This window comes from Ammospiza caudacuta, chromosome 14 (genome assembly GCF_027887145.1).
Source record: "Ammospiza caudacuta isolate bAmmCau1 chromosome 14, bAmmCau1.pri, whole genome shotgun sequence".
Taxonomy (NCBI): domain Eukaryota; kingdom Metazoa; phylum Chordata; class Aves; order Passeriformes; family Passerellidae; genus Ammospiza; species Ammospiza caudacuta.
The window spans coordinates 3,354,315-3,471,178 of NC_080606.1; the positions used below are offsets into that span (position 1 = coordinate 3,354,315).

The 116,864-nt window shown below is 46.4% G+C and overlaps 1 protein-coding gene across 1 annotated transcript; it reads left to right on the forward strand.

Annotated features, from left to right (window-relative positions):
- Positions 1-33,715: 33,715 nt before the first annotated feature.
- Positions 33,716-105,983, forward strand: TRPC5 (transient receptor potential cation channel subfamily C member 5). The gene is made up of 10 exons (XM_058814110.1): positions 33,716-34,093; positions 51,004-51,525; positions 67,768-68,104; positions 71,628-71,767; positions 76,772-77,094; positions 81,956-82,151; positions 101,767-101,973; positions 102,804-102,845; positions 104,528-104,617; positions 105,249-105,983. The coding sequence occupies exons 1-10, from the start codon at positions 33,716-33,718 to the stop codon at positions 105,981-105,983; spliced, it is 2,970 nt and encodes a 989-aa protein (XP_058670093.1).
- Positions 105,984-116,864: the final 10,881 nt, after the last annotated feature.

The following is a 116,864-nucleotide window of genomic DNA, read 5'->3' on the forward strand; positions in this document are numbered from 1 at the left end:
GGCACCAGACAACTTTTGTAATACAAAATGGGTTGTCAGTGCCCCACTGGGCCTGATTCTGATTCTGCCAGAGCTTGGTGTACGTGGAAATCTGGTCCTTGATGGTTAACTGAGCTCAGGTGGCTCCAGAGGAATGAGTTCCCAAATGGGATAGACACACAGCCTTTGAAAATGGAGTTTGGGTTGGTATGGTGTTTCAAAAATGACACTTCTTTTTGTGGAATTTTTGGGGGTCTTTTGCATTGCTGAGGGAAGTTTCCCTGGTGCAGGTTTGCCCTGTTCCCCTGCTAACACCTCTCAGAAAGGAAGGCTGGAGAAGCTGCTCCTGTGTTTTCTCTACACAATAACCAGAAACTTTTGCTTTCATTTTTTCTCTCGCTAGAACTGTTCTCTGTCTGTAATCTGAACCTAATCTTGGCAGCTAAATGGACTCTCTCCTTGGGCTCAAGGCTGCTCCCTGGCAGTAAATTCAGCTCATCCCATGGGAGCAGGGACAAATGGATGTAATTCACAAAGCCAACTGCACCCACTCAGCACACACACGTAGGGACAGTGCAGTGAGACCCCTTGTCCAGGATTGCAAGGTAATGTGTGTTCTGTCCCCATCTGTCAGAGCCGGGGCAGTTCTCTGCTGTCCATTGGGCAGTTTTTCTTTATCTCTCCCACAACCAATCTTCAGGAGATCTCTTCTGATAATAGGCTATTAATTATTAATTATCTTCTGTCCATGCCCACTGAGTGTCCCTGCAGGGCTGATCCAATCCCAGCATCCCATGGGGAGCTGCTCCGCCCAGGGGAGGAGCCAAGCATTCCTGCCTGGGCACAATCTGAGCCTGGCACAGCACAGCAGCCTTTGCCCCCTGCATTGCCAGAGGAGCAGCTTTCTGCTGCCCTGCATGGCCAGAGGGAGCCCAGGCCCATCTGCAGCAGCCCTGGAGCTGCAGAGGAAAACTCCCCCCTTGTGCAGGATCCCTGCTGCAGCAGAGCCACAGCTGGCACTGCAGGAGAGCTGAGCCCCCATGGCATGGGGCTGGGACACCGCCCTGGCACACAGGGGTCAGTTCCTGTTATGGCAGGGTTGGTTTGTATTACTGCATTGCTTATTTTATTTTTTTAAAATTTCTTCCCTAATAAAGAACTGTTACTCCTGCTCCCATATCAATGGTTAATTGAGCTCAGGTGGCTCCAGAAGAATGAATTCCCAAATGGAATAGACATATATAGCCTTTGAAAATGGAGTTTGGGTTGGTGTTTCAAAAATGACACTCTTTTTTGTGTGATTTGCCTGAGAGCCCCTTAATTTCAAAATTATAACAATTCAGTGGGAGGGGATTTACATTTTCCATTTCAGGGGAGGCTCCTGCCTTCCTTAGCAGACACCTGGCTTTTCAAACCAAGACACCCCTGCAGCAGCCCCCCACATGTCCCAGCCCTTGGAACTCCAACCCAAATCCTAAAACACAGCTTGACTCTACCTGAACAAGGAGAAGATAATTCTGTGTTCTTGGACTGACACAAAACAAAGGCAGGAGTTTTGAATAAATGATTTGCTGTGAATTATTTACTCAGCGCTGCTCAGAACCTCAGAGGACAGGGAGGGCAGCTCAACATTTGCACCATGAAATATTGAGTGGACTCCAGTGCTGCTTGCAGGGGAAGAAGAGTTTGTCCCAGTGCTGTGACAGATTTGAGTGGTGCCTCCCTGACAGGGCTGCTGGTGGGCTCTGGAACTTTGAGCCATTGTCTGTGTCATGTGTTTGTGCCCCATTAAAGCTGTGGTTGCATTTCTCCTCATAGGTGGCTGCATCTCTGTCACACACAAAGTGGTCCCTGTGCACAGGCTGTAGCAAGGAAACTCTTTCCTCAAGGGAAGCATGAATGAGGTACAGCAAATTCAGAGTGTGAGTATGTATTATTCATCTTTTAACCATATCAAAGCAAAATTTAGGGGAGTTTGGCAATGTTTTTGATCATTAAAAGGGCAGGACATGGGTTTGATGTGTCTAAAAGGCCAATTGCAGGCTCTTCTTGAGCATCAAGACTCAGAGCATGAAGTGCAAGAAAGGCTCATTGTGACAATTATGGCGCTTAAAAAGGAAAAGGAATTTAATGCTGTGATGTTGTGCTCATGACAGAACCACAATTGCACCACAAAATACTGAGGACGGGGCCAGGGGACCAATCTCCCTTGTGGGTTTGGTGCTACCCATGTGGATGTGGCTGTGGGAATGTCCCAGTGTGGCAGTGGCGGCAGGATCAGTGGCACCTCTCTCCTGGCTGGCTCCTTTCAGAGGGCAGCTCCTCTCTCCTGACCCAAGGAAAGTCCTGCATTCAGCTGCAGGGGCAGGAATGGGAGAAGGGAACCCCAGTGCTACCTGGTGGGGTCAGTGGGAAAGGGAAGGAGGAAAAAGTTCCTTTGTCTGGCCACAGCAAGCTATCCTGGCCAGGGAAGAGGTGAAAGCTGGAATTCACTGGGTTCACTCTGTCTTTAAAGGAGCCTTGATCAGTTGTCTGACAGACTTGGACATCCATGAGTCGAAGTGGCTGGGAAATGAGGAGGAGATGTGGGCTCAGAGCCTTGAGGTGGCTACAGAGCTCGGGTCCAGAGCTGGTCCCTGGACAGGGTGTCACCCAGTGCTGTGCTGGTGGCTCTGGGACACTCATGGTCCAACCTCCCTGTGACAGGACCAGGCTGCTGTGGGTCTGAGGGGTGTGATGGAACCATGAGTGGCTGGGTGGATGTGTGTGGGCATGTGGGTGCTGGGGTTTAAGCCCAGCCAGCAACAAAGTACAATGCAGAGCATTCACTCATACCCACTCCACAACTGGGATGGGGTGGAAGACTGGAAAGAAGGCAAAACCTGTGGGTTGAAATAAAAACAGCTTAATAACTGAAATAAAATACATTATCATCATCATTATCATCATCTTCATCATCCAACTGTAATGAAAAGGGAGGTGACAAAAGAGACGGGAATAAGCTCTAAGAATGTCAGTGCTGCACACACAATGCAAACATGGGCCACTGCTGACAGATGTCCATCCAGCCTGTCCTCCAGCAGTGACAGTGACAGTGACCTGGCCAGCTCCCCCAGTTCCCACACTGGGCAGGACACTCTGGTGTCCCCTTGGCCAGCCCAGGCTGGCTGTCCTGGCTCCCTGTGCCCTGCCCACTGCACAGCCTTGGCTTGGGGTGAGCCCTGCTCAGCCACACTGGGCTGTGAGCATCCCCATCCTCACACGGACCCCAGCCCAGGGCCTGCACCACATCCTGGGGGAGAATTCACTCTGTCCCCAGCCCAAACACCGGGTGTGAATGGGTGTGTTTGTGTGTGGGTGTGAATGGGTGTGTGTGAGTGTAGGGGTGCTGTGCCCATGTGAGGGTGTGAATGGAGTGGCTGAATGTGTGAGGTGCGGCTGTGCCCACGCTTGAGTGGGGTGTGCATTAGGGGGTCGTGTGTGTGTGTGGAGGTCTTGGGGTGTGTGTAGTGCGTGTAGGGTGTGTGTGCCAGTGTGCGGGGTGTGTGTCTGAGGAGTGTGTGTGTGTGTGTGTGTCAGGGTGTGGGGTGTGTTTGTGTGGGGTGTGTGTCACTGGATGTAGGGTGTGTGTATGTGTGTAGTGCGTGTGTGGGTGTGTGGGTGTGTAGGGTGTGTGTGTTGGTGTGTAGGGTGTGTGTCACTGCGTGTAGGGTGCGGGGTGTGTGTCTCTGTGTTTCTGGGTGTGTGTGTCGTTGTGTGCGTGTGCGGGGCGGGTGTCTCTGTGTGCGGGGTGTGTGTGTCTATGGGGTGTGTGTCTCTGTGTGTAGGGTGTGTGTCGCTGTGTTTCTGGGTGTGTGTGTCGCTGTGTGCGTGTGCGGGGCGGGTGTCTCCCGGCGAGGGGCGGCGTGTGCCCGTGAGCGGGTGCGGGGGGCGCGGCGTGTGCCCGGCCGCTGGGCTCGGCTCGGCTCGGCTCGGCTCGGCTCGGCTCGGCTCGGCTCGGCTCGGCTCGGCTCGGCTGCGCTGCGCTCGGCTCGCCCGGGGCCCGGTGCCGCCGAGGGACGGGCGGAGGCGGCGGGGGCAGCGCGGGGAGCTCCCGGCGGGGTTTCGGGAGGCGGCTGGCAGCGCTGCCCGCCGGGCTCGGAGCGATGCGGCGGCCGCCCTGCCCTGCCCGCCGGCGGCGCGGAGCCGCGGGGCCGCGGGCGGCGGCGTAGGGAGCGGGGCACGGGCAGCGGAATGGGGGCGCCCGGCGGAGCGCGGAGCAGCCCCGGGCCCGCGGGCACCCCGGCGGGAACCGCCTGACGGAGCGGCGCGGAGGTGAGCGGGGACGGGGCAGCACCGGGCACAACCGGGCACAACCGGGCCGAGAGCTCCGCGGTCACTCTCGGAACTTGGAGCCCCGAGCCCCCGAGTGCCGGGCGCGGGGGGTCGGGGCTGCTCCGTGCCCGCATCCCCCGGAGCCACCGGCACTGCCTGCCCCGGCGAGGAGCGCTGCTCCCGCTGAACTTACCGGCGGCGGGGCCGGGAGGGATACAGGACCGGGAGGGATGCGGGACCAAGAGGGATGCGGGACCAAGAAGGATGCACGACCAAGAGGGATGCAGGACCGAAAGGGATGCACGACCAAGAGGGATGCGGGACTGGGAGGGATGCGCGACCCAGGGGGATGCATGACCCAGAGGGATGCGGGACCCAGAGGGATGCGGGACCGGGAGGGATGCGAAGCCGGGGGAATGCGGGACTGGACGGGATGCGTGGCCTCGGTCCCCCACGGGAGTTGCCGGCAGCACCGGGACTCGCATCCCGAAGGACGGTGCTGGATTTTGTCTGCCCTTGCCCTAAATGACATCCCGCACCGAGCACCTGCACCCTCGCAGAGCGGGTTAAATGCCGGTTTCAATTGTTATTCCTTCGGGCAGCCCTTGACCTGGCTGTGAGTCATCTGGGTGACCCACGTGCCCTCAGCATGGGAAAGGTGACAGTGGTACCGGAGGGGTGTTCGCTGCTGTGATGCTTGCAGAAGAAAAATGCTTTTTTTATCGACCCCTCTTTGAACTACCAGGCATCTCGCAGTTCATAGTGTTTCAAATTCTGCAGGGGGGGAAAAAAAAGGAAAAAAGAAAAAAGGGCTGATTTTCAAGACTCTTCATAAGTTCATTTGTTTACTATGGAGCAGTGACTTCAGTGGTCTCTTTGGTATAAAAACATTCTGCTTGTGTGATATTTTTGGTGGCATTGACAACAGATTTGTTAGTCATGGTTATGAATATGGTAATGTGCGAGTCTCCCATTAAATTCTCCATGCTCTAAGGTAACATGGTTGAACAGTGACCTACCAAGTCTTGCGTTCCCGAGCAGCATCACTTTGAATTCCCAGCCTGTTTGACCACTTCTTCTTAACTTTTCCACTGCATTGTAAAAAACATTTGGTCCTCCTGCGGGTCAGATGTGAACCCTAAGTTTTTGTGCATCTCCGTGCAGGCGAGCTTATGTAATGCAGTGCCCTGTGCGGAATGCAGGAGGGGATCAAGGAGCACAGAATCTCCCGGGTGTGAAGGGACCCGCCGGGATTGAAGCTGGGAGGAAGGATTTTTGGGAAGAGCATTGTCTTTGTGGTCACCGTGCCTCTGTGTGTGTGTGCCTGTCCCCACGGAAAGCTGAGCAGGGTTTTTCTGCTCTGAGGACGTTCTCCCCGATCCTGGGCAAAGCTTCTTCAGTGTTGATTGCCTTCTCCTTAGTGATGTCGTGTGTCACTGCTTCCCAGGGCTCCGTGGAGCTGCTCAGAAGCCCTTGAGAACACTTTTCAGCCAGGCAGGTACTGTGTAAATGCAAATTACTGTATTGCTGCTTTAAAAATGCTTTTCAGAAGTTAAGGCGGTATCTTTAGGCAGCTCATTGGAACTTGTAGCCAAATGCCTTCTCAGGGAGCTCAAAGCAGACTAAAGGAACTGGCATTTTGACTAATACTCCCTCCTAAAGAAATCTAGTGCTGTTTCTGGAGAAAAGGCAGAAAAGCACCCCCTATTTGGGTGCTATCAGATGTGTCACTCTTTGTTCTGGCCATGAGTATTCACTCCCAGTTTCCCTGCAGGTAACTTGGCAGTAATTATCAGCTGAAGAAATGCTTCAGCCCCAGACCCTTTGGTGGATGGAGACACGAAGGTGCTTCCCCTGACCACGACACCCCTGGCCCTCTGTGAGCCCTCTGCTCTCTGTGCTGGGGCTCTGCTCCTCCTCTGGTTGTACTTTTATTCTCAGGTACAGCAGGGATCAATACACTGTCAGCTAGGTGCAAGACTTCCTAGGCAAGAACTATACCTCAGATACTGCTACAGAGCACATTTCTAGAATTAAAAGTAAAGAAAAAGGTCAAGGTGCTGGTTTTTGGTTTAGTTGTTTTTTTATTCTTGTAAAGTGGTGAAGAGAAACTAGATGGAAAAGGACTTGAGCTTAAGAGTAACCTCTGATCAGTCTTAATATATCTTGCAAGTGCATAGAACATTAATAGAATTCCTTATTTTTATTACTGAGGCTTCTGAGAGAACGATTTCTGTTTTATTGTGCGTCGCTTTCACTGTAGTATTGAAATCTCATTGGTTTTGTAATGTGTTTTTTTAAAAGGTGTTGTTACTTTTCATAACCCCTTTCTGCTTTGGTAGAATCTCTGAATAGCTTCTAGGATTGCGTTAAAGGTAATGCAAAGCTCAAAATTCTTTGATCAGCTTCCTTTCTGCAAAGATTTATTTCAGGGAACCTTAAAAAAATCCTTTAGAATGTCAATTCTGAGGTCTTTTCATGTTGTGGATTTAATAGACAAGGTACTGTCAGCTGAGCTATGAGTCTTGCTAAGAATATGATTAGGTTGTTTTTTGAGAGATGTAGTTCTTGAAAACATACCTTGGAGAAGAAAATTCACAATAGCTATGTGCAAATAATTTTTTTTTCCTACAACAGATGGAAGAGCAGTCAAGGGTGGCTAAAATTAGTTTGAAACAGAATAGATTATTCCTACAAGTACAGTAGTATAATTTGTACAAAATGAGCCAAATCCTACTAATTGTTACACTGTAACTGGTGTAAATATAGAGTAATTTATTTGCCTGGATTTTCTCCTTCTTTAAGAAGAAATGCAGAACACAGGGGATTGTGAGGCTGTTGGATTTTGACATGCTTGCAAAAGTCAGTATTTCCTGAAACCCAGTGGCAGAATATGGCCCCCCACTCTCATCTTGACAACAGCATAATATTCACTCCCTGAGACTCCAGTTCCAAATTTGCTGTAATGTGATTGTGGGTAGAGGGTTGCTGAATGACTCAGATGAATGTAGCTCAGAGTAAACAAACATGTAAATCATTTCTGGCTAGAGACAGAGAAAGGAAAACATGAGAAGAAAAAAGCCAACCTGCAGGATGAGACATTTATAAAGTCATGTTTAGTAGGGATCACCAAGTTCAGCACAGGGTGCAACCATCAGAAAACCTCAGGTCTGGAGTTGCCTCGGTGCTTCATCTCTGGAAATGAGAGGCACCTGTGTGGAGCGAGTGCCTAAATGCAGGTTTTGCACAGAGCAGAGTTCTGCAGTTGGTTGGGCTGGCAGCCTGGTACAAAGGTGGGCAGGTTCCTCTCAGCACCTGCGTCTGGCACTTTTCAGAGGCTGAGAGCTGGGAACCCAGTGTGCTGCCTGTCCCAGAGAGACAGGGTGCTGCCAGGGATGGCTGTTCATCCCTACAATGTCCGGTTTGGGGGAAAAAATTGTGCTATACAAGCTAGCAAATGATTCCTAAAAGTTTCTGAGCAGGAAATCCTGGTGAGCAATGTGGAATTGGTGTGAATAACTGCAGACCCAGTGTGTGGTTCAGATTAAGAAGTACCAGAGCAGGTCAGTGGCTTTTAAACAACTGTGGGTTTCTTAGCTAGACAAACACTAAATCAGAGCAAGACAGAGGCTGCTCTCAGTTGATTTTCCTTCCAAGGGAGATGGCCAGTAAGCACAAATCACTGCACCAGAGCATCCTGCCAGCCAGCTTCTCTTGGATGGCCAGGCCCAGTGCAGCTCGGGCTCAAGGGAGGATGGAGCTGTCCCTGTGAGAGGGAGCTGCAGTGGCTGCAAGGCTGGGGCAGGGCTGTTGCTCCTTTCAGCTCTCTGAGCCATTCCGCTTCAGTGTGTTTTCAGGCTAAGTTAGGTTAAGTTCCCTCTTGGGGAAGCCAGAAATGTGTTGGCATCCAGAGTTGAAATGAGGAGAGCTGGGGCTGGTCCCCTCCTGCTGCTGCATGAGGATCAGCTCCTTGGAGCTCTGCCTCCCTGCTGGATAACCTGCCTCATGTTCTGGCTGCTTTTATCATCATGGTGGAGAGGCTGCTGGGTTGTTGTGTGCAGCTCTTCAACATAAAAGTTGTGCTCTTCTTCCTGAGGCTTGCTGCCTTGCAGAGCAGTGAGTGAAGTGTGGCATGGCATCCTTGCACTGTTCTCTGTGAGGTGGTGGCTGGTAAGGGGAGGAACTGGAGTGACAAGGAGTATTTCTCTCTGCCTGTGAGTAGCAGGTAGACTTGGGTCCTCATGTTCTCCTCCATTTTTTATGCTCTTTAGAGCACATCACATTTTATGTGGTGTTGATCACAGTGGCCATGATAGGGGGGTTGACCTAGGCAGCAGGGTGGTTTGTGCTGATGGGAATGATGGGTGCCCCTGTTAGCTCATTAGACACATATTATTATTTATTCTCAGCTCAGTCTCTGGATTCAAGCCAGGAAGCTGCTTTGTCCTTATTCCCTTCTCCCTTCTCTCCCTCTCTCTCCCTCTTCACGTGCACTGAACATGTTCCAGTGAGAACCGAAGCAATTTCCTGGCCCCTCTCACGTGTTCTGCATCCCTTTTTTCATCCTTAGAGAGCAATCTGATTCACTCTTTGGGAAAGACTGGCTTAAGCACCTGAACAGAGTCAGATAGGTTCCCTATCATGTCTGCTAATTAAATTGTAATGCTCATTACCACAGGATGCTGTGGAGGCCAAAAGCACAAGCAGGTTGAAAAACACGAGGTGAGTTCACAATGCACAGAGAGAGGACAGAAGGAGGAAGGTCTGGGTGTAACCTCTGGCTCCCTGGAATTTCCAGATGCAGGGATAGTGTAGAAGGGCACACAGACTGCTGCCCATCCCCAGGGATGGCATCCTGGGATAGAAGGAGCATGGATTTAATCCATTCCTGTGTTCTCCCAGCTCTGACATGCACAGCTTGCTAAAACAGCAGTTCACTTTCTGCTCAGTAAAATAGGGAGGGAAAGATAGAACAGTGCCTATGGAACAGTGTTTATTGGGCATTTTGGCTCCAGAATGATAACCAGGGTAGAGATTTCAGCATGCTCTCACAGGTATTAATGGATTAACATAGGAAGCTGCAAGAATTTCATTGTGTGAAGCCTTACTGACAAAAGCAGTGAGAGGATGAAGCCATTTGGGGCTCAGGGCTCTTGCTGGGACCACAAGATGAAATAATTCCTGTCTCATTGGCTCTTTGTGTCCTGTTCATTCTGGTTTGTGCTGCATTACGAAATGCAGGTGCTGATCTCTTACTTAGCCTGGAGCTGCAATTAATGGAAATCTCTGTATTTTGTGTATTGGGGTATTTGAAAATTTCCAGGAGGAAAGGCCTCCAGGTTTATAAAATTGTCCTAACGCCCTAAAGCTGTTCATAACAGGAGCAAGAGGGATAAGGATTGCTAGGATGGCAGTGCCTTGTCACCCCCTTCTCCTGTGAGGTCGAGGGATGTGGTCAGTGAAGGGACAGGGGGCTCTGAGGGGGTCCCTGGGGAGCTGCTGGGGAGGCTGATTCAAAGAGAAGCATCTGCTGCAAAAGGGGATTTTCTAACTGAAAAGAAGAGGTTATGTGGACAAAGGAAGTAAGATGTGATCTATGGAAGAGGGCAGGAGAGCACAGAGAATGTTTGAACAAAAAGATGCAAAGTCCCTGCAGGGGCTGTAGTGAAAAGCCTTTTCCCAGATCTTTCTGTCCTGTGTAATACCATCAGGGGATCCTCATCTGGGAAGAGCAGACTGAGCCTCTCAAGGATCTTAAAAGTTTGCTTCTGCTGCAGTATCTCATTTCTTCAGCAGGAAAACAAAGATGAACTTTCCTCTTGGGCGAGTCCATGGGGGCCATACTGGAGCTGGCTGGACCCAATGGCTCCACAGGGACTGCTGAAGGGAGACCAGGGCTGCCCAGACACAGCCCTGTGCTCCAGCAGCCTCCTGCTTCCTTGGCAGGGAGAGCAGCAGCTCCTCTGAGGTCCTGCTGGTCCCCCATGGCCAGCTTGGATGCACAGGAGGAAAGAGATGCCACATCCCTGTTCCAGACAGACACAGAGTCCCTCCTCTGTGCCATGGATTTAAGGGGCACAAGCTGAACCCAGACCAGGACAGGGAGATGCTCTGTAGCTGGGAAAAGGGCTCCAGGCTTCTCAGATTTAAGGTCTAAACCAAGGTCTAAACTTCTGCCTTAAATTGCACATCTTTGTTTAAGCGCGGAGCTCTGCGTTTCTGGGCTGTTAGGGCAAATGTTCTGACATTTGTGTCTTTCTGTGGATCTTGAGCTGATGCCAGGTTTGGAGTGGTGCCCTCCCAGCTCTCCTGACTTCTCCCCCAGCTGTAGGGTGCCCAGGAGCTCAGTGCTGGATCAGCCTGGGAGCTGGCAGGGGTTTGTTGTAGTCCTGCCCAGCCGCGCCTGCGCAGCCGGAGCAGCTCCGCTCTCACATTATCTCCTGCAGCTTTCCCTGCACCCTGTCTGTAACCTAATCAAACAGGCTGAGCAGCTGGTGAGTGGGAGCCTTGCCTGTCAAAGACAGGAGTAGGAATATCAGCAGTCAACAAGCCATCACTTCAGCTACTGGCACAAAATGGAATGGGGAAGGGTAGGCACCCCTCCCAAAATAAACCCATTGCTGTCCACAGGAGCCACATGAACCCCGGGCTGACTGACTGAAATAGTTTGGGAAAAGACAGGATGAAGAGTGGCTTGGCTGAAAAGAAATGCAGGATGCTGTATTTGGATGAAAGGGAGGTGTTTTAGAAGTGTTTTACATGCAAGGGTCTCTGGATGATCTCCAGTCAAAAATAGTTCGTCTGCACTGGCCATACAGATATGGAGTGGGTCAGGGAACACAAAAATGAGCAGATCTTTTGGGTTGTCCTCTGATTTTGACAAAGATTTGAATTTACTCATGAATGGAGCAAAACTTAAAATACGTGGTTTTGTCCTACAAAAATCTTACAGATTCCTGGTATGTCGCTCCAGTCTTCGGGATAACAGCCAGCAAGCTCCCAAAGTTTTTAAATATTTATGCAAAGAGGAGCATCCAGAGAATCTGAGAGCCTGGTAGTTAAATCTCTCAGCAGAGAGCTGGGGAAAGACAAGGAAAGGCTGGGATTCAGGCCACCAACACTGGTCTTTCTTTAGGGAATAAAGATCAGATTTGTCAGAGCTATTAGCTCTGCCTGGTCCCTGCTCAGGGACATTCCCAGTCCAAGGCTGAGTTAAATTCTCAGAATTTCCAGTTCTTGCCAGGCTGAAGGGAACTGTGGCTCTAATCAGCCTCTTCTCTCTCACCAGTCCTGGGGCTGGCTATGGGTTGAATTGTTGGTGAAAACTGTAGGGCCCTTCTTTGAGCACGGGAGCAGCATTGGGAAATGAAAAAATTCCCACTGAATTGAGCAAGATTTAGATCTGGGCATGAAGAACAATGTTTTATTTCAGAAGTTATCACTGTCCTCTGAATGGTTTGTTTTCATTCTTTCTTAGGGCACACTGTGTGATAGCACCAAAATTCTGGGTGAAGCATTTGGGGTGTAATGAAAGAGTGATGCTGCTGCCGTGACCTTCCTGCACATTTTGGGATTAATCTTTCTCTCCTGCAAAAACCAGCTGCAAACAAGGCTTCCCCTCCTGTGTCACTGACCTGTGCAGAGCTGGCCAGTTCAGGACTGTTCAGTGAGTTTGCTTTTTTAGCTTCAGAGCTGTTTTTTGCTGCTTCTGTATGCCAACCAGAGGTGTGTGTGGAGCAGGGACATCTGCCTTGTGCCAGTGACCTCTTCAGGGGCATCCTTCTGTCCCTCCCAGAATGGAGGAGTCTGGGCAGGAGATCAGGCTCAGCCCTCTGGAAGCACAGAATTACAGATGGGGTAAAAGCTGTGTGTTGTTTTGTGCTGTGACAGACTGAGGTGAAGGGAGCTGAGGAGCTGCTGAGAGTCACAGAGGATCTGTGATCCGTGCAGTCCTGCTGCAGAGCCCCTCTCAGAGTCCTTTAATCTGGTTATTCTGCTTGGCTGAAGTCCTTTAACTGCCAAACTTGGAGCACTGAGGCTGTGAGAGGATGCTGTGCCTGTTTGTTCCAACATTTAAACCAGGATATAACCACAAACACCTGTCCAATCTCTGCTGTCAGGTTATTTACAGCAACAACACTGTTACACAGGTTTTTTTCCTTGCTAATGGCCATTTCAAACCCTGATACAGGCTCTACAAATGGCCCTGGTGTTCCTGGATGTTTGGCCAAACGTGTTTTTGCTAGCTCATAGGCAGGACTCTCATTTTCTGTGATGCTTATAGGAGATTTTGGTCAGCAACAGGATGTGGCTCTGTTTGATCCAGAAACTGATGCTTGAGCCTGAGAGCCACTTCAAATGCCTTCTGGTCACAGTGGCAAGGTGAGAGCTGTCACACACATGAAGGGTGGGTTTTCCTCCCTTTCCAAGGGATCACCAGGCTCGAGTGGGAGCAGCTGGGGCATGCAGGGAGAGCATCCACACAGCACTGAGTCCTGGCCCAGAGCATGTTCCTGTGCTTAAATGCTGAAGCATTGTGAGGAGAATGCAGAGTTGAAAAAAAAGAAATAAAATTAGGCTTTCAGTTCTTGTTCACCTCTGGAAAATCTGGAGTATGTTAATGGCATTATTACTGTGCCCATACTGCAGCTTAAATCGGCTTTATGGATTGAGCCTCTTAGCGTGGAGTTAGGATAGATTAGCAGCATTTCCACCCATTTTACAGGCAAGGAGAGAGAAAGCAGCAAGATTGAGAAGCCCAAGCTAGGTTTCTTCCTTCCTTGAGGCTGTGCCACACAAAGCTGTCACTGAGTTCAGTTTATTAGCTCAGAAGCAAATGAACAGTGTGTGGCTGAAAATGTGGATACATGAGGGGCACCATCCTGCTGTGTGGATTTGTGATGGATGGATTCTCATTTTATTCATCTTTTATCATCTCAGCACACAGAACATGCCTTTGTGAGTACTAAATGGGGAATCAAGTCATAAAGAACTGAGACTTCAGATGTGAAAAGTGAAGAGTATGGGCAGTTCTTCAGTGGCAGTGAAGTCTCTTATAGGGAAGATCATTTATAAGTATAATGGGTAACTGATGCTGCTCAGGAGTACTGGTTTGTTTCCAAATTAACAAACACATAAGTAGACCTGCTCGTGCCTCATTTAAATTCTTCCTTTATCTTGGTTTGGAACCAGGGGCCCAATCTAATGCTTTTCATCCAGCACTCTTGTTTAATCCATGTGGATCAATTATCATTATCAAGAGCTGCTGCTGAAGAGAACGTCCTGCACCTGAAAAATGAACTCTGGAATCAGCCTGCTCAGACTGCAGAGTTTTCCTATCCCACATGAATCTCCTCAGTGCAGTGGAAATGCTGGAGGCACAAGGGGTGTTTGAATACCAGGATTTTTGGTTGGAGCATGTCTGTTTTTGTAGATGCTTGGAGCATGACTGCACTTAGCATGAGTGCTTGAATCCCTCAGAACTGATGGATGCTGCAAAGTGATGGGCTGTTCCTGGTGGAAACCCAGTCATCTGCTGGCATTGGAGCAGCCAGGATGTGTTTGTAGCACTGCTGACAGTGCCTTTCATGAGACCTTATGGGGCAGAAAAGCACAGCTTTAGTTCAGAGGAAATATTAAAACCCAGCAGTGTGTGACTGTGCAAGAGTGAACCCTGTTTGTGTTTGTTAGAGCCCAGGAATGGTCCATGACCTGAGCATCTTCACCCTCCAGGGTAATGTCAGAACAGTCTTTGCAGAGCCCCCTCCATGTTTCCTGCTAGCCCAAACCCTATTTCTGCACAAGGCACCAGGAGATGGTTCTGTTTTGGTGCATATTTCTGCTTTATTGGGTTCTCCTCCTAAGGCAGCACACACCCAAGCCCAGCACAGCCCTGGTGATGCATGGATAGAGACATTCTCCTCATTGTTCTTTTCCTGTTTTGTGGGTGCTGAGGAGGGCAGATAAGCCCAAAAATGGGAGTCACAATAGACTTAACTCAAAGCTTAGCAGGCTTTGGGGCTGAGAAATGAAGTTGTTCAGTGGCAGCATGTGATAGACCGCACTGGTGGGACATGAAATGGGCAGCAGTGCACAGAGATGCTTTGATGTGCTCCCAAAGCACCTTCCCTGCTGAGCTGGAGGAGAGTTTTAGTTTGGAAACTCTAGTCAATGGCATCACAAGTGCAAAGAAGCAGGAAGGAGTCCAGGATAGTGACTTCTCAGTTTTAGCTGTGCAATTAGGAGTTATGTCACTGGAGCCTGCAAGACAAGTGCGTCTGCATAGGCAGAGTGAAATTCAGAGTGCACAAAATGCATTTGAAACAATTTGGCTCTGCTCTGGCTGAAGAAAAGGGAAGTGAGAGCATAGTTAATTAATAACTAACACTAGGAAAGAAAATAGGCAAGGAAGTTAAAAGTCTGGATTGGTCTAAGTGCCTTTGTGCTCCAAGATGACATATAAATATATACAGATTTAATTAGGAGAGGGTTATTTGAAATCTCAAAGCCAACTATCAGCCTCTCACTCTCTCACAATATTTTGTTACAGCCTACTATAAAAAAAGGCAGTTAATTAAAACAGATTTATTCATCCAATCATGCAGGTGTTACAATGAGACAGTGTTTCCAGAACCTGGGTATTTTTGTTCAATTTAATGGAAAGTAATAATACCATGTAGGAGGTGTCTCTAAGAGGCAATATTCATCCCTCCTGCCTTCGGTGTGTTCAGTGCCTCTGCCCTGAGCCCAGCAGGCTGCAAACACTCCCTGAGATGCTGTCCTGGCTCCAGGTGTGAGCAGGGAGCATTTCCCTGGGCTTGTGTCACTTGCAGTTGCTGATGTTGCTTGCTCAGGCTGTGCCCTGAGGATTTGCAGCTGATGCTAATGCAATCCATGAAGTGGAGTCACCTTGAGTTAGCATTTATCAGCTTCTGCAAGTGCAGACCTGCTGCTGCACTGCAACAGAGGTGTCCCTGCTGCTGTGAGCCAGCCAGGACAGACCTGGGAGCTGCACAGCTCCTGCTTGGTGCTGTGGCCAGCCCTGCATGAACCAGGGTGGGCAATGGGGTGTCTGTCTGTGTGTCTGTGTGTCTGCTGAAGTGGTGTGATGGTTCCAGTTGTGGGTTTCTCTGGGTCTGGATTGAAGGCACTTGAGGAGGTAGTTCATGTTGGGACTCAGGTGTTTATGGTTTCTGATCAGTAAAACTGATGGTCTCACAACCATGAGCTTGGCAGCTTTTCATTAGAAGGCACGAAATGGCCAACAATCTCTTGTTCCAAGGTCTTTTAAGATTAAACTATCCAATTAAGAACTGACACCTGGATTATTTTCCCTTTTAGCCCAATAACTGGTCTCACAGAGCCCACAATGGGACTTTTCTGCCCAATTACAAAATGCCACCCAAACCCATGGAGAAGGAGGAAGAAGCAGCATGAAGAAGAAACCCAGAACAACATCCTGTGCCCTCCATCTTGCTTCCATCCACAACATACTAAAAATCCCAAATCCTAAATTTCTCACCAAGCAATACACCTATACCGCTCTCTATAATCTATTTCACACTTTTGTGGATTTTAGTCTATCTTGAAGTCTGGGAAACTTTCTCCATGAATAAGGGTCAAAGTCAGTGCTCCCCTGGGGGTCAGGACACCCCAGAGCAGACAGAGAAATATTCCCTGTGGCCTGGGTTTGCACAAAGTGGTGTCACCTTTGCCTGGCTTTAAGGAGCTCATTCTTGAGTTACGCTGAACACTTTGTGGCAGTTTCCCCCTCACTCTTGTAGCAGCATTGGTGTGTGTTTGTGAGCAGATCAGACTGTGGGATCTTGGGCACAAGGGCAACTGTCACTGTGATATTTTCTGACAAATCCCTTCGCCAGGATTTCTTCTCCTGGGAAGTTGAGAAGCCGCAGAGAAAAATGTAAATAATAATTATCTGATTCCCTTCTCCTGTGTTTGGCTGCTTTGGAATGTGGTCTGGACATGTTTACCAACAGGTGCATGTCTGATTGGTTTCATGTGAATTGTTTTTACTTAATGACCAACCACCATCACCTGTGCCAGACTCTGAAGAGTCAGTCATGAGTTTTTATTATCATTCTTGTTCTGTCTGTATTCTTCTCTTTCTTTAGTAAAATTTTAGTATAGCAGAATAGAATAGAATAGAATAGAATAATACATCAACCTTCTGAGAACATGGAGTCAGATTTTCATCTCTCCCCTCATCCTGGGGACCCCTCACAAACTCACCAGGCAGCATCCCTGGAGCTGTCGCTGCCCTTTGTTTTCTTCTGTAGAAAGTTGAAGTCCAGAAAGAAATTTGGGAAACATACAGGTAGCATTTGATTTTTTTCCCACCTGAAATGTCAGCCAAGTGACATTTGTTGTCAGACACAGTGTGACAGCCTGGACTGTCCTGCTAAGGGTTTGCAAGGAGCCTCAGGAGCTCTCCTGCAATACAGGGAATTCTTGGAGGGGTCCAGCTCCTTTCACCCAGGCCCTTCATCCTGTAGCTCCCCTGGAAGGTGATCCATGGTTTTTGGCTTCAGAGACCATCTCACAAGTGTGACACTGTTTGCTTCACCTGACGCAGCACATCCACAGTGAGCTTGAGCGCTACTGTCATTAAAAGTACCACAGAAAACTCAAAGTATGAATAAAGGAAAACTAATATTCCTTATATTAAAAAAAAAATCCCACCAAACCCAGCTTTGAGGTGCAGAATATACTCTTAGGCAAAAGATTTTAGTAAGGAAAATAAATCATCCATGACTGAGCGAGGGTGGACTGCTCTGAGACACCCCAGGGATGAAGTAAAATCGAGAGTACCAGCAGGAAAAATAAAGATTTGAGGTAGAGAAGCATCTGCAACTTGGAATCCCTCCAAATTGCACACTGTGAATAAATAGCTCTTGGAAGCTCAAGGTCTGGCCTTGGGATGGGACAAGGACTGCAAAGCCATCCTCCCATGGAGGAGACAGGCATGGCTGAGGGGGCAAATTCAGCAGGGACTGGTGCAGGGGGGATGCACAGCAGCTGCCAGGGTCAGCTGGGTCAGCAGCAAGCAGCACCTTTAATTATTTTAAGGTAAAGCTTGGAGCAAAAGCAGGGCAGAGGGAAGAGCTGTAGTCGCCATGATCATAGGGGTAGAGCCCATATGGCTTCTGGCCCTTCTTGTCTTCATTGTGGAAATCCAGGGAAACCAGTGGGGAAAAAAGCAAATTTGTCCATTCAAGTAACAGTTTACTAACAAACACAAAATGCTTGGATTTGTCCATAGGTGTGTGGAATCTTTGTTTCTTTTTTGTCAAGGTTGGGATTAAATGCACAAGACTATTTTTTTGTTGGGACTCAGAGGTTTGTTAGTTCTTATCTCTGTCACAGTCTCACAAACGCTGAGTTCTACAGCACTTCACTCTAACAAACTGAAAATGGAGCCCCATCTCTCTCTCTCCAGGGCCTTTTAAGGATAAACTGTCCAATTCAGAAATGACACCTAAATTTTTTTGACTTTTAACCCAATAACCAACCACCCGTGGCTGCAGTGGGGACTTTTTAAATCCAATTACGCAAAACCACCCAAACCCATGGAGAAGAAGGTGAAGAAGAAGGAGTGGCCTCTGCCCTAAAACTTCCATCTTGCTTTATATATATTACTACATTCCAAACCCTTAAACTCTTTGTTTTCCACCCTGTGATATTACACACTTCTATTCAAACTCCACACCCACAATCCCAGTTCTATCATTCCATTTTGGAAGCTTCTCCATAGCCTCAGGTCAGTGCAGTGTTCACCTGGGGGTCAGTGCCTGCCAGCACAGATAGTCTGAAATGCCCAGGAGAGCAGTGTTTGTGCTCCCCAGAGGTGCTTGCAGCTGGTAAAATCCCCTCCTCCATGTTTTGATCAGAAATCAGGTAGGGTGGACCTGAGCTGCAGTTCTGGGAGTGTATTGGTTTGAAAAGCCAGGTGTCTGCTAAGGAGGGCAGGAGCCTCCCCTGAAATGGAGAATGTAAACCCCTTCCCTCTGAATTATTAGAATTTTGAAATTAAGGGGCTCTCAGGCAAAGATATGGGAGCAGGGATAACAGTTCTTTATTAAGAAAAATAAAAATACAAATGCAATAGTACAAAAAAAAACCCCAAAAAACAAACACCAAACTAAAAAAACCAACAAAACCCCAAAAAACAAAAAACCAACAAACCACTGCCAGAGTCAGACCATGCCCTGCCCCCTGTGTGCAGGGAGGTGTCCCAGCCCCATGCCATGGGGGCTCAGCCCTCCTGCAGTGCCAGCTGTGGCTCTGCTGCAGCAGGGATCCTGCACAAGGGGGGAGTTTTCCTCTGCAGCTCCAGGGCTGCTGCAGATGGGCCTGGGCTCCCTCTGGCCATGCAGGGCAGCAGAAAGCTGCTCCTCTGGCCATGCAGGGGGCAGAGGCTGCTGTGCTGTGCCAGGCTCAGATTGTGCCCAGGCAGGAATGCTTGGCTCCTCCCCTGGGCGGAGCAGCTCCCCATGGGATGCTGGGATTGGATCAGCCCTGCAGGGACACTCAGTGGCCATGGACAGCAGAGATCTCCTGGAGGGAGGGTTGGTGTGGGAGAGAGAAAGGAAAAACTGCCATGGACACCAGACAACTGCCCCACCTTTAATAGATGAAAATAGAACACACCCCCCCAGCTAAATCTTTCAGCCTAAGACAGGGAGGAAGGAGTCAGACCTTGGCCAAAGGTAGGTGAAGAAAGCAAACAGAAAATTTGGCCTAATGCATTTATGACAGAATTGAAAAGAGGTCATCACTGGCAGCAAGATCCAGCTAAGAAAACAAAGTGCAAGGTTTCCTGCTGGAGAAGACAGGAAAGTTGGTTCTGAATCTGGCTTCCCACTGGAGAGCTGAGCTGGCAAAGGTAATTAATGAGCAGGGCATGGAAATCTCAGAGAAATAGGCTGAAGAAGCTGAGGAAATTTAGACAGGCTGCAAATACTGTAACACTAAGCAAAAATCAGGTCCCTCATGGCACTTCAGAACACAGGGCCCAGGGAATATAACCTCAGTGCTTTGAGAAGAATTTGGCCTTAGTTCATCAGAGGAAAAAATTTGTTCTGGTTTTGTTTTTTTTCATGAATACAGAGGTAACTAGCTACTAAATGCAAACCCATTCCTTTAGCACAGTTACAGAAAGAGACCTGAAAAATTAGGTTTTGAGGAAATTGTGAACCTGAATACTTTTGGTGAATCAAAATTAAGTCCTGTATGTAATTAAGCTAGCAGGGATGCAGGGTAATCCTAAAGAGTCGAAGAATTAATTTTAGATTTGTGACAGAAGCAAGATCAGACTCAGTATTTTAATCAATCATGCAGTCTGTCTAGGAACAGCTCAGAATTTGAGGAACGTCCCAATTTTCCCTTGTGATGATGCATGTAACATGTCTTCCATGGATATTATTTCTGCAGTAATTTCTGCTGTTCTTCTATGAAAACTAGATTGTGGGTAATAAAATTTAATGGACAATGTTCAAGGATGCTAACAGCTAATTACATGAACAAGGAAATGTGTAAAACTAACCATGGAGCTTGAAATTATGGAGCTGTGCATGCTCATTATGCCAATGTCCATTGAAAGAGTAAGGGAGAAAATCCCCAGGTCTTCATTCATTATCTCTGCCAGTTGCTTGTTATACAAGCTGGGTTTAACCCTTTGTATCTGTTTTTTAATCAGACACTTTATCTGCTTTTCTGTATCTGGAAAGAAGAGTGCTGACATTGAAGAGGAGAGCTGTGCAGTGAAATTTATTGGAAATAGGAAGAAGCAAAAATTGAATTCTAGGAACAGAACAGGTTCCTGTCACAGCAACCAAGAGCAGGTTGTGCTTGCTTGCAGGCACCAGTGGTGCCACACACACTAAAACCAGATGAGAGGAGCAAACAGAAGTGCAGGTATGAAAAGCTGCTTGCCCAGAAGGGCAGTGGAGCAATCCCCAGTGCCTGGGATGTGAGATGGATCAAATGCTGCTGCTGAGAGTCCCAGTGAGAGTCCTGATTGCTTTTCAGCCCCAGAGAAGCTCTCAGGTGTGATGGTGTTCACAGGGGTTCTTGGACTGGGAGAGAGATGAGGATCTGACTCCATGTTTCATTAGGCTTAATTTATTATTTTATGATATATATTACATTAAAACTATACTAAAAGAATAGAAGAAAAGTTTTCATCAGAAGGCTAGCTAAGAATAAAATAACAAAAAATGATAACAAAAGTTTGTGGCTCGGGCTCTGTGTCTGAGCCTGCTGTGATTGGCCATTAATTATAAACATCTAACATGAGACCAATCACAGATGCACCTGTTGCATTCCACAGCAGCAGATAACCATTGTTTACATTTTGTTCCTGAGGCCTCTCAGCTTATCAGGAGGAAAAATCCTAAGGAAAAGATTTTTCATAAAAGTCATCTGCAACACTCAGGTACCTAAGGGATGGCGCCCACAGATTATTTTGTCATGTGTGATGGGCTGTGCTTCCTGACAGACCCACTCTGGTGGAACACCAGGCCATTCACATCACTGGTGTGAGAAACCAGAGTCAGGGCAGAGCTGGGCACTAATCTAATTTCCTGCACATTAATTCTGCCTGTTCTGCCATGGACATGATGGTCTGTGGGGAGCTGGGCTGGTGTGGTTTGGCTGCTTTGCTGGGAGCTGTGGAGGAGTGCAGAAAGGCTGTGCAGGGGGATCTCAGCCAGTGCTGAGAGCTGTGACAGCTCTGGAAGCAGCCCTGGGAAGGGAGGATTGCATTCTGAACTCTGTGCTCACAGCAGGAGGAGGCTCAGGTCCAGGAGCGGGGTCAGCCTGAGCAAGCAAGAGCTGGAAAAGAAGCACGTGCCACGTGAAACCATGTCCAGGTGATGTCTGACACCTGCAGTGGTGCCTCCAGCAGTTTGCAGAGTTCCTTAAATTCTCTGTTTCCTGTGTTTCAGTGAACACTTTAATCACAGCTCACTTCTTGCACAAGTTTTATTTATGTAGCTCCATTTAGGTGGGGCAAAATAGGTGAGGGTGTCTTCAAACCACCCAGGCATGGAGTAAAAAATACAATAAGGATGCTAAAAAGGAAGGTAGTGTAAACTGGTAACTTTCCATCTCCTCTGCTGTGTAAGGATTGGAATTGTGCCTCAGGATTAAACCCCTCCCTGAGATAGATGGGACTGTTCAAACCCTTTGTTCCTTTCCAGGCTGTCTGCTAACTCCTGTAGCTGTCTAAGCATCAGATACTTGAATTTTCAGACCCTTCAGAGCCATAGAAGATGAAAGATTTCAAATGAAGAAGCAAGAGGGAAGCAAAAGAAAATGAGGATTTAAAGAATACTGCTTGTCAGAGGAGACCAGCAGTGCCTCATCACTGCACATCTGCTGCTCCAGTGCTTGATTTGAGGGAAAACATCAGCAGGGAGGTCTCATCTGCACTGCAGAATCCCACAAGGGGTTCAGCTGTCAGTCAGTGTTTGAAGTGTGGAGTGGAATGAGGTTCTTTACTGCCTTGGATGCTCTCTCAGAAGCTGGAAGTGTCTCCTGCTTTGCTTTCCTCAGAAAATGGGGGTGATGGCTCCTCTCTGTCAGGGCTCCCTGCCCAGGTGTGTCAGTGGGCAGCGTTTGCAGGAGGGCCTGTCTGGTGATGTTTGCATTTCTGTCTGCAGCCACACTTAAATCAAGGTCTCCAGTGTGCAGCATATTTTACAGCTGATTTTAAGCCCAGCATGGCAGTAACAGAGGTGTCCTGCAGTACAGGAGCTTCAGCAGGCCTTGGCTGTTGAGTAGGCCTGTACAGAAATGCATTTCTGCTCTGCCAAAAGTGCTGCTAAATTGGTGACTGCTTTATTGGATTGAGTCAGAGGGATCCTCTGTCACTCCGTGTGAGCAAGGTGCATGATATCTGGCTGGAATGATTTAATGGATTTACAAAACTGCCTCCATGGAGAACACCAGTGATGCTTCTGCACTGTGCTGGCTGAGTGATAACACCTTTCAGCTTTATAAATAGCAGAGCAGGCAATTCCTGCAGTGTGTGGGCTTGAGGCAGTGCACAAAGTGCCACTGTCACCCTGACCTGCTGCCAGAGCACAGCACAGGCACATCCCTTGCTGCAAGGATCGTGATGGGGATTTTTCCAGCCAGGAAGGGGCTTGAGAGGAGGTGCAGGGGCTGCAGAGAAGATCTGGCATCCCCAAATGAAGCAGCTCCAGGAAATGGTCACAGCCCCAGGCCTGACAGAGCTCAAGGAGTGCTTGGACAGTGCTCTCAGGGTGGGAATTTTGGGGTGTCTGTGCAGGGCCAGGAGCTGGACTGGTTGATCTTTGTGGGTTCCTTCAGTGTCAGGATGTTCTGTGACTCTGTGTTTCTGTGAGTCTTGTTCCCATTTCTCCCCTCTCTGTCCCACATCTCAAATCTGCAAGCTTTGGCTTAAAGTTGGAAGATTTTTAAACCCAGAGAATTTGGGACACTTTCTGTCTGGTTTCTGCATCAATGAAGTTCACTCCGTGACTCACACTCTTTACTTCACACCCCAGAGGCTAGAAACTTTTTTTTTTCTTTTTTTTTTCCCCCCAGAAGAACACATTCTCATATAATTATTGAACTCCCAAAGCTGAGGGCTGAAAATAAACCCCAGCAAGCGTGGCTAGACTCCCAGGGAAGTGACAAGCATGGCATGACTGTAATCCAGTCTAGTGGTGCAGCCTGTGAGCAGCTAGGGGAGCTCACAGCCCTGGGGAAGGCTGCTCTCCTGGGCTGAAACTGCTCCTTGATACCCTGCTGGGAGTGATGCTGCTCACAGGCCTGCTCCTTGGGGTGGTTTATCCTCAATCTCAAGCTCAATGCCAAAACTGTTGCTTTCAGAGTCACTTCAGAGGCACTTTGCAGACAGTGCAGTGCTGCTCCCTTGGCAGAGATCAGTATCTTGTGAGCCATCTGTCCTGTAAGAAACAATGCTGCCTTGTCAGGGAGATGGTGAGAACGATATCCTACACGTTGTAATCTGCGATTTAGCAGCTCCACGCAGACGTTCAGGAAAGGCTGGCAGCATGAAAAGCACAGCTTTTATCAGGAGTGCACAGATAGGAAGGAACCCCAAGCAGGCAGGGACGTCCTGCAGGTAGTCCTTGTTTGGTGAAATGAAGCAATTAGTTTGCTTTCCTCTCTGCAGGTGCAGTGCTCACCATCCCTGTCATGTGCAGTAAATCACAATTTTGGTGCATGGCTGCCATGATGTGACTTTTGGTTTAGGTAGAAGCCAGGAAAGCATAAACCAGGTGTGCAAAGCAGTGTTCAGGGAGAGCAAGGGAGAATTTGGTGAAATTGTGGGTGCATGAATGTGGGAAATGGATCTGTAGAGAGTTCTCAGGGTCTTGCAGAAGGCTCACATAGTGTACATCTGTATGCAAACCTTGAGATGAGAAATACTGATTTAGAGATGCCATGGAGAGAGGAATGGACCTAGAAAAAAAGTTTCAAAGGATGGCCTTACAAATAAGACGTGGTACTTTGGAGAAATAGAACTATGGAAGGTGCATTGTATTAGTACCCACAAGGAGTAATTTTAGATGATGGGCTTTAAGGCATTTACAGCATGGTGTGGCAAAAAGCTGATAGGCCAAGAAACACAGTGTATTGTTATTAGGAAATAGTTGGCTTCTGATTGTGATGGAGTGAATTGTAACGAGTATTGTCTCACCCTTCACATGAGGCTGAAAATGGAATAAAAAGTTTTGAAAATGCCTCTCAGTTGCCCCATCTCTGGGTCAGTAAAGGGCATTTTCTGACACATGTGGAGGGAGGAGAGCTCAGCTCCTGCCTCGTTCCTCTGCCAGAACTGTCACTCTGCTGCCTAGCAGGGGTACCTGAGGGATGCACCAGGAGGGGACAGAGCTCTGTGGCACCCCAGGAACTCCCAGCAGGGAAAATTCCTGACAGAGAGCAGGGCAAGGAGCCTTTACAGAGCCTTGGATGGGGGAGACCAACACCAAGAGAGAGAAAGAAAACTGGGGGAGACATCTGAGGTAATGGTCACCTTGGGGGTGATTTTCATTTAACTGTGAGCTCTCCCTCCCAAGAGAGGTCAGACAGAAAAGGAAAGTGAGGCTGTATCAGAAGAGACCTGGGAGGGAGGAGAAAGGAGAAGGGGAGGACAGGGCATCTCCTCAAGAGAAAAAGCAATGCCTTGGACTGGTCTGTGAATCCAGCAGTCAAGACAGACCCCAGGGGCAAGGTATTTGTTAACTGTTTGCTTTTTAAGGCTTGCAAAACATTAATATTATAAGTAGTTTATTCTTCATTAGCATAATTAAGAATACATAAGTCTAAACTCAGTGAAAACAGAATTAACAAATTAGCAGGTGCAGGGATTTGGAAGCGAGGGGTTTGGGAAAACAGAGCTTGTAAATGTCGGCATTAAGTAGAGCAGGGGAATCGTGCCAAGCCTTATTTATGGGTTTGTGCATTTCCTTTGCCTGGGCCCACTCCTGCAGCCAAAGGAATGCAGCTCAATTTAAACATGAACCCCCTGCAGTTGTACTGTAGCTGAGCCTGAACCCCAGAGCACATGAAATGAAATTCTCCTGAAAAGAGACGGATGAGCCTCACCTCAGATGTCTGTTGAAAGCTGAGGTGTCTTGAATCGACACTTAACTGAACAGGGCAGCAAACTGTAAAATTAAATCCAGGAGAAAATGGGAGAAAATTTTTGAAAATTATCTTGATGAGGGGAAATATGAAAAGAAAAAAGCAGTGGTGTTAAGGTATACTGCAGACAAGGCTTGGGGGGGAAAAGGCATCCTGTGCCCGTGTGAGAAGTTCCCCTTAGGAAGACCAAGAACTGATTGCCAAGATACTGCCCTGCAGATTTTTCAGTGTGTGACATAGTAGCCCTGTGGGATATTTAAAATAAGGTTTTTCCCTGGTAAAATGGGACATTTCTAGTTTTTATCATCACTTTCTTCACTTACTGCTCTCCAGATCTCTCTGGCACTGGGCTTGTCTCAGCAGGCACCAAAGAACTGTTACACCTGCTAAGCTCTAGGTATAGAATATATATGTGTATCTGTATTTATGGGGTTATTTGTTTATCCTGCTCAGTTACCACTTGCTGTCACAAGGATGAAACAAATAACTTCTGTTCTGCTGCAGATTTCCAGCCCATACAACATGAGGATGAATTCTGTCTGTCCTTTAAAAAGGACTTTCAAGTCTGTGGCTCAAAAGATCAGGGTGTTATTATTGCTGGTAGCCAAAGGGCACAATGTAAGGATGGCAGAGATCAAGGAATAACTGTGGTTACTCCTACAAATCTCTGACCCAAATCTCTGACTTTATTGGAATGATCTGGAGGTTGGATAAGCAAGTTTTATACTGCAGTTGTTATTCAGGAACCTTTTAGGGCATTCATGGAAGCGAAACCCTGATTCTGAGCATTCCTTCACTTAGAAGCAGTATCACAGTGTTACTGCTCTCCCAAGCTGTTTCATGTCTGTGCAGCATTTTTGGAGTCTTTTGGATTTGCCTGCTTAGTACTCTTGAGAACAACATTTTTCCACTTAAAATGGATGTGTTTTTACTGCCTGCAGCCTTTCTGTGGGCCTTCAAAAACTGTCCAGTCTGCAGTTCCAGGCTCTCTCCTGAGCTATGTTAATGAACTAGGATTTGGCTCTGCTTCTTTATTTTATCTGCAGACTATTCTGTTTATTATCACTGTCAGGAGGAGCTCGCTCACACCTGCTTTCTATGAAGATTTCTCTTTTCTGGATGGCATTTCCACCTCCCCATGAAGCTGAGGCAATTCCAGGGACTGTGAAGGATGTGGTGACCAGGACAAAACCGTGACTGGGACAAGCTGTGGCTGCCCTGTAATGGTAATGCTCGGTCTCCATCCTTTGAAAATTCATTCAGAGAGACCTTTTGCTCGTGGAAATGTTTCTGTTTATCAGCTCTACAACCATCTGGGTGGCCCAGACTGTGGGATTTGGTGTGCCTGTGCTGGGCAGGATCCAGCATGGTGAGGAGGCTGCATGGAAAGGGGACTGAGAGCTGCATTGTGTGCAGCTGCTGCAGGAGATGGAATCTCCCCGCACCAAGCTGTGCTGTATTTAATTCAGTCACCTGCTCTAACTACTACAGGTATTTGGATCTTTCAGATTTTTTTTCCTCTGTCTGGAAGCCCCTCAAAAGAATATTTTTTTTATTCCACAAAGGTTTTAGAACAGGGCAATGTCTGGAGGTTTGTTCCTTTTGCACGGAGGGCAGGCACACAATGACTGCCAGGCACCAGCACCCTGATGGGAGCAGGGTGAGCTCCTTGCCCACCCAGTGCTCTCTGTTTGGCCCCATTTGTTCAGACAACTGTGAAGGTGGTGTGCTTGCTCTCCATGGGGCACAGATTCCTTGTCTTCCTGTCCCCGGTGCTCTACAGATGCAATGGATTTGGCTTTTAATCTCTCCTGTATTTACCACTGTTTAAAATTTAACTTGGGAAGTAGAATTCACATGTTTTGCACTTTTTAATGTCCAAAAGGTGCTGGAGATGAACATAGTATTGTCTAAAAAAACCTTTTTATTTTTTGCAACTGGAAAACATTCATTTGAGAATTCAGCACACGAATTTGCCTCTTCCTTCCAAGAGCCTCCAGTCAGGGTTGAATGCCAGAATTGGGAACGAACCCAAAATGGAGCCAGAGGTAGAATTCCTGCAGCACAGGAACCCTGGAGGCTCAGAGCAGGGGCTGCAGGTGATGGATGCTCCATGTGCTGGGTCTGACTCTGTTTTTACAGGTGTGCCAGTGAGAACAGCCCAGCAGAGCTTGTTCAGAAATGGGGACTGATGGCCACTGATAAATCCACTCATTGCAGATGAGAAAAGGAGCCCAGACTGTTGCTGTTGGTAGTTCAGAGCTCACTGCCACTGCCTTTTCCCCTCTCTGGCCATTGTGCCATCATCTGGACTTTCCCCTCCTGCCTGGGTGGTTCACTTGCCCTTCCAGCTGGGCTGAGGCAGGTCTGACACTCCTCACTGCTCTCCAGATTATCCTGCTGATTGCAGGAGTGATGAGCCAGAGTGGGAACAAGCAAAAAAACAACAAAACCCCCCAATCTCTTGTTTAATAGCTGCAGCAGGCAGAGATTACAAGCAGCAGGCACAGAGGCAGTGGACACAGAGCTGGAGATGATAATGATGCCATGCTACATTAGTGCTGCATTAGCAGATAAGACAACAGGGCAGCGTGCTTGACAGTATTTCTCAGTTCAGTTGACATCTCTTTTTTGTGGAAAATGAATACATAGCCCATCTCAAGCAAGTAAGGGACAGAGCAGTGACGTCAGACAGACAAAATGAGCTTTCTGTTCTGCCTGCATTTGTAAAGATATGTACTAGGAATATATTCCAGGGCTTATTTTTTTTTAATCTTCTCACAATGGTACATTTTTATTTATTACCACCTGCGTGATGGCTGTGTGGAAGTGGGAGAATTGCAGACTGAAAATGCTTTATTATAAAAGTAGCTAAAAGCATGTTCTGCAGCCATTCCATCACTAGGAAGTAATTTTAATCATTTTAGTAGCCCAGACTGATTTCTGTTGAGGTAATACTGAAATACTCCATGGCTGGGTCAGTACTTCCCCCTCCTGCTGTATCCCAAAGAGGAGCTTTGCATTTGGCTCTACACCAGAGGCTTTTTCTGTCATCCTTCCCAAAGTTGTGTCTTGTTTTGCAGCTCCTGCACCTCTGCTTCCTCCTCCCAGGTGCAGGGATAATTCCTCTGGCTGTGCTGCAGGGAAATCTGGTTTGCAGCTGGTTTTTATTGCAGAACTGCTCTCCCCGTCAGCTCAGCTGAAATTTTAGCGTCGTTAACACTCCATCAATGCCCTGTGAAATTCACCCGTGGGCCTGCGCTGGGAAAATGTCCACCTTCATCCCATCCATGGGGTGGATCAAAACACACAGAACTACCCCTGGACATGCAGGAGGCTTCAGGGAGCTCTGAGCATTTGAGATTTCTGGTCAGCCCAAATTCCCCATCCATGAATTATGCTCTGCCTGGCAGAGGAGAACATCCTGGTGCAAAGGGAGCTTCTTGCTCATCTTTGAACAGAATGAGGCAGGTGAATCCTCAGTGCCTTGCAAGTGGACACAAAGCTGAAGCTTCCAGCAAGAAGCTTATATTATATATATATATACACATAAATATAGATCTATATATCTCATACAGACATATAAAACCACGTCTATAAATCCCCATATGGGGTTGCTTATGACTCATAAATTGATTATGCAGCGGAAGAGACTTCTACCAAAGAGTTGTCCTTTCCAAATCAAACATATATATCTTGGATAATTGTCACCCTCCCCAGGAAGTTAAGATTTGCAGTTGGGACTTGAGTCAAATTGTGACATTTTGCGTTACTGGCACAAAGGATTTTCTTCTGGTGGCTGCAAACTTTGTAATCTGAAGTTTGAGGTTTGTCTTTCTTCACAAACACTTCTGGGTTGGGAGGTTCTGTGCTGTACCCAGGGAATTGATGTGTTCTTACCCAGGCCTGGAGTGAGGATGAGTGAAAAACACTTCATAGGGAATTTCTCTCTGCGTTTTTTGAGGACATATCTCCACTGTGAATCACTACAGCCTTGCATTTTTATCACATGTGCTATTAGTGCTCTTTCTTTCTTCATGTTGGGCAGTGAAAGTGGATTACTCATCCCCAATTTTATTAGCTGTCACTTTCTCATTTTTGTGTTGTGCTGTGGCCCTGCAAGTTTTGGACAGCACTTATTCCAGTCAGTGATATATTTTATATAACTTATGAGCTGGATATAAACTTTCTGAGATCACAGGGCTTTAGCTAAAAGGAATTTACACAGCCATAGAACCAGAAGGTCACTGCAATTTTATAATTTTAAAACATGTCTGAAGTCATACATTTATTCAGTCTTGGCTCTCTTTGCATTTAAAAGCATCAGGAAAAATTTCTGCTTCTGTGGTGAGATGTCATGAGAGGCAGTGAGACTTAGGGTTGTAATCTGGTTCCCACTGAACTCCATGGAAAAAGCAATTTTCTGGAACAAGGGGGTATCTTTGCAGAAGGAAGGGAATTGCAGAACGTTACAAAGTCACTTTTATTTCCTCATACTGTGCTCAGCCATGCATTGTTAGTAAATAAGATCTAGAGCACTTAAAAGAAGGATCCAATCACAAATTCAATTGGTCCATTAACTACATGTAATATTATTTACCTAAGTGGCCCTTGTGGACCATTTCATAGCTCAGGTTGGTAACCTTTTTTAAACAGATCAATAGTACTGAGCAGGCAGTGTGTGAGCACCATGAAAGTCAGGCCATTTTCACAGTTATGGGCCGTGATTTCCAGACCTGGAGTCCAGATTAGAATTGCAAAATGAGGAAAATGCTCTCCCTGAAAGACTAAAAAGAAGAAAACAGCCTTGGCAAGAAGGATGAGGGGAAGCAGTGGAGCAAGATGTGTTGCAAGGGATCAGTTCTTTGATGGGGCTGATAAATGCAGGTGGCTTTTGCAGCACATAAACCCTGCTCAGGTCTGAGAGAAGGTGCAGTGGCATTTCACACACTGAGTTTTGCTGGTTGTCTTGATTTGGAAAGACAGGAGTCTGCTAAGGAAGGCAGAATCCTCCCCTGAAATGGAGAATGTAAACCCTCCCCACCCCTCCAGATTGCTATAAATTTTAAATTAAGGGGCTCTCAGGCAAAAATATGGGAGCAGGAAATAATAGTTCTTTAATAGGGAAGGAAAAAAAAACTGATAAAATAAACAATGCAGTACACTAGAACAACACTGCCAGAGTCAGAACCCAGCCTGACACCCTGTGGGTCAGGGTGTTGGCAGCAGTCCCATTGGAATTGTGGCTCAGCCCTCCTGCAGTGTCAGGGGTGGCTCTGCTGGAGCAGGGATCCTGTAGAGAAGGATGGATTCTTCCTCTGAAGATCCAGGGGAAGGAGAGGCAGCTGCTGTTCCTCTGGGGAATCCAGTGGAGAAGCCGTGCTGGTGTTCCAGAATCTCCAGATTCTATCCGGGTAGCAATGCCTGGCTCCTCCCTCTGGGCTCCCATCTCCCAATGGGATGCTGTAGTTCTTATCAGCCATGCAGTGACATTCAATAGCTGTTATCAGCAATGTCCCCTCCCAAGGGAGGACTGAATGTGGTCACTCAAAGAGAGAGATAAGGCAAACTGCTCACTTGACAAAGGTAATCTGCCATACAGCTGGTAATAGAAAACATCTGGCATTGCAATCTGGCGCACTGGTGTAAGGGAGCACCCAGCCCTGCTCTGAGCAGCCTGCCTGGTGGGGGCTTTGCTGGCTGCTTTTAGGTGTGATTCAGAGTCCCAGCATGTGGCAAAGGTAACTCTTTGCTGTTCGTTTCATGTCCAAAATCGGTGTTTGATCAGTTCCTCAGATGTCAGCTGGCAGCTAAATTCAATACCCCAGAGTCTCTGTGCCTCCCTTAAAGAGGCAGCTCAGCCATCAGGAGCAATGGTGCTTTCCCACCTCTGAATCAGCTTCATGATGATGATCAAAGCAAATGTCTGAGGCATCTGCACTCAGGCATAGGCTGGAAGAATTCTCCTTGCCCCAAACAGTAACCCAAGTAGCAGAAAATGCCTCTCTGTGAGGAGAATTCATATGGAAAACGTGTTTTCAGGCTCTCTGCACCCATTCCAAAATTTTAGTGTGACTATGTTTCTATTTTTTGCTACCTTTCAGGAATATCACTGCTGCTTTTCCCCAGGCAACACCTGTGCATTGCCTTCCCCTTCTCTTACCTAGATTGCATCAATATTTTTGTAATTTTGGACTGTTAAGGAGGAGACAGGGCCAGTTTGGGAAACACAAGTGTTTAGGGCATACCAGAATTGTCTGCTGCACCAAGAGATTCTACCCTGGGAGCCTGGTGGTGCTGAGAGGGGACAGCTGGAGCAGGGACCTTGTGCTCATTCTTTCCATCCACAGGTGTGCCTGATGCTTTGTTAAATGATTTTGGTTGATAAAGACGTTGGGTCTGTAAATTTTGCTGGGTCTCTGGCTGAGGGACACCTCAATAGATAAAGGTTTTGCTGAAATCTTCCATGAACTCCAGGCAGGCATTTTTATTATTTTCTTTTAATCCTGCCTGCTATTATTTCCAAACCCAGTCAGCAGCATGTGTTTGTCAGGCTATGCAGGCGTTGGCATGAGAGGAATTCAGGAAGATCATTAATTTTGTGAGTCTTTCCTGTTTGGTTTTATTGAAGCTTCCTATATGCTTGAGGTATGAACATTATTGGCTTTCTTTGGGCTGGGGTTCTACTGGGAGATGAGATCTCCCTGAGGAGTTGAGATATTTGAAGCTTTCTTTTCTTTCTCCAGAACTGTTGGGAAGGAAAGGGATGCAGTGCTGGCATGATGCTTTATAAGGTGACATTTGTTATAACTCATTGCAAATGTTACTCACCATCTACAAAACGTCCAATTAAACTAAAGAGCAGTGAAAAATATCCAATTCCACTTTAGCAGCAGCACTTGTTGCCAGAATCCCTCATGGTTTTTGGAGCCAACAGATTCCCCCAGGAGACCTTTACATGGTGCCTGCTGTCCTCTGGCACCAGTCCCACTGGTTGGTGTTCCCTGCTCCCATCAGCCAGACTGCCACACAAGGACACATTTCCCTTCCCATTTGGGTTTCTCCTTACTTTCCCAAAGATCTCTTTGGTCCTTGGTTGTTACCAGACCTGTGCTGCATCCTTCTGTCTCCTGTTTCAGTGGGAATCCCAAAGGATTCCCAAAGGAATAACGTTTTCAAAAACAAAATTTGAAAATGACCTGTGATGCTTGGTGCTTTCCAAAGTCAGAGTAGTTGGTTCTACATGCAGTTTATTGAAGCTTCTGAGTCACTGAGATTCTTCCTTAGCTCTAAAAGCTTTAGTAGCATAATGTTCCTGCAGAAAATCAGACAATATATTTATGGTTTCTAATCAGATTATGTGTCCCTTTGCCTCCAGTGCCTTTGTGTGTGTCTTGAGGTTGAACCACTGGATTCTGTGGTTCTGCCTGTGCAGAGAGACACATGTGAGCACTGTACCAGCATCTCTGGGTAAGTAACAAACACAAACTTCTCTGGCACTTGGAGGAGAGCAGGATCCTGTGCGAGCACATTCCCCGAGGTGCCAAAGCAGCTGGTGCAGATCCCTGGCTCCCCAGGAAGTTCTCAGATGCAGCTTTGCTGTCTGCTGCAGCCTCCCACTGTTCTGCAGTGTCAGCTGGGCTGGAGCTCAGATCCACCCACTCTGGGAAGGCAGAAATGCCGTGGGGCTCTGTGGCTGCCTGGGGCGGCGCCTGCAGAGCCCTCTGCACCACCACAGCCTCCTCATCACCATCCTTCATCAGCACCTCCTTTTACCCCAGGACAGGGCACTACAATGTGCCAAAACTCCAGCTAATTGGCTGCAGGAAGCTGTTGAGCAAGGAGCTGGAATAAGTCACCCAATTAGCCATAGCTGCTGGTGGCCCTGGTGCTGGCCTGGTGTCCTTTGTCAAAGCCAAGCAGAGGTAGACAAGCCTGGTTCCTTTTTTCCTTACCTGTGAATACCCAGCCTGTGTCTCCTGTGACTCCAGTCACCTGCTGGGATCTTTGAGGCGTGGCAAGGAACCTCAATTCATTCAGTTTGCTGCACTTTTTCCAAGGCAGGATTTACTTCTCGTTTTCCTAGACCACAAAACAACATTGCTGCCTTTGGAGAGCAAGGGTGGGAGCTTTCTACATCAGCCTGTCTTTAGGTCCTATTTATAAATGAGGAGAGTGAGAAAAAATGTTTAAAAGCATGCAAGCTTTAAAAAGAAAACCATGACCTAGTCGAAGAGTAAACAGTAAGGAAGAATAAAAGACTGTTTTAAGAGACGGAAGCAGAGAAGCAGCAGCAAAAATGTTCAGAATGAATCTATTACTGTAAAGAGGAGGCTGTAAATCAGCAGCTCCCATCACTGACAGTTCAGAGATGCTGAGGACCTGGCTTAGCAGTGGAAAGGGAGGAAATAAAAGGAACTTTGAATGGAAAGTAAAGCAAAGATGAGAAATCCACTATTTGCGTGTGCTGGATTACCCATAAAACATCAAGACGTGCTTCTGACCAGACAAAGACATCAATGGCATAGTGTTTAAACAAGATGAAAATTTATACTGAGTTTCTGGCATTGTGAGTGGTGCCATCTTTCTGCTTTCAGGTGGCCTTTGAGGTGGGGTTGCTGAGGGGGTGTTATGAATACATCTTAAAAATGGATGGGGAGCTTTTCCCATGATGGCCCTTTGGAATTTTGTCCCCTGTGGGGCTGTGCTGTCGCTGATGCGTGGTTCTCCTCCCTCACAGGTTGCCTGGTCACTATGAACCATGGCCCAGCTATACTACAAAAAGGTCAACTTCTCTCCGTACCGAGACCGGATCCCACTGCAGATCGTGCGAGCGGAGGCAGAGCTCTCGTCGGAAGAGAAAGCCTACCTCAGTGCCGTGGAGAAGGGGGACTATGCCAGCGTGAAACATGCCCTGCAGGAGGCAGAGATCTACTACAACATCAACATCAACTGCATGGATCCTCTGGGGCGCAGTGCCCTGCTCATAGCCATAGAGAACGAGAACCTGGAGATCATGGAGCTGCTGCTGAGCCACAGCGTCTACGTGGGGGACGCGCTGCTCTACGCCATACGCAAGGAGGTGGTGGGAGCTGTGGAGCTGCTGCTCAACTACAGGAAGCCCAGTGGTGAAAAACAGGTAGGTTGAGTGTTCCCCTTCAGTTCTGAGCTGTTATCCTGCCTCAGGAAAGTGCTGCTGCTCAATGTCCTTGGTGTTGGTCCGTGGCTTTAAATACCAGAGCAGACCTGGGTATTGAAAAAGGAGGGATGCCCTGATGATGGCAGGAATGATGCATCTGACTCCATGTTCTCAGAAGGTTAATTTATTACTTTATGATACTATATTATAATAAAGAATACTATACTATACAAATGAATACAGAAAGGATACTTACTGAATGCTAAAAAGATAATAATGAAAGCCCGTGACTCTTTCCAGAGTCCTGACACAGTGTGATCCTGATTGGCCAAAGAGTGAAAACAGCTCCCACCAGAATCCAATGAAACAATCACCTGTGGGTAAACAATCTCCAAACACATTCCACATGAGCACAACACAGGAGAAGCAAATGAGATAAGAATTGTTTTCCTTTTCTCTGAGGCCTCTCAGCTTCCCAGGAGAAAAACCCTGAGCAAAGGGATTTTTCAGAGAATGTGAATGCCACACCTGGGCAGTCCTGTTTGGATGGTAATCTCCAGCCTGAGCAAACATGTTCTGCCTGATTTAAACACTCATTTTTTTCTCTCTCACTCAGTGTTCTTTCCAGCCCCACAGTGTTTGTGGACACACTGATTTATAGATTGATTTATAGATGAGCACTTTCTAAAGGAATTTGTGGCTCTCTGAAATTATATTACAATCTGTAAATATGAACTATTGCCACGCTGTTGTGCTGATATTAAGTGGAATTGTTTTTCATAAGTAAATCCTGAAAGCACACAAGCTTATTTACAGCTGCAAGCAAGCAAACAGTCTGCTGGGTTTCAGTCCTTTGCTGTAGTGCAGATGGATCATCTTGGTCTCCCTCTCCAGAGAGCTCCAGGGCAGAAATGCTGAGGCAGGACATAACTTACAGCAATGACTTGTAGGAAGGATCCTGAGCTGCAAAGCCACCTCTGAGTTACATAAGGATCTCGTAGGAAAAACCACCAAATTTGAATCCTGTCACTTCAAGTGTCACCTATTTTCAACTGTTTTTTTTTTTTCTGATTTTCTTCTTTTCATTTATAAGCACTACTGCCAATAACTAGAATAATTTATGTAAATTGCTGACCACTGGTAATTTTTGCATATTCACTGCTTAGAAAGGAACATCCAAAACTTGGATAATCCTTATATATCAAGCCTCCTTTTGAAGGGAGCACATCCCTGTGTGTGTGAAGGATTAATACCAATCAATCACGGAAGAAAATGTTTTCAGTGGATAGGCCCCTTGTCACACTGTTTTTCAATAGTAATTTCATGTAGCCAAGCAAACAATAGGGATCAACCCTGACAGAATTCAAGAGTGCTCAGCTTTATTATTTAGAAATTGCAGCATTGTGCTTGCTTGTAGCAATGTGATTCTAATGTGTGGTTTAAAAACCAGAGAGATAACGAAACTCCTCTATCTGACCTAAAAATGCAAGTGTTAGTACTGAGTTTTAGTCTGACAAAATGTAAGTAGCAAAATACAGACCATCCATTAAGAATGAGCCATTTTTACCTTGGTCTTCTAGAAATTTGAGCATCCTGCAGCTCAGCAGGACAGAAAGCACAACAGAAAAGTTCTTTTCAGCAGCACAAGGAATTGCCACTGATTATAGCAGGCTAATGACAAGTTTCTCCTGAAATGCCATGGAAAGCAAGTGATGGGATTCGTGTGGATTTCTGTAACATCCCTTGAATACCAAAACTTGTGTCCACTCAAATCCCCATCCCTGCTGGCTTAACTGGGCAGAGACAGAGGTCCGTGAAATGAGGTTGATATATTACAGCTGAAATGCAGCCCCAGTGTCTCCAGTTCAGTGATCCATTTCATAGTAGGCCTGTTCCATTTCTGTTATCTCCGTGCCACCTCTCCTTCTGTAGCTAGAATTGTATCTGCTGCAGGGTTTACAACTTGGAGGAGAGCATGTGTGGGGGAGAGAAGATACGGTGCCAGTTTCAGCTTTATTTACAAGGTTTGTTACAAGAGCAGATTTCGTCAGTGTATTTTAAACTAGCACTGGCGTGGTGCAAGATTCTGTGAACAAACTCGGATTAACTTCCCTGGCTGGGGTTCAGGCTCTTCTGGGGACTGCAGGAAGAGTTTGCTGGTAGAGGGCTGCAGGACTGGGCTGCCCTTGCAGCTCTTTCGCTGACTGCTCATGCAGTGATGGGGATGAACATTTATTTTGTGTGTGGTGATAGGACAAGCTGGGCCAAAGTTGATTATTTTGTCAAAGGCCAAAGTTGGTTATTTTGTTAAAGGCCAAAATTGGTTGTTTTGTCAAATCCCAAAGCTGTTCCAGGAGGGGTTTCTGAGCACGAGCTCCCGATGCTAATTCCGCAGCAGTATCAATATAAATTCATTAATTGTCCTTGCTGGACCCTTTCTCAGAAGGTCCTTTGGGAGCCCCACACCTAATTGCTTTCACAAAAAGCACCTGATAAAGCAGATTAGCACAGCTTTGTCCTCATCAGCTACTTAGGTGTTCTAAAACATGTAGAAACGCTGCTCTTTTGTTCCTGTAGTAACAAAAGAATCGCACCTCATAGGAAGGTTTCTGTCTGGCTGTGAAATTTGTAAGATGCTATCACTGCACTTCTTACATATTAGATTTAGTATAATCTATTAATTAAATGTACAGAGGGTTCAGTTTGCCTGCACAAGCCTGTGTGGGGACAGCTTTTGGGCTCGTGTGTGCCATCAGGGTCTGGCTGTCTCTGCTGCATTCTGGGCAGAGGTGCAGGGGCAGCATCCTCTGAATGCTCTGTATTATTGAATGTTCATTCACCTGAGCCTGGGCTCTGGGAGAACCTGCTGGCTCCCTTTTCCTGGTTATTTGCCTCTCTCCCCGAGCCTGGTGTCTCTCTGGGCATGGAGAGCTGTTCCCATTTGCGTCTGTTCACGTCAGCCCTGTTAATTGTTGTCTTTGCATCTCCAAAGCAGCTGAGCAGCATCATCCAGCATAATCCATTTCATGGGTGTGTATCTTCAGCCTTATCAGCGTGCCACAGTCCTGACAGCAGCTCTTAGAGCTGCCTCGTTCCAGCCTCTCGTGGAGTGGCAGTGGCTGGATGTGGTTTGGAAAAGGGACCCCCCAGAACAAGGTGGGAAGCTCAGCCAAGGCAGGTTCACTCAGCAGCCACAGAGCCTCCAAGAGGAGAGCTCCATTCCCGGCTCTGAGAGCTGCCCGAGGGAAAGAGCTCTGCTTTTCCACCTGTAGGATGACCTTTTCAGGGAGCAGAAGTGGAAAACCTTTCGAGCACACCTTTGCTGTGCTCCTTATGTAAGGGAATCAGGGTCTCGTTGATGCTGTAAGGCCCAGGGTGAGGATGGATGAAGGGGTTGGGCGGCTCAGGGGCTGGGATCCTGTCATTAAGTGAATTTTTCTGAGTCATTATTCTGCAAACCTTTGCTAGCCTGCTGTTTAAGCGGCATTGACTGGGAATGCGGTGACAATGGCAGGGGTAAGTCACAGGCAGTAACTATAACAACCCGGGGCTCGGCGCAGGAGCAAATTGCTCTGTTTACATGGGGAGAGCCACCTCGCTCCAGAGGATGCTGCAGAGCACAGCAGAGATCAGCAGCGATGTGCTCCAGCAGATGGGCTTCTTTTTAGGGTTATCTCCAACCGAGCTTTGTGGGCTATTTTAAGATCTTAGTGTTTCTTATCCAATCCGTGCTGCCCAGTCCAGACAACAAGGAATAGTGTGGCCAGCAGGAACAGGGAGAGCATCGTGCCCCTGTCCCTGGCACTGTGAGGGCACACCCCGAGTGCTGTGCCCAGCTCTGGCCCCTCAGCTTGGGAAGGACCTTGGGACACTGAGCACATCCAGAGAGAGGGGCTGGAACACAAACCCTGAGAGGAGCCCCCGAGGGAGCTGGGGGTGCTCAGCCTGCAGAAAAGGAGACTCAGGGGTGCCCCCATCGCTCTGCACAGCTCCTGAAAGGTGCCTGTGCTCAGCTGGGGCTGGGCTCTGTCTGCAGGAACTGACACAGCCAGAGCACACAGCCCCGAGCTGTGCCAAGGGAAATACAGGCTGGATAGCAGGAAAAGGTTTTTTACAGAAAGGTGATAAAGTTGTGGAATGGCTGCCCAGGGAGGTGGTGCAGTCCCCATCCCTGGGTGTGTTTAACAAGGCCTGGATGTGGCACTGGGTGCCGGGGTTTAGCTGAGGTGTTGGGGCTGCGGTGGACTCAATGGTCTTGAAGGTCTCTTCCAACCCAGTGATTCTGTGAATTCTGTGAATTATGTGAACTGAGAGCTGTGGTTTTGGGTACTGAGCTGTGACTCTGCTGGTGGAGCTGGGGAGGAGGCTTCACCAATTACAGGCAGGATAATGCTAATAAACTTAGAGCTGTTTTGAAAGATGCTGTTGGCTGTGGGAGATTTTGGGGTCAGTGAGAAAGTGATCATGGTGCAACAATGGGAAGAGCATAGAGATGTTCTGATGTCCTTCACTCCCAGCAGAGAGTAAAGCCCAGGCTTGAACGACCCATCCTCGTCTTCAGTAACCAAAGAGCTTTCCTAATTTTGTGATTTTTACAGGTTAACTTCCAAGGGTTACATAATTTACTCCAATTACTCCTTTTTATAAACCATAGATCTCTTTGACCCATCACACAGCTGGTCCCTTAAACCATGGCATAGCTTGTTTTTTCCCAAACTCATGGCAGGCACTTGGAAACCAAGCAACCTATTAATGAATATTAAGAGGAACAACAAAACAAACTAATATTCCTGGAACCTGGAGGGTGTGCAAGTGTTGTTTTTCCTACAGATGTTTGTAGTCAGCAAACATGCATTTTTCAGGAAATAAAAGTGAGCCTGGTCTGGTGCTGTGGTAGTTATTGTTTGATTTTCTGGGCAGTGCAGAGGCTGATGTATTGCATAGGGGCGGAGGAGGAATATAGGTGTACTTGGCGTGGCAATCCATCCTGAGTGATGAGTGTCATGTTACTTAAATAAGACAACAAACCACTGAATAACCAACAGAAAGTGCAGGGATAGGTTTGAAATAGCAAAACTGAGCAGCTGCAAATGCAGTATTGACTTTGGGAGAGGCTTTTCTCTTTGGTGGGGGGGAAATGTTGAAATGCAAAGTTGTCTGTGCATGGCACAGGTCCAGTAAATGCAATGGCAAAACAAGGCAGTAGGCACACAGCAAAACCAGAGATCTGGCTGGCATCCTATGGGGTTGAAATTAACAGGGAACTTTAAATTATTGGGTTGTTTCTTAATTCAGAACTACTGCACAAGCAAGGGAATGTATATATGAAGCCTGTTGAATGAATTCTCCTTCCCTGTAAAATCTTCTGTCTCTCAACCTATCTGATCTTTTTGAGTTTTGCTGTTTATTTTCCCCCTAAAAGTGCTATCAGATTGTTATTTTTGCTATACAAACATCAATACAGTGAGTTCTGCTTTCAGCCAAGCTGGAGGCTGCACCTAACCTTCGCCAGCAAAGAGCAGGAAATTCATGTCTGAAAACTCCCATTTCCCCCTGCATTTGATTCACCCTCAATTTACCAGTAATAGCTGTATTTCCTGACACTTGGGAACCTGTTGAAATGAGGCGTTCAGGGGCCCACTGGTGTGAGCTGTGTGTGTGGGGTGGTGGCAGGAGGTGCGTCAGAGCGCTCAGGTCTCGCCTGCCTCTCTGCCCTCCTGCCAGGGCTGTGCTTGCAGCACTCCAGACACGGACTCTGCTGCCTGCTGAGCCCTCCTCCCTCCTTCAAGGAGCTGTAATCAGTCATCTGAATGGCTCCAGGTCCGTGAGCACCTCCACGGTGGCTGTTTCCTTCACAGCAATCAGAGCCGACATCAGCTGTTTGCATAAGGAGGGTACCAGCATCTCTCTCTGCTGGCTGGCAAACTTTGCAATTTGCTCTCGTGGCAGATGGCTCCAAATTAAGCTGGTTCACAGATGGGACTACAAATGCAATTCCTCAATAATGAGAATAAAAAGAGAAAAGGGATCTTAGGGTTTATGGCTGTGATTTGGTTTGTTCCGATCTGTTTGGTCCTTCTGAATCAGTGCCATCCATATGTGTTCCAAAAGAAGGAGTTTGCAGGTACAGCCTCTGGAAGAGTATGGCTGTGAAGAGGAAAATATAGAGAATAAAAGGCAACTTTTCAGTCTTAGTTGCTAATCATCAGATTGGTAGAACATTGCTGCACTGGATAGTGTTAGTGAACCTAAAATTTGACCTCAAAAATCCCCTTTTAGGTGAGCTGATGAGTGAAAATTGGTAGAAGATTGCTGCACTAGATAGTGTTAGTGATCCTAAAACTTGACCTCAAAAATCCTCTCTTAAGCAAGCTGATGAGTGAAAATCCACCTTAATCTTTGTTCAGATCCCACAGATGAACAGCCTAGAGACAGCCTTTTGTGAAACAGAAAATAAAGGTTGCATTAAACCATTATATTCTTGCCCAAATCTTATAACTTTCTTGAGACAATGTGATTTAGCCTAATTTCCCTACTCACACAGGGGTTTTTGTCCTGTGTGCAGAAACCAGTTTAAAGTTTAGCCCTCACCACTGACAGGCCTTGATTTTGGACTTGCTGGTACAAGCTCATTGCCAGCCCTGTGCTACCACTGATGGGACCATTTAAGTCAAAAGAAACAGTTCAGTTCTCCAAAATCTCACAGTATAAAATCTAGATTATGCAGGCAGTTGGAAAGAGGAGAGGTTTAGGAGCAGGCATCTGTATGAAGGAATTCTGTGGCAGTTCTGAATGGTGGCTGAGGAGCTCTGGAACACAGAGGGGAGCAGGCTGATGGGTGTGACTCAAACCAGTCATTTCCACGTTAACAGGAGGGTCCAAAGTGAAAGGAAGGGCAGAACCTGGTTAGAAACACTCCTGAGCAAGAGGAGGTTCTGAAGAGTAGAACCAGTGAAGAAAAACACGGCCACAAGTTGTCAGTGTGGGAATATTTTAAAGGAACAATAAGGAAGAAGGATCATGTCTGAAAACAGAGAAGCAGCTTCAAAGCCTAATGGCTCCATTAGCACCCAAGCTTTTCATTATTTTTATTGATGCAGTAATAATTCACAGTTATAGTTAACATGCCTTTGACACTGGTGGCTGCCTTCAAAATGAATTCCATCTAATTAAACTAAACAACAGAGGAATCAAAGATCACTTCAGCTAATGATTACATTTAACTGGGAAATTCTTTCCTCCCTCCCCATTGCCTCAGTCCCCAGATAATCTTAAATATAAGGGAAAAAGAACCGGGTGAAACATCTCCTGGACTCAGGAGATGAAGGCAGTTGCAGATACCAGGTTTCTAACAGTGGCAATAAGGCACTGGCTCCTTCTCCTGGGTGACCATAAACTCTGTTATTATTTCCTAGGGTGCTGGTGGAGGTCAAGCTAAGAATTGCATCACAGCATGCACAAACCTGCCATGCTTGTAATTGAACACACAGACAGATGAGAAGTCAGGGATTATCCAAGATGCTTCCCAGAGAATTGTCCTTACTGATCTGTGGGAGGATTCTGAGCACTTGCCTGCTCTGGGCACACTGTACAGAGAATTTTCAGTCAGGTGTGATGGGTTCTCAGGATTCAACTGGGTGGATGAACTATTATAGGGCAAAAAAGTCCTGTTTGTGCTGCTACACAAGTGAACTTCAGGGCTCTCTGTAGATGTGCTGATTAAGGAGCTTAGTTTAAAAAATCCATGTTATCTACCCATCATCCATAGATGTGCCTAGGTACCCACCTCCCTTTGCTCCTAAGCCCCAATTACAGCATCCCCTGACATCACCCAAAACATATTTGCCTCTGCTCTGTCTGAAACCCCAAACCCAGAGGTTTGACATGGCTGTTTAGATTCCCTGGTACAGATTTGTGGGAGACTCTTCCTGGTGCAATAGTTACAACACATTTTTTCCAAGGGAAGCTTCTCTCAGTGGGAAGAGTGAATGTCACAAATTACAGGCTCCTGCAAACAAAGCTCTGGGATCTATAAAGATCTGTGAAGAACTGCAGGGCAGCTTAGCAGGAGTCCCTCAGCCTCACCTCGCTGTCGAATAGAGCTGTGCTGGCCTGGCAAAATCACATTTATGGCTTGTTTATCCCTGTAGGAGCAGTATTTTGCTGTCCCATGGCAAAATACAGCCTGGTGGGGCAGCACTTTGGTGGCAGTGGTGGTGGAATATCAAAGAGGCATTGACTGGGAGCAGTATTTCTTGTCTGAGTTGCTGCAGGGAGGGAACGCTGTGATCCAAGGTCTTTGCTCTGTCATTGCCTTGGGAGGATGCTGGAAAACTGCTGAGAGGCTCAGGGCCATGTGAATTGTTGGTGTTTAGTTCATGGCAGTGAGGGAGGGCTGGTGTGCTCCAAGTGCTCCTCAGGCAGCAGAGGATGAGGCAGTGCCAGGCTCTGCAGCAGCAGGGGCACAGCATTACTTGGAGGCTTTTACTTCCCAGCACTGGGGATATCAGAGGGAGTCACTGACAGAGTGGGAATAAAGGAAGATCTCAACCACTCAGATCTTTTTTCTCTCTTGTGCAAGCCCCTGTCACCTGTCTAGGTTGTCATTTCTTTGCTTGTTCCAAACTCTGGGGTCTTTTCAGAAGCCGCAGCATTGGTTGGTAAAACAACAGTGCCAATGATGCCTTGTGAGGGCTGACCTAAAACAGAGGCTGGACAGAGCTAAAGAATAAAGCAGAGATTTATTAAAAGGCCTCAAGGGATCCACCTTGGGCAGCACAAGAGCCCAGCCAGGGCTGCACCCAAGATGAACTAAAATGGTCCCAACATTCTCAACCAGGCACGGGGTCTCTCCCTTGGATCAGTGAGCTCTATTTGCACCTTGCAGTTCATTGTCCCATTCCAGCTTTAGCCCATGCAGTCTCACCCTTCTTGGTTTTCTCTCTTCAGCCCACGGTGTTTGTGCTCCTGGGCTGAGATTTGGATCATTTGTCCTTGGTCCCCAGCTGGAGCAGGAATTGTTTTGTCTCCCTGCTCTGTGCACAGTGCTCACCATCCCCTCATATGAAGCCCAGACCCACCCACTAAAGCAGCACAGAATGTGAAAAATATAAAAGCTAAAACCTGAGGCATCACCAAAAGCACAGCTTGGTAGTCAGAATGGGGAATAATGAAGCTCCTGGTCTGTGAGCACCAGGATTTGTGTTTTGTGCAGCATCAGGCAGCGCTGGGCTGGCGCCAGGGGCAGTAACTCACTCCTTCCCTGACACTGTCTCATGATCCAATCTGATCTAAATTTTTTTCTAAAGGAATGTGATTGAATATGAATGCAACCCAAGGAAAAAGCCCTCCCTCTTCAAGCCCTGTCAGCAACTTATTACCTCACCTAAACTTAATGAAACATCTCTCATCCACACAAGGTGATGAATTACAGGAAGAGGGGATGTTTTATGTACAAAGATGATATAAAAGGCTGTAGATAGCATGATTATTAACCTATATTAGCACATCTTGTCCTTGTTACCACTAAGAATAGATAATACAGAGACCAAGAAAAATGAATCAAAAAACTGGATAGCTCTCCCTCCTAGAATAAAGCCTGAAAAATATTAGAAAAATAGTAACTATAATAAAATAAAGATTACCTTGAAGACAGAGCCTCAAATTTCCAGATAACCATGGGCTGTCTTTGTTTCAGTTGTGTTTGGGGTCAGGGGAAAGCTTGTCCATAAAGTGAAAAAATATCTCAGATGCAGCAATATTGCAAGGTCCTTAGAGTAGTTAAGAAATTTATAGGACTGAATTAGGCAAGCTTTTTAATAAAATTAGTTTCAAAGCTTAAAAACAACATTAAAAATAAAGAATAAACCCTAATAACTTTTACTCAGAACAGCTGGTCCTATCAGAGTAACTCTTAAAATGGTAATGAAGAAAGGTGGAAAAACCCAAACAAACAGCATTTTGTGTTTCCAAATGAGGGGAAAAAGTACCAATGATCAGGAATAAGCCAGCTAGTCTGCCTGTCCAGTCTTGAGGAGATAATTCAGTTCACTGCCATGTCAGTAATTCTGGACTTACACCTGTGTTGGTGTCACAGTCTCAGGAAAAGCTCCAGCAAGCAGCCAGGGAATCTGCATTTTGGGAAGACCCAGAATATTGCATTTTTGGTAGACCCAATGCACCCTGTGAGCCAGGTCCCCATGTCACTTGGGCCACTTCAGCAGCTTCATTTTTGCCTGGATTTGTCACAGTCCTGGACTTTTGTGCTGTGTTTGTTCTGCCTGGAGGAGTCCCCACTCAGTGAGCCCAGACCATGCAGGGGTGTGATGGAGCCACGGTTCCCTGGAGATAACATCGCTTAATATGTGATAAATCAGGATAAAATATGTGATAAATTAGGACTGCAGCAGGCTTGTAAAACATTCCTGCACTGAGGAGAAGCCAGGAGAGGCCGCAGCTCCTTGTGGCACAGCTCCTGTAGGCACTCCCAGCCCATCTCCCTGCTCTGAAGTGGTTCTGCTCTTCCCAGTGGCTCTGAAGTGCATCAAGGCACAGGAATTCAGGGCAAAGTGAGCTCAGGTTGCACTCCAGCTCAGCACAAGAGGTTCAAACACGAGGTAACTCTCGTCAGTGTCCCCCTGTGACTCGCAGAGTCAGCCACAGTGACTGCACTCTGCATTCCTTCATCATCATCAAGTGCCTCATCTCCTGCACACGCAGGGAAAGGAGAGGGCTCAGGAGAGAGACACAGAGAGAGAGAGACACACAACACACAGAGACACAGAGATACACAGATACAGACACAAACACACACACACACACACACATATCACCAGCCTGGGTCTCTGTACGAATCACCAATGGGACCAGCACTGCTGTGGAACGTGCCTTGAGCTGTTTTATTTTCCAGCATCAGTCTCATTCCATGGTTATGACAATGGGAAGATGCCAGCAGCTCACATCCCAGGCAGCAGACAAAGAACTTAATGTTACAGCTCACTTTAAAAGTTTTTTGACCAATCACACAAAGCAAAAGCACATTGACAGTAGTTCCATCCAACCACTATAAGCACAGGTACCTTCTGTTAAAGCAATGTTTGCTTATTTCAAATACAATATGTGCTTGTAAGCCTTAAAACACAATGCACAGAGCTCCACTATTAAGCTTAGAACTTCCTAATATCTCATTAGATATACTTTTCTGCAGCTTAAGGAATTCTAGACAAGCATTAATACACAGACCATTGTTCTATTTGTCCTTACTTTTCTACTTTTTACATAATTTTTCTACTGACTTATTTTATGGCCACTGCTTAGCTCTAATCACAGTTCTGCTGTCTCTGAGGCCTGCCTTTTGCAGCTTTCCCAAACCCTCTGATTTTGTGGATTCACACACTCACACAGACAGACACACACACACACAGAGGGGCTCTGGCTGCAGGAACTTGCCACAGCCATTGAAATGCATATTTGCAAAGTCCTTTCCTCCTGAAGGCTCCTCTCCGGGTCCCTCTCTTTTTTTTTTAATCCCCAGCAGAAGTTATTATGTGGCATCAGGCACAAATGGTGACATCTTTTGACAGTCTCTGTGGCTGTGCTTTATTCATGCACACATGGCTGAGCACAGGCTCTGGTGCAGCTCTGCCCCTGCCAAGTGCCCCGGGTTCAGTTCAGCCCTGAGAACGAATCCCCTGGGCCCACCTCCATTTCTAAACACATGGATAAGAAGCCAGATTAAAACTGGAAGAATCTAGAGCAGGTCTATCTGTCTTTTACTTTTGTTTACTGGTTTTAGAGAAGGATATTTGGTTATGCAGATATCACAGATCTACTTTTTCACATTCTTTCATGCATTACAATTATCAATTATTAGCAGTTCTGTGATTCTATAAAATTATTTTTTTTATTCAGAGATACCTATTTTAGTGTTAATGTGCACCATCTGGTAACCGTGTATCAGCATTTGGCTTGCTGCAAGGCAGTAAAAGGTACTAATTGTCACTGTTCTGCAGTATCAGTCTGAGGAGCAGAGATTTTATTTGGCTTTACAGGCACATTTGTAAGTCACTGAGGAGATTTTAGACCAGGAAGAGCCTTTTTTTTCAGCTGGATATTCTGGGACAGCTGTACTGGAAACAGTGGAACACTAAAATAACAGCAGAGTTTGCCCATAAGTGCATCTACAGTGTGTGCCATATTCACCAAGATTGTGAATAACCAATACAAAAGCCCTTAAACTACATGACATTTTTAGGTAGCACTTTGTATTGTTCATTATATTTCATTAACCAAATTACATCATTTCAGTCAATGAATTGCTCTTGAGAGAAAAAAAACCACAAACTCCCTATTAATATAAATTCTGGCATCACTCTGATACCAGACACCAGTGAATCACCTGAAATAAATGCTGACATTTATTCAGCCATGTACCACCTTCCCAGGGTCCCACACAAGGTTGCTTCCAGTGCCTAAAGGGAGCTTACAAGAAAGCTGGATTAGATTTGTAGCTTTCCCCAAGTTCGTGTTGGCAATCAGAAAATCTTCTATAAAGCACAGCTGAGTCAAAAAGCTACACAAGCTGAAAATAATGCAGATTAATGTATTTACAGTTTATCATGGTTATACTTACAATTTATTGCATTGATTCAGGGGAGATGATGGTTTATGAAATACAGATGGCTTGAAAACATGGCAATTCCAAATGTTACAGGTAAAAGCACTGTGAGTTATTTACAGAGAAAATGTTATTGTCCACAAAAGGCAAAAGGTACATTTCCATTTGTCTGTTAGTTTGGCTGACGGCGAATGTTTTTGAGCTGAATCTCCTCAGTTTTCCCCTTTATTGCAGCGTGGTTCCCATTGCTGAGCAGTCTTGGAGGCTGGGTTGCTTTTACACAACACTAAACCAGAGGAGCTGCTCCAGGGACGGATACCAAACTAGATTAAATTCAAAGTAAAACTCCTAAAAGACCTACAACAAGGCCACCAGATCTTCTGTGCCAGCTTCTTTCTTTTTTTCCTCCCTTCTGCAGTTTATTTCCTCTTACACTGTACTCCTGACCAAGAGCAGAGATTCCTGCTCTCTTTCTATCCAGAGCTTCTTTCCAGCACTATTTTGCTGGAAAACTTATTTTTCCATTCAGAGGAGAGCTTAGCTGTACTGAACAGCACTTTTATGTGAGCTAATCCTTCTCCTTTAATGAATTAAGCTTGTTTCTTCACCCTCCTTTTCAAATAAAGGGGATTTTTCACTTGCTGCAGCATCTTTCAGAGCAGCAGTGGTACAGGGGTAAGCAGGACCTTATGAGGATTAAATCTAGGTAGGTGAGAACAAGAACTCAGTCACTTGTTGTCAACAGTAGCATTAATTTCTCAAATGAAAAGAACCAAGATGAAATGCAGACAAGGTGTTTGCTCCTGTGCAGGTGGTGGCATTAAGGTTCTGAGGGACTGGGGTTAGCAGCTGGTGTCAGGTGAGGAGGTTAATGGAAAAGAATTTTGTTTTTCAGGTCACTTAATGAAAATAACCCTGGAAGAGCTCAGCAGGGCCCTTGGGGTGGAATAAATTATTCCTCTTCTGCTTCCATCACTGCAGGTTAGCCCAAGACACAGGAGAAGGTGATCTAAACATGAACTCAGCTGGGCAGAGCATCACAGGAGGAACATCAGTGCTGTTGTGATCTCTGCTGCCTCTCCAGTGACAGAGCACAGCCCTTTAGCAAAGGCTCTGCATAGCCACAGCTTTAAAACAGCTAGTTTGTGATGCAGGTTATCAAAAAACACTGTGTGAGAAGACAACAAGAATATTTATCACAAGACAGGCAATTTTGGGCCAATCCATGGCCCTTGGGTCAGGCAGACACAGAACAGAGGCTGCAGCAGCCCCTGGTCACACTGTCCCTGCTCTGTGCTGTGCTGGTTTGCTTTGCTGATCAGAAATAACTCCAGTGACTGAACCCTGCACTGATCTGCTCCTTGGAGCCTCTGGGTGCCTGCACCACCATTTCCCCCTTTATCCCTTAATTTAAAGTTCTGTGAGGTGCCCAGGAGAACTTGTGGTGGTGTTCACAGGGGTTTTTGGATGAGGGAAGAGATGAGGATCTGACTCCATGTTTGAGAAGGCTTGATTTATTATTCTATGATATATATTACATTAAAACTATACTAAAAGAATAGAAGAAAAAGTTTCATCAGAAGGCTGGCTAAGAATAGAATAGCAAGGAATGATAACAAAGGCTTGTGGCTCGGACAGAGAGTCCGAGCCAGCTGACTGTGATTGGCCATTAATTACAAACAGCCACATGAGACCAATCCCAGATGCACCTGTTGCATCCCACAGCAGCAGATAACCATTGTTTGCATTTTGTTCCTGAGGCCTCCCAGCTTCTCAGGAGGAAAAATCCTAAAGAAAGGATTTTTCATAAAAGATGTCTATGACAAGAACACACCTCCCCTACCAGTGCTCCAGTCCTCACGAGGCACTGCTCTGATTTGGGGCTGAGGGCTTGTGACCCCAGCCAGAATAAGGATGGGAGATCACTTCATTCCATCCCAAACCATTCTGAGTGCTCCAGATCCATATTTAGACAGCCTGTGGAGCAGACAGGATTAGCACTATCCCCACCTGTAACATCACTGCCTTCTCCTCCAGTGCCCATTCTGAGCAACATGAATTCCTCATCTGTGTAAAGCTGAAAATCCTTCTCGCAGCCCTGGGTACAATAACTCCCATATAGAAAAACAAGATTAAACCTGACAGTAATAGAAGTGATAGAGGAGGAAAAGTGTTCTTCCTTTGAGGCACAGGTTCTGAATACAGCAGCCAGGCACTGATTGAAAAAGGGCAGGGAGAAAGATAAATGCAGTTATAGTCAAGCATCAGGTCTTGAAGAAAATAAAGCTTCTAAGAAAGAGAAAAAAAGAAAACCCCACACCTTTCTCTTGACATTTAAGAAACTACCTAAACAAGCTAAGCAAAGGGAAAGGAAGAGAGAGCAAGACCTTACACGGAGAGCTGCTTTCAGCCATTTGTCACTGGATGTCTTAAAATACATTTATCCAACCTTTCTAAGGGCCACCAAGCCCTCCATGACCCACAGCAAATCCTCAGGACTGCTTTCCCTCCCTGCTGCCTCTGTGGGCACCAGCCTGCTTAGCAAAGCCTCTCCAAAGCCTGCAAGGTGCCAGGGATTTAACTCCTCATGTGCCACAGCCAGGGGAGCAGATTTTGTGCCCCAAAATGCCTGCAGGCTCTTGTGACTGACCTGACAGTGTGGTGAGCACCTTTGGGAGCGTGTTGTGAGCTGTCACACTTCTACATGTAAGAATTTATTGATCAGTTTTGGCTCTTTAGTGCTCTACAGGCTCTTAACTCCCAGGAAACTTGAGATTCCGAGCCTGGAGGTCTCACCACCAGCCTTAGGTGTGTCCTGCAGATTTCTTACCTCACACTCCTCCACCACTGCTTTGCTCTTTGATTTAGGCAGGCGGAGGAACCTTTCCTGCCATTAGGAATCCTTGGCAGCAGGATGTGCCAGGGCAGGAGTGGTGGGCACGGGGAGAGCACTGTGGGCTCTCTGTGGGCACTGATTAACACACAACACTGAATCACCTAAAATGAATGCTGAAATTTATTCAGCCGTGTGCCACCTTCCTGATGAGCCTGGAGGTCTCACCACCAGCCTTAGGTGTGTCCTGCAGATTTCTTACCTCACACTCCTCCACCACTGGTTTGCTCTTGGATTTAGGCAGGCTGAGGAACATTTCCAGCCATTAGGACCCTTTGGCAGCAGTTTCTCCAAGACATGTCTGATATTTGCCAAGGGAGCAGACCCCCTGTTCCCCCAGCCCAGCTGTGCCCCCTGGAGCAGCAGGATGTGCCAGGGCAGGAGTGGTGGGCACTGATTAACACGCAGCAAAGAGAGCTGCCTGCCTGCAAATGGAAACACACTGGGTGCTTGCATCTAACAGCATTCCCAGCTAATTTTACACTCTGCATATAGTAATAAGACACAACAGGGTGTGCATTAAGCTCATCCTTTGAGAAGTGCAGCAGTAGCTGGAAAATGCACACCCTGGAGTGGCTTATTTGTAGTGGACTATGGCTCATTAATTTTACATTTAATTTTTTTCAAATCCGTTCTAAAAAAACCTAAAAAGTCTATTCTGAGGGCAGTTAAGTAATGTATCCTTACACTGAAAAATATTTTCAAATAAAAACAGTAGGCAAAAGTGAGGAAGAGTTCTGCCCAACTGCAGACCAGGGTTTGAGCAGGTTCTTGGCCTGCTGATGCAGATATATAGTGCAATAATAGTAGTTATGGAAATCTATTCTGTGTTCACTCTTTTCTAGACTTTTCTTTCTTTTTGTGTAATTACCTGGGCCGTTTTTCTTCCTTTTTTTTGTCCTCCTTTTTTTTTTTCTGATTTCTTTGTTTGCTTGTTTGTTTGTTTTTTGGTTTTTATTTCTTTTTTTTTTTTTTGGTGTGTCTTTTTTTTTGTTTTGTTTTTTTTTAATTTGATTTTGGTTTGTTTTTTTTTTTTTTTTTTTTTTTTTTTTTTTTTTTTTTGTTTGTTTTATTGTTTTTTGTTTTTCTGTTTGATGTATGAATGTATGAGCCCATACCCACTTCACACCCGATTCACATTTGGATGGGGATGGGACTGACTTTTACACCAGCCTGGGAAGGAGTGCTCAGGAGGCAGATTTGCCGCATTTGGGGGAAAATGGTTTTGCCAGAATAGCAGTGTATGGCCAAGCCTGCCTACAGCAGCATTTACAGCACAGAGGGTGCCATAAAACCCATTTTGTTATAATGTCACTCCCAAAGTATGAATGAGGGATATCTAAATCCTGCTGCTCCACGTGAGGTATGACTTTTCCCCTGGTGGTTTATCCCTCCATGCAGGTTCCAACGCTGATGATGGACACCCAGTTTTCAGAGTTCACCCCAGACATCACCCCCATCATGCTGGCGGCTCACACCAACAACTATGAGATCATCAAACTGCTCGTGCAAAGGCGAGTGACCATCCCACGGCCGCACCAGATCCGGTGCAACTGCGTGGAATGCGTCTCCAGCTCCGAGGTGGACAGCCTGAGGCACTCCAGGTCGAGGCTGAACATCTACAAAGCCTTAGCCAGCCCTTCGTTGATTGCCTTATCGAGCGAGGATCCCATCCTGACCGCCTTCCGCCTGGGCTGGGAGCTGAAGGAGCTGAGCAAAGTGGAGAATGAGTTCAAGGCTGAGTATGAGGAGCTGTCCCAGCAGTGCAAGCGTTTTGCCAAGGACCTTTTGGACCAGGCACGGAGCTCCCGGGAGCTGGAGATCATTCTCAATCACAGGGACGATCAGAGCGAGGAGCTGGATCCCCAGAAGTGTCATGACTTGGCAAAGCTGAAGGTAGCAATAAAGTATCACCAGAAAGAGGTAAGAGTCACCTAAATGTGAAGGTGTTGGGTGAAAGAATTAATTTCTTGAGTTGCTCAGTGTGTTGGGGAAGATGAAACAGGAAAGCCTTACAAATATGGTTGTCTGGCAAAAGATTTTAAGAATATGGAAGCTATAAGCGAGATTGAAATGAAAGCAAGTTTTGAGATACCTCAGTTACTGAACAGCTGGAAAACAATGGCATGGCCAGCTGAAGGTAATCCCCTTTTGATGAAACAACATCCTCTGCTTGCAGACAGGCCCAAGGGTCAGAGCAGACCCTACAGCTTGGCAGAAGGAGTCCAAAGAGGAGTTTTTAGGGTTTAAAATGTAACACAGTATGGTGATGTAATGATTCTTATAGGCTGTATGGAAATGCTATAGGATTTGTATCTTGTACTAGATGGGTTAGTGAGAATCAGAATATTCAACACAGAAGAAGATTTATTGTATTGTAATGTGAACCTCGCGGTCTTAGCTCTTAGCTCTTACCTTGTTTATTCTCTTACTCTTTTTACTCTCTTACCCTTTTACTCTCTTTCCCTCTCATTCTCTCTCCCCCTCTCCTCTCTCTTTGCTGCTCTGAGCTGTGTTTGGCAGCTCCCAGCAGGGCCCTGCACCCAGGCCCTTTGCAATAAATGCAATAAACCACAAGTTCCTGACCTGGCTGCAGAGATCTCTGTCTCTCTCCGTCCTGACCATCCTACCCCCCATCAATCCTACACTGTGGGTTTGTTCAGTGCTGGCTCTCAGGTGGGATTTTTTAATATGCACAGGGATTGGTCACAAACCAGGAGGCTCAGGGTGCCTTGGTGACAGCGTGAATCTGACAGCAGTTGAGAGTAACAGGACTGGGGCTTGCTGCAGTGGGCTGTGGCTTCTACAGCACCAATAATTTCTGTCTCAGAGCCACTTGAATCCCAGCTCATTGTGCCCCTGCAAAGAACAGCCTGCAGACATTCCCAGGTCTGCTCACTCTGAAAGCTTTTCCCAGTGGCTGCTTTTGTACAGGAGCCCAGAGCTTGAAGGGGCTGCCTGGCTCCCTCATGGAAATCATACAGCACACAATTCACTTCCTGCAGCCACCAAGCACTTCCAGGCACCCATTCAGCACCAACTCTAAAGGGCCAGAGATGTGACAGCAGCTAAAGAGAGCAGGAGAGGCTGGGGGCACTCCCAGGGTCCCAGGTCTCCAAATTACCAGCAGTCTTGTGAAAACACTCATGTGGTGCAAGTGTTTATTCGCACCTGTGACACCTCTTGATCCTCAGTTCTTGACCCATCTCTGTTTTAGGAGCTGAGCAGCAATTCCCAGAAATTCAGACTCCTGCCCCAAGTTCCAGAGAGGGAAGCCACACTTCAGCTAAAGGGCACAGAGCCTTTCAGAAGCCCTCAGATCCACAGATTTATAAATTGATTCAATAAAGGCCACAAACCCCAGGAGAATGCTGACAGCAGTTTCATTAGTTGGCTCTGGATTTCCTTTCTCTTTCCAAATCCAGACAGAATTTAGGAGATGATAAATTGCTGTTGGCCAGCGATGGTCCGGGTTATCTGAAGGAGGAATTCAACTGAATTTCAATGTGCATTACATTCTTCTGTGTCTGAAGGGTCACCTGAGTGGCAGAAGATCTTGCCACATTCCTCTTTTCATCCAACACTGACCCAGCATGGTGTGAAGGGCTGAGAGGTGAAAAATGCAGATTTCCTTTCATGTTGTGCCCCCCAGTGCCAGCCCCTCCATGCAATAAGCTGGAGCCAAAGCCTCAAACTTCCTGGGATCCATCCCTTGGCATCTCCCTGCTCTTGCTGGGCTGCTCTGGGGGAATGTCAGCTCGCTGGTGTCATGTCAGGTTGGGTTTTGCTCTGTGACAGGGTTGGGTAACACCACAAGTGCTCTAGGGACATGGACAAGCAGTGAGGAGTTACTCTGGAGAAGGGCAGCCCAGGTAATCAGGTCAATGTTCATTGGAACTGAGAAGGAGCAGACATTCTGCTTCTGGTTGTGCACTGGCCTGGCAGGCACAAGCTCCAGATCACCCCAGTGCTCCTGTGTGCAGGTCCCTGCTGGTCCCACTGGGTCACTGGTGACATCCAGGTGTCAATCTGTGCCTGCTCTTGTCTTGTGTTCACACTCAGGAGCTGCTGAAGCAGCTCACTGTGTTTGAAACGTGGTGCTGAACAGTGCTGGAGCTTTTTTAATTTTAATTTTTTTAATCGTTGCCTGCTTTCTTGACAGCTTTTATCTTTTTTTTTTTTTTTTTTTTTTTTTTTTTTTTTTTTTTTTTTTAAGGCGTATTTGACTGAATTCCAAGCATATGGACCAATTCCATGTTTTGTGACATATTCATGACAGTTCCAGCCTAAAAATGATAGCAAACACGCTCTGTGTTGCCAGCTAAAGTCAGTGCTCTTTTCAGGTGGAATACTGGTGGGCAGGGGCAAATGAATGAGGTTGGGGAAGCAGCTGCTGATCCCTTCCATCCCACCTGGTTATTCACAAAACCCTGAAGCATCCTGCAGGGTGGCTGGGGTTTTCTTACCATAATAATTAGGCCATCTTATCGTGGCAATTAGCACAACACAAAACATCAAGCAAGATACAAACACCCTTGCCAGCTTCTGAGAAAATGAGTAGGAACCTTTGCCAGGGAGACACTGAGAAATGTTTTTCAGTCAGTATCAGACTGGGAGGATTTTTGTGGGGACAGGAAGGAAAACAGAAGGGAGTTTGGTTTTTATGAAAGAAGGTTCTGCAGAGAAAAACAGCAGACTTTTAAAAGTAGATCATCTTGTTCTGCTGAAGCTTTTTATGTCTTAACGTTAAATGGGATTGGATTGGATTGGATTGGATTGGATTGGATTGGATTGGATTGGATTGGATGGAGAAGGTTTTTACACCTGAAAATTGACAAAGAATAAAGTCAAATCTCTGGTAGCCTAAGAGAAGAATCCACCATGGAGTTTGTGCCATTTTCTGGAGTGTCAATTGTTACTACAGTTTTTAGTTGTCTATATTCTGCACAAAGAATGTGTAATTTCATATTGATTTCAGACAAATTTCCTGCAGATTTTTTTCTTTTTGAGTGAAATGAAGCTGAACCTGAAAATTTCTCCCCAAAATATGAAATTATTCCATTTCAGCTTAATCAGGCAGATAAGGTCAACTTCAAGGTTCTTCTCAGAGAAGCTCTCAAGGGGAGATGGGTGAAGAGATCATGGGGTTTGTCTTTACAAAGGCAAGAAAAATCTCCCATTATGTTTTGTTGGGGTTTTTTCCCAAAAATCCCCTTGGAATTTAGAAATTTTGATTTCTCCCAAACATGACATGTGCTAAATATTTTATAAACTGAGAAACGTGTTGCTCATGAGGAAGAAGACCATTCTTCTTTGGAGGAGGGCCAAAACAATGGAGCTATAATAAATTTGTTGCTTTTCCTGTTTGTTTTTAATAAGCCTGTAAATCCTAGAAGGTAAATTACTGCTTACACAGAACGGGGGGAGAAAAAAAAATCAATTACACAGGAAAGATTAAAATGGGCCCTAAGGTAGCTTTGTAGTATATTTTATGGCACTAAATGGTAAAAACATGCTGTGCAGTGTTCTCAAGCTCCCTCTCCCTTCTCATGTGAAGTTTAGAATGGCTGTGTACTCAGTTTCAACTCACTGTGATGATTTCTGTAGGAGATGGGAAGGACTTAATAGTTGTGATATCTGATTGCATGGCAGTCCCAAAATCTGGGGAAAAAATGAGGACAGCACAAAACACTGTGGAACACAATGAGTTAGACCCAGCACAGACACATCAGTTCTCTCAGTCCAATGTTAAAGAAATTATTTGCCAAGGATTGCAGTAATTAAGGTCTAAGAGACCAGCAGGCTTTTCATAAATGTTCTGTAGTGTGTGGCATTTGTCTTCATATTATCCCTTTTCTAGTTCTTTTATTCATGACTAATTTTGGAAGGAGAAAGGGTACTGAGGGCCTAATAGGAAAAGGCAGAGCTCAGCTGTTGAGGATCAGTCTTCACTGTGCTCTCCTGGCACCAAATTAGCTCTACATTTGTTAATTTGTTTGCATTTCCAAGAAAAGATAGGGAAAAGTCATCTCTTAGGATCTTGCCAGTCCTGTAAAGCACAGTTGTGTATTCAGGGTATGTGTCTGATTTAGGGAATCAGAGCAGAGGCAGCAGGCAAAGAAAATTTTGATGTCCTTTAAGTTTTTTTTCCTTTGCCAATAATGTAAAACATCCACAGTGTAGCAGTGAGTCAGGTCTAAAAGGGCAGATTTCTGCTCATATTTAACATTCTGCTGAGCCAAAAGAGCAGCAATACGCATTCAGCTTATTCCTGCTCTCCTGCTCTCCATCACAGGTCATTCCCATCTCCAAAACGAAGTGAAACATCACAGTAGTGGGGGTTTTAATGTGTTTTTCTGGTGCTGGCAAATAGCTGGGCAGGTTTAGTTTATGTGCCTGCACAATGCAAGGCACTCAGAAAAAAACCCCATTATTTTATCTATGACTCTATTGCTTAGCACTTCCACAGAATTAGATCAAAGGAGTGCACAGAGAAATTCCTTCTCAAAAACCCTTAACCCCCATATCTCCTCACTGTGCTCTAATCAATGGCAGGAAAGGACAGAAGCAGAATTGTTTGCTTTTCCAATTTAAAAACCAGTGCTCTTTGCCGTTTTTCTCCTCAGGATGAAGCTTCAACAGCTTCAGTTCCTTTTTTAATTTTTTTTCCCAGGACATTTACATAGACAAGCACCTCCTGAGATGCAGTTCTGAAGTGAATGAATAATCACTCCTGCCATTCCGCATATTTTTCCGCTGTGTCTTGACTCTTGTCAAGTGTGTGGCTGCAGTCAGAAGCACAGCATCCCTCTCCAGGGAGCATGCATAAACCTGGGAAATTTCTGAGGGCACTTCACTTAGTGTATAAAAAGAGCTTATAAAAATATCAGAGATGCATGAGGAATGAAGTGCGAGGTCTGTGAGAATCAAAGCTCCTCGCCTGCACCTTGTTTACCCGATTTGAAAGCCATTCAGGTATCTTGATGGATGGCCACAGATCTTTCTTTGCTTGCCGGCAAAGCTCAGTTATTCTCCTGTGGGTTTGTCTGTTTTCTTGCCATACTGCCTGGAGGAATAATGATAGAGGGCTGAATATTTGTATTGTGCTCTTCAAAGGCACAATGAAAAGTCTTGCTTGAGCCTGCACAGCTCAGAAGAGTAATAAAGAGGCTTTTACTCCCAGATTTCTAGAAGGAAATCAGGTCGTGAAAAGATCTTTATTAGGACTAGGTGAGGGAAGTGGAGTTGCTCCCTGTGGAAGCTTTTCTTGGTTTCTGGTGGTCTGGAACGCTGATATGCCGTAGTGTGTTCCATGGTGAGGATGGTGTGGTCTGTCCTGTGCCACAAACCTGAACGTAAGTTTGGTGGTTTCAAAAGCACTGAGTGTCCAAATGTGACCTTCCCTTTTCCAACAGCCATCCTTTCATTTGTTCACTGTTGTCTGCAGCAGTGTTCCCATCTGGTGTGTGAGCAGTGGCCTGTGCTGAATGAAGCTGTTTTCTCTCAAACTCCATCCCAGCAGCACTTGACCACCTTGGATAATCTTGTGTGAACGTGGCACTAACTGAGCTGTTATCAGCAGCCTCAGAGGCAGAGTTTGGGGTGGCAGGAGGGGATATTTGTCTATATTTGCAGCCGTAAAAGAGCCATCCCTGCTGGTCACTGGTGGTGCATGACTCAGAGCCCCTCCTCTACGGGCTTGTGCAGTTGCCAGATCTCTTTGTGCAGTTTGGGAAATCGTCACAGAAATTTAACCTGTACGGCTGCATCGGCGCGTTACAAAAATCAGGACAAGTGGCTCTTAAATCTTAACTCTTAAATCTTAACTCCTCTTTGAACTTGGAAGAAGAAATAATATTCAGAGGGCTGATGGTTCAGTGGTCTGACAAAGTGGGCTGGAGTGTTTATTGAGGGAGCAGCATTATTTGGTACATCGTTCACGTAACGCCGAAGCGTTCTCGCTTGATGAAGGTTAGCCACATATTGCAGCTGTCACTGAACAGAGCTGCAGAACACTGTCTTTTGACAGCAAAATCATCTCTGACTAATCTTTTCATGCACCAATTTGAAAAAGCACCCTAAGACTGGTATGTAGGTCAAGGACAAGGACTTGGATTGCATTATGGTGATGTGAAGTGGGCAGAAAATGCCAGGATCATTCTTTAAGTAATTTTTGGTGTCTTGTTCCTCTTACTTAATGATCTCCTGGACAAAGATGGGAAATATGTTGAAAGCTAAAGAGGTCGCCACTGTTTTAACAGCATTCAAGAGTGATTTAGTGAGTTTGACAGTTCCCTAAACTTCATGTTTCCCATCAGTCTCCTTGCCAGCCAGAGAAGAAGCTTGTGAAGCCAAAGCCAAAGTACAGGACATGATTGATGGGCTTTCTATAGACAGCAGGAACTGGAGAGGACAAGTGATGCCTGGTGTGTGGTAACAGCCAAGTGTTCAGTGTGCCCACATCTGAAGGGCTGAAGTGTGTTTAAAGTCAGCTTTATGTCAGTGGAGAAAAGTAAATCATGTTATTTCATACTTTGAATGACACTCTGAAGTAATAAACTCTGGGGAAAAACTGTGGGCATGGATACTCTCGTTTGGACTAAGAAGTGATCATTGTTATTTACCTGATTTCTGAGAATTTCAGCTTCACTCCTGTGGCTTAGAGAAGTGAGTTATGAAGCTCCTTTCAGAAGAGAACTGACTCCTCTCACCTCATGTACAAATCAGGTCCATCACCATCTCAGTGGTGACTGTTCTCAGCCACCACCTCACAGGTGGCTCCAGGAGAAGTGAGATGAATAGATGGGTTTGTCATGACACCCCCCCAGACTGAGCTCTTGTGCAGACTGACATTTAAAAGCTGTGACTGCAGTTTTTGTTCTTATTCTCTCCAAACCCCACCTGGCTGAGCAAACTTCCCTCAGCAAAGTGTATTTTCTGCCAGGGTGGTACAACCAGGAGCAGGGGCAGCCTTTGGGAGTTCCCGGGGAGGTGAGAAGTGTTTGTAGTCTGCTACTCTGCTCTTTTGTGGATATTGGAATACATTTACTCATTCAGGAGAAGGTAAGGCAGAAAGGAAAAGGAATCCAAAATTACACAGTTTCAGTGTAAACGTGTCTCAGGACAGAAAGGAGGCAAAGGAAAACTAATTTTGGGACTTTTTATTAACACTAATCGGGTAAAGTAAGTTTGTATTTTAAAATACTAGTAAATGGCTTTTAAAATTTTCATGTTTGCTTTACTTATCACTCATTTAATGTAAATGTTAGTAATTCACTAGAGAATGTGCCCAGCCTTTTACTTAAAAGTCAACACCTTCCCCACTTCTGCCCTAGCCCCTGAGAGCTCCTAGTATATTCACTGCCAAAACCTGTAACTCCTGAAGTGCTGCCTGAAAGAGCACTCAGGAAACGCTGGTAGATTTGTCTCTAAACACTTTTTAGTGTTTTTCCAGTGCTTCTGTGTCTGATATCCCCTGTTCAGCTCTTGGGACCCAGGTATGTGTTGGAATTAACTCCTTGTGGGCTGTGTTGCTCCTGTTCGTCACTTCAGCACTCTGCCTTTGGAAAGCCAGCCCAGAGCTCCTGCATCTTTGTAAAAGAGCTGGATCCTGAGAGGTTTGCTGGGATACATCCCTTTAAATGATAGATTTATTCATCAGCTAGAGCTGTCTGCTGGAATAAATACTGGAAAGCATTATTATTATATTTATTAAAGTATTTAACATCCTGGTTCTGTTGGGCTCTTGTTCCCAGAGGAATCTGTTCTGCAGGGTGTCTCTGCTCCGAGAGCACCTTGCCTTGGCTCAGAGCAGAATTAATGCACCCAAATCCTGCTGACACAGGCCACAAATACAAACCTACAGCTAAACACACATTTAAGCACTCGGGGTAGAGATGGATTTAATTTCAAGCTTAAAGACTTTATAATTGCTTCTTCCATGGGTTGGTATGCAGGATTTGCAAGCATCTGTCTTTGTCCTAGGATATGTGGGACCTTTTAATTTAAATATTGAAGCCAGTCCAACCTGAAGGTGTTAAACCCATGAATTTTGATGGAACAGTGGCAGGATTTTAGAGGTTATTCCCTCTTTCCTTTTGTCAGCATTCACCTCACTGCTGAATTTCCAATTGCTGCCACTTGTGCTGAGTTCATGTCTGCTACCACCAGAGAGATCTATTATGGATAAGAGACCTTTAGCTGAGATTCATGTGTCATCATAATTTAAAATATTTTAAGAACAGATTAAACTAAATTCCTGTCTAATTTGAGGCCATATGTTCATCTGTGGAGGATCTGGAGTTTGTTTTATTCGCCAGCTGAGGGTTGGAGCAGTTTGGGTAGCACCTGGTTTCCTTGAAGGGCTGGTCCAGCTCAGCTGTGTGATCTCCTTCATGGCAGGAATGCTGCCACTTGGATTTTCATCAGTGCTTCACTGCTGCTCCTCACAGCTATGGTTTTGATAGGATATTCATCCTGCAAAAAGCTGTCATGTCTTGGAAGTGTCTGATGAGGAATGTTGAGTTGTGTAGTCCCTTTCCCCCACATCACACAGCCCCCTCTCCAACTACTTTGTCTCATTTCTCCTTATTCTTTTTCTCGTTCCTCTTGCAGAAAGTACTTAATTAACAGGATGAACAGCCATTAGGTGTTTACCCTCTGCAGCTCACACTCCGGCAGCAGAATGTAAATAACTTTGCAGTCATTAACAAGGTTGAACTTTAAAAAGAAATGTGCTACAAAAGAGGGTTTCCTTATTCATCTCACTGTTTGCAACACTGCAAATTTGAGGAGGCTGGCATTTCTCCTCTGGAATATGTGGTCTCACAGGGCTCACTGGCTCTCTGCTGCAGCCATCAAATTAGGCCACACAGAGTTTCTCTCTCCTGTCTTGGGCTAATTTAGAAATGAGGCTCTTTGAATATTGCCCACTGGAATTTCCCTGAAGAGCAATCAGCCTGCTGCAACCACCATGTTTCCATTCTTCCTCAGAAGATCTTGTTCTTGGTAAAAATGAAGGCAGAGGGGTTGGTGTGGCCCTGGAAGTATGTGGTGCTGCTTGAGTGGAGAATGGCAGTGGCATTTCTCCTTCTCATGGGAGACAGGGATTCACAGGGAACTTGCATTCCTCAGAGACCTCACTGAGATATGCTGCTGCATCAGACACTGCACACAGGCTGCAAAATCTGAGAAAATCTGCCTTTCCAAAACCTGAATGGCTTTAATGGTGGAGGCCAGCACCATGCAGTGTTACTGTCTTGGTTTGGAAAACAGGAGTCTGCTAAGGACGGCAGGAGGAGAATGTAAACCCTCCCCATCCCTCCCAATTGCTATAAATTTTATATAAATTTTAAATTAAGGGGCTCTCAGGCAAAAATATGGGAGCAGGAAGTAACAGTTCTTTAATAAGCAAAGGAAAAAAAAATAAAAGGATAGAATAAACAATGCAGTACACTAGAACAACATTGACAGAGTCAGAACCCAGCCTGACACCCTGTGGGTCAGGGTGTTGGCAGCAGTCCCATTGGAATTGTGGCTCAGCCCTCCTGCAGTGTCAGGGGTGGTTCTGCTGGAGCAGGGATCCTGGAGAGAAGGATGGATTCTTCCTCTGAAGATCCAGTGGAAGAAGAGGCAGCTGCTGTTCCTCTGGGGAATCCAGTGGAGAAGCCGTGCTGGTGTCTCAAAACCTCTGGATTATATCTGGGTAGGAATGCTTGGCTCCTCCCTCTGGGCTCCCATCTCCCAATGGGATGCTGTAGTTCTTATCAGCCATGCAGTGACATTCAATAGCTGTTATCAGCAATGTCCCCTCCCAAGGGAGGAGTGAATGTGGTCACTCAAAGAGAGAGATAAGGCAAATTGCCGACTTGACAAAGGTAATCTGCTATACATCTGTATAGATATATTTCTGTTACAGATGGTAATAGGAAACATCTTGCCTTGCAATCTGGAACAGTTACCCAGTAGCCTTGCAGGTCTGAGAAGCTCTGGGCTGCAGGGATGTTGGTGAGCTCTGACCTTTGGGAGGAACCAAAGGTGATTTCATGGCTCCCAGGCTGTGTTTGGCTCTCACTGGTGACCTCTGTGGGAGCTGCTGGAGTTAATTGATACAAGAACTGGGTCCTGCTGATTAAGACAGAGCTCTGCAGTTCCAAATTAGTGGTTATTCATCTATGAAGAGGATTCGCTCTCGCCATCCGCAGCAAGAGCAGCGACAAGAACTCCAGCAAACTCCAAACAAGAGGCTGCTGGCAGCAGCCACAATAATCAGAATAAAGGCAGAGGGATGCTGTGCTCAGCCCCTGTGATGTCTATCAGGGAGCTATTTCAGTTGCTCCCTGAGGCATTCACATCTCAACCCATCTGTGTCTGATCCTAAATTACTGATGACTGTGAGAGATCAGGGATTTCCCCATAGATGAGGGGAGGGGGGGTGGGACATAATTTTTGTGTTTGACAGCATGCAGAAAGTATTTAATTCCTGAGAAGTGGAATTTAGGTGACTTAAAAATATCAGTAAAGACTAGTTGTTAAGGAAAAGACACTCCATCCAGCAGTTGCCTTTTTTCCCCTTAAAAATATCCCCCTTGGTATAGGATTATGTGGCAATGAGCGTGATGAATATTGAAAATGAAATTCTCTAATAGCACAATCCACCTGCGAGCCAAATGTTACACAAAGACCCTGGCAAGGCTGAGAGAAGAAGGAGAGAATATAAAAGACTTTGTACTGCAGTAATCTCTAGAGTGCTTCCCAACTATGACTGGAGTTGCTGATCTCATTTCTTGGAAAGGAAAAGATATTTATCCCCATTTTCAAAAGCCAGGAGACTCAGCACCTTGCTCGCAAGTATCACAGGGGCGTTATCTTACCTCCCTGTGAACTGTATCTTCAGCTAGGGACGGGTTCTGCTCAACAGGTAATGGGCAAGGAGTGTGTTTTTGGGATTAGCTCCTCCAGAAATGCATCTGCAGGTGGGGACCACGCTGGGCAGTGTTTTGTACAACCACAGGTCCTTCTGTGGTGCTTTAACCCCAGGCTGCAGCTCAGCCCCAGAAGCCACTCGCCCACTCCTGCCGTGGGATGGGGAGAGAACTGGAAGAGCAGAGTGAGAAAAGCTGTGGGCTGAGATAAAGACAGCTTGAACAGGTGCAGCAAAAGCCATGTGTGCAGGCAGAGCAAAAGCAGGAATTCATTCACTGTGTCCCATGGGCAGGCAGGAGCTCAGCCATCCCCAGGGCTCCATCGCTGTCACAGTGACTTGGGGAGACAAACCCAGAATGTTCCCCCTTCCTCCTTCTCCCCCAGCTCTGTGTGCTGAGGGTGATGCCATCAGGTCTGGGATATCCCTGGGATCAGCTGTGCTGGCTGTGCCCCCCAGTTCCTCCTTTTCATTTAAATATTGAAGCCAATCCAACTTGAAGTTGTTAAACCCGTGAATTTTGATGGAAGAGTGTCAGGATTTTAGAGGTTATTTAGAGGATTATTTTTAGGTTATTTAGAGGGTTTTAGAGGTTATGGTGAGGGTGAGGAGCAGGACAGGCCCTGGCTGTGTGCAAGCCCTGCTCAGGGAGAGCTCAAACATCCCTGGGTTATCAGCACAAAACCAAACCCAGCTGCTGTGAGGAGAATTAACTCTAGCCCAATCAAACCCTGCACAGCATCAGATGTTCAGTTCCTGCATGCACTGAGCTGAGCAGAAATGCAGAAATGCTCAGAAATGCTCAGAAATGCCACCTCTTGGTGACATTGCTTTTCACTGGTGCAGCTGTCAGAACATTCTCCATCCTGCCTGTGGGGTGATGCCTTGTGCTGCTGTTGGTGGTACAGACTGGAGGCTCCTGAAATGCAGCAGTCCTTGGATAAAATGCTTGTCAAGTGTTGGCGAAATAGTGTTTGTTAGCCATGTGTTCTCCTAGCAGAGCTTCTGGTGCAGTGCATCTGCCTGTGACTCTGGCCCATCCACAAAACTGGGACAAAATGCAGGTTTTTAGGAAAAAAACCCTTTTTGTTGTGCAGAAACTTTGACTGATGCCAAATGCTGTCACACACGGTACATTCATGTGGAATGATAAAAGGCTGTGATACACACAGGCACTATTTCAGGCTGTGGCGCATGAAAGGCTTTGCAAAAATGTGAAAAAAACACATTTGGGGTTACTTTGGAAAATTAACTTTTGCTCAGGAAAAGCCTTGGTAAAAGTGGTGTTGAAGATGTCAAGTTGCTTTTCCAGTTCTCTGCTCTGCTATTTGCAAAGTAGAAATTTCCTTAACCTTATGGAGAAATTTGAAATTATGGAGGATAACAAAAGTTCCACAGTATTATCAGAGCTTCAGGGTACTTCACACCTAAAAGAATGTACTTTTGTATTTTGTGTGAATTGATTTAGCACTATGACTCCTAGACAATCTTTAATAAGTTGAGCATGCAGTGGTTTAGTCTGGTCAATGAATTTGGGGGTTTAGTTTAGTTAACAGCACCTAGGAGCAAACTCACCATAAACCAATAAATTCTTTAGGCAGCACACCAGTGGCTTGGTTTCCCTCTTCATTATAATTCAGAATTCCAATGTTTCTGCACACTGGAAATTTTATTTTTCAGCCAGCTGCACTACTGGAGATAAAAGCATCAGTGTGTACTGATTTCAGATCTGTGATTAATAAGTTGGACTAATACAAGTTAGTAAAAGTCAACTTTGGTAAGTGCTTGGCCTTACCTTTAATAAACACAGCATTTGGTGGTTTATGACATTAGGGAGTCTCTTTGTGTGGTGTGCTTAAATTTCCCTTGGGCAATTTTCATTGAGGTTGGGATCAGCTTGATTGGAAAATTTAATGGCTTTTTCCATTTCCATTCCCTTTTGCCAATCTGCTCTTTAAAGCTGCTCTTTCATGATGTGTGAATTTGTCTCCATTTGAAGAACTAACATCAGATACAACTGAGAAAGCAGATTTTAGAAATGAGCTATTAGGCAGAGAAGAGGCACTTTTTAAGATGCTTGCAAGTTGCACAGCAACCAGAGGAACATACAGTCATTTGATTTCTCAAATGACTTTGACTTTGACTCAAGGGAAAAACAGTTTTATTCTCCCCTCAGAGCCTTCTATCATATGTGATAAAGAGAAAATGTGTTTATAACATTTTCTCCGTCAAAAAAAATTAAAAAAAGAAAAAGTTGTGCCTCATCTCAGAGAAGCAGCAGCATCTCTTGCCCTGTGAGTCACTGCAGAACACATCCAGTAACAGCTCCTGAGAAAACAGAGCAGTGCAACTCTTTGTTTCTTCCAGGTTTTAAACACAAAGCGCTGACCCTTCTGAAATCAGAGTTACAACACAGACAAACTCCAATCACTGCCTGGTGGTTTTCCAGTTTCTGTGGAATTGTTTCTCTTACCTGTCCAGAGCATCTGTGGCTGCCCCTGGATCCCTGCAAGTGTCCCAAGTCCAGGTTGGATGGATCTTGGAGCACCCTGGGACAGTGGGAGGTGTCCCTGCCCATGGCAGGGGTGGAAATGAGATGAGCTTTAAGGTCCCTCCCAACCCAAACCGTTCTGGGCTTCTCTGACTCTATGCTCATTCTCCCCATATATGGGATTTTACAATATTTTCTCATCACTACAAGCAGCAGGTCTTGGCTTTTTCTGTAGACCATCACCCCACGAGCTGTGGCCCATTTTCAGCTGCTGCATGTGCTGGTTGATTCCAAATCCCACACTCTTCTGATATTATTTTCCCAAGCCCTCTGGAGCAGAGTGTCTTCAGTTATGTGCCAATGCAGAAGTAATCAAGAGCTTATTGTTGTAATAACACATCAAAATCCAGCTTCATAAATGCCAGATAGTTCCCTTGGAGAGCTTATTTTCTCTGCTAGCTTGGGTCATTCCATAGATTTGAGCTACCCAGTCCAAAAATGGTGTGATTCTGATGTAAACAGCCTGTTAAGACATATAAAATGTATTATCAAAATCTAAAAATACTTACAGAAGTGAATGACTTCATCAGAACAAGCAACTAATTTGTCCTTTTGTTTGACCTTGGTTTAGTCATTTTGAGCATGGCAGTGCCAGTGCTCTGCTTGTTTAGAGCATTCTGAGAACTGTGCTTAAAAGTCCTCCCAATACTGGGCAGTTTTTTTTGGTGTCTTTAAAAGATTTGGGTGTGGGCTAAAGATTTTTGAAGAAAAAGAGAGTTGTCTTGGTCTTGTAGACATCTTTGGTTAGTTCTGGGTCTGGAAAGGCTTGAGAACCATGGGGCTGTGTGACCGTGTTCACAGGGGTCTGAGGATGAGAGAAGAGATGAGGATCTGACTCCATGTTTCAGAAGGCTTGATTTATTATTTTATGATATATATTACATTAAAAGTATACTAAAAGAATAGAAGAAAAGGTTTAATCAGAAGGCTAGCTAAGCTAAGAATAGAATCGGAAAGAATGATAACAAAGGCTTCTGTCCCAGACTCTCTGTCTGAGCCAGCTCACTTTGATTGGCCATTAATTACAAACATCCAACATGAGCCCATCCCAGATGCACCTGTTGCATTCCACAGCAGCAGATAACCATTGTTTACATTTTGTTCCTGAGGCCTCACAGCTTCTCAGGAGGAAAAAATCCCAAGGAAAGGATTTTCATGAAAAGATGTCTGTGACAGGGCTGTCCAGCTATAACCAGGAACATGAAGCCTTCTGGCACTGAGCAGAAATACCACGGCTACGTTTGAAATCCCAGAGGTTGTTTGGGATGAGAGCAGCCTGGAGGAGTTGCACCCTGAGCCTGTGTGGTGTGGTGTGGGTGAGATGCACAAAACCACCACCACAATGCTGTTTTTCGCAGAGTGAAAGTGAACTGTCAAATGTCACTTAGATTAATTTTGGCTTTTGCTTAATCCCTGCTGCATTTTACAGCTGTTTAATCCCTTGCTGAGCAGCCAGGCAGGTCCCCAGTGTGCTGTCCTGCTTCCCGCCAGGTGTCACCTGGCCACACCTCAGGCTGCTGTTGGCTGTCTCATGCCAGCCCACACACACACACACTCTGCAGCACTCCACACACTCCGCTTCTCCCTCTCACACAACACTCTCAGAGCTTTGCACCTTTTCCCTCCTGCCTCATCCCTGAGTCACTCCTTTAGGATGCTGACAGTGACTTGTTCCAGGCAGTCTGGACCTGAAACATTGTGAAAAGGAACGTGCTCCAACACATGGGGAGAGAAACAGCTTGTAGTAATCCTGCTGGTGCTGCTCTGGCACGAGGCTGGGTGTGTGGTGAGTGCCTGATCTGCAGAAGGATGCTGCAAGGAGAAAAACATTTCTTCCATGAGAAGGAATCTGTAAGAGCCAAAATGAGGGATGTGGGACTCCAAGGGCTCTCCAAAATGCACTTTATTGTATCCAAGAGGTTACAGCATCCAGGGTCATGGGTGACAGAGCTGTGCCTACAGCTGTCAGCCCCAGCTGCAGGCAGGCCTGGACACCCTTTGGTTTTGGTCACAATGCATTATAGACTTTTCTTTGCTGAGCATCTTCATACAGAAGAACCAATCTATACCTTAACTCTTATCTATAGCCTATCATAATTACTGTAATTACCATATTCATGTTACTGTTCCCCAATCACTAAAAGTCAGTACATTACAGTTTAAGCTAGAAGTTGTTTTTCAGTTTTCTTGCAGTGGAAAATTCTGTGACTTTTTTTCTACTTGCAACTTTGCTGACTTGTTGCCTGCTCTCTTCCTGCTTGGTAAAAACATCTTCTTGTTTGGGGTGGGTTTATCCTTTGCTCTAAGCCATAAAAATCCCTTCTAACTAACACATCCTTTGCCTCCTTGGTTATCCAGTAAGACTGGCTCAGCAATTCTTTTTTCTATATCAAAACTTGCTTCCATCTCTATTCCTTCATCAGACTCTACATTTAAAAATCTTTCTGCTAAGCACACATATCTGTGAGACTTTCTTGTAAAACTTTCATCCTTCCCAACAGGAATCTTAAATCCTACACAGAAAAAGAAGAGTGAAACTTCCCTCCTTTTTTCCCTTTATCTCCAAAATGTGCTTTTCCAGCCCATAGCTGGCCCCAAACATAATCTGAGGGGGCTCTAACACATAAGTGAGGGGGAGTGACGTACCAGTCAGTAATAATTTAATAATTATTATTTGTTTTTTCCTCCCCAGTTTGTTGCTCAGCCAAACTGCCAGCAGCTGCTGGCGACGCTGTGGTACGACGGCTTTCCAGGCTGGAGGAGGAAACACTGGGCAGTGAAACTCCTGACCTGTGTCACCATTGGGCTGCTGTTCCCCGTGCTGTCCGTGGCATACCTGATTGCACCCAAGAGCAGGCTGGGACTGTTCATTAAAAAGCCATTTATCAAGTTTATCTGCCACACCGGCTCCTACCTGACCTTCCTGTTCATGCTCCTGCTGGCGTCGCAGCACATCGTCAGGACTGACCTCCACATGCAGGGGCCGCCTCCCACCATCGTGGAGTGGATGATCCTGCCCTGGGTTCTAGGTAGGTAAATCCCACACCTGATCCTGCCCTGGGTTCTAGGTAAATCCCTCACCCAATCCTGAAAATCCCACACCCAGTCCTGTAAATCCCACACCCAATCCTGCCCTGGGTTCTTGGTATATCCCATACCTGATCCCGTAAATCCCCCACCAAATTCTGCCCTGGCTTCTAGGTAAATCCCGTAAATCCCACTCCCAATCTTGCCCTGGGTTCTTGGTACATCCCACATCCAATCCTGTAAATCCCAGACCCAATCCTGTAAATCCCAGAACCAGTCCTGCTCTGGGTTCTTGGTACAGCCCATAAATCCCACACCCGATCCTGCCCTGGGTTCTAGGTACACCCCATAAATCTCACACCAAATCCTGCCTTGGGTTCTAGGCAAATCCCACACCCAATCCTGCCCTGGGTTCTAGGTAAATCCCATAAATCCCCACTGAGTAGGGCCTGACTCTCCCCCACAGCAGCTGTGGGGCCCCCTCCCAGGCCGAGCAGTGCAGATTTGTGTCAGGCAGCTGCAGGAGCTGCACAGAACAGCTGGAACAGCTGGGCTCCTCCTGCAGCAGCAGCTCCTGCTGGCCCAGGGCTGCTCTGCTGCTCTGTGCCACCTGATGTGCCCTTGGCCATGACCCCAGTGCACTGTGACAGATGCACGGTGCACTCCCTCCTGCCTCCCCAGGCTGGGTGAGAGGAGAGGAGCAGCTTGGGAGGAGCTCCTGGGTCACACACAGTGTCCCTGCTGCTGTGCTGGCTCTGTCCTGTGCCTGTGCAGTGCCCAGAGCCTGGCTTTGCCATCCCTGCTCCCTGACCTGCTCCCAGCCTGGTTTATTCCTCCCAGATGAGCTGCAGGAATGCAGGAGAGGGAAGATAAGGCTCACTCTCTGCTGATAATCACCGGCCACATCAGCATCAAGTGTTCTGATATCAGCAGGAGGAGGAGTGTTGATTGTCTGAAGTTACATGTGAGGCTCTTATTGCAGTCTGGCTTGGGCAGCTGGGCAGAGGAGGAGGTGTCTGTGTGCTGAGGGTGCTCAGGTGAGGCACTGTGATGGGATGAGAGAAGAAGACAGAAGCCAGATGGGTGTGTTTTTGATGAGAGAGGACTATTCACCCTTCCACAGTGAGCTCCAGCACAGCAGCAGTGGAAGCCTGGGAGCTCCATCAGGATCCTGATCAGCTCCCATGTCCCTCACGTGCCACCCCTGGGAGCTGGGAGTGTCACCAGGCACTTTGCTCATGGGCAGAGGTTTCCACACCTTTCTCCTGCTTCCCCACACCTTTGTGTCTCTCCTGCTTCCCCACACCTTTGTGTCTCTCCTGCTTCCCCACACCTTTGTGGTTCTCCTGCTTCCCCACACCTTTGTGTCTCTCCTGCTTCCCCACACCTTTGTGTCTCTCCTGCTTCCCCACACCTTTGTGGTTCTCCTGCTTCCCCACACCTTTGTGTCTCTCCTGCTTCCCCACACCTTTCTGGCTCCCCTGTGCTGGTGACACCAGGACTCTGCTCTTTGTTTCTGGCTCTGGGTCAGGCTGGCTCTGTGCTGAGCAAACCCAGCTGTTCCTGTGCCAAACCCAAAGCTGCTGATGGAAAACGAGGAAGGAAAGAAAGAGTTGCAGACGTGTTCACAAATCACTTTGGGTGCTGACCCAGGGCACTGTGCTCCTTGCACAGCTCCACCATTATCTGATGGAGCTGATTTATGCACTCAAAGGCAGGTGTTGGTGGAAACTTCAGAGTAAGCTCAGGGGGTTAAATGTCTTTTCTGAGCTTAGGTCATATATTCACTTTATCTTTAAATTCATGGTTAAAATTGAGGGAAATGGTAGGCATTTCAGTAAAATTGATTTGCAGATGAAGGAAGGATAATCCATTTTAAAAAACCTTTCAAAAGCACAATCCCTTCAAAAACCTTTTTTACAGCTGTCTGTTCTTGAGTTTCTTTGTTTCAGATAAATAGAGATATTGTATGACTGTTTATTAAATAGAGAAATTAGAACAGTTTCACCAGATTAAAGGTTATTACTTACAAAATATTTTCCACTACAGAAGGAGAGAGAGCAGGCACACACAGCATTGCTGTAGCTATAGTAACCAGCAAGGGTAACTCACTATAAATACAGTGTACGAGTTCTTCAACAGGCTCCTCTCCATTGATTTATTTTATTTTATGGGTTTGTGTGCGTGCAGAGACGTGGAGGCAGCTGTAATGGGACTACCTGGCTGGCCCTGACATTTTGCTGGTGTGGCCACTGACCTGCTGGCTGGCAGCTGAGCAGTTCAGATTGATATTTGGGGGCGTGCAGCAGTTCATTGCAACTTTGCTGCTCTTCAGATTGAGCATCCAGGTCCTTAAAGCTGAGCTGCAAGCAGCACATCAGTGACCACTGCACTATCCTGTGGTTAGGCAGGGGCAGCACTTGGATAATGACATTGGTAATGCACCTGGAGGTGTACTTTTTGTTTTGTTTTGTTTTGTTTTGTTTTGCTTTGCTTTGTTCTGTGTCCTCTTCACACATTTCCACTTCCCATTCAAGGATAATGTCAAGTGGATAATTCAAAATACCTGGGGCTCTAAAGTAATTTTTTCAGAAGCATCCAGGGCATGAGGGAGCTGCCATTTGATTTTTGATGGGACTTAGGCTTTCAGAAATATTTAAACAGTTGTGCAAGGAAGGACATGGAAGTTACTTATAATCAGAACTGTGTCAGGTGGGTTTATCATCATCAGTCTGGTGATGAATTTCAGAGGCTGCCCTTCACCCTTTCAGCTGCAGGGAGGTACAGTGAGCATTAGCAAGTGCCCAAAATGATCACCAGAAGGCATTTCAGGGTTGGCATGATGGGCTCTGGCCGTATCCTTGGGAACAAAGAGCTCACCAACCCCACAGCCATATCTGACATGAGGTGAGTCACTGCCCTGCTTCCTGCTGAGTCTCACCTTTCCTCACAAATAATCCCTGTGGGCTTTTTCTGCAGCAGGATGCATCAGTGCAGGGCCTGAGCAGAGAATGGATCCATTTTCTTCCTCCTTTGGGGTGATATTTCCAGGTCAGGGAGGAGCTATGCTGGTTCTGGTGCTGCTAGAGGATGTCAGGGAAAATCAGTGCTGTCCAACAGAGCAATGAATTGCTCACAGTGTCTGTGAGAGCAGACAATCTATTAGGAACTATACCAAATAGAGCTTCTTGAAGAGTTTGTTCACGTAGAGCAAATTTCAGCTGAGCCAATTCACTCGTCCTGGTTATAAATAACATGTGTTTCAGGCAGTCTCCTCATGTGCATATCTGGAGCCCTGGGTAGGAAACCAAGGTCTTTTTCAGCTCTCTCCAGACTGCATTCCCCACAGACTTGTAAAATGTCTCATAATCAGCAGCATTGTGCTTTGTGGAAGGCAGGAGGGATGAGGCATTTTTTCCAAGCTGTTAATTTCAAATTGTCTGCTGTTACATCATGTGTATATACACAGGGTTTTAATGGCAAATAATGCCTTGTCATGGTAATGAACTCCCTTTCTTTCTACAGGTTTCATCTGGGGAGAAATCAAGGAAATGTGGGATGGTGGATTCAATGAGTACGTGCATGACTGGTGGAATCTGATGGATTTTGCAATGAACTCCCTTTATCTTGCCACTATCTCCCTCAAAATTGTTGCCTATGTCAAGGTACAGTGACTTGGGAGAGGGAATTTGTAATGTGCTGGTGAGAGCTGTGGTACACGGGGTACGAACTGTTCAAATCAAAATCACAAAGCAAAGAAAATAGCAGCTTTTCAAGCAGTCCAATTTTGAATATTCACCTGGAAAGCTATTTTGTTTGGAGAATGAACATCCTGCTCGTTCTGACTCTTTGATTAAAAGTTAAATAGATTGTTTGGGCACTGGGGAGAAATTTCTCCACTTTCTGTGCCTTTTGCAGCTACTCAGTTGCCAAGGCACTTTTTGTTTTCTGTGCTGGCACCTCCTTCAACAATGCATAGTGAAAACATGGCTTTTAAATAAAATGGTAAAGGGAAAACAAGAACAGGGTTACCTGAAAACTTCTAGAACCAAGCTTCATAATCTGTATGATCCTACAGATCTGGAGATTAGTGATCAAAAGTTTGTGACAGGTCTACTGAGAAGAGCAAGACTGTTATTAGGAGGCTTCTCTCTGATAATCTGATATAAAGGGGTCAAGTCACTCTTCAATATGTAACCTGTGGGCAGGGAAGTGACAAAGGAGCAAGCTGGAGCTTTAACACCCTGTGGGTTCTTCCCTGTCATGTTCCATTTGTGGTGAGAGCCCACATCAGAGCTCATCCTCAAAAGCACCTTCCACATTTATAAATTTCTGATGCTCCAAATTAGCATATGCACAGGGTTTGAAGGCAGGGGATGGCCTGAAGCACTTTTCCTTCTGTCTCCCTTTTTCAAAGGCAAGACACAAAAGTAAAATTCCTTATGCAACAGCTCTCTTTGGCTTCAGCTGGAGCTTCGTGCTTGGCCTACTTCTTCCCCTGCTATGAATCAGCAGCAGCTTCTCTGCAGTCAGTGGAATTACTCAGGTGTAAATCAGCAACTGGGATCTGCTCCTTGGCCACTTTTCCCAGCTTTGTAAGGTCTCCACTTCTGCCAGCCCAGCTCCCAATAAGCAGGACAAGCCCTTCCCCAGAGCAGCCTTGTTGAGTCCTGCCCAGCAGGCAGAAGGGAAGAAGAGGAGAAAATTTCCCCAAGCCCATTGACTCCAGAGTGCAAACAGCCCTGCTATGGGGCCTTTGTTAAATCCTGGAGGCTGCAGTCCTGGTGAGTCAGATTTTCAAAGGGAAAAGCTTTTAAGCTGGTTGCTGCTCCCTGAAGAGGCAGCTCTGTAACAGCATCAAAGCAGGAACAGATTATGTCTTTTATTCTCCCAGCATTCAGAACCAGGGAGGAAATTACAGACTTGAAAGGTTGGTCTTTAAACCATAAGCAGTGCAAAAAAAAAAAAAAAAAAGCCGGAAATGGTAAAATGCATGGACAAAACTAAAAATGTTACAAATCTGGTTCTTCCTTACACACAAATTACTAGAGGAGCTGTGCATCCAGGGGTTGTGCAGTCACACACTGGGATGCAACTCCCAGCCAAAGCCCAGCCCCAGAGGAGATGCAGCTCTGTTTGTGCTCCCTGTAACAGCCACAGAAACGTGCAGGCCAACCCCAAAACCCCATGGGCCAGCACACAAAGGAGGATTGGCAGGAACAGATCAGTTTGAGCCCAGATCAAACCCTCCTGGGTTAAACCTGGCCCATCTCAGGTCAGCTCCTGATGAGGGCCATGCCAGGCAATTCTGAGAGGTGCAGAAAATCTTCTGAAACACATTTGTGATGGCGTTCTCAGGGGTTTTCGGACTGGGGAAGAGACGAGGATCTGACTCCATGTTTCAGAAGGCTGATTTATTATTTTATGATATATATTATATTAAAACTATACTAAAAGAATAGAAGAAAAGGTTCTCATCAGAAGGCTAGCTAAGAATAGAATGGGCAACAATGATAACAAAAGTTTGTGGCTTGGCTCTCTGTCCGAGCCAGCTGACTGTGATTGGCCATTAATTACAAACATCCAACATGGGCCAATCACAGCTCCACCTGTTGCATTCCACAGCAGCAGATAATCAATGTTTACATTTTGTTCCTGAGGCCTCACAGCTTCTCAGGAGGAAAAATCCTAAGGAAATGATTTTTCATGAAAGACGTCTGAGACACATGTGGTCACAGAAGTCCCCTCTGCCCTGTGTCACTCACTGCGCTCTGCAGTGTGAGGGTTTGTAAGGTTGATAATGGCTACAAAACATTTTGCAACATGATTTGTTATTTATAGAACAGCCCTGAGCTGGAAGAGGCTGGGATATATGCCAATATACCATATTCTAACACTTCTTAGAACTTCAAAGGATTACATGGACATTTAACTTTCTGCCAAATAGCAGAAAAAAATAAATTGCATACTGACACTAAATGCTTTCCATCCTTGTTTTTATGTGAAGACTTTTTTTTCCTTGATTTGACTGGTTCCAAGACCTGGCTCTAATATTGTCTGATACCAATGGAATCTTGAGTCTAATTATAGGGTAGAAATACTTTCTTAATCAGTTTCCATTTGCTGCATTGAATTATCGTGTAATGAGGAAAGGTAAATGTGACAGCATGGTGTAATTTATTTGTACTAGTCTGTGTACATCTCTGCTGTGTTTCATCTTTTGAACAGACACAAAACCAAACTACTCCAGCCTTCCCAGATACCCAGCTTCATTAGATAACTCTGAAATCTGCTGTTTCTCTGTTACCTGTGATGTCAGGCTGCTCTGATGCTATTTGCCAAGCGAGGAGATACCATCAGTTCATAAAGGACTAAAATATTACATTAATGACATAAACATTGCTTTATTTATTTATTGCTTTAAATGTTACACAGAAGAGTGTGCCACGCCTCTTTTTAAAGCAATATTTAAAAATATTAAATACCTTTAAAAATACTAATACCTTTAAAAAAGGTATTTTCCGCATTTATGTGCAATCTGTGCTAAACCTTAGCAGAGAGCCCTGGGCTGCTCTATCCAGCCAGCCTGAAGAGGGGAATTGGGAATAACTGTGCAAATCTGCTGTCCAGAAGCAAATCTGCTTCCCAATCCCACCCACCCCCACTGCTGGATATCCACAAAAAGTTCACCTCTCTGCCTGTTTGTAAGCATTTGAAGACCCATCTTCAAATCAAGTTAACAGGCTCAGGCCATGATGTTCATGTAATAAAGAACAGTTTGGAAATGTCAGAAGCAATCCGAGGTCATGCTGAAATGCCTTTGTATCATGTCTCATCTCGTTCATACAGAGGGATAGTTTGAAATATCAACCTGCTTTTTGCTGAGCCCTTGAAAAAACTGGGAGCCCTTGAATACACTGGAGTTTGTGTATTGGACCTTCAGGTTTAAATAGAAAGTCTCTGCAATCTCGAACTGTCAGTGTGATATTGGTGCCATTTCCTTTTTTGAGGTAGCAGAATTATTTTAGGAGCCCTAAACCAGCCCAGACATACTGGTTATGGTTTTAGCTGTGTTATCCTGAGTGCAGTTCTGCCTTTTTATGCATGCTAAATGAGCGGAGACAAATGTTAAAAGGACAATTATTCCTTGATGTTAAATGTCTTTGACTCCATTCTCTGTGCCAGTGTCGTTAAGGCAGAGCAGTTACATTTCACATTTCACAGAACCAGAGCAGTTACATTTTACAGGACCAATCTTTTGTGGTACCTGCTCGCATCTGGCTGCACTTTGCTCAGAAAATGCTTCTGCTTTTACAGCTACATTACAAACCCAGTTAATGTTGTAATTGATGCACTCAACTGTACCCAGTTTTAGCTGTAATTAAGACCTCTGCTTTAGCAACTCTCCTAAAATTGCCATGACAAATTAACTAATAAGAAAATTAATACGAAAAAAGCCTTTTGGTTCTGGGCTGCCTGCTTTTTTTTTGGTTTTTTTTGTTTTTTTTTTTTTGAGATTACATGGGAAGGAAAGCATCCAATAGTTCACCGCTTTTCTTCTTCCCTTCCTTCTCCCTGCCTCCCATTGTTCCTGGAATGTGCAGTGTTTATAATGTGCAGACATATTTAGCAGGAGAAGGAACAAAAGTAATTGGAAATTTACATCTGAAACACGCTAAAATCTGAACCCCTTTAAACGTTGAAAGATAAGGAGGTTGTGTATGAAGCCATGGACATAAGGAACCCACAGACTGTGAACTCAAAAGTAAAACAAATTTTTAAAAATCCTAATTTTTCAGTTTAGGCTAAAAACAGCCAACATACCCAAAGCCTCTAAAGAAAACCTGGTCCTACATCTCTCACCATCAGGGGGTCATAATGTAGTAGCCACAATTAATAAAAAAACATCTTTAAACCTTCATTTCTACCCTCATCAAGTCAGCTTCAGTCCTGAATCCTGACAATGAGCCTGACAGCAGCTGGGGTGTAAGGGGTTAAATGTGGCCTCAGCTCTCTTCACAGAGGATTTTTCCTGGGGAAGGCAATGAGGACCTCAGAGAAGAAGAAAAAACAATTCTTATCTCTATTCCCTGCTCCTGTTTTAGCACGTGTGGAACGTGTTATGGAGATTGTTTACCCAAAGTGATTTGGTTAATTGGGCATGGGGGAAAGTGGTTTTGAGTGATTAGCCAGTCACTCAAAGCTGTGTCCTGGCTGTCTCAGGCAGTCACAAGCTTTTCTTTAGTATCTTTAGTAGAGTATAGTATAATATGGTATGGTATGGTATAGTATCTCTTTAGTATAGTTTTAATATAGTTTTTATCGTTTTATAGCTTTTTAGTATAGTTTTAATGTAGTATTAGTGTAATATAATTAGTTTAATTTTAATTAGTGTGAATATAGCGTAATATATTAAAATTAACTATAGTGTAATATAGTATAGTTTTAATAAAGCCATTGTTCAGCCTTCTGAATCATGGAGTCAGAACACATTATTCCCAGCATTGAGGCCTCTTTGCAACAATAGTTAAAAGCTTTTTTTGTGCCACAGTACCTGGTTAGGATTTACCTGCAAAGTGTTGGGTCAGTGGGTGTGACCTTGGAGTTTCCTCAGAGTCATTACACCTCATCTCGCTTTTCTGCCCTTGTTCTTTGTTCCTTCCTGCCAGTACAACGGCTCTCGCCCGCGGGAGGAGTGGGAGATGTGGCACCCGACCCTGATTGCAGAAGCTCTCTTTGCAATATCCAACATCCTCAGCTCCCTGCGCCTCATCTCCCTGTTTACAGCCAACTCGCACCTGGGACCCCTGCAGATTTCTCTGGGACGCATGCTGCTAGACATCCTCAAATTCCTTTTTATCTACTGCCTGGTGCTTCTGGCTTTTGCCAACGGACTGAACCAGCTTTATTTTTATTATGAGACCAGTGCCTCGGAGGAACCCAACAACTGCAAGGGGATCCGATGTGAGAAACAGAACAATGCCTTCTCCACGTAAGACATCCTCTCTTTCTGCTTCTGAGGCTGCTTCCCCTGTCCCCTGCCTGTCACTGCACTGACAGAGCCTGTATTTATTCATTGCAAGTGCCAGGTGAGGTGGTTGGCCCTGCAGGAAAGGTGGGAGTTAAGTGGGGCAGACACTGTGCTGAGCTCTGCTGTCACAGACTTTCACTCAGGTTTGGCACTGGGAGACCTTTTAGTTCTGGCCCAAGGGGTTTCCCTGCATGATCCTGCAACTTAAATCTTGTTATGACTACGCACAATTTCAGTAGATTTGAGAAAGGAAGTGTAATTTTGCCACAGTGATTGTTTTACCTAGTTACTGAAGAAAGGAGGAGAACCTGAATAAAATGAAGAAAATAAGGAATAAACATGTTTATTAATAAATAATGTGCCTGCAGCAACCACAACAATCTCACCTAGACCATTTTTATGGATACGTGATGTTGCAGGCTTCTCTGATTTCCTTGCAGACTAAAAATCCCAGCAAAACCTTTTTTTCTTTTGCTGGTATTTTGCTGAGATGCTGGCATGGAAATTGCTGTGAGGACATCTGGCAGAGCTGAAAGAGCGAGCACATGCTGAAAAATGACATGAATTGTCTTGCTGATGTATTTGTTTTAATTACTAATAGTAGAAATAATTATAATAATCAGCCCCCACCCGATTGTTCTTGCTGCTTGCACAGTACTTAACTCACAATGGCAGGAGAAATAAATAAAGCACGGGCTAGAAAAAGGCCCACGCCCTGCAAACAAGCAAAACAAAACTGTTGTCCACCACTTTATGCTAAATTAAATAAAACTTGAAATGATGCCCAATAATTCTCCTCCCTCTGTCAGCTGAAGGTTTGGGGTTAAGACAGGATTTGGGATGTATTTGCACTGTTATCAAAAACAGATGATGGCTCAGGCCACATGACTTGGTTGGGAGAGGAGAGGTTCCAGCTTTGTCCTGTGGGCTCTCTCCTAGAAGAAATATGGAATTTTCATGGGATAGAGCCCATCCTTCAAGAACAGCAGGCCCTGGTACAGCAGACATGTGCCATTTCCCACTGCAGAACAGGAACACCACGGGCTTGATTAATTTTCTCATGAAACCCATCTCTGTCTGAGGGAAGTGAATGGACCTGCATTGTGCTAATGAAAAACAGAATTAAAGATTTCAGACCTTTTGCTGTTTTAGCTGCCTCACATGACCCAGAAATGTGTTGTGCTGCCCTGGCAAAGGAATTAAATTAAATAACAAAATTATTCCTTGATCTGCGTCCATATTGATGCAGCAGCCAGAGGGAGGAAGGTTTGGCAAGCACAGTGTGTGTAAAGGGGTAAATTCTACCTCAGGAAGTGTCAAGCCTACGAAATCCAGTACCAAACCTTGCCTTTCTCTGGAGCTGTGCTGAACAGATGTGTTCAGTTCTGGTTTGGGCCTGCCACCTCTGCACACTGGGTTTTTTACAGATTTCATTGTGTCAGGTAAGTGGAGAAAGCAACAGCAGGATTTGACTGAAGAAAAAGAACATTGGGCCAGCAGGGAAAGAAAAAAAGCAAATCAACCAACCAACCATCCTGAAGTCTGTAAGAAGGTGTAATGTCTTGAGAGCTAAAAATTATACAAGAAGCACTTAGCAGAAAGTGTGTCGATCAGCTTAAATACAAACCACAATTCCTGCCACCCTAACGTTCATTTAAACCCCCTGCCAGGGGAATGTAGCACAGAAAGGAAATTGAGGGGGCTCAGTCTTTGTGGCAGAGGCTTGTGTAAAACAAAGTCCCAGTGGGAGGGGATCCATTAGGAGTGAGGTCTCCTGGCAGGGGACAGAACACTCTGCAGGTACTTTTTGTTTGAGGCTCGCTTAAGAAATTTATTTAACGTGTTCTTAAAAGTTTAAATGGTCTTTATTAACACCCCCGGCACAAGCTGACATTTGGCTGGGGAGCAGATGCACAGCACGGGGCAGTGGCTGGGAAGGAGCAGCTGCAGATCCAAATATTGTTTTGGGGGGAAGCAAAGGAGGCTGGAGCCAGTCCAGGCAGGGCTGGGGACCCTGACTTTGCTCATGGCTCATTCCTTATGAAGGAATAAATCTGCAAAGCTCTGAATCAGTGCACTTTGATTCCCACCAGCATTCCTGGGCTCACAATGGGCTCTAATTCTTCCAGGGGAGCAAAGAGGACGCCCCTGGTGTGTGTGCAGCTTGTGTCAAGTGTGACACCTATTTACTGCCACGTTATTTCCTATTACTCTCAAAGGGTGGGATTAACGTTTTCTTGGCGAGGAAATTTTCTGCATTGCACACACAGATCATGGAAAAGTAATATTCCTTTGTGACAGCAACGAGGGGAAGTAATGAATAATTTAAGGCTTTCTGCTTTGGCCTTGCCATCCCTCAGAAAGCAGAGTGCCTGCTGCTTAGGCAGATGATTGGAAAATATGTTTATAGCTGTGATGCTGGCAACTGAAGGGGGGAGAGGAGAGTGAGGAAGAGGAGGAAGGGGTGGAGGAAGTCACATCTCCCTGCCTGCTGTGTCCTTCTCTCTGCCATTCCCTGGGCACAGGTTCCTGTGGCACAGGGGGCACTTGCTCTCCCTAAGCCACCATGGAGAGTGGTGGAGCTTTGACAATTCTTCTGTTTGATTAGGATTCAAAATACACTCAGCAGGACATGAGAGCCTCTCAATCACCATTTCCAAAATTCTGTTTCTTTATAGCTGCTTCTCCAAAGGAGTGTGAGCCTGCCCTGAAACATGGGCTGTGAAAAGAGGCTGTGGACCTGTCCTGTCATTGAACACTGAGGACACAGCACCTCACAGCATCCTCACTGCTCTGCAGAGCTGCAGGAACCACTTGGTGTCTTTGTCAAGGGCACTACATGTGCATATTTGCTTTAGTCTGGGCCCAGATTACACACCTGGGTAATATTGTGCATCCAGAACAACGCACTGATCACTTCTAAAACTGATTTCAGTTCAGTGACTAGAACCCCTGTCTCTCTTGTATCTACAGCCCAAGTAGTATTTCTACTATTAATAGTAAAAATATTATAAATATTTTAAAAGACAGCTAGCACTCCACCGCTTCTAGTAAAGAAATGCTTGGCGTTCTTTGGTTAATCTGTATTTTACTACCTTAGTTATTTAATAAGCCTAACAAACAGCCTGAGCTTTGGGATAAAGGTTTTTTGCTTTAAAGCATCTTTATGATTTTGGCCAGTGAAAAACATAAGCTACATCCACAAAGTATAAACAGAATCCTCATATAAGGCATGGGGATACATGTGAACAAATGCCTGGAGATGATGGGAGAACAGATTCCTGGTATGTCAAGTAAAGCATCTGAATTATTCATATTGATGTGTCTAGAAGTTGCATTTGAAAACATCTGCTGACCTCAGGCCAAAATGGGAACTCTTAAACAGGCATATAAATGTCATTTTTGGATGATATTAATGCCATATTTTGGCAAGCCAAAACAAAGATGCCCAAATAGAGCAATTACTTCGATTGCTGATTGCGCGTCTGACGTGACTGCGAAAGGTCACTGGAAGCACAGAGACCTGGGATGATCTCACCAGCTCAGTGGGGTCAGCTCTGGTTCATCTAGGGAAGGAGGCCTTCAGAAGAAGAGAAACCCTTGAGCTGAATTAATGTGATGACTCTCTTTCATCTGAGTCATTACCGGGCTGTGGTTGCAGGGTTTTGCCAGGGACTCTGCCCGTGGTGGGTGGGAGCTGCTGCTCCAACCACTGAGCCACCAGCGTTTTGGGCAGGTGTATTCCAAACACAGCAGAGTTTTGGGCAGGTTCTTTGTGAGCAGAACAGCATTTTGGGCAGATGTATTCCAAACAGAGCAGTTTTGGGCAGGTGCATTGCAAACAGAGCAGTGTTTTGGGCAGATGTATTCCAAACGCAGCAGCATTTTGGGCAGGTGCATTGCAAACAGAGCAGTTTTGGACAGGTGCACTGCAAACACAGCAGAGTTTTGGGCAGGTATATTCCAAATAGAGCAGTGTTTTGGGCAGGTGCATTGCAAACAGAGCAACAGTGTTTTGGACAGGTGTATTCCAAATACAGCAGTATTTTGGGCAGGTGCACTGCAAACACAGTATCATTTTGGGCAGGTGCACTGCAAATAGAGAAGCATTTTGGGCAGGTGTGTTCCAAACACAGCAGCACTTTGGGCAGGTGTATTCCAAATACAGCAGTGTTTTGGGCAGGTGCACTGCAGACAGAGCAGTATTTTGGGCAGGTGCACAGCAGCATTTAAGGCAGACCTACTGCAAACAAAGCAGCATTTCAGGCAGGTGTACTGCAAACAGAGCAGTGTTTTGGGCAGGTGTGTTCCAAACAGAGCAAAGGTGCAAATGCTGTGATTTCTGCCATGTCCCACCTCGTGGTGCCTTGTTGTTGTGCACTGTTCACTGCTGCAGTCACGCCTGGGGATGGGCTCCCTGAGCATTTATCCTGCAGACATGTTAATGATGCAGGCACTGATTAAACAGGAGAGTTTATAGATAGCAGCAGCATCGCAGCATGGCAATTTTAATTAAATGGAATATATTGTGGTTGTTCTGTGCAGAGTGCAGAGTGGGAGAGGGAGCCTTGGGTTCCTTGGGGAAGTTGTGCTCGCTGCATCTCACAAGGATGTGGTCTGGGCTCCTGGACAGACAGCAAATGCTGTTGATGGGACAGCTCTCACATGCATTGGCTGGTGGGTCACTGTGGCTGAGCACAGGCTGTCCCCAAGGAGGGATAAAAGGCTGTGCTAGGTGATGTCTCCCAATATCTCTGTGGTAAAAGATCATTTTCCACCCCCCAGCATCAGGTAGCCAGCTAAAAATCTGTTTTCTTTGCAGGCTTTTCGAGACCCTCCAGTCACTCTTCTGGTCTGTGTTTGGGCTGCTGAATCTCTACGTGACCAACGTGAAAGCCAGACACGAGTTCACCGAGTTTGTTGGGGCCACGATGTTTGGGACCTACAACGTCATCTCCCTCGTTGTGCTGCTGAACATGCTCATAGCCATGATGAACAACTCCTACCAGCTCATTGCTGTGAGTTACCCCTTCTCTTTCTGCTGGCATCTCTCCCTGTGTGCCTCATTTGTCTGACTTGCAGCACGTGGGTCCCTTCGGGGCTGCTGGAGAGCGCTGCCCCCAGGTTCTGCCAGCAGGTAGCTGGGATTTCTGCTCAGCAGCCTGAATCATGCCTGAGGAGGAGGTTTTGCTCTGTTTGTAAAGCTGGAAAAGGCTCATGGGCTGTGATCTGCCCCTGTCTCCTCCTGTGGAGGGACCTTGCTGACCACCTTGGTGTATAAAGGGAAACTTCCCACTGCTTCCTGATGTTTGGTTAGAACCTGGGGGGTGGGTGTTGTGGTGTATTTTTTTATCCTATTTCTGCTTTCTCATGTGAAACCATGTGTGTCAGGAGCCCAGTCCTGCAATTTCTTTTTCCACAGTCTTTTCCCACTTGAAATTAGATCATGTCCATGTGTAATACCAGAGTCTCCTGGCTGTGTAACCGTGTGAGATTCCTGAGTAATCCCAGTGCAGGATGGATCTGAGCTGAGGCAGCTCGGGGCTGTAGAGCCTTTATCAAACTGAACTTTCATTTGAATGCTCAAAACTGTTTTCTCCACTGTAATCTCATTCTGTGTACCCAAAAGCCAATCTGTACCTTGATGATTAAATTTGTCAACAGACTGAAAGCTAAAGCAGCGTGGCTCTGCATTTTAAGGCTCTTTAGGTCAGGAACAGTATGGAAGGAAGCAAAATCTTGTGTGCACAGGAGTTCAGATAAATCAGTGGGCACTTACTCTCCATTGTGACCACTAACACGATGGTTTGGAGACAGGGAGGTGCTGAACTGCTCTGCTGCAGCATCTGGGAGCAAAACAGGAATGGGGGAAGCTGTTTGTGTCCCTGCCTGGTCACTCAGTACACATAGATAGAATAGAAGCTTCCTCCTCTGCTTTGAGTGACTCTTGTTTTATTCTGGAAGATAAACCAGAGCAAAAACAGAACCAGAAGCAGTTTTCCTACAATTTCCATTTCCAAATTCCTGGACAAGTCTCCGGGGATGTGTGTGGGTGAGTTCCTTTCCTGGCTGAAGCACAGAGGGGAGTATTGAGTTGTTTTCTTGAACAGGTTCCACAATTGTTGTTGATTATCTGCTGATTCAAGTGGTTCCTAAATTCACTCAGTCAAATTGCTGATTCTTTTGGACATCTGATCTTTATCATGGTAAAAAGTATGAGAAAAACTGGACCACTGACCTTCCAGATGAGCAGAAAAGCAGTTTATCACAAAGGCATTTATCAGTCTGTTTCAATGCTTCCGTGCTTTTTCTTTGTTCACTGCTACTCCTCACATTCCAGGGAGACTGGAATGAGGGACAGAAAACAAAGATTCTCTCCTTGGCCATTTTCTCCAATTCCCTTTCCTTTATTGTCATCGAACAGGCTTGTCACTAAGACAAAGGCCCAGCCTAAGACTGGCACAAGAATTGCAGTATTTGCTATTCACTCAGCCACAAACCACTCATCATTCTTTCCCCTGAATAATTCCAGTGATGCAATGACACATTACACACAATCCCACATGAATTAGAGGGACCCATCATAACAATTAACTGAAGAGAAGGGTCCAGGGAGGGCTGTTGTGGTAATGGTTTTGTGTCTGGAGCAGCTGGCAGAGGGACTGGCCCCATCAGAGAGTCTGCTCTTGACAGAGCCAGGGCTGGAGGGCTGAACTCTCCAGATAACTGAGGCAAAGCATGGAGTTCAGTGAGCAGCATGAGCCTCTGCTTGGGAAAATGACGCTGGAAATGCTACAGGAGATTTTGCTGTCTGTAGGAGCATCGGGGGGTAGCACGGTCAGGATGGACGGAGACGAGAGATCTCTGCAGCCAGGCCTGGAACTTGGGGTTTATTGCAAAGGGCCTGGGTGCAGGGCCCTGCTGGGATTTGGGGTTTATTGTAAAGGGCCTGGGTGCAGGGCCCTGCTGGGATTTGGGGTTTATTGTAAAGGGCCTGGGTGCAGGGCCCTGCTGGGATTTGGGGTTCATTGCAAAGGGTCTGGGTGCAGGGCCCTGCTGGGAGCTGCCAAACACAGCTCAGAGCAGCAAAGAGAGAAGAGAGGGGGAGAGAGTAAGAGGGTAAGAGAGCAAAAGGGTAAGAGTGCGAGGTTCCCGTTACAACACAATAAATTTTCTTCTGTGTTGAATATCCTAATTCTCACTAACCAATCAAGATACAAATTCTATAGCATTTCCATACAGCCTATAAGAATCACTACATTACCATACTGTGATACATTTTAAACCCTAAAAACTCCTCTTTGGGCCCCTTCTGCCAAGCTGTAGGGTCTGCTCTGACCCTTGGGCCTGTCTGCAAGCAGAGGGTGTTGTTTCATCAAAAGGGGATTACCTTCAGCTGGCCATGCCATTGTTTTCCACTTGTTCAGTACCTGAGGTATCTCAAAGCTTACTTTCATTTCAATCTCACTTATAGTTTCCATATTCTCAGAATCTTTTGGCAGGCAATCATATTGATAAGGCTTTCCCGTTTCATCTTCCCTGACAGTTGTCACTGAAAGTGTCTGGCTGCAGGTGATGCTGAGGGCAGTGACATTTCCTGGGAAGGCAGGAGGGAGGCACTTCCCATCTCTGCCCAGCTGCATTCCTGCATCCTTCTTCCTCTCAGGGACACACTTCCTTCGTGTGTCTCCTCAGGGCAAACATCAATTAATCTCTCCCCCGAAGAAAACAAGTTGTTAATAAACGTTGAGCTTTACAAATGTGGGGCATTAATTAACCTCCTGTAATCAGGTTCACCCCCTGCTGAATGACAGCAGGCTGGGTGCTAGACTGGGCATTTCTCCCTCCTGGTATTTATATTGCAGTGGGTACACGTGGAATGACAGAATTCCAGGGGGAAGGAGGGGAAGGAGTCCTTGGGGTGGGGTGCAGGTCTTCCTCTGCATCAGCAGAAAATCCTGTGCCTGAGCATCACTGCAGAGCAATAAAACAGACTTGGGGATGAGATGAGAGTGCATCTCTGCTGCTGACTCCCTGCAGTGGAGTGCTGAGGACATCTTCATTAATCCCGTTTGTTAATGAGCCCCAGGCACTGCTGCAATGCAAACAGGCTTTCTCCCCTCCTCTCCTGCAGGGACAAGTACATCTAATGCATTTGTAGCAGTTATTTTTCAGGTCAGCTTTTCTCCTGTACTCACATATAAGTTTTTGGCTGTGAGGTTTGAGACAGGAGAATTTGGGCTGCTCCTCCTTGACCCTTCCTTGTGTCTCCCCAGTCTGGGGATTAGGGCTTGGTGTTTAATTAGGCACTGCAGGCACACAGCACGAAAGCACCAATGTCTGTGGAAGGCAGAGCAAGGCAAGCAAAGAGTAAAACCTTTGCTTCAAGTGGTTTTTGACTCAGAGAAGGAGAAACTTTTCTGCCATAATTTTGTTGGTTTTTTCCTCAGCTGTTTCAGACTTCAATAAACACATACTTCCAGGAGTGCCCTGAAGCAGTTTCAATATCGATTATTTCCAGACAGCCCATTTTTCTCCTTTGCCAAACCATACTTTGGTTATGGCAGACACCATCTTTCACCAAGAAAGCAAACAAAATCCAAATGCAATGCCCCAGATTTCCATACTTCTCGTGCTGTTTCAATATGGGAAGATCAGAATGTTTTATACAAACAGCACAGGATGCAGTGGGATGTTACGCACTGCCAGCTCCCTCATCTCAATACCTTCCAGACACGACAGAAATGCCATTAGCCGAGGATGGGAAGATGAATTTGTCACAATCACAAGAGGAAGGACAAGGGAATGATGTGAGGGTGCCCAGGTGGCTGCATCATTTGTAAGTGGCAGAAAGTAACTGAGTGGGTGATGAGGACACTTTGTGTGATGGGCTGTTTCTCATCATGTCATACAATCCTCCTGCCAGATGCTCATTTTTTTTTCAGAATAAGGGGCATAGTTGGTGTTCCTAAGGGTGCAGGTGCATTTTGGCCCTGGGGGTGCCCTTGGGTGTGACGGTGTTCACAGGGGTTCTTGGACTGGGGAAGAGACGAGGATCTGACTCCATGTTTCAGAAGGCTTGATTTATTATTTTATTATATATATTACATTAAAACTATACTAAAAGAATAGAAGAAAAGGTTTCATCAGAAGGCTAGCTAAGAATAGAATAGGAAGGAATGATAACAAAGGCTTGTGGCTCGGGCTCTGTGTCCAAGCCTGAGCTGTGTGTGTGTGAGCTTATGTGACTGGCCATTAATTAGAAACAACCACATGAGACCAATCACAGATGCACCTGTTGCATTCCACAGCAGCAGATAATAATTTTTTTACATTTTGTTCCTGAGGCTTCTCAGCTTCTCAGGAGGAAAAACCCTAAGGAAAGGATTTTCCATAAAAGATGTCTGCGACACTCGAGTGCAGGAACACATGCGGGGATTTCAGGTGTATTTTCTGACAGCCTGTTCCTGGTGGCCACACCTGTGATTATTCTGGGGAGTCAGGCAAGAATTAGTCACTGGAGCTGCGCCAGGAGTGGTGACTCTGCAGCAGCAGGAGCAGTACCAGTGTAAGAACAGCAACCACGGGCTGTTTGCTGCTGGGCAGAGCTGCAGGTGAGCTGGGGTGATGAATGGTGCTCAACAGCTCTGCACTTTAAAGAGAGATGTGGGCCCTCACAGCCTTCAGATGTTCTGGGATAAAAGTACAGAAATGTTTAATACCTCTGGGATTACTTAACACCAAAGGGAGCCTGAGAAAAATTCCCTCTAACTCCCATGTGGGAAGGTGTTGCAGCCTCGAGTGTGTAATGCAGTGTCTGTGTGTAATGTTGGAATAATGGCTTCAGCAGCCAGCATGAAGTCACAAAATTGTTCTGTATATTGTATTTTCTATCCTCCTGTTGGTTGGTATCTCTGTGATTTCAAGCTGGCTCATCTCAGACGGCTGTTCCTGCAAAAGGCTGCAGTCTTTAAAATAAAAATAAGTTTTAAATATGTTTCTGAGAGTAGCGTATGTCTAAATTGGAACTTAGTGCCAGTGTTTGGGTTGCAGGAATCAGGGCATTGGGCACCAACCTCAGGATGCAGTTTTAGATGATGAAATTAAATGGAGTGGATTAACACAAGTGGCTAAGGACAAGAATGAAGAAAAGAATATTTCGCATAGCAAAACAAAAGCTGTACACTTAACAGACATGGCACGTGCAGCTAAAAAATAAATAAAACTTTGACTGTAAGTATAGGGATATTAGATATGGAATTTTATCAATTTTTGCAGGCAAGAGAGCTTAAAAATTAAGGCTCAGAGAAACATAAAGATTTTTCAGCTCCCTATTACATTGTTTCCAAGATAACTTTGGATTTCCCCCAGGTGGCACTTTCAAACTTTTCTTCTTCTGCAAAGCACACAGATTCCTGCACTTTTCTGCAGCAGCTGAACTCCCTCAGCACCGTGGCAGTAATTGCTACCCAGTTTAATTCACAGCACCAGCAGAAATTCTGTTCCCCACTGTGATTTGTGACCCTCAGGACTGTCAGAAAATGTTCCTCTGCTCGCACGACCTGCACAGTTATTACCTGGTGGTTTGGCTAAGGAGGAATTTTATGAATCAATAAACTCAGTTTGAAGTACAACAGCTGCCCAGTCCGTGCATGTGGCAGATTTTGGGGTGGTGGCTGTTCCTCTGTAGAGGTAAGGCTAGCTCCTAAATCTGGTCTCAGAACTAAACTCTTTTAAAGCATCAGGAAATGTTCATCTCCCAGGCTCATTTCAGCACCATTAATTAGAATTTCTTAGAAATTAAGCCATCAGTTTTTAACTCTGTAATGCAGCAAGAAATGAAATTATGCTCTTGCTGTGTTGCCAGTACAAGCTGGGATCAATATTTCTTGAAGCTTTTTATGGTGCAGTGAAACAAGGGGGTTCTGGAAAGAAGATGAAATGGCTCTTCCTTGGTTTGCCAGCTGAGTGAAATTCCCCTCTTTGCCCCTCAGTTTTGTGGTCCTCTGAGCCTCCTGCTGACCAGCACACACATCTGCTGGTCACTGCCCACATGCAGAAGTGTTTGAGGTGCAGGTGACACACTCACACCTCTGCTTTATTCTGCAGCACAGCTCTAATTACCCAGATCTCAATTACTGCGCTCATCTGTGGACCAGCAGTAATTAATTGAAAGGGGAATTCTCCTGCACTCAGTCAGTGCCTTCAGTGACACCTGGACAGGCAGGCAGGACAAGGGGGCATGGCCTTGAGCTAAAGGAGGGTGGGTTCAGATCAGGAATAAGGAAGGAATTGTTCCCTGTGAGGGTGGGCAGGCCCTGGCACAGGTGCCCAGAGCAGCTGTGGCTGCCCCTGGATCCCTGGCAGTGCCCAAGGCCAGGATGGACAGGGCTGGGAGCAGCCTGGGATGGTGGAAGGTGTCCCTATGGCAGGGGGTTGGAATGAACTTTGAGGTCCCTCCCTGTCAGGACCCAGGACACTCCTCTGGCTGCCCTGGGTGATTTGAGACCCTGGCAGGGGGCTCAGAGACCTTGGCACAGAGTCAAAACCACCTGTGCCTTTGATTTTAGCCCATGGAAACAATTACCAACTTTGTGTGAGGATTTACAAGCCACAAGGGTTTGAGTAGAATGATAGTGAATTTGTCACAGGGTGAAAAAGTAGAATTTTGGGGTTTTAGAATGGGGGTTCAAGAGGCAAGATGGAGGAATCTGGGAATGTCCCTTTCTCCTTCTCCTTCTCCTTCTCCTTCTCCTTCTCCTTCTCCTTCTCCTTCTCCTTCTTCTCCTCCTTGTCCTCCACCTTCTGCTGTGATGGTGGCACTTCTGGATTGGTTTAGAGTAGAGACAGACTGTCCAACATAGGTGATAGGTATTGGGAAGTTATTGTAAATAAAGTACATGTGGTTCTTAGTATAAAAAGCCAGCACCACCCCAAGGGCAGGGGCTGTGCCACAACCCGACCTGCTGGACAGAGCTCAGCAGGTCAGAGAAAGAATGGAACAGATTAGAGAAAATAAACAATCTTGAAAAGCAGAACCGAGGAATCTCAACTTCTTTGGTTGTGGGGCTGGGGAAAAAGAGACTTTCTAACACCTCAGGAGCCATTCCAGCTGCAGAAATCTGAGACCTCCCAACCCAGCCCATTCCATGACTCCATGATTTCTGTTCCATTCCCATGTGAAGAAATGCTGGATCCCACTCCTGTTCCCTCCTGAGGAGCTGCAGCCCATCTCTAGAGCAGTGGGATTGATTCCCAAGGCTGAGTGCTCTCTCTGCACCTTGGGGCTGGGTGTGGGGAGAATCCCAGCACATTTTTATTGGAAAGTGAAGGGAAATATGCAGCAGTGGTGTGTTGGGATGCTCCCATACAGCCTGTGTGTGTGAAATCAGCCCTGGAGCCGCGCTCCAGACTGGCAGGCAGCTTAATTGCTTTTTGTTAGCAAGCTAAAGGATTCATTTGAAGGTGTAGAACTGTTTGTCTTTTTGCTGGCTTTGGCCTAATTACATGTAACCCATGGACTTGAATCGCATTGTTAATATTCATCTGGTGTTTGCAGAGCCTCTAAATAGAGGCACTCAATGTGCTCCAGCTTCACAGGCTGCATCTTCTGTTCTTAGCCCAGACAAAGCCTGTGCTCCATCCTGGGATCCAATCCTGCCTCTCCTGTGAGAACTGGCAGCACAATCAGGAGCTTCAGCCTTTCTGCGGCTTTTAATCTTTGAAACCACAGGAGTTTATGTGTCCCTGGGAACCACCATGGCCAAACCATCTCGGGGCTTATTCAGGGCAGAAAAGTTACACTCAAGTAAAAGAAAGAAGAGCTTGCAATCTGTAGATGAGCCCTGGCTGATGTAAGACATTCCAGGGAGGTTGCTGGCATTTATTTTTGGAATTTTCAGGGCTGGGCTCTGGGGGTTGTTGGTGTGGTTAACACCCCAGTGCCCTGCCTGACAGGTCAATAACTCTCTGCCCATTTCGTGTGAGCAGCACAGCAAGGTTTGCTCTTGCTACATGATAGAAGTTGAAGTCTCCAGATGGAACCACATAGGTTGCAGCCCCTGCATTATCCCATCTTTTATTTAGGCCTGACAAGCTCAATTAGCATTATCTTGTGCTTCTGCATCGAGGGGACTCTTGTTAGAAAGGCAGGAGAAAAGGGGAAAAGTGAAAGATAAAGGGAGAATATTACTGAGGAAAAAGCAATGAAATACTAAAAGGGATTTATCTGGGAAGAGCTTTCCCCTGATGCTGAACAATGGAAATAGCTATATTACTAAGAATTCTCTGAAATATGACTTTTTAGCTGCCAGTGCTTCAGAGATTTCCTTTTGCAACACCCTGCAATCTTGCAAATAAATGGATGCTGATCATACAGGTGAGAGAGGATACACACAATCACTCCTAATTAAATGGGGATGTGATTAATAACCTGTTTCTGTTTGCTGGTCCTGTTCCCTGTAGCCACTCAGCTACAATCCCTGTGTTTTGGGGGAGAAAACAGAGTCTTGTCTCCTGAGTCAGTGTTATCTGCACAGCTCAAGGTTCACTTACAGATTCAGGCAATCTCATACATTTATAATCTGTCCCTTCCCTTTGGCTCAAGGATGGATTTAAATGGTCAGGACACAAGATTTTTTAATTTTTGAGCAATTACTCAGTTTTTGGCAGCTAAGCTCAGGCCCTGCATTTAGGCAGGCTGCCTCGCAGAGGTGTTGGGCACCTGCTGCTCCCTCTGGTGCTGTGACCTTTGCAGGCTCAGTAAAGCACACAATCCAGCCCCACTCCTGTGCTGAGGACAGGCAGTTTATGGGCAGCCATAAAAGAGCAGAGCACTGAGGCATTTGGTGCCTGAATTACTTGCACAGAGCCGTGTTCCTGCCAGGAGCAGGGAGGGGACACGAGGAGCAGCAGCCTTGCCTTTGGTTCTGAGGAGATGAGGGAATTCTGAGACTGGGGGAGCCTGGCACCTGCAGAACACCCCAGAGGCTGTTCCAGCCCAGTTTCACAGTGTTCTGCTCCATCCTCAGCAGGACACCGTGACTCACAGGCTGGGTTTTGGTTTCTGTGGTTTGTCCTTCCCCTTTGAAGTTCACCTGCAGCAGCTCAGCTGGAGGAGCCAAGGTCGGACCAAGTGCTTGCACACAGAGTGAAAAGTGGGGAATTCTGCACTGCTCCTTCCTGCCAGGGCAAGTTTGTGCCAGGGAATCATCCTGGCTGTGTCCAGCAGGGAATCCAGGGGTTCCCATCCACCTGCAGAAGGTGGCCTGGACTGACAGACTGAGCACCCTGAGGCCAGAACAGAGAACTCAGTTTGATTCTAAGCTTTGGGAATGGATGCTCAGAGAGGAACAAGCACTTTCTTGAGCCCAGCAGTATCTCCAAGTGTAATGCAGATTTTTATTTTTTTTTAACCCAAGCCATTCTAAGAATCCATAACGTTCTCATTGCTAAAGAGAACTTTCTCATTGCTAAAGTTCTCTTTAGCAATGAGAACGTTATGGATTCTTAGAATGGCTTGAGTTAAAAAAAGACCTTTGAAGATCAAATCCCAGCCTGACTGGCTATGCAGGAAAAAAAAATCAAAGAGAATCTTCTGGAAATAGGGCAAGTAAAAATGAGGCTAAGTTTGTTTATTTTGTGCCTTAGCTCTAACAGAGTCATCAGCACTCCAACACTTTGGGTTATCCATACCTGCTCAGCCCTCCAGTTCCCCAGGACATGTGAGAGTTACTTGGTTCTGACCTGGCTGGAGGTGGTGAAGTTATCAGCACAGATGCCCCTTATCTCTCTGACCTTCAGCGTGAAAAGAGGCTCTTATCAGGCAGTGATGGAGGAGAGAGAATGGATGGCAGGAAGAACAAAGCCTTGGTGATATCTTCCTGCTGAGGCTTTTAGAGAGCTGCTTCTCTGCATGACCTTCCCACTGCTCAGATTTATTTGACTATTAAAATAAAAACTGAACTTAACTGGAATGTGACTGCAGAAACAAAAAGGTGTCAGTTCCCATAATTTAACTGCAAGAAAACCAGCACAATCCCCAGTTCTCTGTGTTTTCTCCAATACAATATTCCCTGGCCTTCTCATTAGCTATCATTGCTTCCATCCAAGATGCTGCTGGGAGATGAAAAATATTTGATATATATCTATATATGTACATATAACCTAAATACATTATGGAATGCAGCACATCGCGAGCCATAATAAAAATTTTAATTATGAATATCTTCTGCACATGGAGGTTATAAATAGCAGAGATGCTAAAGCATGCATTTTCCAAGTACAAACAAACTGATTCCCTGGGGCTGGCAGAAGCAGGGCAGGGATGGGCAGTGCCACAGCTCCTGTGACAGATCTGCTGGGCTGTCCCTGCTCTCTGACCCACCTGGTGTGCTCAGAAGCCACTTGTGGTTTTCCTTTCCATTGCAACCAACCCCATTTCCATAATTCCTGAGCCTCTTTGGCTGTGCTCCAGAGATGGAGTCCTTTACCCAACCCATAACAAAATGCAGGTCCTGTGCTGCGTCTTGTTGACATTGCACAAGTGAGGGGCCTTGGACACTGCAAAATTAAGGAAATTTTTCCTCACTTCCTCCATTACAGTGTGTTCTTTCACGGGCTCTGCCATGTGGGATCTTCCCCAGCTTTTAGGTTCTGAAGGCTCACAGTCCCAGTGATGGTTTATCTGCTGTATAAAACTTTGCATTTGAGGTTTTTTCTTTCTTTGTGTTGTTTGCTTTCCTAAGAGCCTTGCTGCCTTTTGCTAGACTGTCACAGACATCTTTCATGAAAAATCCTTTCCTTGGGATTTTTCCTCCTGAGAAGCTGAGAGGCCTCAGGAACAAAATGTTCAATGGAACATTGATTATCTGCTGCTGTGGAATGCAACCGGTGCATCTGTGATTGGCTCATGTGGTTGTTTCTAATTAATGGCTAATTACAGTCAGCTGGCTCAGACAGAGAGCTGAGCCACAAACCTTTCTTATAATTTCTTTCCTATTCTATTCTTAGCCAGCCTTCTGATGAAACCTTTTCTTCTATACTTTTAGTATAGTTTTAATGTAATCTATATCATAAAATAATAAATCAAGCCTTCGAAACATGGAGTCAGATCCTCATCTCTTCCCCAGTCCAAAAACCCCTGTGAACACGGTCACACCAGACAAGCTCTTACCTGAAGTCATTTACCTGCATCCTGGTCCAAGAATTCCTTTTCCTTGTTTCCCAGTGCTAGTATTTATTTGTGAGTATTTCCTCAGCTTTTCTGTGCTGGAGCCAAATTCCCTGTGTCCCCCCTTGGAGCTGCATCCTGGGGAGCTGCTCTCCCTTTCCCCCCTGTCCTGCCCTGCCTGCTGCTGCAGGGGCTGCTCCAGGTGGGTTTTCCCTGATTTTCCTCTGCCAAGGGCTGCCTGTCCCAGGGCACTGCCCCTGCAGCTGCTGCCCAGCGCCTGCCTTGTGCTCCTCAGTGCTTTCATCGCTTCTCTGGCTGTCTCATCCCCTCACTGTTCTAATTGCTTTTCCTAATGCTAGGTTGTCCTCCTTTAGTAATTTTTTCTTGTATTATTTTGGAGATTGATCCTATTAAGTTCTTACCCCTCAGTATGTCATCCCCAGCTTTGAAAGCAAAGTCATTTGTTGCCAGCTGCAGCTGAATTACCTATGCATTAATTGACTTTGTAGCTTCCTGATTTTCTCACAGACTTTTTTCTTTCTATGACATCCTTTCTTTTGAAAAAAAGTTAAGCACCACTTACGTCAAATACCCTGCTTGGAATTTTGCTGCTTGCCTCTCTGAGCTTGTCACCGAACCCCCGAGCCCTGCTGATGTTATTTCCAGTTTGCCTGACACATATTACAAAATTAACAGCTTTGAAACAGCACAAGAGTTGCCTGTGTGGAGCTCTGTAAAGATTAAATTTCTCCTGACCCTCTTTCTGCAGTGCTTTCTGTTCAGGATACACAAGGGCATCTTTCTTGTGCTTGAAAGCCAGCCCTGATGCATTTTCTGCGCAGTTTCCTTCGCTGGGTTTAGCACAGAGCAATAAAGAGGCACGTGGAGAGAGAAATGTATTGAATAGAGCCTAATGACTTCTCTCAGGCTTTGCAGCACTGCTAATTACACAGCAGAAAAGGCACCTTTGAAGTTGCTGTGCCTCTGGGGCAGCCAGCCTCCCTTACTCAGTAGCCTGCAAGGTAAATGTTCCATCTCCTCCTTCCTTCCCAGAGCAAAGCACAGCTTGGGCACATCCTGATCCTGTGGGGCTGCTGCTGCTGGTGGCTGTTCCCGGGGTGGGACAGCAGCAGAGAGCTGCTCCTGCTGCAGAAATCACTGCAGCACTCCTGGCACAGCCAGAAAGCTTCCCAGCCCTCCTCGAGAGGCACTCAGCCACAGCCTGGTCCCCAGGGCACTGTCAGAGCCATCTGTATCTGCATCTGACAGGCAGCAGCCTGATCCCAGCCCAGCCCGCTGCCTGTTGTGTAATGAAACACAAGAAAGGCTCACACAGCCCTTTCGGTGCCAGCCAGAGTGATGCTGGAGATCTGTGACCGTGTTCACAGGGGTTCTGGGATGAGGGAAGAGATGAGGATCTAACTCCATGTTTCAGAAGGCTTCATTTATTATTTTATGGTATATATTACATTAAAGCTATACTAAAAGAATAGAAGAAAGGATTTCATCAGAAGGCTAGCTAAGCTAAGAATAGAAAGGAATGATAACAAAGGTTTGTAGCTCGGGCTCTGTGTTTAAGCCAGCTGACTGGGATTGGCCATTAATTACAAACAACCACATGAGACCAATCACAGCTCCACCTGTTGCATTCCACAGCAGCAGATAACCATTGTTTACATTTTGTTCCTGAGGCCTCTCAGCTTCTCGGGAGGAAAAATCCTAAGGAAACGATTTTTCATGAAAGACGTCTGTGACAGAGATCTTTGTAGGTTGTTCCTTCCAAGTGGCTCTGGGGAGGATTTGCATTCCAGGAACTCCCAGGAGAAGGGGCAGGAGCCCTTGGGCACCTCTGAGTGGCACAGAGGAGATGGACCATCATGGAGCTGGTCATCCTGGCGTTGTTTGACAGTGGAAAAGTTGGAGGATCTCAGCATGCCTGGCTGCTGAGCATCAAATCACCCCAGCATTTGATTTCATAGAAACATTGGAATTATTTGTGTTGGAAGGGACCTCCAAGATCTTCTTATTCTGTGGAGGAATAAAATGTAAAAAAATAAAGAGTGCAGAAGATAGTCTCGCCCCTGAGGAGCTGCAGCTGTACTAATCCCCAAAGATCCGGAACAGCCCTGCCCTTAACAGGCCACAGCTGTGTCCAATGAGAAGATGAATGCTACAAAAGAGTGGATTAGGTGGTCGAGAAGAGAGTTTGTTGGCTCAGCTGTGAAGAAGAGGGAGTCAGTGCTGTGAGGAGATGTCCATGAGAAATCACCAAGAAGGATGGAACTTCTGCAATAAGATGACAACATTATTCCACCCTTGCCATGGCAGGGACACCTCCCACTGTCCCAGGGTGCTCCCAGCCCCATCCAGCCTGGCCTTGGGCACTGCCAGGGATCCAGGGGCAGCCACAGCTGCTCTGGCACCCTGTGCCAGGGCCTGCCCACCCTCACAGTAAAGGAATTTATCTCAATATCTAACCCTGCCCTGGGAGCTGAGGGTTTGAACTACAGCTCTGCTGATCCAGAGTGCAGGGACACCTGCAAAACCCACAGGATGCCCAGAATCCATCTCAGCCCTGAGCCAACCAAAACTCAGAGCTATCCCAGGGCTTCCAGGGGTGTTAAGAGCCAGGAGATGGGACTCCATGCCTTGATTTGCCACGGGCTTTCCATGGGATGAGCTTCAGCTCCTGTGTGCTAAGAGGAATTCACAGTGATTCCCTGTACCAGCTCCCAGGCAGGAGGGAGCTGCAATAACTCCTGGGGAGCTAAAGGAACCTGGAGCCTGTGGCAGAGTGTCCAGCTCATGCAGAAAGCTGACAGCACCTTCCCAGACAGCTGGGTCAGGACTCACTGCTGTCATTGGCAAAGTGTGCCCCAACCTGCGTGGCCCAAGGAGGAGAGGTGATGGAAATCTTTATAGAAAACATCTCAGAAACTGTAAACAACACATTTTCTACACAGAGATGAGGACGGAGATTAATGTCTGAATTACCATGGATAATTAGTGTAGCAGGTAATCATTTAAAATCTGGCACATCTGTGAATACATCACTTTGACTGAATTAGAAAATATTTGCAACAGCTACAGCGAAATGGCTTCAGCCATCCCACAGGGAAATCTTTGTGGGAGATTAATTCTCACTTCAAATGGCAGAGATTTGCAAGAGGATTATGTGGCCAGGATGACACATTCCCATTGTGCTAGGAAGTGAGACAGGTTTTTTTTCCTCACAGCAGAGCCAGTGCTGGTTTCTTTGAGTTCATGGATTCTTTGAGCTTGAGGGCTCGGCCCTCTTAAGTGTGGAGTGTTTGATAGCTGAAACGCTGAGCAGTGCTTGAAAGGAAATGGTGACAAGAACAAGGGTGAGAGAGACAGAAGCTCTCAAAGAGAGGACACTGAAATCCCAACTTAGATGAAAATTCCTGAAGCAGCAAGGTCAGGCTGGCAAAGCTGGTGAATGTGGGGTTTGAGCTTATTATAAATGTTCCCAAAGAGTTGTCATCTAAGAACACTGCATGAGGCAGCACAGGGCTGGGAGGATGCTGCACTCACTGCTCAGACTCAGGCAGCTCCCAAAAATGTGTTTCTTGCCCAGGGGCTGACAGTCAGTGAGGAAACACCCCAAACCTGGAGCACACCTGGTGGGGCCACATTCCCAGCCATTGCAGGGACTGATGTCCTGGCTGTATGTCCCAGCTTTGAACTGGCTACAGAACAGACACTGAAGTGGTTTTTTGGTGCTCAGCACAGGGAGGAGAGCTCGGGGAGCTGCAGCTCTGTGTGAGGATTTTATTGCTTACAGCACTAAGGAGAGCTCTAACCAAGAAAATGGTGGTTTCCTGGCACGCAAAGACATTGTCAGTAAAATTGAAGTGTCTCTTTGCTGTATATTTCCAACACAAAACTGCTGCCAGGAGCTCTCATCTGATTTGCTCAGGTTCACAAAACATCAAGGTGAATAATTGAGACAGGCTGCGTTTGCAAACTCTGGGGAATTTGCAGCAGCAGAACAGAGAAGGGGAGTGAACACACTTTGAGCTTTTACAGAGGGTCTGGTCTGTCTTTTCAGAGAGGCTGTGGTGCACTTGTTGACTGAGACAGCACAAGAAGAAATGCAGGTGGGGTGAAGGCAGCATGCACAGGCACACCCAGACCAGCAGGGATTTGTTCAGAGCAGCCTCCAAACTTCCCAAGGGAAGAGCCTTGCTGAGCTCCACAGCTCTCAGCCCTAGGAAAGCCTGTGCAGTCACAGGATCCAGAATGGTTTGGGTTGAGATCACCTTTTCCAAGCCTCTGCCATAGCAGGGAAACCTTCCATGAAAGCAGGCTGCTCCAATCCCTGCCCAGGCTGCCCTGGGACACTCCAGGGGTGAAATGTTCCATCCAGCTATTTTACAAATGAAAGCACAAAAAGTTTTTAAAAAAACCCCCACTTTGTGCAGAAAAGCTTTTTAAGCCTTTTCCTTCCTTTCCCAGAAACAAATTTGCAATCCCCAAGGTAGAGATTTGCCTTACCTTCCTCTTCAAACAGCATCCAGCATCCAGTGCCAAACTGCACCAGCCCAGGACGGGCCCTTTGATGCTGTGCTGGAGGAAACTCCTGATCCCACACTGACACCAGGCCTTTGATGGGCTCTGGTACAGGCGAGGGGTGGATTTATCACAGAATATGCTGGGCTGGAAGGCAGCACGTTCACACCTGCTCCTTGTCAGGACCCAGGACATCCCTCTGCTGACCAGGATGGCCAGGACCCTGCCAGGGGGCTCAGAGACCCTGGCACAGAGCCCAAAACACCTGTGGGTTTGATTGTGACCCGTGGAGCAAATTACCAACCTTAGATGAAGGTCAGCAAGCCACAACAGTTTAGGTAGGATAATAGTGAAGTTATCACGGGGTGGAAAAGTAGATTTTGGGGTTTTGGTATGGGGGTTCAGGAGGCAAGATGGAGGGATCTGGGTGTGTCCAGCCTTTCTCCTTCTTCTTCTTGGCCTCCATCTTCTGCTGTGATGGTGGCACTCACAGATTGGTTTAGAGTAGAAGCTCATGTCTAACACAGGTGATGGGTATTGGAAAGTAATTGTAAACATTGTACAGGTAGTTTTTAGTATAAAGACTGTTTATCAGTGCCCTGGGGCAGGCAGAGTGCCTGGAACTGTCCTGCTGGATGGACCTGGGCAGGGCAGGAGAAAATATTTTATAGATAAGAAACAATAAACAACCTTGAGACCGAGAAATGAAGAGCCCTGACTCCTTCTTCAAGTGCCAGGCTGGGAAAAGAGACTTTCCAACTTTTCTTGTGGTCACTCTGACCAGCTAAAGATCCCGACAACTCCTGTGCTGACAATGAACTCAAAAGATCCGTCTCTATCCAAAAGAAGTCTTTGCACCATCCTTCAGCTCCTGCCTTGCCCAGAGCTCCCCAGCTGCCCCAGGCAGTGCTGCCAGGTTTAGTTCCTGCTCAGCCCCAGCAGGGCTGTGTAATCCAGCCCTGGGCTTGTGCAGATCTTCCCCTACAAAATGCTGTAGATGCTCAGACCAGCAACGTGCAGCTGCCACTGAGTAAAGAGCAGGGGAGGTTTAGCTTGGCTATCAGGAAAAATTCCTTTCCCTAAAGGTTTGTCCAGCACTGGCACAGCTGCCCAGAGCAGTGGTGTGGTTCCCCATCCCTGGAGGGATTTAAAAGGAGGGTGGATGTGGCACTTGGGGCCAGGGCTTAGTGGTGGTAGCCTTGGGGAATGGCTGGAGTTGATGATCTCAGAGGGTTTTTCCATGATAAATCATTCTATATCCAGGTGAAGCACAGAAAGTGCAGCTCAGGCCCCTTCTCTCCCCCCTCCCTGGTCCCTCTGGGCTCACCTGGCCTGCAGTGCCCATTGTTCCTCTTGTTTCAGCTCAGGCTGCCCAGACCTGGGAAGGCTCAGGTGGAAAGATGGGCATGAGGGAGCTTCCAGGTGAGGGCAGGGAGCAGCCAGCCCTGCTTCTGGAGGCAGAGACAAATGAACTAAAAATGAGCAGGAATCCTTCCCTTCCCTTCCCTTCCCTTCCCTTCCCTTCCCTTCCCTTCCCTTCCCTTCCCTTCCCTTCCCTTCCCTTCCCTTCCCTTCCCTTCCCTTCCCTTCCCTTCCCTTCCCTTCCCTTCCCTTCCCTTCCCTTCCCTTCCCTTCCCTTCCCTTCCCTTCCCTTCCCTTCCCTTCCCTTCCCTTCCCTTCCCTTCCCTTCCCTTCCCTTCCCTTCCCTTCCCTTCCCTTCCCTTCCCTTCCCTTCCCTTCCCTTCCCTTCCCTTCCCTTCCCTTCCCTTCCCTTCCCTTCCCTTCCCTTCCCTTCCCTTCCCTTCCCTTCCCTTCCCTTCCCTTCCCTTCCCTTCCCTTCCCTTCCCTTCCCTTCCCTTCCCTTCCCTTCCCTTCCCTTCCCTTCCCTTCCCTTCCCTTCCCTTCCCTTCCTTCCTTCCTTCCTCCCTCCTTCCTTCTCTTTCTTTCTGGTGGCAGTTATTCCCACTGCTACAAACTGCCTTTTTTTTACTACCCAGGACTTCATTTCCAGCAGCATCAACTCGTGACACTTGACAGCAATGCTGCAGTTCACCCGTTTATGGGGTGTGATGGTGTTTGAGGAAAAAGGGGCAGGACAGGCTGCACCTCTGAGCTTGCAGAGAACCCCTGTGGTAAACTGGCAGGGGACAATGATGTTCTGGGCTGGTTGAGACCATCTGCAGAGATTAATGTGCTCCTGGGCCACTGAGACAGTCATTCTAAATCCAGGGCTGCATGTAATTTGAATACATTACCAAAATGGAGTTCAGCTGCACCTCACTGTCAAAATGTGAGCATATTTTACCCGTGTCAGGGCGCTGGAGCATGGCCAGAGAGCCAGTGTAGTAATTTTTTGGGTAGATGTTCAGCAATATTTTATTAAACTCCCTGTCCTACACTTCAGTGCCTGCCTGCCAGAGCTGCAGCCCAGCACCCCTCGCTCAATAAGCTGCTTGTTCCAGCCTCGCTGAAATCTCCTCAGAAAATTAAACTCCTGCATTGTCCTTTTCTCCCACCTTGTGCTGTTCTTAGGCTGAATCACTGTGGCTCTGGTTTAATCTGGTGTCAGACACCGTTCGCGCAAATGCTGAAATGTCACAACCATCAGCTTAGCGCTGCTCTGCGGAGGTAACAACACACACTACACCACTTCTGCTCAGTGTGCTGCTGTCAGCTGCGTTCAGCACTAATTATTTCCCCCCTTTTCTGCCTAATGTCAGAATTTCTGCAGAACCTACAAAGCAGTGGCATTTTTTTTACTTTAAAACCAGCACAGAGCAGCATGAGGTGTGGTTTGGGTCCCTGCAGCATCTCTGGCTGCAGGGAGCTGCCTCTGCCCTGGTGTTGGAGGGAATATGCACTGTGTTACTGGGTTGGCTCCACCGTCATTAAAAATTGACTAAATTTTGCTCCCCAAACCCAGATATTCTGAAGTCTGTAAGGTCAGTCTCTTCCATAGCTCAGCATTCCTTTCCTGGGATCTGTATGGAGCCTGTGTCTGTCTGTGCAGCTGTGAAATGGTGGTGTTAACTTCCCACCTCCACTTTGTTGGGGTGAAAAACACCAGGGCACAGCAAGATATCATAGTGATAATATAAACACAAAACCCACCAACCCAAGAGTGAAGTGTCTCCTGGCTTCTGTAAGGATAATGCAGAGGCAGGATGTAAAACACAGCGCACATAAAATGTGTCATTTCCTTATAAGAGCAGAATTAATGGAGGCCGTAAAAAACAAATCAAAAACCACTATGGAAGACCTTTTTTCCCAGGGAAGAATATGAGAATTCATTTGATTTAGACATGAGGAACAGTGGTTTGTGATAATAAAAGTGCTAGCAAAGAGCAAAATAAGAAATGTGTTTTCTTGCTTCTTGCATTGGTGAGCTAATAAGCACAACCTCTTAAGGACAAAGCTGGCCTCTAGCACAGGGAATTCTCCTTGCTGTGTTTTGCTTTATTCTGGCCTTTAGCACAGGGAATTCTCCTTGCTGGGTATTGCTCTCCTCTGGCCTCTAGCACATGGAATTCTTGCTGGGTATTGCTCTCCTCTGGCCTTTATCACACGGAATTCTCCTTGCTGGGTATTGCTCTCCTCTGGCCTTTATCACACGGAATTCTCCTTGCTGGGTATTGCTCTCCTCTGGCCCAACACACAGGATTCTCCTTGCTGGTTTTGCTCTATTCCGGCCTCTAGCACAGGGAATTCTCCTTCCTGGGTATTGCTCTCCTCTGGTCTCTCAGTGGTTGGTATTTTTCACTCCGGTTACATTTCACACCAATTTTTTGACGCCCACCCCCAGCGAGGGTGATGTAAGGTGTGACACTGCTCTGCCTGCAGCTGGGGGAATCCCTCACGCCTCCCCTGCTCAGCCTGGTCCCAGGAACAGCTGCCTGCAGCTGCTGATGGCCTCTGCCCTCCTCCCACAGGACCACGCGGACATCGAGTGGAAGTTTGCGCGGACGAAGCTCTGGATGAGTTACTTTGATGAAGGCGCCACTCTGCCCCCTCCCTTTAACATTGTCCCCAGCCCCAAGTCGGTCTGGTACCTTTGCAAGTGGATCCACAACCAGCTGTGCCCAGGAGATGACTCTGACAACGAACAGAAGAGGCACGAAAACCTGAAAACATTCACAGTAAGGAGCTCACGGGCTTGTGCTTGGTTTCTGGAGGGTTGTGAGGGAGCAGCAGAGGGTTGCTGGATCATCACTTGCTGTGATGGTTTGAACAGACAGGTGTCTGCTTAGGAAGGCAGGAGCCTCCTGTGAAATGGGAAATGTAAACCCCCTCCCTCTGAATTATTATGATTTTGAAACTAAGAAGCTCTCAGGCAAAGATATGGGAATAGGAATAACAGTTCTTTACTAGGAAAAATAAAATAAAAATGCAATCATAAAAAAATCCCCACTGCCAGAGTCAGACCATGCCCTGCCCCCTGTGTGCCAGGGCGGTGTCCCAGCCCCATGCCATGGGGGCTCAGCCCTCCTGCAGTGCCAGCTGTGGCTCTGCTGCAGCAGGGATCCTGCACAAGGGGGGAGTTTTCCTCTGCAGCTCCAGGGCTGCTGCAGATGGGCCTGGGCTCCCTCTGGCCATGCAGGGCAGCAGAAAGCTGCTCCTCTGGCAATGCAGGGGGCAGAGGCTGCTGTGCTGTGCCAGGCTCAGATTGTGCCCAGGCAGGAATGCTTGGCTCCTCCCCTGGGCGGAGCAGCTCCCCATGGGATGCTGGCATTGGCTCAGCCCTGCAGGGACACTCAGTGGCCATGGACAGCAGAGATCTCCTGCAGGGAGGGTTGGTGTGGGAGAGAGAAAGGAAAAACTGCCCCATGGACAGCAGGGAACTGCCCCAGCTCTGACAGATAGCAAATAGAACACACACCCAGCTAAACCTGAGACACTTGCTCAGAGCCATGGGGAGCTCTAAAGGCAGGATCAGACAGGTGACACCCCTGTGCCTTTCTCTTTCCAGGAACGTCACGCTGACAACCTGATTCAGAATCAACATTACCAGGTAAACTTTTGGGCACATAAAGTTTATACTTGCTGTTTCTTTCTCCTCCTCATTTTCCAATACTTCAGTTCTTGCTTGTTTCCAGAATATATGTTGATAAGTGTAGGTCCTCTAAGAGGATTTAGCTTATCATGGATTAAAGCATTTCCTCGTTGGAGGTGGATGGTTCAGTAAATCTGTCCTTGCCTTTCAGCCCCTCTGGAATAGTGGAAAACTTGTAGGTATCAGTGTAGCTGCTGAAGTCAAGGTCACATCCCCATTGCCATCAGGACGTCCTGATTAAAACTATTTCTGCAGCATTTTTACACTCCTGTGTTGTTCCTCTCTTGCTCTTTTTTGTAAAGCACCCCTAACTCAGACTGTGGTTGGGATATTGTTTTGTTAGGGACAGCTCGGGAAGGAGGAATAATTCCTTTATTGAATCTTGCTGGTTTGTTTATTCTCAGCCTGCCTGTCATCAAGTACTCATTAAACTCAACCTACAAAAGGATGAAACTTCATTAAAAACACCAACTTCAGCCCTTGAATTCACTGGGATGTATTATGCCAGCACGCTGGAAGGAAAAAAATTCTCCAAAATGTTAGGTGGTACATTAGGCTGCACTGCCAAAAGCCATTAGTAATTTGTCTTACTTAAGACATCTCCTGCTTTCTGAAGAGCACTTTTATCAGAAGTTGGTGGTTAACATCATTAGTCACCTCTGACAACTGGCATATGGAGCTTTCTGACTTCACAGCACAGCTTAGGGCTGCGACATTGGGATCTCTGAAAAACCTCCCATCAAAGCCTTGTTGCAGACACCATCTTCAGCTTGGTGTTGCTCAGATTGTTTGTGAAGGGGGGGAGATGCAGGGCAGGTTTGGAGCAGTCTCTTCCCTGCACACAACAGGCACAAACAGCCTAGGTGTGTTTTGGCTGGCACACATAAATGTGCAAGCTCAAAGCACCAGTTTACTTCTGGTGCCATCAGAGAGGGACATGAGCGGAGCAAAATGGAGCTCATCCAACCAAAAACATGGGGTGTAGCAGACAGGTGACACAGAGGAGTGAGAGTCCCTGGAGAAGTCACTGAGAGTGTGATTTGGCCCTTCCAGTGCTGCCCACAGATGGTGCAGCCACCCTTAAAGGAGTTTCTGCCCTTGGGGAGCACTCAGGCAGCTGCAGATGTGGTTTGAGGTGAATGTCCATTGACCCATGGGATCCTGGCTGTTCTTCACATTATTTATTGCTAAGATAGGCTCCTTGGCTTCAAATACTTGATAAACCACCTTCAGATGCCAAATTTAGTCCATCACGATACGCAGTGTGCACATGAGATTGGTAATTGTAAAACCTTTCAGCAGCTGAGATTAAAGAGCACATCCAAGAACTGCTTGGAGAGAGCACTCCTAGAATTTTTTTTCTCCATGACTTGCACAGTTACAAGCCCCAGCACCAAACAACTGCTTTGCCTTTAAAACTGAGTTAACAGTTAAAAACTGAGCATCCATAAGATGGGAGCTGTATCACCCCTTCCCAAGGTTTGCTGTGCTTAAAAGGAAGCATTTTGTTTCTGCTGGTGAGTGGTTTTTAACCAGCAGAGTCAGGACAGCTGCTGTTGGCAAGAGCTCAGGGAAACACAGCAAGAACAGAGTTTGGGCTGATCCAGCAATTGAATCACTTGGACTGTTTCCTATTCCAGGAAGTGATAAGAAATCTTGTGAAAAGATACGTCGCTGCAATGATAAGAACTTCCAAAACCAACGAAGGTTTAACTGAAGAAAACTTCAAGGTAATTTATTATTCCTCAATAATAATTTGTTTTATTAATTCAAACAGCCACTTGCAGAGTTTGCACTAACTCGTTAGGGTGATTTGTGATGTGTGGAAATAGAATTGTGACATAGGAGCTCTGAATGTGGGGTTTTGTGGGCAGAGTGAGTTATTATTGAGTGTCTTCCTATATGACCACTTCCCATATTTTAATATACAATGTGCTATGCAGACAAGAGCATTGGAAAAGAGTAGGAGTGAAATATGTGATTTGAGTCAACATCACATTCCCAATCCTAATGCAGACAGAGCCAAAGAATGGGTTGGGGGATATTAAGAACAGTCACCAATGAATGTAAAATTGGGCCTATCAGCCAGGCAGGATTCCTGCCATATTTCAGCAGTTTTCTGTAACTCTTTTATCTGACTTTTTGGGGTGTGCAGAGGGGGTTGATCAACAGGGCCAGTCCCCAACTTTTGGAGACAAAAGCCTTGTGAGGTCCCCAATTCTGTGACACTGGACGTGGGTGTGATGTTCTTGTGTGATTTGGTACCAGCCACTGGCACAGCTGAGCCTTCCCAAGGGAATGTGGTCATTCCTTCATGTCAGATTAGGCTGCTGGGATAACTCCTGTCTCCTCTTGCCCCAGGAATTAAAACAGGACATCTCGAGCTTTCGCTATGAAGTTCTTGACCTCTTGGGCAACAGGAAGCCCCAGAGGAGAAGTTACTCTACCAGCAGCACAGAGGTGTCCCAAAAGGAGGAGACAAACGAGGACAATGCTGCGGAAAAACCCAGAGCCAAGAGTGTGTCCTTCAATGTAGCCAACAAGAAGAAGGACTTCAACGTGTCTGCCCTGATTAAAACCATGTCTGGGATCAACATGGTGGAGGAGAAGCCAAAAAGCAACGGGATCAGCAAGCGCTCGTTCGTGCGCAACGGGAACCGCGTGCAGAGACTCTCCAGCTCCAAGAAGGAATCCTTCAAGAGGCTGGGCCTGCTCTTCTCCAAGATGAACGGCCACGTCCCCGAGCCCAGCTCAGAACCAATGTACACCATCTCAGACGGCATCATCCAGCCACACTACATGTGGAAAGACATTAAATATTCTCCCATGGACAGAGAGAGAGAAGAGAATTGTTCCAAAAGTGAAATTAACCTCAATGAGGTGGCCTACAGTGGGAACACGAGACTCACAGGACAGAGCAAGGAGTGCCCTGTGGTTTGTACCAGTTCCCTTCACTGTGCTTCCAGTATCTGTTCCTCTAACTCCAAACTCATAGACTCGTCAGAGGATGTGTTTGATTCATGGGGAGAGGCCTGTGACTTGTTTATAAACCAATGGAAAGATGGGCAGGAGGATCACGTTACCACCCGGCTCTGAGCAAAGCTCTCTTCACTCTCACTGCAAAACTCAGCCAAGTATTGGTAATTGTTTGCTCTCATCTGGTTCAGCATCACTGTTTCCTTTCTGTCCACAGGTGAAAAAAAAAGTGTAAACCTACTCATGTTATAGCCTATTTTATAGCCATCTGCACCTTTTTTAATTTACTTCTTTTTTTTTACATTCACTAATACTAAAATAATGGTTTCACCATTTATAAGGTTGCCATAAACCACAGGAATCCCTCTGGATGCAGTCTTAGTCTCCAAACCCCACAGACCTGAGGCATGCAGGTGGCTGAGGAAAGGATTTCTCCAGTGCTCCCATCACCATCCCACGCCAGCTGGGTTCAGTGCTGCTGTCCAGCACCATTGGCTCTGCATCCTGCTCAGTGCTCCTCATCAACACAAACAGCTGCTCAGCAGGAGGCTGAGAATCACACTGAAAATGTTTTTAAAAGGGTTTTGACCTTTAACTGGTGTTTTTTTTCCCTTTAAGCAATATGACTTCTTTTGGTTGTGCTTGTTTTTTCAGGCCAATATATTAATATTGTAAGGTATTACTGAATATGAAACCCCTTTGATCATCCACCTGGAACATGTTTTTGTTGCTAACATATTTGCTTATTTACCTAATTTCCCTTTTGGGGAGCAGAAGGACTTTCCAATTAGGCTGACAGTGGGAGCCAGCACCTGGCCTTGCCTCCAACTCCTGTGTAGATGAACTGAAAAGAAAAACAACCCAAAACAACCCTGGCTGCTTGAAATACAACCCTCAGAGTAGTTTCTAATAGGCTGAACCAAAACCCAGCTCTAAGCCTTGCCCTTATTTTGCAATTCCTAATTTTGCTTCCAGTGCTGCATTCACTTTTTGCTGCCTCTCTGATGGGTGCCAGGGGAAATCCATCTCCTGAGGGAGAGAATCTTCCCTGGGCCCCTGAGCTGCAGGTCTGAAAAGCAGCCTGAGCAGCATGGAACAGCTCTGCAGGTCCTTCTCTGAGGTGCAACAAAAAGGAGTGTGCCAGGAGGTGAATCTTTTATTATCTTTTATTTCCCCAGCTGTGGGGGTGTCTGGACAGAGCTTAGCACTGTCACTGCTGCTGTCTCAAGGAGCATCAAAGTGGGGGAAAACCACATCAAGGGCAAGGTGGTTGAATTCCTAACAGGGATTTTTTTAGGGGGTGTTATTTTAAGTTTTTAACAATGGGATACTTGAACTTTATTCTGCAGTGTTGCTAAGGAGCACAGATGATTTGTACTCACCTCAGAGCTGGTCTTGGTCAGCTGCTTCCCAGGAGCTCAGGAATGGGTTCATTCCTGTCCCCATTCCTGTCCCATTCCTGTCCCCATTCCTGTCCCATTCCTGTTCCCATTCCTGCCCCATTCCTATCCCCATCCCTGCCCCATTCCTGTTCATTCCTGCCCCATTCCTGTCCCCATTCCTGCCCCATTCCTGCTCCCATTCCTGTTCCCATTCTTGTCCCCATCCCTGTCCCATTCCTGTTCCCATTCCTGCTCCCATTCCTGTCTCCATTCCTGCCCCATTCCTGTCTCCATTCCTGTCCCATTCCTGCCCCATTCCTGTCCCATTCCTGCCCCATTCCTGTCCCCATTCCTGTCCCCATTCCTTCCCCATTCCTGTCCCATTCCTGTTCCCATTCCTGCCCCATTCCTGTCCCATTCCTGCTCCCATTCCTGTCCCATTCCTGCCCCCATTCCTGCCCCCATTCCTGCCCCATTCCTGCCCCAATCCTGTCCCCATTCCTGCCCCATTCCTGTCCCATTCCTGTTCCCATTCCTGTCCCCATTCCTGTCTCCATTCCTGCCCCATTCCTGTCCCCATTCCTGTCCCATTCCTGCCCCATTCCTGTCCCCATTCCTGTCTCCATTCCTGCCCCATTCCTGTCCCATTCCTGTCCCCATTCCTGCAGGGCTCTGCTCCCAGGAGGGGCTGAGGAGCTCCAACGTTTCCCCAGGGTGGCTGCCAGCACTCACCTCACCTGGGAGCTGGGTTGTGAATTGCCTCTGGAGGAACAGAATGCTGGAAAATCCACACCTGCCCCTGGAGCGGGTCAGACTCCATCAGCAGGGGCAGGAGCAGCTCTGCTGGGAGCTTGGGGGGTCAGGGGGATGGGAGATGCTGGAACACCTGCAGCTTTGCCTGAATTTTAACCCTGCCTCCCTTCTCTTGTGGGGGCAGACTCCCCATTGTGGGGTTTTCCCTTTGGGCACTTGTGCAGCTTCACCCAGCAAGTGGAACAGAGAGAGAAAGCACCCCGAACCTATGGCAGTGTTCAATGCAGACCCAGGGCAGTGTTCAGTGTTCAGTGCAGACCCAGGGCAGTGTTCAATGTTCAGTGCAAACCCATGGCAGTGTTCAGTGCAGACTCTGTGGCTCCTCTGTGGTGTTGGAATAAACCAGCAGCAAGGAGCAGAGACTCCAAGCCATTTCTGTATTCCTTGCTTATGATGACAGCAGTCTTGTTCTCAGCAGGCAGTGTAAAAACCCCAAATATTTAAGCCTCTGGATGTGTTAGTTAAGGCAGAGTGAAAGGCATTTTTGTATCAACAGATTTCGGGCTTTCACGCTAATTGCAGGGTTAGGGTTGTCTTTGAAAACGGCATTTCCTCTTCCCTCATGGAAGGCTGAGCAAACTGACATTGGTGGTACACAAGGAGAATTGCAAAACCCAAGGGGGAGCAGCTTGCTGATCATTGATTCCCTCAGGAAATCAGACACCCTTGGCTGGGGGAGCAAATCCATGGATGGGGCAGAGCCATGGGCAGAACCCACCAAGGCAGTGGTCACAATAAACGCCCCAGAGGTCAGGAAGCCAAACTGAGCACATTTCTGCAAGGATAAACATGAGCAGGAGGTGCTGCAGGGGTGCAGGTGGGTGAATTTGGGTCCTTTGGTGCCTCACCTAACCCACTCTGCAGTCTGGGAACTCTGCTTGACGAGGGGCCAGAGAATCTCTGTGGCATTTCCTGGGTAAGGAGGAGGAATGAAAACAATTCAAGTCCAGTTATGCAGATTACATCAAATTGGGCCAGAAGCTGGGTTTGTGTCCTTGGACAGCAGAAAGGCTTTGAAGTGCTCAGTGAGAGCAAGCACCCAGCGCTGGTGACGCTCACACGGTGTCACTCCAATGCATCACCAGGTACAAACAGCACAAAGAGACAGAATTAACTCAGCAGTGCTGCCCCCAGAAATGCAAAAATCCCTTCCCTGCAGGCTGTGTGAGTCAGATTGCCCTGCTGGTGCAGAAAGGGCAGGGCTGGGAGCTGCCCCATGGCCGTGGAGGGCAGATCTGGAGGGGGAGATGCTCTCTGGTCCCCTGGCTGGGGCTCCCTGGGCTTTGTTTCATGACTGAGATCCTTCCTTGCTCCCAACTATGAACGAGTCTGAGGTGACTCTGGAATTCAACACCAATATTTGATTTGGCTGTGATTAATACACATGTCCAGGAATTTGAAAAACTCAAATTGGTCCCCCCTAAAAGGCAAAATTCTCTTTGATTGCATCTATGCATCCCTGTAGATAGCAATAGACTTTGGAGCAGCTGGTGAATTATTATTATGCTAAAACAGGAGCTTCAGGGGAGTGAAATTGAAGTAGCTTCTGAAAAATACATTTGATAAAAAAAACCTCACCCAGGTATTGCTTAATTCACTTGCAGCACAGTATTTGGGACTGCACCAGTATTTTTCTGCTTTCAGTTGCTCAAAAAATGAAAGCATCTTTTAGTGAAAGTTGTTCTTTCCTGCAGAGAAATCAGTGAATGACCCCTGTGCTGTCTTGGGTCAGGGTAGGAGCTGATGGAACACTTGAGGAGTTAAACTTTTCCTTGCCTCAGCTGGTTCACACCTGGCCTTTATTCTGTGGGCTTCAAGAAGGACCCTTGTATGTATGCAAGGAGTTTGGAGTGAGGAATAACAGAGATTTTTCAACCATTTGCCCTTTTTTAGGTTTCTTGCTCTTGAAGTTGCATTTTTTTCTCACCTCCCATCCCAGTGTCATTTTCACCTGGCTTTGTAAAGCAGCACACCTGCAAATGGTCATGGAATTATGGAATGGTTTGGGTTGGAAGGGACCTTAAAGTTCTTTTTCCAGCCCTCCTGCCATGGGCAGGGCCCCTTCCACAAGGCCAGGTTGCTCCAAGCCCTGTCCTTGGACATTTCCAGGGATAGGGCATCATCACCAGTTAAAAAATTAACAAATAACACCCAGGGTTAAGAATTTAATAGAGCTGGGAGGTGTTTGTACTCAGGTCAGAGATTACCTAAATTGCTTCAAGAAACAAGAAATCAACCGAATTATCAGCGCAGGTTATTTGGATAACTGCATTTGTACATGGCTCACTCGCTGGTAAATATGTAAATAGTGCTGTGTTTGTACCTGTGTCCCCTCAGAGGAAGCACGGGCAGGTTCAGAGCCAGGAGGGAGCTCAGCTCCACTCCCTGCTCTGCCTCTGCCTCCCCTGTGACCTTGGGCAAGTCACTCAGCCTCTGGAATGCCTCAGTTTCCCCATCTGTAAAATAGGGATAATAATACTCACCTACCTCGCAGGGGGGGTTAGTTCAGTGTTTAGAAGCACTTTGCAATTTAAAGGCGCTATATACAGTACGTAGGTAACACTGGTAGCAGTAGTAGGTACTTTTATTTTCTTACAATTAATTCAGGTTAGGATTTTACTGTTATGTCTGTTATGATAATTTTCCATGTAGGAAACTCGCATGGTTTCCCCATGAAGGGAATTTAGGGGACTTCTGCAGTAGACAGAGAGCAGGAGCAGCATACCCTGGAAGCCTAAATTCTGCCACCTTTGCTTTTGTGATTTATGCCTCACCCCTAATGTCACCTTCCTTATTTGTGTTCCACCCCTTTCCCCACAGCCCCTGTAACATGATTTTTAGCAGAAACAGCCACTGTAAATATTAAGAGTATTTAAATAAATATATTAATGTATGACTATAAACCCTTACCTTTGAAAGAGGTTAAAATTGGTTGGTACAACAGCATTCTAAGCATGGGGAGGGCTCCAAGGCAGCTCAGCACTGGTGCACACCAGGGTAGGGCTATGGGGAAGTTTCACATCATCACCTCTGTGATCATCACCTCTCATCCCATCACTGGCAGGACAGCTCACAAGGAGGGCAGAGGGAGGCTGGGACTGGAGCAGGGTGGCCCTGCTGCCTGCTCTGCCCCGGGAGAGGGGACAGCAGCTCTGGGCACCCACCCAGGCAGCAGAGGGTAGCCAACACTGTGGCTGCTGGGGGAGCCTGGACAGCTGGACACTGTCCCTGCATCCCTGGGAAGGGCTCCGCACCCAGATTTCTCTGTACAATGTGTTTTCTTTAGTGTTCACTCTGGATGAAGGTCTTTGGCTTGAGCAAGAGGAGCTCTAAGAGGGGACTGGCAGGGCAAGGGCACTCTGAGCACTCTGAGCTCCCTGCCAGGGACAGGAGCACGTGCAGGTCCCTGCCTGGGGACCTGGATGTCATTGACAGGGATATCTGCACAGTGACAGCAGTGTAAGCAAGGATCTGGATCACCCCTGGGGTGCTGGAAACCACCCAAGCACTCGCTGCTCTCACACCATGACGTCTCTGTCCCCTTCCCTTCGCTTTGGTGTTGCTCCTTTCCTTTCCAAAGGACCCAAATCCCAAAGAAAAGCACATTTCAGTTAACCAGGAGGAGCTCAGTGCTGGTTGAACTCTCCTTTAAGCAGTCAGCTCCTCCTGCAGTGCCCACCCCTGTCCCACAGGCAGACAAAGCTCTGTGCAGCCTCCGAGGCTGATTCCCAAAGGATCAGGACCCCCCCCCCCTCCCACCTCTGCTGCAGTTCCACACACAGAATGGCAAAAATCCATCAAAACCACCCCAGCCACCAGGGCTGCCTGCAGTGAACGAGGGTTGGGTTTAACTGAGCCCTCCTGGAGGTGGTTTTGGGATGGGTGCCCTGCCCCTCTTCCCCCAAGGAGCATTTCCAGCCCCAGCTGAGGGAGGGGCCAGGGCTGCTCACACCTTCCCAGGTGTGCTGCAAGCATCAGGCACTCTAATTAATGTCATGGTGAAATTAATTGGAGTCAGCAAGACTGCGGTGGATGATGAATCCACTCTCTGGAGAAGCATCTAAAATAAAGTGTCCCCCAACAGAATCTGCAGTTTTCAGTGAATGTGTGACTTGAAACAGCTATAAAGTCACTTCCTCACTGGATTTTTTTGGAGGAGATAGAGAATACTCTGGGCTAGCCACATCAGCTTATTTCCTAAACATTTATAATTCGATTAAATTATGTTTTCACACTTTCCCCATTTCAGGCCCTTTTTACAAAAAGAGTAATTTCTACACTATTCGTGTAACTGCCTCCACCCAGACCAACAACTGCTCTGGAGGCAATTCATGACCAAGAACCATTGTTCTAAAAAGAAAACATGTTTCATCTAAAGAAGTACACTTAAAAAGCAAAAAGCATTTGATCCTCATCATCCAAACCTTTGATAGCATTTTGTGCTTCAGGGAAACATTTTGACCTGCCTGCTCTGTTGTTTTTTGTTTGTTTTTTTTTTTTTTTAAGGTGTGCAAAGCAAAACGAAACCCCCAAGCAGAACAGCAATAGAGCTCAAACCACACAGAATTTCACATCTAGTTCATTCCTCCCATACAGAATCCTGCTTTGGGCTGGAAGGGACCCCTGTCCCACCCTCTGTGTCCTGCCAGCCCCTTCTCCATCAGTGCCACCCATGGGGACACCAGCACAGCCTGCTTTGGGGATTGTTTGGGGCATGTTTTTAATTTCCATCCCATTGGAAGCATTCCCACATCAGCAGCACCCCTGAGGCAGCAGAGATGCTGTGCCCAGGGCTCAGAGGTGCCCCAGGAGGAGCTGACAGAACACTGTGATACCTTTAGCCAGCAGAGTGAGGCCTTGTGACTATAAATAGCTGTTTTTCAGCAAGGGGGCACTTTTGGGTCTTAGCTGTTTTTTCTGGCTACTGTACAGTTATTTAAAAATTCCTGAAGGTGTTTATAAGGCAGGTCTGGGAGCTACAGGGCTAAGGATTTTGAGAAGCAAAAGGCAGTAGCAGATGCTTGAGTATTCTATTTTCTATATGAGAGCCCTGGAGACCTGGGCTGACTCCGAAGTTTTTTTAGCAATCAAGTTTTATTGTCAAATTAAATCTTCATTAATAAAAAAAGCAACCACAGAAACAGCCTTCACACCCAAGCATATTTTAGAATGCCATTTTATTTCATGGAATAACAAAAAAAAAAAAAGAGGGTTTTTTCCATCCTCCCACCCCCTTCTTCTTTATTTTAGTTTTGCTCAAAAACTCCAAGGCCTCTTCCAGGCAAAAGAGCTTTTACATGTTGTAAGAATTTTGTGTATGCAAAGACAGAACGGGGACCTCAGAATCTGCCAGCTGAGTGGTAACAGCCACCCCTGGAGACAAGGGCAAGAGCAAAAAGCAAAAACAGATGCTTAGTTTTATGTACTTTTCTACTTGCATCTCTTCCACCCCTAGTGCAGACTCCATGACAGACCCTCGTATAACCTGTACAAAATGAAACTATGTACATAACAAATGAAATTATTTATTTTATGTGTATTTTTAGCTTAACTGTAAACTGAAAAAAAAAACCCAAATAAAAAGCATTTAATTTTTTTTCCCAAAAAATGTAAGCCTATTGAAAAATCAAGGTGTTTCTACCTTTTCAGATGTAACATTTCCAGCTGCCTATTGATAATAAACATTTATGAACAGCAACAGATCTGACATTTTAGAGTTTTTAAAAAACAAGTTCAGCACAGACTTCTCAAGGGCTGTCAGAGGTCAGAGGAGCACTTAAAGGCTCTGATTCTATGGAGACTTTATTGGTATTTCAATAAAAAAATGACATCTCACAGTCCTGCTTGCCTCCAGTGAAGCTGATCACCCAAATTTGAGCAAGAGCTGAACAACACCTGCTTGGGGGGAAAAAAAACCCAAACCAAACAACAAAACAGCCCCAAAATATTCATTATATTTTGGCTACAACAGAAAATAGCAACCCACTAGAAGCGTTGGTAAATAAAATTCACCACATGAATGCAATTACTCCTGCACGGAAAAGTCTAAGTAAGTGTAATTTCATTTTAATTTACCCCCCAAAGATATCCTCAGCCCAGCACAACTGCATTGGCCACACAATTAGCAATATAGCTAATAGTGTAAGGGAGTCATTAAGCAACAACTTAGAACTGTATTAACATAATTTGCTCCTGGAAAGCTGTTCTCCAGCAAATCTCATTAAAGTCCTGGAGATACATTTCAGGTTTCCATCTCTGACCAGAGGCTTTTGGTCAAGCTTTCAGGACAACAAGAGTTTCCACAAGCTGAACCACAGCAATTCCCTTCCCTTGGGATGCAGAAGATTCCTGCACAAGGGAGGCAACGTGGACACACAAATTAACACTGACCATGGCAAAAGCTGTACAAAATCCAGGCATCCACAGTGGCAGAAATTTAAATATTCACATAAAAACAAAAGGCTATGCCTTTTTTTTTTTTAATAGAAAAGGAGTTTTTGCAGTTGGATGTGCACATTCCTGTGATGCTGTTCACAGGGGTTTTCAGATGAGGGAAGAGATGAGGATTTGACTCCATGTTTCAGAAGGCTGATTTATTATTTTATGATATATATTATATTAAAACTATACTGAAAGAATAGAAGAAAAGGTTTCATCAGCAGGCTGGCTAAGAATAGAATAGAAAGGAATAAATAACAAAGGCCACTGTCTCAGCCAGCTGACTGTGATTGGCCATTAATTACACACAACCACATGAGACCAATCACAGATGCACCTGTTGCATTCCACAGCAGCAGATAACCATTGTTTACATTTTGTTCCTGAGGCCTTTCAGCTTCTCAGTAGGGAAAATCCTAAGGAAAAGATTTTCCATGAAAAGATGTCTGCAACACATTCCCACTCACATTAGAAAGCTAAAAGTTGAAGTTAAGGCACTGTGAATCTCCAGTTTTGGTCCTTGTTCCAGAAACAGGGACTGAACTTCACCTGGCAGGGATTCCCACCCCCTCCTTGTCCCTGCAAAGCCAGGGAGTGACTCAGCACACTCCTCTTACTTGCACTTCCGGAAAAGTTACACAAATCACACATTCAATAAACACCACAAGCATCAAAAGAAACATCTTTTGCTTTCAACTATGACATGTGAAAAAAGTACTGGTTTAAACAGAGTTAGAAACCACATGTTTGCAATTGATTGGAAAATGAAAACAGGGAGGGTAGGGAATAGAAAAAAATACATAAAGGAAATTATAGAGGGAGTTGGATGATCCATCAATTTTATCATTAGGGGATATTCCCTTTCTCTTAGAAGTCCATTTTCCCAAGCCCTCATCACAGCTGTGAGCACAGACTGACCCTTACCTGCCCCAAAGCTTGTGGCAAAATGCTCAGCTGCTCCAGGGAAGGCAAGATTTAGCATCTGGAATAAAAGTATTGCCATAAACAGAGCCTAAGAGATAAAGAAACCCTGTCAGGGCTCAGGCACCTGCTCTGGGGCTGCAGATCACCCCACTGGAGGGAGGGCTGGGCTGCACTCAGTGCCTGAAAGTGCTCTGAGCCTGTGGCTGAGCTGTTTCCTATGTGCTGCAGCCCAGCTGACTGTGAAATCTAGTAGCAGCAGTGGCTAGGAGCTCCTAGATACAGGTCTGCCCTGCAAAATTTAATTTCTGATCTTATTTCAAAGCTATAAAGTTCTGGTTCAAGGGTTTTATCTTTCTCCCTTATGAAAAAAGCAGTTACTTGGAATTCTGGTTCTGGATTTATATGTTGAGTATCTCCCATGTATAATGCAGCCTTTGATGGTGTAATTTTATATAAGAAAAGGTATGCCAGCAGCACTGCTGAGAGAAATGGAACGTAGGAGTGAAATTAAAAAAAAACCAACAAACAACCAACAACTGAGGTAGAAAAACAAACTTTCTGTAGGGATTGGTTTGGTTATGTGAGCAAGGGGAAAACAGCACAGGAGTATTAGCAGGGGACAGCCCAGCGGCCAGTGCTGCTGGAGACAGAGCCAGCAGGGAGTCCGTGCAGTATTTATCATTTCTTCAAGCACAGATGGAACTGCAGTCCCATCACAGAGATGCAGAGGCTGGCAGTGCAGGACTGGTGCTGCCCTGGGGGTGACACAGGTGACACCTCTGCAAGCACCAGCATGGGCTGACTGTGCAGTGAGGGGTGCTGAGATAACAGAGGTGAGGTAACAGAGATAACAGAGACTCTGGAGCCTGGCAGCTCACACGGCTGGAGCCTGCTCCTCAGACTCAAACACTGAGAAGCACAACGCCCCAAAGTGCCACACCTGAGGCTGGTCACTGCTTTGTCCATCCTGCATGTTCAGAAGAATCACAGAACCATTCAGGATGGAAAAGACCCCAAAGACTGAGCCCAGCCTGTGGGTGATCCCCACTTTGTCACCCAGCCCAGAGCACTGAGTGCCACATCCAGGGATGGGGACTCCACACCTCCCATTCATCAGTGAACCTTTCCCATGAGAAATCCTCCCAGGTGTGCAGCCTGAGCCTCCCCTGGCACAGCTGGAGCCTTGTCCTCTGTCACTAGGGGTTCACATGGAGGGACAGCACTCCATGGTGCTGCCACTTCACAAAGCCTGCAGGTGTTAATTTAATTTGAGCCTCCGCCTTTCATCTGTAAAAATACAGTGAAGGGAAGGAGGCGGCAAGCATGACTAGTGAAAACCTGGCTGAACTCTTCTGTTCTCCCTTTTCAAGGCTGAAAAGCCATCCACAAAAAAAAATCCCAACAACCAAAACAAACCCCCCCCCAAACAAACAAAAACAATGCA

Excerpts from the sequence above, each read along its gene's own strand:
- TRPC5 (XM_058814110.1), top strand. The coding sequence starts at position 33,716 with ATGGCCCAGCTATACTACAAAAAGGTCAACTTCTCTCCGTACCGAGAC. Across the intron at positions 34,094-51,003 it reads AGCCCAGTGGTGAAAAACAG|GTTCCAACGCTGATGATGGA; the intron begins GTAGGTTGAGTG and ends CCCTCCATGCAG. Across the intron at positions 82,152-101,766 it reads ACTCCTACCAGCTCATTGCT|GACCACGCGGACATCGAGTG; the intron begins GTGAGTTACCCC and ends CTCCTCCCACAG.